The sequence below is a fragment of the Arvicola amphibius genome, chromosome 10 (assembly GCF_903992535.2).
Source record: "Arvicola amphibius chromosome 10, mArvAmp1.2, whole genome shotgun sequence".
Lineage (NCBI taxonomy): Eukaryota > Metazoa > Chordata > Mammalia > Rodentia > Cricetidae > Arvicola > Arvicola amphibius.
The window spans coordinates 94,257,402-94,395,808 of record NC_052056.1 but is presented as its reverse complement, the minus strand read 5'-3'; the positions used below and the strand labels follow the sequence as shown (position 1 = coordinate 94,395,808).

The following is a 138,407-nucleotide window of genomic DNA, read 5'->3' as shown; positions in this document are numbered from 1 at the left end:
CATGGGACCAAAGCCATGAATGGTGCCACCCCCGGCTCGGCCGCCGCCCCCGCCCCAGTCCCCGACTGGCGGCAGTTCTGCGAGCTACACGCACAAGTGGCTGCTGTGGACTTCGCTCACAAGTTCTGCCGCTTCCTTCGTGACAACCCGACCTACGACACGCCTGACGCAGGGGCCTCCTTCTCCCGCCACTTTGCAGCCAATTTCTTGGCAGTCTTCAGCGAGGAGGTGCGCCGTGTGCTGGGGACAGCAGCGGATACCATGGAGCCCGAGCCTGCCGTGACCTCCGTGACATCGGCACTGAAGGCTGCAGCCTATGGCCACTCCCGCAGCTCCGAGGACGTGTCTGCCCACGCTACCACCAAGGCTCGTGTCCGCAAAGGCTTCTCACTAAGAAATATGAGCCTGTGCGTGGTGGACGGAGTGCGCGACCTGTGGCACCGGCGAGCGTCCCCGGAGCCCGATGCTGGGGCCACCCCCAAGGCCGCCGAGCCTGCATCTGAGCCTCGCGACAAGTGGACACGACGCCTGAGGCTAGCACGGACCATGGCAGCCAAGGTGGAGTTAGTGGACATCCAGCGTGAGGGCGCACTGCGCTTCATGGTGGCAGATGATGCAGCCTCGGGCCCTGGAGGCACCGCACAATGGCAAAAGTGTCGCCTGCTTCTGAGAAGGGCTGTGGCTGGGGAGCGCTTCCGCCTGGAGTTCTTCGTGCCACCCAAGGTTCGTATCTTGGCGCATGTTGCCATCACTCTCCCCATCACTCACGGGGACCTGGTGGCCTGTATGTCCTAAGGGATCCTCAGGCCTGTGACAGGTGGGTGCCTGGAACTGGTTTGGGCATTTTTAGTGCAGGGGGAACCTCCCAGAGATGAGTTGTAGCATTCGAAGGCAGGGAGTAACAAGGTACAGTCAGACATGTCCCCCGAGCCCTGTGTCCTGCTCCATGGCAATCAGACATCTGCTGGCCCTGCCAGGCTCCAGCTGAGCCCGGCCCAGTGGCCCCTTTCTTCTCATCAGGAGGAAAAGAGTCTTTGCCTGCTGCTACCGTTTTGCATGTCCCTTTGAGCCCTCTGGCCCCTGGCCCCATCAGCCATCAAAGCCCTCCCGTGGTAGGGGGGGATGGGGATGCATGGGGTCTTCCTCAGGCTTCAGGGAGGCAAATGTAACTTGCCTGAAAATTAGAGGTGCTGGGGGTGCAGTTCAGTAGGTAGCCCAGAGTTCCAGCACCAGCCCCCATAATCCCTGAGTGGTGGTGCACTCAGGGAAACAGGAGGATCAGAAGTTCCAGGTTATCCTCAGCTACATAGGAAGTTGGAAGCTAGCCTGAGCTGCATGAGACTGTCTGGAAAAAAGAAAGCAGAGGAAATCCTTCAAGGAGGGGTCTGGCCTGCCTGCGGTCACACAGACAGAGGGTGCAGAAGAAATTATACATCACCACTCAGATGGTCACAAGAATCAAAGGAGGGGGGGTAGAGTCCCTTGAGTACTAGCAAGGCAGCTGGTAACACCCCAAGACCTGTTCACCGCAGGACTCAGTCTTCCCAGGACTCTGCTAGATAGCTTGACTCAGTGTCCTGGAAGTTTGTCCCCCAAGCCTCCCCTCAAGGTGCCAGGTGAGAGCTGCCCACAGTTAGATGCTCCGAGAACACACTGGTGAGGAGCTCTCACCCCAAGTCTCAGCACCCCCAGATTTCCCAAGGGGGTTTTACCCACCCCCTCAACCTTCAGCCCCTGAGAAAAATGCCACTAAACTCAAATCTACAGACCAAAGCCTGGTGAGGGGTGGCTTGCCCAGGGTCACCCAAAGGGCAGGGGCAGAGGCCCAATGTCTCACTGTCTCCAGCTTTGAGTGGCAGCCCCAGCTGCTGCTCTCTAAATAGCTGTGCCTGTTGTCCTGGGGGAGAGGACATGGCAGCTGTGGCCCTCCCCATCTTTCCAGTGATCCCAGCGGAGCCCTCCAGTTTTACTGCTGGCAGAAGGGAGGGTTCCCGAGGGATCACTGAGGCCTTCCTCCCGCAGTTCAATGAAGACAACAGGTTCCTTGCCCCTGATCTTGCTTCAGGCTCTCAGAATATCAGCGCATAGTAGAACACTTAGGAGTGGTTTGTGGAAGTGTGGATCATTCTAGAATGTACTGGTCTATCTTCTGTTTCTGTAACAAAATACCAGAGGCTATATAGTATATTTTAGAAAGAGAGAAAGAAAAAGAAAGAAAGGAAGGGAGAGAGGGAGGGAGGGAGGGAGGAAGGGAGGGAGGGAAGGAGGAAGGAAAGAAAGAAAGAAAGAAAGAAAGAAAGAAAGAAAGAAAGAAAGAAAGAAATTGGGCGTGGTGGCATGCCTATAATCCCAGCACTGGGGAATAAAGGCAGGAGGATCAGGAATTCAATGTCATCCTTGGCTACATAGCAAGTTCAAGTCTGAGCTCCATAATACCATATCTCAAAAATGGGGTGGGGGGAGAGCAGATCAGTTTAGCTGGGTTTTAGAAACTGCACATCCAAGGTCAGGAAGCCCGGTCCATTCTACCTCTGCAAAGGTCTTCTCAGCCCCTCCTGGCAGGACAAACAGAGGAGGAGGGAGTAGCCATGTGTAGAGAAGGTCAGGTATAGAGGAACCTCACCTTCTAACAACCCATTCTGGTCAGATAACTAACCAGGTTCCCTGAGAACTGCATTAATCTCCTCCCGGCATAGCAGCTCCAGTGACTAGGGCCTGCCTCTTAGAGGGTCGACCAACCTATAAACATTTTAAAACATTTATTTATTGAGCAGGGGGGATACACATGTGGAGGTCAGCGTGGAGGTCGGAAGACAACCTGTGGGAACCAATTCCTTCCTTCTAACCCCGTGGGTCTTGGGGTCAGCTCAGGAGGCAGAGGCAGGCGGAGCCCCGTGAGTTCAAGGCCAGCCTGGTCTACAGAGCGAGTTCTTGGACAGCCAGGGCTACACAAAGAAACCCTGACTTAGGAAACAAACAAACAAAAAAAAAAACAACGAACGCAGACTTGGTTGCGGACCCCTTTCCACATTGAGTCATCTCACCGCCCTTCAGTATTACCTGTGTTTTTGTTTTGAGAAGGTCTCAGGGAGATCAGGCTGCCCTTGATCTCGCACTTCTGGTTCTGCCTTTTGTTTCCCCTCTGCTGGGATTATAGCCATTTATCACCACGCCCAGGTTATGTGGGGCTGGGGATCGAACCCAGGACTTCCTGAATGCTGGGTGAGCACGCCACCAACTGAGCCACACCATGCTCATATGTTTTTCTCTCTCTCTCTCTTCCCACCCCATCTTGTATTACAACCATACTGGGAACCAAACCCCCAGTCCATGAGCCCTGGGGGAGCAAACCATGTCTAACCCATGTACCCAGGAGGGCTCAGAATAGGTTTTCCTGCTGTGTCTGGTCCTCAAAGTCTGCCCCAGGGTGAAGGAATGCCCAAAGCACTTGTCCTGACACCCTCACTGCCTGTCACCCACCTACCAACCCAGATCTCCCCGGTCTTTTGGCTTAGGGGTTAAGAGCACTGACTGTTCTTCCAGAAGATTCGGGTTCAATTGCCAGCTGCCACAGGGCAGCTCACGAGTGCCTATAACCCCAAGATCTGACACCCAATATAGACAGACATTCATGCAGGCAAAATACTAAAGCAAATAAAATTTTTTTTTTTTTCGAGACAGGATTTCTCTGCAGCTTTAGAGCCTGTCCTGGAGCTAGCTCTTGTAGACCAGGCTGGTCTCGAACTCACAGAGATCTGCCTGCCTCTGCCTCCCGAGTGCTGGGATTAAAGGCGTGCGCCACCACTGCCCGGCTAAAGCAAATAAAATTTAAGAATAAATTGATTTAAACACCAATAAACAGAAAAAATAGGGAGAAACAAATCAAGCCGGAGGCGTGGCTCAGTCACTAAGCACTTGCCTAGGGTCCCCCAGAGAAGGGCAGGGAAGGAACTCCTGTAGAGCCCTTGCCTAGTAAGCATGAGGCCCTGGGCTCTACCCCAGCACTGGGGGTGTGGGGCAACTACAACCACATCAGGACACATGGCCTCAGACATCGGGCTGAGGGGAGGGACCTCCAGCCAGTGGGAGCCCAACTGGAGACGCCATTATAAACCTCTCCATTCTCTCTGCCCCAGATGCCAACCCCAGCCACAGGCTGGTGTGATGATGTGATCAGCTAAGCCCATCAATCACTGCTGTAAGCCCAGCCCAGGGCCTGCTGGACAGTGTCCAGAGTGGCCAAGAGTTCAACTCTGATATGAGGCCCTTCCCTTTCCACCTCAGAAAGTCCCTGTCCCGGAGCCCAACCCTGCCGGGAATGTCAGCCTCCGGCCAGTCCAGGGAGATTCGGGGTGTAGCCAGGAGCTGCGAACCAGAGCATAAAAGGGCCTGCACAAAGCGACCCTCCTAAGGAGTCCTGCTAACTGCCCTGGTTTAACCCTGTGATGGCAGCATGGGGGTGCTGGCTCCCCTCTCCCACATGCCTGGAGACAGGACACACCCAGCTCCAGCTCCCCCCCCCCCCCGTTCTGAAGTGAGATCTGTGCTCCAGAGCATCTTGTCCAAAGCAGGAAGCTACCTTATTTTGGGAGCCATGCCTACCACACCCCCAGTTCCTCATTAGGGGTTCTAGGCAGGTGCTCTACCACGGAGCCACACCCCCAGCTCCTCACTTGGGGATCATTTGATTCAGTATCTCATATAGACCAAGCTGGCTTAGACTCACTGTGTAGGTTTCTGTGCTATGATCTACATAGTGAATTCCAGGCCAGTCAGAGCCATGTAGTGAGACTCTGTCTCAAAAAGAAAAATAAATAATTTTGAATGCCAAATACGGTGCTCCACTTGTACAACCCCAAAGCTCAGGAAACTCAGGAAGGATTGGCCAAGCTCAAACCAACCTGGGCTACATAGGGGGCTCTAGGTCAGTCTGTGCTGTGGATTGAGACCCTATTTCCAAAAACCAAGGGTGACAGGTGTGGCTCAGTGGTAGAGCCCCTGCCTAGAATCCCCCAGTGAGGGGCTTTGTGTGTCTCAGTGGTAGAGCACCTGCCTAGAATCCCCCAGTGAGGGGCTGGGGTGTGGCTCAGCGGTAGAGCCCCTGCCTAGAATCCCCCAGTGAGGGGCTGGGGTGTGGCTCAGTGGTAGAGCCCCTGCCTAGAATCCCCCAGTGAGGGGCTCAAGGGAATAAGGGAGGTGAGAAGAGGGGGGGATCATATGAAGTAGGTGTACTGGGTGCAGGGTGGGCCAGGGAGCACTCACAGCTCACAGGGGTTCAGGAGTTGGGGACTCAGCAGTACCAACCAGCCTCTAACTTGCTGTGACCATGGGAGGAGGGTTCCTACTGTCTCTCTCAATGTCCCCATCTCTAAAATGGGGTTGGTAACACACCCACACCAGCATGACCTTGGCAGTCTTGGGGGCCGAGACCCACGTATGCTGCTAAGTGGGCTGGGAAGTGCGGAGAGGGGCTCCTCCCACCGTTCTTCCTCTGGCCTCCCAGGCTTCCAGACCCAAGGTCAGCATCCCCCTGTCGGCCATCATTGAGGTCCGGACCACCATGCCCCTGGAAATGCCTGAGAAGGACAACACATTCGTGCTCAAGGTAAGAGCCCACTGCAGCCCCCAAGGTCTGTGGCTGCCTGGGACCACAGCCCTAGCGGGCTACACAGCATTAGCTCTCTACAGGGGTGCCAGTTAGACCATCAAAGGGGGCAACAATGAGGGGGTGCCCATGGACCCCACAACAGGTGTCCATCAGAGTCTGGGTGCTAGCGTCCATCCCAATATGGTTGGCCACCTAGATTTCCTCCCAGTTCTTATTTTCTAAATTACATTATTATTATTATTATTATTATTATTATTATTATTATTATTACTACTACTACCAGCTTTTTGAGACAGGATTTCCCTGACTGTCTTGACTAGCTCTGTAGACCAGACTGGCCTTGAACTCACAGAGATCTGCCTGCCTCTGCCTCCCAAGTGCTGGGATTAAAGGCGTGCGCCACCACCAGGCCACATCTATTTGCCTGCCTGTGTGCCAGCCTGTGAATGCCATAGGTGGTCATGAAGGTCAGAGGACAACTTTCAGGGGTCAAGTACGAGAACTGTCCCCTTCTGCCAGCGGGCTCCTCCCCTGGGAATCAAACCCAGCTTGTCAAGCCTGGCGACGGGCACCTTCACCCACCGAACCATCTCACCAGCCCAGCCCTGTTTGCCATTCCCTCCTGGGTCTGAGTAAAGGTCATTGAGTTCCCTTCCCCTCCCCCTCCTCTGGAGCCAGACACACCCACCTCACAGCTACCGGTGACCAGCTTGTTGAAGTTATGCAAATATCCACAGGCAGAGGGAAGTGGAGTGTGGGAACCAGCCCTCGTCCCTGCAGAAGGCACAAAGACGGGAGGGTGGGTGGGAGGCACCCCAGTGGGTCTGGGAGCCGCCTGTCCTTTCTCCTGGCCCACAGCACTGGGATGGCCTGCGGGAGCTGCTGAGGACATGGGTCCAGGCTGCTAGGGTTGTGGTCGGGGCTTCCTGGAAGGAGTTAGACTATTAAAAGGAGTCCCTCCAGGAGGCCGGTTCCTTCCCCTTGAAGCTGCGCAGAGCCCCCACCCTCTCTGGCAAGCTCCTATTGAGCTTGTGTTTATACCAGCCACGGATTCTTTTATTCATTGGGTAGATGTGTGCCAACTCGATGTCCTGAGTTGTCCCCTCAAGACTGGTATCTGGGGACACAGCCGCTGTCCATCTGGTACTCTCAGCTGCTGGGTGGTCCTGGGGCACCCCTGAGGCAGGAGGACTCCTCTGCCAGCCCCACTGTGGGCCATCTCCCCACTGAATGAGGAAGGCTGTCAGGATCCTCTTACCCAATACTACGTTACAACAGTGACAGGACAGGGGACCAAGAACAGGAAGACCTGGTGACTTCTGAGCAAGTTTCTCCCTCCCTGAACACAAGGCTTGTCTATAGAATAAGTGTTACACTTAGCCTCCATCCCAGGGCTGTCAGGAATTCAACGGACAAGGCACAAAGAGCACCGGCCGCCACAGCAATAGTGCCACAGTCGCTAGGCCTGGGAGCACCCCGACTCTGTGCCGAGGCAGCTGGTCTTCCCACACGACTTGAACCCTATCTCGGATACCAGGACATGGGTTGAGCATGCTGGGTCTCCTGTCCCACACTTGGGACCTCCAGAGCCTGGCATCTCCTCCCCTGTGTGGGCTTCAGGCTGCAGCCCTCACCCTGACTTGGGTGATTCCCCCCCACCCCATGCTGTCCTTTCTGTTCATACCCACGGGACCTAACATAGGGGTGAGTGAAGGCATAAGAACCCTTCTGCTCACTGGTCCTGGGGTGCTGAGTCGTCTCCCCTCCCCCCTCCCCACACTCCTCCCCACCCCCGACCCCCTCACAATGGAGGAAACTTTACCAGGGCTGCTCTCATCCAGGTGGAGAATGGAGCAGAGTACATTCTTGAGACCATAGACTCACTGCAGAAGCACTCATGGGTGGCGGACATCCAGGGCTGCGTGGATCCCGGGTGAGTATTCCAGCCCTGAGGATGGGGGGTGGACAGATGGGGGTGTGCCTCATCCCCTCCTTCCAAGTGACCCAGCTACTAGACAGGGCAAGTACTAACGTAGAGCCAGCATTAGCTATTCCCAAGATGGGAGGGAAGATCAGGAACCTAGGGTCATCTTCAGCTACATAGCTTGCTCAAGGCTAGCCTGGGCTACATGAATCCCTATCCCAAAAACAAAACAAAAAAAGCAAAACAACCCCCCCCCCCAAAAAAATAACAAGATGACTAGGCCAGAGCCAGACAGATGGAGGGTGTCAAGGCCTCCGTGGCATCTAACCCAGGGCCTTGTGCATGCTACATGTGTGTTCTAAGACACCTCTCATCACGAGTAGGACTTGGGGGCTGGACAGATGGCTCAGCAGTACTGCCCTTCCAGGCACGCACGTCAGGCAGTTCATAATTGCCTGTGACTCGAGTTCCAGGGGACCGGGTGCCTCGGCCTCTTCCAGTAGCTGCACCCACAGGCGCCTATGCACTCATGGGCACGCGCGCACGCACGCACACACATACATGCACACGCGCGCGCGTACACACACACACGCACACATGCACACACATACGCACGCACACACACATACACACACATGCACACGCACATTATTTTTATAGAAAACAGTTGGATTTCGATGAGGGAGCTGGTAGGCTGAGGGCACTATGGAGTGGTGGTTGGTGGCATGGTGGGCACTTCCGGTCAGTTATGTGCAGGAAGAGGATGACGCCACTATCCAGAAGAGATGCCCAGGGCGAGGATGCAGCACGGTGCCACCAGCTGAGCACTTGGCAGCCGTTTCTCTGGCTAATAGGATGGGGGGTGCTTTCTAATTAACAGATTCATTTAAATAAAGCTCAGTTAGAGTCCTAAGTGCCTCGCAGCCCTCAGCCCCAAAGTGCTTGCCAATCACCCCCCTATTACTCTGCCGGCCATCTGCTCCAGAGACTTCCCCATGGGGTCAGACCTTTATTAGAGCTGGGATGGCCTCAAAGGGGCTGCCCAGGCCCCACTGACCACACTGTCCCCCACTGGAAGGTATCCATGGGACCTCAGGAATGGGCCACAACCTCCAGGAACACTATGTTCCCGGTGACCTCAGCAGTGGGTCACGCACCCCGAGGGTGAGGGAGTGTGAGCAGTCCAGGGTCCCAGCCCAGGCCCTGTGACAGGATGTACCTTCTCAACTCCACAGGGATAGTGAGGAAGACACAGGGCTCTCCTGTGCTCGGGGAGGCTGTCTGGCCAGCCGGGTGACTTCCTGCAGCTGTGAGTTCCTGGCCGAAGGTAGGTGGGGCGGCTGGAGTCAGGGGGACAGTGCTGGAGGATGGAGGGCAGATAAGAGACATGCGTCTGCCCCTATTTCCCCTGCAGCGGACACGTCCCGGCCCCCAGAGACGACGACAGCGGTGGGTGCTGTGGTGACAGCTCCACACAGCAGAGCTCGTGATGCCGTGGGAGAGTCCCTGGCCCACGTCCCTCTGGAGACTTTCCTTCAAACCCTGGAGTCTTCGGGTGGTGCTGTCAGTGAGAGCAGCAACACAGGTACCACTGGGGTCCCCGCCCCTCAACAGCGACCCACGTGGATCCCCGGGAAGCAGTGACATTTTACCCAGCTATGTCTACAGTGGTTCTGGCTTTTGCAAGCCAGTATGGGCACCTGGCTTTTCCCTCAGCCGTGGGGCTGGTGGCACACACCTGTAATCCCAGCACTCAGGAGGTTGAAGCCTAGGCTACACAGTGAGACCTAGCAAAAAGAAGAAAGAGACAGACAGGAAAGGGAGGGGGCTAAGTTGTTCATATAGAGAGGCACAAAGTGCAGGTTTGGTGGCATAGCTTGTACCCAGCAGTTGGGCTATAGAGGCCAGAGCTAAATGTCTGGTTCGCTGATTCACTGGTTAATAGTGACTGCTGCTCTTTCAGAGAACCCGTGCTGTGGGATACTAATTTAGCTCTGCAAACGTGTGTTACATTTGTTCATGGTGCATTTGCTTCATCATGTAAGGTGTGCTGCTGTTTCACCTTGCCTGCCTAAGGCACCTGATTGGTCTAATAAAAAGCTGAACCGCCAATAGCTACACAGAGGAGGGATAGACAGGGCTGGTGGGCAGAGAGAATAAATAGGAGGAGGAATCCAGGCTCGAGAGAAAGGGAGAAGAGAATGAGGGAGAGAGACCTGGGGCAAGGCGGCCAGGCAGATATGGAGTTGGACATACAGAAGGAAAGGGAAAAGGCCCCAAGGCAAAACATAATTGAAGGAAAACAGGCTAATATAAGAACTGGCAACAAACGAGCGTAAGCTAAGGCTGAGCATTCATAACTAATAATAAGTCTCCGTGTAGTGATTTCGAAGCTAGTTGGTGGCCCAAGAGAAAGCTTGGTTCCCAGCACCATGTAGGGCAGCTCACAGCTGCCTGTGACCCAGCTCCAGGGGATGTGATGCCCTCTTCTGGCCTCTCCGGGCACCCACATGCACACACCGACACCTACTATACACAAACAGAAGGGCATAATGGAACCAGGGTGGAGAGAAGGCTTGGCTTCTTCTCAGGTTTGTTGCTTACTTGCGAGTGCTCCCTCCCTATTCCTCAGTTTACCTCAAGGCTAACTGGACGTAGTCAGCTCTTTGTGTAGGTCTGATATTCAAATGGCAGTTTACCCAACAAAAGAAGATATGGCTCCTCATCTCTCGTTGACTTATTTGTCTTCCTTCTGCCCCTCATGCTGTTATAACCAACCCAGGGGACGAAGGAGCTGAGCTGGACACTGACGCCGAGACCGAGCTGGAACTCTCCGACTACCCCTGGTTCCACGGAACACTGTCCCGAGTGAAGGCCGCTCAGCTGGTGCTGGCCGGTGGGCCCCGGAGCCACGGCCTCTTTGTGATCCGCCAAAGCGAGACTCGGCCTGGGGAGTGTGTGCTGACCTTCAACTTCCAGGGCAAGGCCAAGGCAAGTGTGTCCTGAATGGGGGTGATGGGGAGAGCAGCCTGTTCTGGGGAAGGTGGACTGAGGTGGCCCAGGTCCTAAGGCTCAAGGCTTGCTGGTGACCAACCCCACTCAAAAAGCGAGTCTCTATGAGAAGTTAGCTTTGCAGCCAGATGTGCATGCCTATCATCCCAGCACTTCAGAAGCTGAGGCAGGAGGATTTTCAGGAGTGAGAAACCAGCTTGGGCTACATAGCAAGTCTCTGTCTCGAAAATCTCCCATGGGCCACCTGTACCTACCCTTGGTATCTTACTTTGTTCTGAGGCATCATTTTCTCCCAATCCTGATGCTTCCAACCTAAAATTACATTACAGATGTAAGACATCTGTAATGTGGTCCATAACAGCAGCAAATCCCACATCTGGACCTGGTGGTGCACACCTGGAATCCCAGCACCAGGTGGTAGAGAAGGGATATCAGGAGTTTAAGGTCATCCTTGGCTACATATTGATTTCAAGGTCAGCCTGTGCTACGAGTTTCTGTCTCAATAAATAAATGAATATATAGAAAGATAGATAGATAGATATATAGAAAGATAGATAGATAGATGATAGATAGATAGGTAGATGATAGATAGATAGATAGATAGAGAGAGATGATAGATAGATGATAGATAGACAGATAGATGATAGATAGATAGATAGATAGATAGATGATAGATAGTAGATAGATAGATAGATAGATAGATAGATAGATAGATAGATAGATAGATGATAGATAGACAGATAGATCGATGCTATTTTTAAAACTAGTGCCGGGCGGTGGTGGCGCACGCCTTTAATCCCTGCACTCGGGAGGCAGAGGCAGGCAGATCTCTGAGTTCGAGGCCAGCCTGGTCTACAAGAGCTAGTTCCGGGAGAGGCTCCAAAGCCACAGAGAAACCCTGTCTCGAAAAAAAAAAAAAAAAAAAAAAAAACTAGTGAAAAAGAGAAAGAGGACAAAAGTCAAGCAGTTTGGGGCCTGACAATGTGTTGGGAGTGGGTAGGAGTCACTGTGCCCTCCCACACCAACCAGGAAATAGACCCAGCCTTAGATCTTCCCAGGGTACCACTTCCCAGCAGCCCCCATAGCATCTCAGGTTTCCTGCTCCTGACCTGCAGCTAAGGTCATGGCCACCCTCACATCTGATCCCAGCAGCCCTCAGGCCTACTCCCGGTAGTGCCGGCCAGCTGTGTATGTGTGGAGGAGGCAGAGTCTCCCTAGGGACACTACATTGTCAGTTCCTCTGACAACCAGGCACTTAATGTCACACCGGCGGCTGGTAATTAACATCTTGGCCGGCACTACTAAACCCTGATCTCATTCATGCATGCCCAGTGTTGGACAAGATGGTGCCCTGTCCACTGAGACCCATGGAGGGAGAAGCAGGGCAGGCATAAGATGACCTTTAACCTGGACTCTTCTAGCTGGGCTGCTATTGTCACAGATTGGGCAAAGAAGGGCTGACACCAGAGACCTGTGGCCCATACCAAACACTATGGGTCTGTGGCTCCTTACACTGAGCCGCCTGCCTCAGGGAAACTCAGGAGACCTTGAAGGAGCCATTCGTTGCTGAGAGGCACATGCTACCATCCACACCTCTGGGTCACCTGAGGTCCCCAAGACAAACAAATGTTCAAAAAGACGGATGTATTCCAGTGTGAGGGAAGACATCTGCAACCCCAGCCCCAGCCTAGTTCTGTTGTGCCATCTCCCATACCTACCACGAGAATGACCTGCCCCAAACAGGACTCAGTGTGAGCGCCCCCAGCATGGCACAGTACCATACGGTCCCAATGGGACCGACGCGTAGTCTTCCAACAACCCCCAATGTGCCAAACAGGTAGCTAGCCCAGGACCCCCGCACTGATGGTTCCCATCTGTACCCTCAGCATCTTCGTCTGTCTCTGAACGGTCACGGCCAGTGCCACGTCCAGCATCTGTGGTTCCAGTCTGTGTTTGATATGCTTCGACACTTCCACACCCACCCCATCCCCCTGGAGTCGGGGGGATCCGCAGATATCACCCTCAGAAGCTATGTGCGCGCCCAGGGCCCGCCTCCTGGTAAGATGCCACCACCCAGAGCCTGATAAATGGCCCGGTTGTTTGACAGACGGTTTGCCTAGTATGCTCGAGGCCTGGGTTTGATCCCCCAGCAACTCATAAACTGGGTATGGTCACTCCTGTAATCCCAGTCTCAGGGAGGCGAAGGTAGGAGGATCGGGAGTTCAAGGCCATCCTCTGCAACACAGTGACTTAAAGGCCATAGGATATCTTAGACCCAAACTTGAAACCTTTCACCTGGACACCCAAAGACAGCTGGGGTGGGTTCTGGAAGTCCTGCAAGGTTAGAGTTCAGCACCCATCTTTTGAAGGTTGCACTGGTGGGGTGCCCAGCCTACGCTGGAAATGCCTGTGTGCTTGCATACTGTCTACTGACTCCCGAATGGTCTGGACTACGTCATCCCTCCCTGGCTGGCTTTAGAGGATGAAGGTCAGGTGCCCAGGTCTGGATGCTGACTAACATGGCTTCTCATTGCAGATCCAGGACCAGCGCCTAGCGCTGCGGCCCCGGTACCTGCCTGCTGGGCCGAGCCAGCTAGCCAACACTACTTCTCTAGCCTGGCCTCGGCCGCCTGCCCTCCCACCTCACCTTCCAATGGCGCTGGAGCATCGTCGTCATCTGGCTCGTCATCCTCGGCCACATCTATGCCTCCGCGCCTGGCCGAGGGGCCACTCAGTGCACGCAGCCGCAGCAACAGCGCAGAACACCTGCTGGAGGCTGCGTCCGGAGCCACAGAAGAGCCCACGGAGGCCACACTGGGCCGTGCTCGCGCAGTGGAGAACCAATACTCCTTTTACTAGCTGCCACGCCCATTACCCACGGGTGCCACGCACATCACAGCCGGCTAAGAACACCTGGGATCTGTCCCGCCCACCAGCAGCCTGGTCAGCCCACGATGGTCAACAACACCTAACAATGGCTGGGGACGACTATCCATGGTCTATCAAGCCCAGGACAGCTGGCTGGCTAGCCACATCTAGCGTCTTCAGCCCCCAAGGGCCCACTAAGACCATCTACGGCAGGCCAAGGGCTAAGCATGGTCGAGCAAACCCATGACTTCAAGCCCCTCCCACTGGTGGTTGGCCATGCCCATCACAGCTATCTATGGCTATAAGGCGGATCAAATCCACGGCAGGCAACTCACTGACAACAAACCGCATTTGGTGACTTCAGGCCCCGCCCACTGATGGTCGGCCACTCCCACAGCGGCAGCCATTGACAGCCCGCCTTGCCCATGAAGGCTACCCACTGGTTCCTAACAGCCTCAGGCCCAGTCTACCTGTGTTGGGCCTCTTGCACCAACAGCCTGACTGGTCTGAGATGGTCAATCGTTCCCATGAAGCCAGGACTGCCAGTGGTCCGCCTGGACAGCCTGCCATGCCCACCAGCCCCAGCCCAGTGCTGGGGGGGAAAGTCAAACTCTTCAGTGAAGACGAGCGTTATTAAAGAGCCTGTTTTAGGGACTACACCCTGCTCTCCTGTTGTCTTTTTGCTGGGCTGTCTTCATGGGGATGGAAGTGGTCTCTGGAGGTCTGGAATTGCTAAAAAGCAGGGCGCAGGGAGTCAGCGGGGAGCAGGGCATGCACTCGGGAGGGGTCTTAAATGGAACTGGGAGAGAAAGAGATAAATTAAAGAATGAAACCAGAGCTGGAGATGCGGCTCAGAGGGTAGCACACTTGCCTAGCATGCGGGATTTCCAGGCTCCATCTGTGCATGCCTGGAACCCCAGCACTACCAAGGCAGAAATAGGAGGGATCAGAAGTTCAAGACCATCCTCAACCAAAGAGCAAGTCTGAGGCCAGCCAAAGTTACATGAGGCCCTGTCTCAAAAATGAAGGGCAGGGAGAGGAGAGGAGACACCCACAGTCGTGGTTATGGATGAGTTGAATGCCAAGGAATAGCAATTGAATAGCAATTCAGAGGCTAGAAGTCGGGTCCTGCTTAGGACAGTAAGGATGTCGCTGGACAGGTCAAGAAAGGCCTTCCAGGGTGGACTGGGTGCTGGGATAGGAATTTCCAAACCTAGCTTGTTGGGGAATTGAGCAATAGGAGACGCTGGGTGCCCCAGCTCTGGTGCAGATAATTGAGAAATAGCCAAGAGAGACCTACGAGGTCTCCTCACAGGCAGAGCCGCAGCTGACACCCCCAGCTGGCACACATAGCCACCTCAGAGAAAGACCCCTCCCCAGTCAGACCCACAGCCTTGCAGGGCCCGAAGCAGCCATGTCCATCACAGACCTCAAACGGCGAAAGACTCCAGAGTGGCAGCTGAAGCACCCACAGCTGCTTCCCCATAAGGGGTGCGTGAGTACCCTGGGGTGGCTCCAAGGGCTTTGCTGGTGCAGCTGCCAGGAAATGACAAAGCATACTGCTAAGCACAGGCAAGGAAGGCAACCACAATGCTGAATCAGCTTTCAGCACCACCATTTGGCTGTGGCTGGAGCCCCATGGTGCTAAGGCAACTGCAAGGCTCCATCTTGCCTAGAGAGAAGACAGGGTCTAGAGAAAATGTATGGAGAACTGTCAACTTTCCAGAATTGAGACCTAGAATATAAGAGTGAGAGAGGGTGCCCACCTTAAATAGAGCAGTAAAAGACTAGGGATATAGCTCAGTGGTAGAGCACCTGCCTAGAATCCACCAGTGAGGGGCTAGGGTGTGGCTCAGTGGTAGAGCACCTGCCTAGAATCCCCCAGTGAGGGGCTGGGCTGTGGCTCATGGTAGAGCCCCTGCCTAGAATCCCCCAGTGAGGGGCTGGGGTGTGGTTCAGTGGTAGAGCCCCTGCCTAGAATCCCCCAGTGAGGGGCTGGGGTGTGGCTCAGTGGTAGAGCCCCTGCCTAGAATCCCCCAGTGAGGGGCTGGGGTGTGGCTCAGTGAAGCACTATCTGTGCCCCAGCCCTGCAAAAAGACGAGGATGAGGAGGGCACAAGTTGGGCCCTTTTTCTTGTGACCATTTTTTCCAAGATTTATTTTTATTTAAGTGTATGTGAAGGGGGGCATGTTCATATACCCAGGACCAGAAGATGGCATCAAATCCCCTGTGCTGGAAACTGAACTCAGATCCTCTTCAAGAACTGGAAGGTCTCTGCATCTCCGCAGCCCCCTGTGGTATCCTCTGCTCTCCCCAAGGTCACAGCAGGAATAGGACAAGCAATAAAGGGCTGTAATGTAGCGCGTCACCAAGGCAAGACAGACCCTCATGCCTATCACTCACAGTGCTGCTTTCAGAGAAAACAGTGGTGGCACAGCTGGCAGTAGCATCTCAAAGGTGTCTTTGCTTGTCCCTCAATGAACATTTCAGATCTTTGGCTGTGTGCCAGGAAAGGCTCATGGGACAGCCGGGCAGACAGCCAGACCGAGCCATTGCAGCTTGGTGGTCAACCACAGAGGGCTGAGCTGAGCCCTGGGACCACATGTGCTCTGCCTAATGGTACTGGGGCTGGGGGGTAGGGGCTGCGGGTTCAAGAGGCAGCAGGTGGAGAGGGCTCTGAATGCCGGGCCAGATGGTTTGGAAGAGAAGGCAATCAGAAGAAGGTCTGTGCCAATTAGAAACCGGAGCTGATGTCTGGGGATGCAGCTCAGTTGGTAGAGGGCTTTGCCTATCACAAACTAAGCCTTAGCACCGTGTACACTGGATGTGGTGGCAAATGCCTGTAATCTCAATGCTCACTCAGAACTGAAGTCAATCTCAGTACTCGGAACTGGAGGGAGGAAGATCAGAAGTTCAGGGTTAACCTCAGCTACATAGTGAGTTTGAGGCCAGGCTGGAGCTACCTTAGGTATATCGCAGAAAGGAGAGCGTGAATGAGCGAGAGCAAGAGTGAGAGGGAAGAAGAAAGAGAGAGAGAGACAGAGACAGAGACAGAGACAGAGACAGAGAGAATGATAAAGGCATGCTTGTAATTGGAACACTCAGGAGCCAAAAAGATCAAGGCCAGCCTAGGCTACTTATCTAGATGATGTCTTAAAAAGAGGGAGGTTGCTGGAGAGATGCCAAGTGCTCAAGAGCACCAGTTGTTTTCCCAGACAACCCAAGTTTGATTCCCAGCGCCCCCTCCCCACAACGTTGGCTCACAACCATGTGTAATTCCCATCCTGGAGGATCTGATGCCCTCTTCTGGCCTCCTCAGGCACTGCATGCACATAGTACACAGACATATACCAGGCAAAATACACATAAAATGAATGAATATTTTTTAAGAAAGGGGTGCTCTGTCAGGGTGACACAGGCCTGAGATTCCAGCACTTGGTTGGGAAATGGAAACTAAAGAACCAGAGGTTCAAAGTCATCCTTGGGCACACAGCAACTGGAGACCACGGGATACAGGAGACCCTAAGTTAAACAATCAAACAAAAAGAACTGTCTCCTGCAAAAAAAGAAAACACACATGACCAATAACTTTTTTCTTCGATTTTTGAGACAGGGTTTTTCTGTGTGTAGCCCTGGCTGTCCTGGAACTGACTCTGTAGATCAAACTGGCCTCAAACTCACAGAAATCCACCTGCCTCTGCCTCCTGAGTGCTGGAATTAAAAGCATGCTCCAACACCACCTAACCCAATAACTATTTTTAAATGCAAATTCACACTAGATACTACCTCACTCCAGTCAGAATGGCTACCATCAAAACTCTGTCAGCAAATGTTAGAAAGAATGTGGAGAGAGAGGAGCCCTTACTCACCGCTGACGAGGGTGCGAATTCATCAGCCATTGTGGAAATCAGTTTGGAGATGCCTCAGGAGATTAAAAATGGAACTATCATATGACCCAGCTATTTCGCTCTTGGGCATGTCCCCAGAGAACCCCAGAGCTGTCCACAGAGACGCCTGCAACCCCATGCTCACTATCACTCTGTAGCAAAGAACGGGACCCAGCCAGCTGTCCATCAACTGGAGACTTGCTATGACCATGGAATGTGGGAATACGACTCATCTCTAAAAAAAAAAAAAAAAAAAAAAAAAAAAAAAAAAAAAAAAAAAAGGATGGATTTAGAATGTATGATATGAGGACATCCAATCCAAGACCAGAAAAAAAAGACATGCATGTCGTCCCCCATCTATGGGTCCTAGCCTGTCATGGGTCCACATGAACAAGCACATGTGTGAGTAGAGACTAGCACACAGTGAGGAGGACAAGAGAATGGAATCAGTTAGTAAAGAGGTGGGTCACCGAGGGAGGACTCCTGAGTCATGAAAGAGGGCAGAAAGCTAATCGCTCTTCTGGTTTTACTTCGGTCACAGAGTTTCTCGGGTTTTTGTGTGTGCTGGATAAAGGAATTAAGGGTGGTTATCGGTGAAAGTGTCCAGTGCGCAGCTCCACGGCTTCGGAACGGCTCTTTTGATTTGAGACAGAGTCAGTCTCACTGTGTAGCTCTGACTGGCCTGGAGCTCGAAGAGATCTGCCTGCATCTGCCTCCGTAATCTGGTGGAAGGTGTGAGCCACTACGCCCAGCTGCAGAATGGCTGTTCTAACTGCACAGAAGTTCAATGAGACGTGTAGACTTTGGGTCCCGGCCGGAGTCTGTTAGGGCAGCTATGCTAATCAGGCTGCGTGATATATTTTATTTTCAAGTTCTTTACAATAAAGTGACTTTTATACATAAGAAAACAAACAAATGAAAGAAAAAGAAAATCGGTGAGAGGTTATGAGGCTCTGGGGGAAGTAGTTATTGCTTAATGGTTCCTGCACTCCTGCCTGGAGAGATGGAAAGGTTTTGGAATGGCCAGTGGGGACTGTTACACAACATCGTGAATGTCATTAATGTCACTGGCTGTACTGTCCTCCTCTGTCTCTGGGGACATGTGCCAAGACCCCTGGCCAATGCCTGACAGCCTCCTGAACCTCGATATAGCGTACATTTCCTCTTCATACATATGATAAAGTTTAACTTACAAATCATGGATAATGAGGGCTGACAAGATGGCTCAGTGGGTAAAGGTGCTTGCTGCCAAACCCAGCGAACTGAGTTCTATTCCTGGGACCCACAGGGTGAAGGGGAGAACTTACTCCTTTTATCCTTCGTCTTCTACAGATTTCCTGCGGCAAAAGGGCATCCTTCACTCACACATAGATGCACACAAACTAAATAAATTACATATAATAAAAATTTAATTAGGCATAATGAAAGATAAGCAGTAATTAATAATAAAATAGAAAAATAGCATAATGCCATAACAAAAGTTACTCTCTCTCTCCATCTCTCTCTGTGTGTCTGTCTCTGTCTGTCTGTCTCTCTATTCCCAAGACCAGGCTGGCCTTGAACTCACAGAGTTCTGCCTGACACTGCCTTTCAAATGCTGGGCCTGGCTCGTCTCTTCTTATGATTTCATTTTATTTATGTGTGTGCGTACACGTGGGTGCTTGTGTCTGTCTCTAAGTGTCTTCGGATGACGGCGAGGCCAGAGGAGACTAACATGACAGACCGCTTGGTGCTAGGGTTGTAAGAATTTGTGAGTCATGAGGTGCGCATGGCAGGATCTGAACTCAGGTCCTCGTGACTGAGCAGCAAGAGCTCTTAGCCCTGAGTCATCCTTACTGCACCCTTTTCCATGACTAATGTGGGAAGTAGGAACTGCTGTGGAAAGTGAGGCAGGAAATCTCAGCGTCAGGGGTGTGGAAGGAGTTAAGGTCATCCTCAGCCGCGTAGTGAGTTTGAGGCCAGCCTGGACTCCCTGAGAATGGCGGTCAAATAAGCAAACGACAGAGGGCTAGTTGGGAGCAAAGGTGAGGGAGACAAGGGATTTTTTCAACGTTAATGATGCAGTCAAGAAGACAGTTTAAAATGCACACATTGGGCCAATCAGTACTCATGAGGAGGCTAGACTAAAGGATCTCATGTTCCAGGCTAGCCTGAGCTATGTATCAAGATCTTGTCTCAAAGAGGGTAGGGACGGAAATGGAGAGAAAAATACTTTACCGTGGCAAGTTACAGAGCCAGTCAACAAGTGTAGGACTTGTCAGGAAAGATCTAGGATGATCTGGCATCCTCAGCAACCACCCCGCTTGCTTTAGTACATAAGAGAGTGAAAGAAGGCGAAGGCTGGGCATGTATCTCAGTGGGAGAGCCCCTGCCTAGAATCCCCCAGTGAGGGTCTGGGGTGTGGCTCGGTGGTAGAGCCCCTGCCTAGAATCCCCCAGTGAGGGGCTGGGGTGTGGCTCAGTGGTAGAGCCCCTGCCTAGAATCCCCCAGTGAGGGGCTGGGTGTGGCTCAGTGGTAGAGCCCCTGCCTAGAATCCCCCAGTGAGGGGCTGGGGAGTGTCTCAGTAGTAGAGCTACTGCCTAGAATCCCCCGGGGAGTGGCTGTGGTTGTGGCTCTGAGTAAGAGCCCTGCCTACCGTGTATAAGCCTCTGGGCTCCATATCCAACGCCATACAACAGACAGATGAGCACTCGCAGAAGAGGAAGAAAGACTGTGGTCAGGCTGAACCACTTCAGTATGGCAGGCAGAACTCCTGTGCTATGTTGGAAAGCAAGATGCACTCCTGTAGCCAAGGAGGAGGACTGCTCTCTGTCGCGTGTCTGAAAAAGCCAAGGTTACCCGCGAACTCGGCATAGGAAGAGCTGCATTAGAAGAGGCTATCTTGAGGATTCTCTGTGGGTCTCATCACCAGAAGTTTCTCAGAAAGACCTAGCATGGCGTCCCTAAAAGATAGATGAAGTTAGGAAGGGAGTCAGCTCTACCATTTAGCGGGACCAAGGGAGCAATGGAGGTACCATCTCACACCTCCTCCCGCATCCTCCCTTCTGCCCCTACTGCAGCCAGGAAGGAAGAGAAGAAAAGTCTTAGTCCTTGTAAAGAAAGTGGTTCCCCGGACACGCCCTGGCCACCGTGCTGGTCTCTACAATATCCTTTGCAGATGGAGTTTAAACGTGTCAGGCCTGAGGCTAGGCCGAGAGCCCTGACTTTTCCAGAAGGCAGAAAACCTCCCAGGGTTTTCCTTTCTTCCAGGAAGGCTAAGGCAACTCCCATGCTAATCCTCCTCCTTAGCGTTCTCTCCCTTCCTCCTTTCTCCCTCACTTCCCCCTCCCCCTCCCTCCCTCTCTCCCCCTCCCTCTCTTCCTCCCTTCCTCTTTGTCTCTCTGTCTCTCTGTCTCTCTCTGTCTCTCTCTCTGTCTCTCTCTCTGTCTGTCTCTGTCTCTGTCTCTCTGTCTGTCTGTCTGTCTCTCATATCCACCCATGCATGCATGCACGCACCCAAGCACACACCTCATCTCATTTTGACACGATGCTTAGACTGACCTTGACCTCACTACGTCTCTGGGGATGACCTTGAACTTCTGAGCTTCCGTCCTACCTCCCCAGTGCCAGCCTTACAGGCCTGGCCCTTGTGCAGGTTCTTCCTGTTCACCCTTCTGTTGCATGTCTTAATTCTGCCCTTATGTAAATAACAAATAGCCCGAATCTAAAAGAAGCTGTTTATCTCCCCAGCAGGCAAATCTGTGGGGCCTGTGGACACTCTCAGAATGAGTCTGAACCGCAAGCGAATCTCAGGGCTGGGTCTGGTGGCACACCCACGTAACCCCAGCACTTAGGGGGCTGAGACAATAGCATCAGGAGTTCCAGGCCAGCCTGAGCTACATTTGAAAAACAATGACAGAAGACACAAATTCCCCACGTCTTGTGACATTGTGTCCACCTTGGGGTACCGTCAACATGAAAGCCATCATCAGTTGGGGCTTCACGACCTCCCAACCCCTCAACTATGAAGTCAAATGAACGTTCTTTCTCCTCCTATCCTCTCTCTCTTTAATATAGAGTGTCATATAGATCGGCCTTCAATGCAGCAGCACAATGATCTTAAACTACCTATCCTCCTGCCTATACATCCCAAGTGCTTGGATTATAGCTGCATACACATGTCTGGAAAATCGAAACCAGGATCCTTCGCATACTAGACCAGTACATCACCAGCTGAGCTACGTCTCCAGCCTTTTATTTATTTGGCTGGGTGTTTGTTTGGGTTTTTTGGTTTTGTTTTGTTTTTGCTTTTTAAAGACAAGGTCTCATGATGTGCCCTTAGCTGTCCTGGAACTCACTATGGAGACCAAGCTGGCCTCAAACTCACAGAGCTATGCCTACCTCTGCCTCTTCCGTGATGGAATTAAAGGCTTCTGCCATGTCACCACATCCAGCTTGCTTGCCAGAAGAGGGCACCAGATCTCATTAGAGATGGCTGTGAGCCACGTGGTTGCTGGGAATTGAACTCAGGATCTCTGGAGGAGCAGTCAGTGCTCTTAATCTCTGAGCCATCTCTCCGGCCCCTGAGGCTGGTTTTGAACTGCTGATCTTCCTGCTTTGGTCTTTCCAGGGCTGGGATTATAATAATGTGCCATTCCTGACACTGTTCTTCATTTCTTTTCTTCTTCTTTTCTTTTTTTGAGACAGTGTTTCTTAGTAGCTACGAAAATAGTCCTGGAACTCATTCTGTAGACCAGGCTGGCCTTGAACTCACAGAGATCTATCTGCCTCTGCCTCCTGAGTGCTGGGATTAAAGGCGTGTGCCACCACCACCTGGTTCTTTTTTTTAATTTTTAAAATTTCATTTAATGTGCATGCATGTGTGCATGCGTGTGTGCATGCGTGTGGGGGGTGGTGTCACTGCACTAGGAGACAACTTTTCGAAGTCTGGTCACTCCTCCCACAGTGTAAAGCCTGGGATCAAACTTAGTTTAACAGTCTTGGCACCATTAAGCTATCTTGCTGGCTCCTCCTTTTTTGAAGCTGTTTTTTGTTGTTGGTTTAGTTTGGTTTGGTATTTTGTTTTGTGAGACAGGGTCTCTCCATATAGCCTTGGCTCTCCCGGAATTCTCTCTGTAGACCAGGGTGGCTTTGAACTTAACAGAGGTCTGCTTGCCTCTGCCTCCCAAGTGTTGTGATTAAAGGTGTGCGCCACCACCGCCAAGCTTCTTTGCATGTTTGTTTTTTAAGGGTACTGTTTGAAAAGCTCCTACCAGCCAAAACTGCAACAATCTGGACTCTGATGGAATAATGACAGCCGTAGATGAAAACGTCAAATGTACTCGAGTCTAATGAAAAGAAAACATTCAGACAGACCCCCTAGGGATGCATTGCAAGCCTCTGGCCAGCATTGCTCAATGCTGTCCAAGACATCACGATCAGAGAGAGGCTGAGAAACCATCGCAGCTAAGAAGACTAAAGGCTACGGCAATGAAGTGTCAGGCGGTATCCTGATGTCAGGTCAGGTCAGAATATGTCTGCCAGAGAGCACTAGAAGAGAGAGCACACGAGGTGGTTCGTCCACGTGGTTCACGTATAAACTCTATGATTTGAATCTTTATCGTGCACTAGGGTCTGTCTTGCCCATTCTCCTCCTGTTTTCTTTGCAGTGCTGGGAATGGAACCCAGGGCCTTGCATGTGGTATACAAGTGCTCTACCTCTGAGCCACACCCTCTGCCTCTACCGAAACCCATCCCCCAGTGAGGGGCTGGGGTGTGGCTCAGTGGTAGAGCCCCTGCATAGAATCCCCCAGTGAGGGGCTGGGGTGTGGCTCAGTGGTAGAGCTCTTGAATAACAAGTGTTAGGTTCTGGATTCAACCCCTGGTACTAACAAAAACAAAAAAGAAATACACATATAGAAACACACGCACGCACGCACGCGCGCGCGCACACACACACACACACACACAGGCTCTCACAGCTCCAACAATAGAGCAGAGAAGATGCCCCACCCTGGCCCCATCTCACAGTGCTCTAACTGCACATAAACTGCTTTCCGCGGTTTGCCCTATCCCGGGGAGAGACCTGCAAGAAGCTGAATGTCAAGAGGGCGATGGAAGAGACACGAGTGGTTTGTGTTTGCCCTGGGACACTGAGAAAGGGGAGATGAAGGCAACTAACCTGTAGGAAGTAGAACCCGGGGCATAAGGTTCCAGCAAGGCATGGAATTACCCTGTGCTAATAGAATACAGTGACTAAGAACAGAGCCAGGTGATGGAGAGATGACTTAGCAGGGAAGCTCATGGACTGCTCTTAGGGAGGACCCGAGTCAGGAGGCGCACAGCTGCCGGCAACTCCAGCTGCAGGGGATCTGACACCTGCAACCTCCCTTGGAATCTGCACTAATGTGTATACGCACCCACACACGAACACACAGAGAGGCACATAATGAGAACAATAAATGTCTATTTTAAAGTTTTATGTGTATGGATGTTTTGCCTGCATATATGTTTATGGGTCAGAAAAGGGTCAGATACCCTGGAACTAGGTTGTGAGTTGACATATAGATGTAGATTCATGGAAACATGTGTGTGTGTGTGTGTGTGTGTGTGTGTGTGTGTGTATTGCTTGGGATCAAAGTTAGAACTTAGCACATGCTAAGTGACCTATAACTGAATGACATTCCCACCACATGCCTCAAGCTCATGATTCTCCTGCCTGGGCCTCCACAGCAGCAGAGATTAAAGCTCTGAACCACCAAGTCCTACTCTATGTTCCTTGTTAATTTTTTTATGTTTGGTATTAGACTTATTTTTACTACTCTCAGAGATGTCTGGCCATTTGGAAAGGGCTGATGAGAAGGTTGGACAAGGGAACTGGGGCTATAGCACAGATGACAGAGTGCTTGCCAGGCATGCACAGAGCCCTGTGCAGTCACAGGTAAACACAGACCAGGCTAGTAGCTCATGATAGAGTGCTTGCCGGGCATGCACAGAGCCCTGTGCAGTCACAGGTAGGCAGGGACCAGGTTGGTAGCTCATGCTTGTTGTCCCAGCACTTTGGCGGTAGAAGGCAAGAGGACTGGGAGTTCAAGGTCATCCTTGGCTACACAGGGTGTTCCAGAACAGCTTGAGCTACTATGTGAAACCTTGGATCTAAAAATAAAAAAGCCCCCCTTCGGGGGTGGGGCTGGGAGTGGGGCTAAGAAAGAAGCCACACGTGGCGGTCAGAGGCCAGGTTATTGCACTTGTGCCCTCAGGCTTGGTGGCATGCACCTTTACCCTCTGTGCTTCTTGCTGGCCCAGAAAGCATTTCTTTTTTTTTTTTTAAGATTTATTTATTTATTATGTATACAACATTCCTTCCATGTATGCTTGTATGCCAGAAGAGGGCACCAGATCCCATTACAGATGGTTGTGAGCCACCATGTGGTTGCTGGGAATTGAACTCAGGACCTCTGGAAGAGCAGTCAGTGCTCTTAACCTCTGAGCCATCTCTCCAGTCCCAGAAAGCATTTCTTAAGTGTCTACAGATGTTTTTGTCAGCATACATGTCCATCTGCATACCATGTGCATGCCCTGTACCTTCCGAGGCCAGAAGGGGGAGTCAGGGGGCTGGAAAGATGGCTCAGCAGTTTAAAGCATTGTTGCACAGGACCTGGGTTCAATTTCCAGCACCCACATGATGGCTCACAAGCATCTGTAACTCCAATTCCAAGGCTTCTAACACCCTCTTCAGACCTCTTTTCAAACCATTATGCACACACATACATGTAGGAACAACATATTGTGTTCACACATACATGTAGGAACAACAAATTATGCACATGTATACATGTAGGAACAACACTCACACACACATTTTTTTAAATAATCTTTTTTTTTAAGGAACCAGATCCCCTGGAGCTGGAGTTAAAGTTGTGAGCTATCATGTGGTGCTGGAAACCAAGCTCTTTAACCACAATGAATCTCTACAGCCCGGTATCTGGTCAGCTTTAAATACTTTTTCCTGCCAGGCAGTGGTGGCACACACCTTTAGTCCCAGCACTCAGGAGGCAGGGGCAGGCAGATCTCTGTGAGTTTGAGGCCAGCCTGCTCTGCAGAGCAAGTTCCAGGACAGCCAGAACTATTATATAAAGAAACCTTGTCTCAGAAAACCAAAAAGAAAAAAAAAACTTTTCCTTACTGGGTGGTGGTGTTGCATGCCCTTAATCCCAGCAAAGAAAGACGCAGAAGTTGGATCTCTGAGTCTGAGGCCAGTCTGGTCTACAGAGTAACTTCTAGGACAGCCAGGACTACACAGAGAAACTCTGTTTCAAAAATACAAGAACATAGCCCGGCGGTGGTGGCTCGCGCCTTTAATCCCAGCACTCGGGAGGCTGAGGCAGGCGGATCTGTGAGTTCGAGACCAGCCTGGTCTACAAGAGCTAGCTCCAGGACAGGCTCTAAAGCTGCAGAGAAACCCTGTCTCGAAAAACCAAAAAAAAAAAAAAAAAAAAAAAACAAGAACAGAAACAAAACAAAAAGAATAAAACAAACAAACCACAACTCTTTCCATTGGTTGTCCCAAAGCTACCTCTTCCGGTTTGGTATCCAGCACAGATCTCCTGTCTCTCTAGATGGCATGACATAGTCCTACTCGGCAATGGGCACCACTGATGCTTCTTGATGGCACCCTTCATAGCTGGGCAGGCCCCAGAGTAGAAAGCCCTGGAAGGGAGGGAGTGCCTGGAGACAATAGGAACCTTGCAGTCAACACATGCAAACTGTTCATCGCCAGGCACCTCCACCATGAGCCTCCCTTCCAGGCCTGAACACGACTCCCTCCACTCCACTGCCTTTTAGTTTTGAGACAGGGTCTCTGTAGTCCATTGTGGTCTGAAGCTCACTTTGTAGCTGAGGTTGGCCTTCAATTCCTAATCCCTCTGCCTCGACTTCCCAAGTGCTGGGATTACAAATGTGCACCAACAGGCCTTGGTCTCCTGGGGTGTAGACCCTGCTCCCTGAGATCCAGGTCTCTGTTTCCTGCCACGAAGACAAAGCAGCATTGGGGTTGGATGTCCAGGGCCAGTGGGGTCTGGTGGCACTTTGTCTCCCTCTGGTGGCAGTATGTGGTCTGGGTTCAAATCCTGTGAGGAGAATCAGAGGTGAAAAAAGGTGGGCTCACACCAAGGACCAGAATCTCAAATCTGGCTTTAGCCTTGAGGAGACACTCTGTAAGCAGACTGTACCGCCCGCCTGTACTACGCGACAGCACGGTACTACTGTATTGCAGCGCCTGCATTACAGGACCATTTGCGAGCCTTGGGCAAGGGCCTGGAGATTTAAACACACAAAGATACACAGAGACACAAGTCATCCTTGAATTCCCCAAGAATGCCCTCTTTATTGTGTTTATATAGGGATGCTTAACTGATAGACACGACCCGGCCAAACCCACCAGAAACCACTCCCCTGCTATCAGGAACTCCTGAGGGTCTCCTGCTCAGAGCAGCTGCAAGCATTACAAGTTGTTTACAAGAAATTCAGGATCTGGGGGGTTCACAGCTCCCAACAACAGACCATCCAGGATCTTATCCCATCCGCCACGACACCTGTCATGACTCAGGCCCTCAAAGATCAAGGGGCAGACAACTGGATTTGAGTCTGTGTTACCCTGACCCAAGCAGCTTTCCCATGGACATTGGACATTAGTCTTTGCTCTGTCTGATCAGCATTAAAGAAGAAGAAGAGGAGGAGCTGGGTGATGGCGCACGTGTTTAACTACAGCACTCGGGAGGCAGAAGCAGGCAGATCTTTGTGAGTTCGAGGCCAGCCTGGTCTACAAATTAAGTTCCAGGACAGCCAGGACTGTTACACAGAGAAACCCTGTCTCGTAAACCAAAACCAAAACAAAACAAAAAAAGAGACCTAACAGTTGTGAAAACCACCAAGTGCACACCCCACACCCCTGGTTGAGCATTGGGATTACGGCTGTTTTCAGGAAGAGAGTTCAAGAAGGATTGTTAAGGGGTTTGGGCTTCTGGATGGTGATTTGGGGAGAATTTAGGTAAGGTACTTTTCTTAGAACTCGATATTATTAGGGAGTGGGGTCAATTCACCGATTACATTTTTCTTTCTTTCTTTCTTTTCTTCCCCTCCCCCCCAAGATAGGGTTTCTCTGTGTAGCCTTGGCTGTCCTGGAACTCACTCTGTAGACATTGAATTCATAGAGATCCACCTGCCTCTGCCTCACAAGCTCTGGGATTAAAAAGGATTAAAGGATTAAAGTCACCACCTGGCTGCTGATTACATTTTTTTTTTAAAAGAATCAAAACATTTATTGGAGAAGAATTCAAGTATTCTTGTACACACCATGAATGCAAGCATACACATGTACAAATGGGGTTCCTCTCAAAGTGACCGGCAGAGTTGACGGGACTTGAGTGGTGCTCATAAACCCCAAACCTTTACATCTATTACTTTGTAATTCAATTCTTACTAAAACTCCAAGACACATATATGAAGCTGTATTAGAAAAATGCCAAACTAATCCCATAGCTTGTAGGTACAGAAATTGAACCAAGTCTTTGCCTATGTGGAGACTGAGTTAAGATATAATTTCACAGAACTAGAGTGAGTCGTTTTAACTTTTTTATTTTTATTTATTAAATCGTTCTCATTTTAATTGTTTGGATGGGATGCGCTATACATTTTTCTCCATTCCCCTTTCGCCCTCCTCCCTACCCTCTCAGCCTCCCCCTTGCCCTCCATGGTCCCAATTTACTCGGGAATTCTTGTCTTTTTTCCCCCTTCCCAGGCAAATCCACATCTGTCTGTCTTGGGGTCCCCTTTGTTACCTAGATTCTCTGGGGTTGTGGCCTATAGGCTGGTTGTCCTTTGCTTTATGTCTATTAATTACTTAAGAGTGAGTACATATTATTTTTGTCTTTCTGGGTCTGGGTTCCCTCACTCAGGATGGCTTTTTCTAGTACTGTCCATTTGCCTGCAAATTTCAAGATGTCATTGGTTTTTACCACTGAGCATCCATTCTTCCATTGAGGGGCAGCTAGGTTGTTTCTAGGCTCTGGCTACTATGAATAATGCTACTCCGAACATAGCTGAGCAAATGTCCTTGTGATGTGAGTGTGCATTCTTTGGTATATACCAACAAGACAAACCGGCAGCCTTCAGAATGGGAAAAGATCAGAGCCTGTTAGAGATTGGGAAGGAGCCAAGAAAGGTTTGTTCTATCTGCTTGGGAAGATGTGTTTTGCTAGAGGGAGCCTAGAAGCCTGAGCCATTTCAGGGGTCCCCATCCTTCCATCAGGAATGGAAGCTCCAGAGGCACCCGCAGTTCCCTTTCCTCTGCGTCCCCTCCCCCAGGGCAGAGTGCCTCCCAGAACCTGATTACATCTTTAAATTATATTATTATTTATAGTACAGGGATTGGGATTGGACACTGGGACTTGTACATGCTAAACAAGCATGTTCACTATAAGTGATGCCCCTGGCCCCCCACACTGGTGGATTCTAGCCAAGTGCTCTACCACTGAGCTTGATATATAGAGATTGTTGGCCTTGAACTCCTAGACATCTGCTTGCCTCTGTCACCTGAGTGCTGGGATTAAAGTGTCTGCCATCATGACCATTCTCCTTACTTTTTTGAGACAGAGCCTTGCTATGTAGCCCTGGCTGGTCTTGAATTGTCTATCCTCCTACCTCTGCCTCCTAATATAAGATTACAGGTGTGTGCTACTGTCCTCCGCTGGATATTTTGATTTGGGGTTATTTATTTATTTATTGGTTTTTCGAGACAGGGTTTCTCTGCAGCTTTAGAGCCTGTCCTGGAGCTAGCTCTTTTTTTTTTTTTTTTTTTTTTTTTTTTTTTTTTTTTTTTTTTATTACATATACAGCGTTCTGCTTACATGTATACTTGCAGGCCAGAAGAGGGCACCAGATCTCATTGCAGATGGTTGTGAGCCACCATGTGGTTGCTGGGAATTGAACTCAGGACCTTTGGAAGAGCAGGCAATGCTCTTAACCACTGAGCCATCTCTCCAGCCCCTGGAGCTAGCTCTTATAGACCAGGCTGGTCTCGAACTCACAGAGATCCACCTGCTTCTGCCTCCTGAGTGCTGGGATTAAAGGCGTGCGCCACCACCTCCCGGCTCTGATTTGGGGTTTTATTTTATTTTATTTTATTTTATTGTGGCACTGAGGAGTGTTAGAAAATAGGCCTGCACCTTTAGGCCTTAACCCATAGCCTGAGTCAGGCAGGCCTCCAGCAGCTCGCTCTGGGGTAGAGTTCAGGATCAGTCGGGGCCGTGACTTCGCAGCTCCTAATTTATGGTACCTTGCTCCTCTGTGACTTTTGTCACGTTCACTGTCCTGAGCTAAATCACATGCTGCTAAGCATTCTGCTGTCCCTGAAAGGTTATGGAGAAGATTCTTCCTTTGTTCTGGGAATTTGGTCACTCCTCAGGGGGACTTCCTGGGAAAGACGACTCTGAGCATCCATGGAAAATAAAATCCATGTTATTTTCTAAAGAGATTCCTCTGCAGTCCTACACACACACACACATACACACATGTTTCTCTTACTCCCAGTTTTAGTGACGCTCTTCTCGAGACTCCAAAGGGAATCTTCTCATTCCCTCTAAGGCTCCATCATGTTCAGAGCTGCATACATTGTATCAATTCTGTCTCATACTCTCGAGGCCCTTTCATTATAATAAGCCTCTCGAAAGGACTTGTTTCAGTTTCCTTTAAAAGCCAACTGTTGCTGTTATTGTCTCAGCTTTTATTATCTGGGGCTAATACAGTGCCTCACGTATGGCCCGCAAAACACTGCCCCTGGACAGCCCCAGCCCGGTCATTTTCCATTACCGTAGACGCTATGTAAAATTAGGTATGGTCACCTTCCCGTGAAAACTTTGAAGTGAAATGCTGGCCAGCTTCTAGACTGGAGTGGCAGCTTCTTTATTCTAAGAAAAACTCACAGACTCAGCCTCGCCTGGTAGTGCTGTGCTTTCAGAATGGCCAAGGCAATCAGATCTGTCTCCGGAGTTATGTTTTTGTGCTGTGTTATGAAAGATTATAAGAAATGGGGGTGTGAGGCTAGACACAGAGGCTAATACTTCTAACCCCAGAATTCTGGAGGCAAACATAGCAAACATGGTTCTGGCAGGCCTTGCCCTTTGCCCCCATTCCCTCTGCCACGCTAAAACTCACTAGATTACATTTCTAAAGCTGCCCACCAAGGTCTAGTCCCTTATTTGGCCTCTTCTTTCTTCTGACTATCGAAGTATTACAGTCCAGCAACCAGAAGTCCCTTTTGGCTCACCTACTTAACACGCCCAGTTAAAATTAAAACACCCCATCCTAACACGAGTTTCCCTTTTTCCTTTATAAACCACCATTTGCCTATGGGCCACATCAGTCTCCTCTCTATCCAGAAACAGTCTTTTGTGGTTGCGGTGGACCCCAAATACCCCTCTCCCTTTCCTTTATTCCTTTCCCCCTTCTTCCTCTCTGCCTCCTGTCTTTGTTTCTTATTCCCTGCCCTCTGTCCCTCTGGGGCAAATATTATCTTCTTTGTGCTGAGAACTTGGTCTTGGGGTGTCCTGTACGGGTCTCTACAAAGGCAAGAGGATTTTCAGGAGTTCGAGGCCAACGTGAGCTACCTATAAACACTATCTCATAAGAAGGGGAAAAGAAAAAAAAAAAGATGCGAGGAGCAAAATCAAATAGCTCTCCAAGACAAAGCCCAGGGACAAGCAAAACCGGGAGGGAAGTGCTGAGAGCCACATGAAGACAGCGCGAAGCCTTAGGGGACCTGAGAGGTCGCCTGGGGCCGGGCCACTCATCACGAAAGGCCGCCTCTTCCCCTAGGGACGTGAGAGTCACGCAGCCTTGATTTGTTTTGAAACAGGAAATGAAATTACGATGCTATGGTCAAAATTAAGCCACACTGGCCTCGCACTCATGAATATTCAGCAAGCCGGCGAGGCTCGAGACACAGCTCCCTACCCCCCTGTAGAGAGAGTGCGCACGCGCCGCCGGAGAGCGTCCCGGGTCTGGGAGTGCGCAGGCGCAGCTGGCGCGCCCTTTTGTCGTCAGCAAGACGAGCGGGTGCCGGCGGCGCTTGCGAGTAAGTAGAAAGTTGCTATGGCGAGTCCTACAGCCACCGCTGTGAGACCGCCCAGGCCCAAGAAAGAGCCGCAGACGCTCGTCATCCCCAGGAATGCGGCGGAGGAGCAGAAGCTCAAGCTGGAGCGGCTCATGAAGAACCCGGTGAGTCGGAGTGGGCTCTGCGGCCCGGCCGAGGCCCAGCCCCCTCGCCCCTCCAGGCTCGGGAACGGTACCCTCTCCGTACCCCTGGAGAAGGCCTGGCAGGGGGAAGGCTGCCCCGTCGAGAGTGAGCTTCGTGGCTGTCCTTGTCCCACAGAGCAGCTGCATGAAGGGCGAGCTTAGATTTTCTTTTTGAGGTACTGTGGAATTGCGTTTATTCACGCTCCAACTGAATCGGCTCTGTAGCATAGGCAGTCCTCAAGTTTGGGGCCCCCCTGCCTTGAGGCCCCAGCTACTCCTGCACCGCTAGTCCAGGTTGCTTCACAGCCCTGTTTTAACTTCACTAAGAACAAAAGCGGCAGAAGCTGGGCATGATTGGGCGCACCTGTGCAATCCCAGCACTCTGGTGGCTGACACAGAAGATTGCTGCAAATTCTAGGCTAGCCTGGTCTACATAGTGAGTTTCAGGCTAGCTATATACTGAGATATATCTCAAAAAACAATTAAAAACCAAGAATCTATGACTTAGGAAAAGTGTCCAACCCCTCTAAATAGCACCCGTTATTGAAGAGGCATTGGCTAACAAATTTGGAACACGCCACTCTTTACCTTCCAACCCAACTTCAGAAAAACAGCTAACTGAGAAGGTCTCATATCTTCGCCAAGAAGAGGTTGGCTTTCCTCTCAGTGACTTAGATTCTCGACGTCTGTAGTGTGGGAGAGTTTTTGCCCATGTTAGACTCCATGGTTTACAGAATGAAGTAAGCTCAGGGCAGAAAATGAGCAGTCAACTCCAGGTTTGAGAAACATGCTCATCTGTGTTAGGTCCCAAGAGAGGTAACTTCCTCCGCAAGTGTATGCTTGCAAATGCGTTTCTGTTTAACTGTTGCAGGACAAAGCGGTTCCAATTCCAGAGAAGATGAACGAGTGGGCTCCTCGGCCTCCTCCAGAGTTTGTCCGCGATGTCATGGGTACTGTCTTTTGTCTGTGTGTGGGGGTGAGGGAGTAATTTTTAAGGAGAATATGGAACACTTTCGTTACTTGTCAGCTAGATCTTTGGTAGGAAATTGCTTTTGTCTTTACAGTGAAGGAGTGCTGTGTTTTATGGTTTGGCACTAGATAATGGTTGCCCAGTTATTCTTTGGTGTTTTTGTTTCTTGCGGTTAAACCATTTTATTCAAAGTTCTTAAAAAGTTGGTAAAGGCTGAAGGGGTCCACAAGATCAGACAAACTAGTCAAGGAAGATCTTCTAGGCTTCCTTTGTGCTAAAGGTGCTTGTTTATTTTTTGAGATAGAGTCTCACTGTGTAGCCCTGGCTGTGTTTGAACTCAGAAGCCTCATGCCTCCACCTCCTAAGGACTGGTAGGCATTACAGGCTTTCGTCAGTGTCCTAGAGTTTCTGTTGCTGTGATGAAATACCATGACCATAAGCAAGTTGGGGAGAAAAGGGTTTGTTTGGCCTACACTTCCACGTCGCTGTCCATCACTCAAGGAAGTCAGCACAGGGACTCAGGTAGGGTTGGAACCTGGAAGCATGTTGAAGGAACAACGGGGCTGCGTCCCGCTACCCGGCTAGCTTTACCCAAAATAATTACACGGAAACTGTATTCTTTTAAAACACTGCCTGGCCCATAGTTTCAGCCTCGTATTGGCTAATTCTCACATCTTCCTTTAACCCATATTTAGTAATCTGTGTAGCACCACGAGGTGTGGCTTACCAGGAGAGATCTTAACCTGCGTCCATCTCGGAGAGGAGAAGCATGGAGACTCCCTGTGGCGACTGCCTGAAGCATCTCCCCACTGCCTGCTACCCAGCATTCTGTTCTGTCTACTCCACCTACCTAATTTTCTGTTCTTTTAAAGGGCCAAGGCAGTTTTTTATTAATAAAAGTAACACATAGACACTCCTCCATCAGAAGCAGGAGCTGATGCAGAGGCCATGGAGGGGTGCTGCTTACTGGGTTCATCTACCAGTATGATTGCCCAGCTTGCTTTCTTAGAGAACCAAAGACCACCAGCCCAGAGATCACACTACCCACAACCAGATTTTATGGAGGCATTTTCTCAAGGTCCCCTCCTTTCAGATGGCTAGCTTGTGTCAAGTTGGCATAAAACTAGGCAGCACAATGATCAGCCCTCTTCTGGCCTCTCCGGGCACCCACATGCACACACAGGCACCTACTATACACAAACAGAAGGGCATAATGGAACCAGGGTGGAGAGAAGGCTTGGCTTCTTCTCAGGTTTGTTGCTGACTTGCAAGCGCTCCCTCCCTATTCCTTGGTTTACCTCAAGGCTCTTTGCGTAGGTCTGATAAATAAACAAGATGTGACTCCCCATCTCTCATTGACCTATTTGTCTTTCTTCTGTCCCTCATGCCATCATGCTTAAACCATAAGTCTATGATAAACTATTTCTGTATAGTTATTCATATGTTTTGTATCTCACTTCTTATCGGAAGCATTTTTCCGGCTGTTAGGGATCTGGCTGTCACTTGTGAAATCATGGAGGGACGCTGTCAGTCTTTCTGGATGGCCAGCTGTTGAGCCACAGTCTGCTTCTCCTCTTACTGTCATATAGAAGTTTTCTTTTGAACCGAGGGTTTGATGTGGAGCTTAAGTTGACCCTGAACTCTGGGTCCTCCTGCCTCCGGCTCTGAGTACTAGATTACAGACGTGTGCCACCACTGCTGTTTTAGAGTGGGACTTCCAGTGACCTCATACAAGTCGTTAATAATACCTACGATGTGCCACACCCTATCCTTGTTGGAATACAAGTAGAAAGTCCCAATACATATAGTACTTTCAGTTTGAGTTCTTGTCCTTAGGCTCAGGTTAAGTGCAGCTTATGTTGGTGAGTGGATTCTTCCTCTCCTCTTCTCCCTTCTTCCCCTTTTATGGTCCTGGAAATTAAACTCAGGACCTGTGCCTGCCAGGCAAATGCTCTGCTATGGTATTCTGTCCCTAGGCCTGGTTAACTGATTTTATCTACAACTCTGGACTGTTCTGGCTCTAGGTTCCAGTGCCGGGGCTGGCAGTGGAGAGTTCCACGTTTATAGGCACCTACGGCGGAGAGAGTACCAGCGGCAGGACTATATGGATGCCATGGCCGAGAAGGTCAGTGAGCTAAGGAATCCAGTGACTCTGGATCAGACTCGACAAGCTGTTCACACTAGGGGAGGGATGCGTAGGAGTCTTCCCTGTATATGAAAGGGCTCCAGAGTCCCCTTCCCGCCCACCACAGGACATTTGTTACCTAATGGAACAGCGGGTCAGGGCTCCCACACCCTTGTCCTCCTTCCTCTCTTTCCTCTCTGCTGGGCTGAGTGTCTCATATAGTTCATTGTGGTTTGTGTTCAATGTCGGGTTCTCAGAGGATTTTAGTTTTCTTGGTTCTTACATTTCCTCATGGTAGGTAATAAAGCCTGTGCAGCCCAGGGTAGGTCTGAGTGATGACATGTTTTGTTTTGTTTTGTTTTGTTTTTCAGCAAAAACTGGATGCAGAGTTTCAGAAGAGACTAGAAAAGAATAAGATTGCCGCAGAGGAGCAGACTGCAAAGCGCCGGAAAAAGCGGTGAGAGCTTTCTGATCATTGTGGTCTGCAGACAGGGGGCAGGAAAGTGGGTGCTGGCTAGGGAGCCAGGGCCTTGGAGGCCAAAGTTCACTAGCAGCTGGGGTCAGGGTGAGAGCATGTGAGGGTGTGTGATCCCAGCTGCTACTCAGGCCAGGGCAGGAGTTCAAGACCAGCCCGAGCCAAACACAGTCACGAAACAAAATCAAAAGGGTTGGTGATATGGTTCAGCAGGTACAGATGCTTGCTGCCAAGCCTAAAGATTAGGCCCTAGAACCTACATGATGGGTTTTTTGGTTTTTTTTTTTTTTTTTTTTTTTGAGACAGGGTTCTCTGCAGCTTTAGAGCCTATCCTGGAGCTAGCTCTTGTAGACCAGGCTGGTCTCGAACTCACAGAGATCCGCCTGCCTCTGCCTCCCGAGTGCTGGGATTAAAGGCGTGCACCACCACTGCCTGGCTTTACATGATGGTTCTTAAAAGTTATCCTCAAGCTGGGCATAGTGACTCACACCTTTAACCCCTGCACCCCAGTGGCGAGTCCGGTGGGTCTCTGAGTTTGAGAACAGACTGGTCCTCAGAGTAAGTGCCAGGACAGCCAGGGCTACACAGAGAGACCCTGTCTGAGGATGGGGGCCCGAAAAATATAAAGTTGTCTTCTGACTCCACGCATGTGCCAGTCACACACATCATTCACAACACCCCATGCAGATGTGTGACTAGACGGCGCCGTAAACTTACAGCTCCTGCTGCTCTTCCACAGGTCCGGAGTTCAGCTCCCACACCTGTGATGTTGGGTAGCTCACAACCACCTATGACTCTAACCCTACAGGATCTGATGCCCTCTTCTGGCCTCCAAAGACACTGCACTTAAGTGCATATACCCACACTCAGATACACATGATAAATGAATTATTATTGTTGTTGGCTTTTTTCAAGGCAGGGTTTCTCTGTGTAGCTCTGGCTGTCCTGGAACTCATTCTGTAGACCACATTGGCCTCGAACTTACAGAGATCCCCTGCCTCTGCCTCTCAAGTGCTGAGATTAAAGGTGTGCACCACCACCACCCAGTTGATAAAATGAATCTGTAAAAAAATAAACCCTCTCTCAGTGGTGGTAGTGCACACCTTTATTCCCAGTACTCAAGAGACAGAAACAGACAGATCTCTGAATTCAAGGGTAGCCTGGTCTACAGAATGAGCTCCAGGGACAGCCAGCAATACACAGAGAAATCTTTCGTCTCTAAAAACAAAAACAAAAGTAAGAAATAAAGATACAAAGAAAGAAAGAAACCCTCAAAACAGATAACAGAGAGTTGACTTGTGTAACCTCCAGGGGTTCTGGGCAGGCCAGCCCTGAGATAGCGGCGCTAAGAGGAACCACACATCCTTCATGGTCCTTCAGCCTGTTACAGATCTCCCAAAGATACTGTCAGAACTTTGGTGACTGGGTGGGTTTCCATGTCTCCCAACATTTCTGCATTTTGGTTTTGTTTGCCTTTTGAGATAGTCTTACTGTGTAGCTTAGGCTGACTTCAACACTGGTCCCCTGCCTCAGATTCCTTTCTACATTTGAACATTTTATTTTTGAGACTCTTTTAACCAAACTTCCCATGTGACTTTGGGGGAGTCTGCCAGGTTTTTTGTTTGTTTGTTTGTTTGTTTGTTTTTGAGACACTTTTACTATGTACCCCAGGCCAGCCTTGAACTCTTGGTTTTTCTGCTTGGCCCCACCAAAATTCTGGGACTACTGCTATAAGCCACCACACTCAGCCTACTCCTCAAGAGTTCGATCTCTACTTACTTCAGTGAGAACAGCTGACAGCGACAGGCTAGCAGAATCACGTTGTTTTAAAGGGCACGTGTGTCTGTGGGTTTGTGCATGTAAACATGAGTGCTCATGGGGCCGGAAGAGAAGCTGGAGTTGCGGGCAGTTGTGAGTTGCCTGACACGGATGCTGGAAGCTGAGCTCCGGTCCTAGCTGCCACGCGTCTCCATCTGTGACTGGGACATTTGCACTGCTATAGAGATAGCTTCAGCACAGGCTTTCCCAAACACCCACAAGGTAACCATGTGTGTCTTCCATGTGTAGCCAGAAGTTAAAAGAGAAGAAGTTAATGGCAAAGAAGATGAAGCGTGAGCAAAAGAACCAGAAGGAAGGTGAGCTGTGTCCACATTTCTCTCGGTGCCGGTCACCATCGCTGATGGCAGTGGCCGCTAAACTGAAAACTCGTGGTTAGCTGTGTGCATCATGTCAGAAAGCCACATGACTAAGCCAGGCATAGTGGTGCACGCCTTTAATCCCAGCACTCAGGAGCCAGAGGCAGGTGGATCTTTGTGAGTTCGAGGCCATCTTAGTGAATTCCAGGACAGCCAGGGCTCTGTAGAAAGACCCTGTCTTAAAAACCTAAAAGAAAGAAAGCCAGACTGACTTAAGCAAAAAGGAAAGCTCACAGTAGGATATTGGGGCAACTTACTGGATTCCTGGTTACCAGGGTCACCCCTCTGTCCCTGTCCTCACACTGCCTTGCTCCTCAGGTACCTCCAGCTGTCCACCAACTGTCTTCCAGTGGTTCCCCATCTTGCCTCATTATTTTTCCCCCCAGGAGGAAGGATTGAAGGGCTGTCTCAGCATTTGGAAGCCTTTGTTTTGTAGTTATGTGTACATACATATATACACACATCTGTGTTTGTACATGTGTGCACATGGAAGCCAGAGACCAATGTCAGGTTCCTCTTCAGTTGCTCTTCACCTGAATTGTTGTGACACAGTCTCACTAAAGCTGGAGTTCACTGATTTCGCTGGGCTGGCTGCCTGACAAGTCCCAAGGATCGTCCTTTCTCTGTCTCCCTAGAGCTGGGATTCCAACCACACACTGCCATGCCTACCCTTTCCATTGGTGCTGGGTCCAGACTTGGGTCCTCATGCTAGCAAGGCAGGCACCTGTACTGACTGACCCTTCGCCTAGTCTCCCATGTAGCCAAGGCTGATTCTGAACTGGGACTCCTGGTTCCCACCCTTCTACCATGTGAGTCCAGGGATCAAACTGAGGTCGTCCAACTTGACAGCAAGAACCTTCCCCACGGAGCCTTCTTACCAGCTCTCGCGCTTGCTCGCTCGCTCTCTCTCTCTCTCTCTCTCTCTCTCTCTCTCTCTCTCTCTCTCTCTCTCTCTCTCTCGGTTTGGGTTTATTATTCGTTATTTTGTTTTGCTTGAGGCAGCGTCTCATGTAGCCCAGGCTGGCCTTGCACTCTGACCCTCCTTACGTTTTGCCTCCCAAGTTCTGTGATTACACCTGTCCTGTTCTGTGCAGCTTGTGTTTTTAATTCCCTGCATTTCAAAGACTTTCAGCTGCTGTTCTAGGGATTCCTGTGCGGCTGCTTTCACGGTCTGCTTAGTATCTTAAACAAGACGTGGGAATGCCCCGCCGTAGGTGTTCCTTCACGCTTGCATGTTTTTTGTCAAACTGGGTAGGGAAAAAAACTCAACTTAACTTCTTCTGTTCATTTGGATAGTTCCTAATCGTCCACCCAGGTTGTCTTCCCCCGTGATGTCTCCATTTTGTGGTTGATCCTGTCTTGTGAATTTTGTCTCAGTGACGTGGTAATAGGGAAGCTGTAAAAGCTTTCATTAAATTCTGATTCATGTATTCCATTTCTTTGATGCAGTTTTACCATCCCATTCATTTTTAAAAATTTTTGTTTCGTTATTTTTTAGGCAGGGTCTCTCTGTAGCCCTGACTTTCCTGGAACTCATTATATAGACCAGGCTGGCTTTCAGCTCAGAGATCCAGCTGTGTGTTAGGATTAGAGAGTGTGCCAGTGCCACCATGCCTGACTGCCTTCCCGTTCATTTCAGGACTTGGCCACTCTTACATTCTGGAAAAAGTTTAAACCAGATGCTGTCTTGGTTTGCTTTCTACAGTTGTATAAACACCGTGAACAGTGGCAGCTCGGGTTTACTCCAGCGGGAGGAAGTCAGAGCTGATGCAGGGGTTGTGGAGGAGCCTTTCTTCCTGGCTTGCTCTTCGTGGTTGCTCAGCCTGCTTTCTTACAGAACCCAGGATTGCCTGCCCAGGGGTGACACTGCCCACAGTGGGGTCCACCCTTCCATATCAGTCGTTAATCAAGAAAATACCCCCCCCCAGACTTGACTATGGGCCAATTTAATTAAGGCATTTTCTCATTTGAAGTTCCCTCTTCCCAGATGACTCTGACTTGTGTAGATGACAAGAACACTGGTTTGCATGGCTGCTCACTCCAGTGCCTGGGCAGTCTGGGCCTTGGTCCCAGGTCTGCGTGGGTCTTTGTCTCTGGTCTGTCTGGGCCTTGTCTTTTGTTGATTTTCTTGTACCAGTTGAGCTTCCTGCCTCTTGAGAAGCCAAGTCATCTTCTCATGTATCCTGAGCTTTTCCAGTGACATCTCTGTAAACAGAAGTTTCTGTCCTGCCTGGTTCCGCAGCCGTTCAGCCCCAAATCATATTTCTCAAAGCTATGGTCTTGTTTATATCTCTAGTAGGTCAGTAACCTGGCTGTGTTCAGCAAACAGGTTCTGGCCCTCCGTTGCGTTGTGGTTCTTAGAGTCTTCGCTGTGTTCTCCAGGTATGGCCCAAGAGTGCCATCCAGTGGCCAATCTTGGTTAGTTTTTTTGAGTTCAGTGGCTAAGATAAAGGACCTTACTGTTAAAACTGCGCAGTCATGGTAAAGCATGCATACTGAGGTCTGTCCTTTTGGTAAAACTGTGCAGTGCCTGGGAGATACAAGTCTGACTGTTGTAGTTGTTGTGGTGGTGTGTTGTTGTTACTGCTGTTGCTGTATGTGCTAGTCAGGGTCTTACTTTGAACCTAGTGGGCCTGGACTGTATAGCACATGGCTACTTTGTTTTTATTTATTCTGGGGTGGGGGTGTGTGTGTGTGTGTGTGTGTGTGTGTGTGTGGTGTGTGTACTCAAAGGCTCCTCATGGTGGTCAGAAGGAGCTGGTTCTTGACTGTCAATCTTTCCCCGTACAGCATCAAGGCCAGTATGGACTACAGTGAGACCCTGATATACACAGACAGAAGGAGGGAAGCTCCACTGTGTGAGGTTCTCAGAGTACGCGTGTAGAGCTCAGCGATGGCTGCACGGGTTGGGAAGTTGTTAATGGGTTCTTTGTAGTGTGGACATGGTGTGGTGACGGCAGGACAGTAAAGAGAGCACTTAGGTAAGGCTTGGTGGCATACACCAGTAACCTGAGCACTCAGGAGACAGAGGTAAGGACAGCCTGGGCTACATAGTAAATTTTGGTCCAGCCAGAGGTAGTGAGACCTTGCCTCAGAAAAATAAGTAAATTAAAAGTAAAGCTCGGACTGGCTGTAATATCACATGTCTTTATTCCTAGCACTTGAGGGGCGGGATGGGATGGGGGGTGATGGGGGCATGGGGGGTGGTGAGCCAGCATGTCTCTGGCCAGCTAGAGCTACATAGGAAGACCTTGTCTGTAAAAAAAAGCCATGCTTGGACTCGGGTGCACCGAGGTGGTTAGTGTTTACCTGGCTTCCATCCCAGCACTGCACAAAAACTCTGCTTGGTTTTGGACATCTCTGACCCCACTAGATCTCTACCCCTCAGGAGGTAGAAGCAGGAGGCTCAGAAGTTCTAGGGCTTCCTCAGCTGGATTGAACAGGTGTTACCATTGGTATGGTGTGTGGCCCGCCCGTCAATATCAGGAGCATATCTGCTTGTGTGCACTTTGTGTTGAACAGCATAGAAGTGGTCTGGGGACGTCAGCAGTGGCCTCCCTGCCTTTCTCCTCACTTTGTCCGACTATTTCCTCACTTCTCATTTTGTGAAAGAGTGAGATTTTCTAGTTGCCTGTTTGAAATGAATAGAATTTGATGTAGTGTGCCAGCTGTGCCACAAGGTGGCCCCAGCACACCACGAGGCTCCTGTGGGTTGGCAGCAGGAAGGGCAGCTGCCTAAGGTTGCGGTCTGTGCTGTGCTCAGTCATCGCCCTGCGGTGTGGGGCTTGTGTCTGAGTGAGAGCAGCTGGTTGGCCGTGAGCCAGGTTGGATCCTTCTGAGACCCTGAGCTCTGCAGTGATGTGTCCTAACCAGGGTTTCCCTTCCCTCCCACACTGCCCTTGAAGAGAATCTGAAGTGACCTTAAGGCCCCTGTTACTGGACACAACTAGAGCTCTTTCCCAGCCTCGGTGCTGGCTACAGCTGGGTGGTGGGGGCAGGGGGAGTTTCTCTTTGTCTGGAGGGCTCATCCACTGCCCAGTACATCAGAAGCAGCTGCTTCCTCCTGATCATTGCATTAAAAGTATCTCCTGGCACTGCCCTAATCAGCAGGGCACAGCATTCCCTTTGAGTTAGAGATACTCACTAGAGGCACTGCCTCCAGATGGCACCTGGTGTGTGCGTTGGAGCAGCCTACAGAGCCGCAGACTCGGGTGTGGTGGACTGGGAAGCTGCCTGGTTCTCTGTGCCCTTTGATCATGAAGCATTGTATTTCCTGCTTGGGAACTGAGGGTGCATTGAAAAGGACAAAGTGGAAAATGACAGTGACTGTGACCCCTACTAAAAACAATAGCGTACGTTAGTGGTTTTTCATACTTGTGCCCTGTTCATGTTAACGCCAGGCTGTTCTAATGTTACCACAGGACTTTGTGTCATAGGCAGCTTCCCTTGGCCTTGCAGTTCCATAGTCCTAGGGTTGGGGGTGGAGGTTTTTGTTTTTGTTTTTCCCTCTCCTTATCCTGTCTAATCCATCTGGGGGAAAGAAACCCAAACCCTGTCATCTTCAGTTTCACCCAGTGGTATGTCTATAAGCGGAATAAAATCTCCGAATAGAGCTGGACTGTGTTGATGCACACCTTTAATCCCAGCACTCAGGGGCAGAGGTAGGTAGATCTTGAGTTTGAGGCCAGCCGGGTCTACAGAGTGAGTTCCAGGACAGCCAGAACTTTGTTTTGTAGAACTACCAGCTCCCCAGTATATGCAGAGACTTAATAGTAACTATGAAAGCTTGACCTTAGCTTGGGCTTTTTTCCCATCTAGCTCTTATAACTTAAATTAAGCTGTCTCTGTTAATCTACATTCTGCCACGTGGCTTAATTATCTCTGCTCTGTACTGTATATGTGTCCAACTTCTTCAGTCTCCTGGCATCCCCACCTCTCTTCTTCCCAGGCCCCCCCCACCCCCAACACCAGAAATCCAGCTTAACTCTCCTGCCTAGCTATTGGCCATTCAGCTCTTTATTACACCAATCACAGTGACAGCTTCACACAGTGTAAACAAATATTCCGCATCAGGTGCTGGGCACTGACAGACCATTTGGAAGAGTAGTAAATGCTCTTTGCTGCTGAATCATCTCTCTGGTCCCTCCAGCCTTCTTTCTTTTCTGTTTTGTTTTTTGAAACAGGGATTGTCTTTGTAGACCTGGCTGTCCTGAAACTCACTCGATAGACCTCTGCCTCCCGAGTGCTGGGATTAAAGGCATGCACCACCACCACCACCACCCAGCTTTTCAGCTTTCTCTAAATATTCTTTGTTTTATGTGTTGCTAGGCTTGAACCCAGGGACTTGTGCATACCAATCAAGTACTCTACTCTGAGCTGCCCCTACAGCCCCTGGAATGGTTTTAGATTCACTGAAAGTTATAGAATCCTCGTGTACCCAGTCTCCCCATTTAACACCCTGGTCTACCTACTGTCGGTCGCTAGCTTTCCTCCTTTCTCAGGGTCCTCGCCTTTTATTCCCTCCCGTCTTCCCGTTGAGAATTCAGCACAGAGCCCCACAGCGTGTTGGGCTCCATTGACTGAGAGTTTCTCAGACTTTACTTGGCTTGGCATCTGTATGACACCTCTCCCACTGGGATTTGACTGGTGTTCTTTATGTGATTGGACCGGAGCTGCTAGACGGTGTCCAGGCTGGACGGTATCCACTGCCATCCTGCTCCTGCGCGTCCAGGCTGGACGGTGTGGACGACTGACATGGCTCACTGCTGCTTTTCAGTGTGTGGCCGTGGTTGTTGGGGTTTTGTTTGTTTTTGTGGTGCTGGGGATGGGAGTCATGGCCTCTTATGCTAGGCAAGCCCTGCACTGAAGCCACATCCTAGCTTACAGCTGTTAATGTTGCTGTTGGCCACACCACAGAGGTAGTGTTTATCAGATTTTCCCACTATAAATTTGCTGCTCTTCCCCTGAATAATTTACTTTTTGGAAGGAAATTGCCACGTGCAGCCCATATCTAAGGCCTGAGGTCCAGTCAGCCCCTCCAGTCTGGAGGCAGAGATCTGCAGACATCACTTAGGAGACGGGCTCTGTTCACAGAGGTGTGTGTCTGTGGGGACACACCTGTGTGTGGTCCAGTCTTTCTGTAACTTGTTGCTGGGACCGTCTGTTGTCCTGGTGATGAGGTCCCATCATCACGGGCCTCCCTATCACATGTTTTCAGCACTTCCCTGCTTTCTGGTACTGTAAAAGTACTCCAGGCTCATCTGGAGGATTTCCTGCTCTCAACCCTCGGGCGTTGCTCCAAGACATCTGCTTTCTTTTGTTGGCTTAGTGTTAGAAAGCAAGATCATGGGGGTGGGTGGAAGGAGTCATTCATCTTTGCCTGGCAGACAAAGCAGTGGAGGGCAGTTCTCTGCAAGTGTCCTAGACTGTGCCCATCAGTGCCTGTGACGCTGCTAAGTGATGCTGTCTGGTGGGCCCTCTGTCACACCATATAGTCCGTCAGTTGATAGAGATCGCTGTGCAGCATGGGGGGTGGGGGGTCCTGAGCAATGCCCGAACACAACCATATGTCCACCGTAAGTTAATCATGCGCTCCGGCATGCCCAGCTTTTCTCCATCATCAGCGGTCACTCCAGCTTTGTCCACCTTACTGTGTCTGTCATCACCCTTGTTCACTTCCGCACATGTGGAGAGTTACTGCTTCCCTGTGGGTTGCAGCTACTTACGCCAGAGCACAGGGGCCCTGTGCCTGTAGCTGTAGACTCCACTTGTTTCCAGCGGTGCTGCTCAGCACCACCCCACCCTTCACAGAGATGCATTTGTAAGTCAGTTGGACTCTGCATTCCATCCTAACCCCTGACCTGAGTGACTTTAAGGATGTATTTTTTTAATTTACATATATCTGCAGTTATGTATATGCAAGTATGTATAGCTCCCATAAAGGCCAGGGGAAACCATCAGATATACTGATTTGGAGTTAATTTTTTTTCTTAGAGTTTTCAATTTTATGTGTGTTTTGCCTGTGTTTATATATGTGTATCACATGTGTGCCTGGTGCTTGCAGAGGTCTAAAGAGTGTGTCAGGTCCCCTGGAACTAGAGTCACTGGTGATTCTGAGCCACCATGTGAGTGCTGGAAACCCAACCTCCGTTCTCTGCCACAGCATCCAGTGCTTTAAACACTACCCTCTCTCCAGCCCCAGTGCATGTATTTTGTCCAGTGCGTAGTATTGTGCGTCTGCCAGAAAATATACAAAGTAGTTTCGCTGCCTGAAAAGTCCCTGGTGAGTCAGCTGGGGCCTCTGTGCTGAGGACCTCCCCCGCCTCTTTGCAGCCAGCTCCCGTCCACTTCCCTGCTCTTGGGACAGGAGGGGAGTTGGGGACAAGATGTCTCTGTGCTTAGCTGTGCCACAGTGCTAAAGCAGTATTAGAATATGCCATAGGGCAACAGGAGAGGGGTCCCTGGGCAGTGTTTGAGGAGAGCCAGGAGGCTGGCGTGGCTGTTGTGGGCACAGCCCCTTGTTTCAGTGGGCTTTTGTTTGTATTGGTTTTGAGGATCCTCTTGCTATCTTCATTGAGAACCGAGGCTCAGGCAGGGGAGTTTGGTAGCCCAGTGGGAGATGTGAAACACCTGGGTATCTTTCAGGGTACCCTATTTTGGTGGTGATGTAGACAGTGGGGGCCATATACTCAGCAGGCCTGACTTGGGGGTGTCAGGTTCTACTGTGTACAGCCAGATCTTTTTGGTGAGGCTGAGGTTCTGCTCTCAGAGCAATGCCGATTGCTTCTGTGGTAGACCTTCCAAACAGTGGCCACCTCTGACTCCTGGCTGTTTCTGCCTGGGAACAAGTATTCCCTCAGCTGCTCTCCTCCTCTTTTTGAGACAGGGTTTGCTACCCAGGCTAACCTCAGACTCACTTTGTAGCTGAGGATGTCCTTGAACTTTTTCTCATCTGCCTCCGTGTTTGAAGTGCTGGATTAGAAGTGCAGCTTCTGTGCCGAGACGTTCCCTTATTAACCCCGCATCCATCAGATCTGTCTGCTTATGGTTTCAATGTTGTGTTGGTACAGAACCCAATCAGTGCCAAGAACAGCGTGCCAGCAGCTCTGAGGAGGCATCTGGGACAGAGGAGGAGGAAGAAGAGCCCAGCGTCATCATGGGGCGATGAGGATGTGAGCCCAGCTCATTCTCTGACCGGCCTCAGAAAAGAAAGAGGTTGTGGCCCATCTGCCAGACTGGCTGTGTTGGGAGAAGGCAGGAGCCTCCTGCACCGCTGCTTGCCTGGGGAGCAGAGGGACCATCCCCTAGACGTTGAAGATTGCCTGCTGCGTCCCGCCCTGCTCTTGCTGAAGGGGAGTGCCTCACCTTCCCCCTGGTGCCTGTTTCTTTCTGCTTGAACAGTGATGAACTCTGGGATGGTTTCTGTGAAGGGAATATTTATTTAGTAAAGAGCAGAAAACCTATAGGTTTTGTCCACGTGTTCGAGATATTAATTACCAGCCTCAGAAACTGAAGTGACACAGAGACTGGACCTTGGGATTTGGCGGGTCCTCTTTTGCAGGTTCCCTTCCATACCCACCCTTTGGGTGCCCAGCCCTGTCCCTAATGGAACAGCAGACTTCAGCACTGAAGAACTGTGTCCGCCCAGCAGCTTCCAGAACGAGTATGAGCTGACCAGGGCCCTCAGTAGGAGGCTGGGCAGGAGGAGAGAGGCTCCAGGAAGACGACAGGTGATGAAGGAAAGCAGGGGTGATCAGAGACATGGAGACGGGACAGGTACTGGCCAAAGCCTTCCTCCCACCCTTAAATCAGGAGATCTAAACCCAGAGGGACTGGAGGGGGAGCTCTTCGAGATGGAAAACCCTCCTGTCAGTCCTCTCACTGTGTCCTTGAGTGGCTGTGGTCCAGACCTGCTGTGTGACCAACACCGTGCCAGGGAGGAGGGAGGTGACCCAGGACCGCCTTGGTCCTCAGCCATTATCAGGCCAGTGGGGTGACGGGCAGTTTCTAGGAGAGCGGGGCTCTGTCTGGAGTGCCTCCAGTTCCCCAGTGTGCCACGTGCTTTCTGTGGATGTTAGCATGTTGAGTGAAAGGGAAACTAAGAATGTCTTCTACTTTGGATTTTTGTTGCTGTTCTTTGATAGCTCATACATGTTTGTGATGTACTTTGATCATGTTTACTCCATTCTCTTAGCCTACCCCCACAGGGTCCTTTTCCCCAGCAGACGCGACTCCCCTCCTGCTTTCGTGTCTTGTTTTTGGCATGGCATGCTTTAGGTCGCCTGAATGAGCGAATGAGCTTGGGTGGTCAGTTATTTACCAAAACATGGGAACCTTCCCAGTGGCTGTGCCACTGAAGGAAATGGCTCCCTTTTCCCTTCTTTTACTGCGGTGGCACAGATTCCCTGTGCCCTCTCTGGCCATGTGACGGCTAGCCCGTCCCTCCAGCACGTTGAGTCATGGGCGATCTTCAGGTGTGTCAGGACCAGCCTTGTGGGTTTGTGATTTGCTGTTAATTCTCCCTTTGCCCATCTGTGTCAGGCTCTTGCTTTGAATCTGCAGCCTAGACCACATGGGCTTTTGCTGCTGAGGAGTAGGGCTGGGCCTAAAAGTCTTCCCATCTGCTGCCTCAGAGCCGGGGACAAGTCCCTTCCTGCCTCTGCCGTTTTACCTGGCCTCGAGCTACACTCAGCACCTGTGTCCGGCAGCTTGGGATGACTAAACAAAAGAACTCCAGGCTGTCTGCCGATGGGAGGAGGAAGCGTCTGCGGAGACCTTTCTGGCTTATCTTAACTGGGTTATCAGTTCTCTAGGTTAGCTGACTCTCTGTCTATCTTCAGACTGTTATTTGTTTGGGGAAATGGCATCACTGAGGCGGGTGGCGTCACTGAGGCGGGTGGCTGATACTGTCAGCTGCCCCCAAAGCCACAGAGAGGAGGATTGTGCCGTCATGTGCTTGTTGAGGGCTCACGGATAGAGAGAAGCCTGGCAGCGAACTCCAGGCTGTATATAACATAGCTGTCTCAGAAAGCCTGGTGAGTGTGGCCATCTCACCCCAAACACACCTATCCCTTCTGCTCTGGGAAGCTAAGCCCTCTTGTCCTGGTCTCCTCTGGAGGAGCAAACCTTGTCTCTGAAGATCCTGATTTACCTATACTCTGGTGACAGGTGTGCTGAGCACTCTGTGACAGCCTAGTCATTTAAAATAGAATGTTCTTTACCCTCCTTCCATTAGATTTCTCATGGAACTTCCCAAATACGGTTTCTCTTGTTGCAGATGGTGGAGCTGGGGTTGAGCCAGCCGGTATGACTGGGACCGTTGTTGATGTGCAGCCCTGGGGAGAGTTGTCTGGTAGTGCCACTTTAGAAGGGGAGGGTGCCTGGTACTGCCGGGGCTGAGGATGTACAGCCCTCCTTTGCATGAGTGACGGCGTGTGGTTCATGACCCTGTGCACACTCCAGAGACCAGAGAGCAGCACTGTCACATTACCCTGTTCCCTGAGGCAGGGTCTCTAAGCCTGGAATGAGGCTGGTAGCTGACAGGCCCCAGCAATCCTCTTCTCTGACCTCCACAGCGCTAGGGTTACAGCTTTTTAGTGGGTGTGGGAATTTGAACTCAGGTCCTCAGGCTTGCACTCTTACTCATTGAGCCATCTCCTCAGCCCTCATAAAACAGAATTGAGTAGGGCTGAAGAGAGGGCTCAGCACTTAATGTTAACAGCACTCACTGCTCTTGCAGAGGACCTGCCTTTGGTTCCCTGCACCCAGACAGTAGCTCACACAGTTCCTGAGGATCTGGCAGCGTCTTCTGACATGCATGTGATACACATACATACATACATAAAACAGATTTGAGTGGAGCCGACGCTCATTATTCATGAATCCCTTTTGTGAATTGCCTGTTCATTAAAATCTGTAACACACAAATCCATTCTTTTTTTAAAAATATTTATTTATTTATTATGTATACAATATTCTGTCTGTGTGTATGCCTGCAGGCCAGAAGAGGGCACTAGATCCCCATTACAGAAGGTTGTGAGCCACCATGTGGTTGCTGGGAATCGAACTCAGGACCTTTGGAAGAGCAGGCAATGCTCTTAACCTCTGAGCCATCTCTCCAGCCCCACATATCCATTCTTGCAGTGCTTTTACATTCATTTGCAAACCAGTGTCAAAAAGTCCTAGTGGCCTGTCAATGTGTTCCCAGATGAGGCTGAAGGACTCAGCCCCATTCCTTCTTTCAGCTCGTGTAGTCGGTCTGTCTAGTGGCCAGTGTTCTGTGCCTTTTGGTTCTCTTGGTGAGACTGCAGTTTAAAAGATCTCCCCAGGTGTTGTATTAGGGTGCTGTGTAGTGTTCTAAGAGCCAGTGTCCTGGATTTCATCTGGAATAGTATGTGTCAACTTGAAGATTGAAGGAGGAGCTGAATTGGGGAATTGCCTCCATCAGATTGGGGCATTTTCTTGACTGAGGATTGACGTGGAAGGGCCTAGTCCACTGTGGGCAACTCTGGGCGATGCCATCCCTGGGCAAGTGGGGCTGTATAAGAAGAGACGCTGAATGAGCAGTAAGCAGTATCCCTCCTTGGTCTCTGTTTCACTTCCTGCCTCAGTTTCCCTTGATGGACTGTGTGTGAGCTGTGAGCCAAATAAACCGATTCTTCCCCAGGTTGCTTTTGGTCAGGGCTTTAGCACAGCAGCAGAGAAGCAAACAAGGACACGCCTTCCCCTCGCCCATGTCTGTGTCCTCTGGCATCTTTTTTGCCAGGTTGCCCTCAGCGACCTTGTCCACAGTCCTGTACACTCAGCATTCCTGACAATGCCTGCTTGCTTCCTGTATTGTCTTCCTTGCTCAAGCCCCAGAGAGTTGGGTGACCCTACTGTCCTCTGTCCACACCAAGCCCCAAGAGAGCCTGCCTTGCCTTGAGTGTCAAGTAAACTGGTACATTCTGAGTCTGGGGTCTCATCCCCACTAAGAGCCCCACACACGTGTGTTCGGTGATCACTTAATGGTGTCCCAGGAGTGTGTGACATATGTAAATCCTAGTGTAAAAGAAAAGGAATCTCGGCTTCGGCATGTTCTCCTCTTCTTCCCATGGAGGGAAGCTGCACCACCATGCACATACTAGCTTGGGGAGCAGGGTCACCTGGTCCCTAACCTATGCCTCATGTCCCCACCCACACCTCTAGCATCTCCAGCCTGATAGGGCTGACATGGCCTCTGACCACCTGCCAGTCCTCCCATCAGAAAGAGCGGTGTCACATACTCAGTCCCCAGTGGCTTCCCTCCAGTCTAAACCCTTAGCTTTTCAGGAACCAGGACTGTGATCCCTACTGCTAGCAGGAAGGTCGGCGTGTGATGGTAACTGGGAAACAAGGAAATCACGGTGACTGAAAGCCAGAGGGGATTTCTTCACGAATGTGTCGGGATGCCTGTCTGTCTGCAGGAAGCTGCCCGACAGTTGAAACGCGCGTGCAGCGAAGATGGAACTTGAGGATCCGTTGAGATGACTCAGTGGGAAAAGGTGCCTGCTGCCAGACCCCTGGATGCACACAGAGGAAGGTGACAACTAGCCTCTGCAAGCTTGGAGTCCCAGCTCTTGAGAGGTGGAGGCAGGGAAATCAGGAGTTCCAAGTTAGGGCCAGCATGGGCTACACGAGACCTTGTCTTAGAAAAAAGCTAATAAATATATAGGCTCCCCAGTGATAGCCTCAAATTTTTGATTCATTACCGTTCTAATCATAAGGGCAGGGGAAATGAAGGAGGGTCCAGTAATCAGGAGAATTGGGCTGGCCAGAGAGGGCATTTGAGCAGGAGTCTTGGGTGATTTCTTCCCACCTTGAGAAACGCTGAATTTTAACAAGTATCTTTTTTTCTTTCTTTATAAGAGTTGCAGTGAAGAGATACCATGGCCACAGCAACTCTTATAAAGAAAACATTTCATGGGGACTGGCTTAGAGTTCAGAGGTTTAGCCCAGTATTGTCATGGCAGGAAGCATGGTGGTGTGCAGACAGACATGGTGTTGAAGAGGTAGCTTTGAGTTCTGTATCTGCATCAGCAAGAAGAGACAGTGAGCCTGACTAGGCCTGACTTGAGTTTCTGAAACCTCAAAGCCCAACCCCTAGTGACACACTTCCTCCAGCAAGGCCACACCTCACCTAATAGTGCCAATCCCTGTGAGCCTGTGGAGGCCATTTCCATTCAGACCACCAGACTGGCCTAGAACTCACTATGTAGACCAGGTTAGCCTCAAACTCAGAAATCCACTGCCTCTGCCTCCCAAATGCTGGGATTAAAGACATGTTCCACCTACCCTGCAAAAAGCCATGAGTATTTTGAATTTTCCTGTTTACAGCCTTAATCTTTTAGAGATATTGTCAAATTGATTTAAAGGAGTATTTTAATTTTATTTCTGATACTATGATTTTTTTAAAAGCCCAATTAAAAAATCAACTTAGGCATGGAAGTGTTTATTTCGCTTACAATTCCATGTTACAGTCCACCATTGTGGGGAAGTCAAGGCAGGAACTGCAGAGAGCTATCCCTTCACATGTGCAGTCAAGAGTGAGAGAAATGAATGCCTGCCTCTCACTTATGCTGAACTCAGTTTCTCCACTCTTAACAGTTCGGTAGCCCCTTGCCTAGGGAATGACCCGCTCATAGTGGCCTGGGGCTTCCCACGTCAGTTAACTTAAGAGTTGGGCTAGAGAGATGGCTCAGCAGCTAAGAGCAGTGGCTTCTCTTTCCGAGGACCTGAGTTCTGTTTTCCAGCACCTACATGTTGGCTCACAGCTGTCTGTGACTGTAGTTGCAGGGAATCCTATGCCGCCTTCTGGTGTCTGAAGTATGGCATGCACATGGCACACAGACATGCATACATTCAGGCAAGCATAACACATGGTTTGAGTAAGAATGGCCCCCCATAGGCTCATATATTCAAATATTCGGTTCCTAGCTAATGGGCTGTTCAGGAAGGATTAAGAGGTGTGGCCTTGTTGGAGTTGTGTCCCTGGGGTGGGCTCTGAGGTTTCAAAGCCCTCACTATTCCCAGGGTCTGCTCTCTGCTTCCATCTTGTGGGTAAGACGTAGCTCTCGGCTACTGCTCCAGCACCATGCCTGCCTGTCTGCCACCATGTTTCTTGCCATGATGGCCTTGTACTAACCCTCTGAAACTAAGAAAACCCCCAATTAATTGCATTTTTATAAGTTGTCTTGGATGCCTTTAACCCTAGCACTTTGGAGGCAGAGGGAGGCAGATCTCTGAGTTAGAGGCCAGCCTGGTCTACAGAGTGAGCTCCAGGACAGCCAGAGCTATACAGAGAAACCCTGTCTCAAAACCAAATAAATTGCCTTGGCCTGGGCAGTAGTAGTGCACGCCTTTAATCCCAACACTCGGGAGACAGTGGCAGGCGGATCTCTGTGAGTTTGAGGCCAGCCTGGTCTACAGAAGGAGTTCCAGGATAGCCAGGGCTAAAGAAAAAAAATGTTTCTCAAATATATGCCCACAAGCCAACCCAAAGTAGATAGTCCCTCATTGAGACTTCCCTGGTGATTCTAATTTTTTAAGTGCTTTTTTTTTTTTTTTAAATGTATGTGTATCTTTCACCTACATGTATGTACATGCACATCCTCCGGTACCCGTGGAGCCAGAAGAGGGCATTGGGTCCCCTGGATCTGTGAGCCACCATGTGGGTGTTGGGAACAGAGTTCACATCCTCTGGAAGAACAGCAAATGGTCTTAGTCGCTGAGCCATCTCTCCAGCCCTAACAGGAAGAATGACACTTCTGGGACTTGGAGATCCAAGCCTGGCTGTGCAGGACCAGGGCCTTGGCTGCTTCCCAAGGCAGCACAGAAGGAGGTTATGTAGAAACTGCTTTCCCTCCTGGCCCAAGAACCAAGCAGACTCTTTCTTTTTCCCCTTTGGAACTTAATTTCTGTTTATACTCTGGCGTCCTCCACTAAAGTGAGCTGTAATTACCATATATTAGCATGTATTTCCATAAAGAGAGCACTCTTAGAAACCAACCTGGAGGGAGTCCAGAGAGGCCCTTTTCAGCTTCCTCGTTCCATAGAATATAGTAAATGTTTACTGAAAGCCAAGCAAGTGTTCAACCCGGAATTCCAGAGCCAGTGAGAGGCTGGTATGGTGGAGACCAGATGCTGGGGGCTTTGAGGGCCTCTCAAGGGGGTCTCTCACCATGGAGTGTGGACTGGAAGGAGGTTAGGAGAAGGCCCTGGCAGTGATGCCCCCAGAGGGGTCAGCATCCTGACTTAGGGGCAGGAGAATTGGGGGAGTCCAGGGACAGAGGCACACTGAGGTGGCTGGGGAGGACAAGACTCCAGAATGATATAAAGTGGGTCCCACAGGGACTGGAGAGATGGCTCAGTGGCTATGAGCAATTGCTGCCCTTGTAGAGGATGGAGTTTCAGTCCTAGCACCACATCAGGCAGCTCACAACCAGCCACCCTAACTCCGGCTCCAGGGATCCAACTTCCTCTTCAGGCACCCTCACACATGCACATGAGAGAGGGAGAGAGCGCACACAAAATTAAAAATAAATCCAAGGCTGGAGAGATGGCTCAGTGGTTAAGAGCACTGACTGTTCTTCCAGAAGTCCTGAGTTCAATTCCCAGCAACCACCCAGTGACTCACAGCCATCTATAATGGGATTTGATGCCCTCTTCTGACATACAGGTTTACATGCAGATAGAGCACCATATACATAAAATTTTTAAAAATTTAAAGCTGGACGGTGGTGGCACACGCCTTTAATCCCAGCACTTGGGAGGCAGAGGCAGGCGGATCTCTGTGACAGAGTGAGTTCAGTACAGCCAGGACTGTTACACAAAGAAACCTTGTCTTTAAAAAAAAATAGGTGAGAACAATAACGGATCTTATGGGTGATTTATTTGGTAGAATGCTTGCCTACTTGAAGCCCCGGGGTTCCACCAGTGGTGGCAGGGCACACCTATGCGCCTGACCCTTGAGAAGTAGAAGGGCAGAAGGTAAGGCATTCAAAATCAAATACTTTAACTACATAGCAAGTTTGAGGCTAGCCTGGGCTACATGAGAGAACCTGTCTAAAAAAACAAAAGCTCCAAGTGATACCACTGAGATACTTTCTCATTCTGAACGGCCTGCCCGGGGAGAAAGCTGGACCGTCTCCAGCCAGGAGGGAAGGCGGAAGGGTGGGTCTCAGGAAGACCCAGGAAGGGGACTGGTGGGACTGTAAAGTAAGTAAGAAAGGTCAGATTAGGTAGTATGATTTGCTAACCCCCCCCATCTAAGCAGTCTAACCCCCCCAAATCCTAATAGCATTATGAGGGCGGGAACTTAACTACCCGTGTTCAGGGGTGGGGCCTTTGGAAAGTGATTAGGTCATTAGTGTGGGGCCACTGCAGTTGAACCCTGGTGGCTTTGAAGAGAAGAGAGACCACCGTATGGTGCCACATGAAGCAGTCCAGGGGGCTCCCCAAGTGTAAACCAGAATAAACAGCTTGTCTTTATAATGTAGCCCCGGGCATTTTCCTAAAGTGCAGACGTCTGACTGCTATATTAGGATGTTTGATCATCACAGTAGACTGGGATGGTGGAACACATCAGGTAGGCCGTGAGTGCCGGGGACAGAGAGAGGAGCCAGTGCTGGTCACACAAACGCTGAGACCACGCTGTGTGACAAGATCCAGGATTCATTGATTGGGAGAGAAGATGCTGTATACCTTCCTTGTATGTGCCCAAGAATCGGTGTTCAAAGACCGGCCGGCTAAGGCTTTAGAAAAAGTGTAGGGGCCAGCAAGATGGCTCATGGATAAACAGCACTGGCTGGCAAGCCTGGCCCCGGAGTTCAATCCAAATGTAAAAGGAGAGAACTGACTCCCACAAGCTGTCCTCTGACCTCCACGTGTGCCTTGTGGCACACACCACCACCCCTAAGTAAATAAAATGTAATTAATTTTTTTAAGTAAAGGAAGTAACTTGCCAAGACAAACCGACAGTAGGCAGACAGCCCAGATAGCAATGCAGTGCCCTGAGAAGAGCCCCTGCATCCGGACCTGAACCCCCTTCCTTCTGTGTAAACTCCATTAGCTCCCCGGGACCCTGAAATGGGGAACCCTTCAACTGCCAGGGCTCTCCTTTCATAATGACACCGCGGCTTCCTTCATTCTAGGGACAAAGTAAACCAAACAACTTTAAGGGCTGTTGCCTATGTTTGGTTAGCAAAATAGCTCCTAGGAGGACTGGTAATTACAGTGATTACATTTCATTTTTGCCCAGGCATGCCAGATAATTGTGCTGGCGGTGGAGGAGCCCTGCTGCCTGGCACTGAAAAGCCCTACTCCAAAGCCAGGGTTCCTAATAACCGCAATGAGCAAAAACCCCTTGTCAAAAGAATGTCATCCATGATGCAATGGCTGGAGCTTACCAAATGTCTCCTTCCTGTTTTCCTTTGCTCAAACTTCAGGTCTGCAAGTCGCCTGGCAGTTGCCTTGAGAAAACAAGCGGAGCTGGGGCAGTAGCAGAGGGCATGAGGTGGCGTGCCACCAGGTGGGACGGCACCAGGAGGGAGGCATCGGTTTTCCCGTCTTAAGTGATTGGGCTCTGGGACTCAAGTTGAAACCGATGTCAACAATATCTCAACTCTCCCAGTAGTCAGGAAACTTGGACACGAGTGGAATTTTCTTTCCTTTGGGTAAATGTGTCACAGTCCAATGCTATTGCGACAGATGGAAAAATCCTATGTAGAGCGCGCGGCAGCAGCCTACTAGGCAAATAGGAAGCACTCTGAGGGGCCACGAGGCACCCACTGGGGCGCTGATGCCACCTCTTCTTGTTTCTCAGTTGCCTACTGTGCACTTCCTGCTGAGACCGTTTCTGTTTGAGTTTCTCGGTTGTAAAACCCCAGACTTCACCAGCAAAGGGTGGGGGTGGGGTGGGGGGTGGCTGCAGCAGGGAGTGGAAGGGCGTGCCCTACCGCAGCGTCCAAACGACCCTTCTCTGCCATCCGCACAGTGCCAGAGCTTAGCAATAGTGCATGTGCCTTACAGGGACACTAAGTGGTTCTCACGGTCTTGCTGGAACCCAGAGCCACATGGGTGACCACAGTAGCTCTCTGTGCATGTTGTCACTGCACAACCTAGATAAACCAGGATGTCGCCAAGCTGAGCCTTCGTTGCACCCCTCTTCCCACTCTGCAGTGCTCTCGCCCTGTCCCCACCTCTCCACGCTGCCAACGACAGATGCTGGGCATCCCGTAGTGATACTCTGCTAGGAGCGGCGCTCTCCCACGCTCAGATCCGCCCACCTGGGTCCCACGGGGATGATTGCACTTTGCTGGGGAGAGGACCCCATAGATCTTGGACGAGAGGTAGGTCCCCACCCAGCTCTTCAGGTCACATGGTCCGCGGCGGGACCCACGGGTGGGTCACATGACGGCGGCGGCGCAACGTTGCCTAGGCAGCGGCTGCGGGCGGAAAGAGGGAGGGGGCCAATCCTCCGCCCTGGCCTGGCCACGGGGCCAGCCGGCCGGCCGCGACACAGACGCCAGCCACAAGCGGGAGCTGGGAGCTGGAGCCAAGTACTGAGGGCTGGGGAGCCAGGGTGAGTGCTTGGGGTAACGGTGGGAACGTTCATCCTTCTTTTGTCTCGGAAGGGTCTGAAGAGGACAGGAGTAGGTCCCCTCCCAGCTAGGGGGCGCGGAGAGGAATTGGATTAGGGACACTGAACAGGGGTGGAGACGGAGCTTCTTCGTGGGCAGGCATGGGATGGAGAGAAAGGGACAGAATGACCGAAGGGCAGAGTGGTGGCCCCGTGACGCCAATCCCTTGATACCCTTCATAGGGTGCCATGTCAAAGAACTCAGAGCTTGGGGCTGCCAGCTGATTCCCAGGTCCTGCAGTTGCAGGGACTTCCCTGAAGTAAGGGACAGGAGTGCAGGTGGCTGATTCTGGCTGGCCGCTGCACCTCTCCTGTGCGTGGGTGACAAGAGACATTTCCCGTGCCCCAGATATTTAGAGGAAGTTAAAACAAGCAGACTCCATAACCTGCTGCCTGGACTGCTTAAAACAAACCTGACAAGAGAACGGCTTGTCTAGCAGTCTCGCCGGTTTATGGGGTTTTTTTTCCCCTACAAGACCTCATCTTCTGCTCTCTACTAAAAAAAAAGGTTCAGTTTGCCTAGCAATTCTTAGAGCTGATGCTGTCTGACAGACATGGGCTCCATCTTGTCTCAGCGCTCCCCCTCCAGCCTGAGCTTGCAGTGTGTAGTGGGCCAGACTCTGCTCCTCCCCCTGGGGCAGGGGTTGAACCAAGATAGGCCCTAGGAGTATAAGGAATGGGCTTGAGGCGGGGCTGATGGCGCATACCTATAAACCCAGTACTCAGGAGATGAAGCAGGACAGTCCCAAGTTCCAAGTCAGCCTGGGCTACACAGCAAGACCCTGCCTCAGAACAAAACCAACAGTAGAAAGGGGGTGGGGGTGTGTGTGCTGCAGATGTGGTTCAATTAGCAGAATATTTGGCTAGCGTGCAGGAAGCCCTGGTTTCAGTCCCCAGCACCATGTAAGCCAGGTATGTAATTGCAGCACTTGGAGCTGGGAGCATCCAGAGTTCAAGGCTATCCTTGGTTATGTTTTGGGTTGGTGGCCAACCTGGGCTACATAAGACCCTATCTCAGAAAGAAAAAAAAAGGAAAGGAAAGGGAAAAGAAAGTAAAATGGATTTGAACCTCTGGGCTAATCACAGTGGAGGGTGGCTCGTCATTGGACCTGCAGGCCTGTCTCAAGATGCAGAGGCACGCAGCTCTTCATGCCCACCCCAACCACTCTAGGACTCTCTGCATAGCCCAGCTCAGCCACGCTCTCAGACTGCAGCCCGGGGCCTTCCTCATTTGTGGTCCCTTGGGTAGCCATCTTCTTTACCTCATGAATCCTTTTGGTCCTTTGATCCCCTGGCACTGGAGTCACAGATGGTGCTAGGACTGGAACCTGGGTCCTCGGGAAGAGCAGCCAGTGCTCTTGATGGCTGAGCCAGCTCTCCAGCCCCTCCGAAAGCCATCTCCCAGCACACCTCCAGACCCTAGCATTGCTGGAGAAAGTCCACAGTAGCCCTACTCTGTGTCTGCACCTAGCCCCAGGATGCAGCCCTAGGCCCCAAGAGTCTACTGTCTCCTTGTCTGTCAGCCAGTCTTCCTGCCCACCTTCTGGAGGAGGGTAGCCTTCCTAAACTTGGCTTCATTTTCTTGCCTCTCAGAACCCTCCATGTGAGCAACATCTTGTCTTGGATTGAGGGCCAGCTTTTGTTTTTTGTTTGCTTGAGATTTTATTTTTGCTTATATATGTGTGTCTGGGGGGGGTATGTACACATGAGTGCAGGTGCCTGTGGAGGCCCCTAGAGGGCATCAGACCTCCTGGAGCTAGACTTACAGGGCAGTTGTAAACTGTCTGACTTGAGTCCTGGGAAGCTCTGTCTGGTCTTCTGCAAGAGTGGTATATGCTTTTACCTCCAGTGTCCAAAGGGTCTGTCTGTGCCACATTGCCTCTCTACCCATGTTTCTATGCCCTAATGTGGTATGCATGTGACAGCCAGCCAGCCCTTCAGTCCCCCATACCCCCAACCGCTGAAGCAGGTAGCTAACTGGATTAAGAGTGTTTCCCACTTGTCTGGCTCCCCTTTGGGGCATGAGTTCTTCGAAGACAGAGATTCATTCTCTTGTGGGGTTCATTCTCTTGTATGCATGGGTTGGTCCTGGAAACCTGACTGGAGCAACAAGGGAATGACGAGGGGACACACAGATCCAGGTACAGAAAAGCTGGGATCAGGCGGGCTGTGCTCATTCTGATATACAACAGCCTGGTCCTCAGTGAGTTTATTATGTATAGCACGAGGAGAGGATGTCTCAGAAGGAGTGCAGCCACGTGTATCTCTGTCCCCTACCTCAACCTCCGAATCTTCTGACACTGCACCCTACCAAAGGTTTCAAAGGATTGGGGTCACAGCCCCTCCCAGGCTGCAGCCCTCATGGAGGAGGAAGCTGCAGTTGCCGGGCTTTGCACACTGGTCAATCATTTATAAACATCTGCTTGGCCATGCCTTTGAACTCACCTGGAGGAAGGCTCTGCCGGTTCCCACGGGTCTGAGGCCTTGGCCCTTGTCAATACAATGTGTTCGCTCAGGACTTCATCAGCTCCTTACATTTCCACTCAAGGCTTCCTTGGTTCCCCATAATTTTTGTTTAAGTTTTGTTTTGCTTTGGTTTTTATTTTGAGAAAGGGCCTCCTACAGCCCAGACTGGGCTTGAATTTATAGCAGAAGATGGCCTTGAACTCCTAATTTCCCTGCCTTGTCTTCCCAGAGCTGGGATTTCAAGTGTGCACCATTCCACCCAGTTTTCTACCATGCTGGAGATTCAGCCTAAAGCTAGGTAATCCTTTTACCACTGCGCCACACCCCAGCCCCTCACTGGGGGATTCTAGGCAGGGGCTCTACCACTGAGCCACACCCCAGCCCCTCACTGGGGGATTCTAGGCAGGGGCTCTACCCCTGAGCCACACCCCAGCCCCTCACTGGGGGATTCTAGGCAGGGGCTCTACCACTGAGCCACACCCCAGCCCCTCACTGGGGGATTCTAGGCAGGTGCTCTACCTCTGAGCCACACCCCAGCCCCTCACTGGGGGATTCTAGGCAGGGTCTCTACCACTGAACCACACCTCAGTCCCTCACTGGGGGATGCCAGCAGGTGCTTCACCACTAAGCTACGCCCTCAGGCCCTCCAGCCCTCCTTCGTCTTTGATGTGTTAGAACGGTTGTGTGAGCACCCATGGGGTACTGGGGAGTGAGGATTGCTTTTCACAACCCTCTACTATTTTCTCCAGACTTAAGGCTTCATTTTGTGTTATGTGTGTGTGGGGGGGGGAGTCCATGCTCATTTCCAAACTGTGACATGTTCAGTCATTGGAGCTAACCCATGGAATGATGAGAAATATTTGTCTGAATCTCCTCCCAGGGAGGAACATCCTTGAGGAGGTAATTATCCACAGTGCTGCTCCTGCAGGTGTGGTGACATGTGACCATAGTCCTCAATTTGTCATTCCTATAAACAGGCCCGGAGGCCAGGTGTGGTGGCACTCAGGGACAGAGATGGCAGACCTTTGTGGTCTACATAGCAAGGTCTAGGCTAGGCTAGCCAGAGAGAGTCTCTTAACACACATGCACAAAAACAAGAAGTAAAGATATTGCTGCCACTGGCTGTTCCCTAGAGGGACCACAGATCCCTGGAGACCCTTTGGTTGGCCAATAATAGCTGAGGATCTTCAGCTTGCTTTAGAACAAGGAAGAAGGCAAGACAAAGGACCCCTCCCAACTCCTGTCGTCCCTTTTGGTCCTCTTAGGGAGTAACATGGAGAGGTCCTTCCTTCGCTGCTAATCCTCACAAACACCCCAGCATCTCATGGGACCATGGACTCGTGCCCTGATGTTTTGTTTTCTTTCTTTTAAATTGCATTTTACTTATTTTGGTGTGTGCCACAGTGCCCCTGTCAGGATCAGAAGACAATGGCAGTAGTCAGCTCTCTCCTCCCACTGTGAGGGCCCCAGGATCGAACTCTGGTCCTGGGCTTGGTGACAAGCACCTTTCCCCACTGAGCCATCTCACTGGTGTGTGTTCTTTCTCTTCCTGCCCCCCTTTCCTTCCCTCCCTCCCTCACATCCATGCATGCACACACACACGCGCACACACGCACAGCCTCACTCTGCACGCAGCCCACACTGGCCTGAAGTTCTCACTCTTCCTGACTCAGCCTCCACAGTGGCGGGGATGAGTGGCCTGTATCACAGCCCACCTGCCTGTGCTCTAAGCCTTAAGTAGGCTTTTCCTGGGGGCCTGGGAGCTCTGAACACAGGAGTTATTGTCTGATGCCAAGCCAGCTGCAAGGTGCCTTTGCCCTCAGGCTTGTCCTGAAGAGATTACACAGCCGGATCCCACCTGGGGTGTGCTGCCACAGGCTACCCTGAGTGAAAGGGGCCCGATGCCAACACTCAGTTAAATAGTGGGGACATCTTTTTTGAAGACTGATTTTTATTATTTCAATTGTGTATGTGGGGGGTGTACACATGAACACAAGTGCCCACAGAGATCAGATTCCCCTGGAATTACAGGCAGTTGTAAGCCGCCTGTAGTGGGTGCTGGGGGACTCAGGTCTTCAGGAAGAGCAGTTCTGTGCTCTTAACCACTACGCCCTCTCTCTGGCCCGAGTCATACATCTTAACACATCACCCCTGAGCTTCATTCCCACGCCATCACCAGACCCAAAGTCTACTAGGAGGGAGCCCAGAGATCTTTGATCTGTGTGTCTCTTTGAAGCGTGCGGTGTGGGGGTGCACACCCTTGATCTCAGCACCTGGGAGACAGAGGCAGGCGGATCTCTGTGAGTTTGGAGCTAGCCTGGTCTACGTCGTGAGTTTCAGGACAGCTGGGAACATAGAGAGACCCTGCCTCAAAATAAAGCATGCTGGTGTCAGTTGATGGATCCTCTCCCCCACTCCCTTTTCTTCCACCCCTCCTTCCCTTTGTACAGTGAGACAGGGCCTCACTGTGTAGCCCTTGCCGGGCTCCTCGTAAAACACAGCTCTTTCACACGTCTCTGCTTTGAGTGCGTGTAAAAATGCACATTCCGTAGTACGTGTGTGGAGGTCAGAGGACAACTTGTGAGAATCTGTTCTCTCCTCCCACAGCACAGATTCCAGCGATCAAACTCAGGACATCAGGGTTGGTGGCAAGGCTGCAGAGCTGTTTCTCTGGCCCTCACGCTGTCACTTTGATACAGGGTCTCCCATGCAGTCCAGTGCAGAAGCTAAAGAGATGGTTCAGTTAATAAGAGCACTTGCTATGAAAGCAAGAGGACCTGAGTTCAGATACCCAGGGCCTGGATACCTGGGTAAAAGCTGGACATGCGCATCCGCCTGTGATCCCAGACTGCAGGGCAGCGGCAGGGGTGTCTGGGAACATGAGAGCCTGTCTCAAAAATTAAAGTAGAAAACAGTAAAGGACAACACCTGATGTCCTCCTGTAGCCACACACATACACATGCATACACAAATGCATGCACACACACACAAAATCATAGTTCATAGCATAGCATGGCCATCAACTTTATATCTTCCTGCTTCAACCCACTCTCATTTTTCCTTTTGATAAAGACTTCTATTTGCAGCCTGGGTTTGGCTCAATTTAGAAAGTCGCTATAGGTTTTGGAGGTGACTTATCATGTTTAAGATTAGATTTGAGAAGCTAGTAACTAGCGAGAAATACCCCACCCTCACATTGCAAACAGCTCTGGGTCTTCAGGGACATTGTGTTCAAGCATCCAGCAAGTAGCTGGGTCTGGTGGACAGGCCTGCAATTCATGTGTCACAGAAGTTGAGGCAGAAGGATCAACCTGAGTAACTTATCAAAACTGTCTCAAAATAAAAGGTTTAAAACCAAAAGTGAAAAAGAGCAGAAGGGGCTGGAGAGATGGTGCAGTAAAGAGCACTGGCTGCTCTTCCAGAGGACCTGGGTTGACTCTCAGCACCCACATGGCAGCTCCTGGCCATCTGGCCTTTTCTGGCCTCCGTGGGCACCATGTATGCACACGATACACAGATAGATGCACGTGCTAGCAAACGAGGGAAGTAGGGGGGAGAGTTTGAGCAGAAACTTTAACTCATGCTGCCTAGAATCCCCCAGTGAGGGGCTGGGGTGTGGCAGTTGTAGAACAGGTACCTAGAGTGCCCCAGTGAGGACAGAGGCATAGCTTAGGGGTAGAGTATTTGTGTAGAATCTACCAGTAAACGATGCGGACTCAGGCAGCAGCACTCTACCACAGAGCCCCTTCCCCACTGCCGACCCCTAGCTCTTTCTAAATGTAACAGTTCCCCGTTCCTTGAAGACAGCAGCAGTCAGGGGAGTCAGTGGGTACTTTCTGCCAAACTTTAAATTCTAGTCACACAAGTAGACTGTGTCCTGAGTTTCAGGAGTGAGGTGGATCCAACTTCACAGAGCAGCACCATGGCCATGGAGCTGCCTGGCATTGCATGCTGACCCCTTCTCTGCAGGGGGCCCTGTGTTCTATCTTGAAGACTCCCTTAGAGTCCAGGGCCCCAAACCCAAGCTACCTTTAGACCCCATGCCTCTACCTTGGACTTGGAAGCCAAGCTAAGTGATGTAGGCCTAGAATTCCAACAGTCAAGATACTGAGACAGGGTCATGAGTCTGAGGCCAGCTTAGCCTACATAACGAGTCATTATCTCAGAACAACACAGGGCTGGGGACACGGCTCAGTCATAAAGTGTTTGCCATGTTCATCAAGCATGAAGGCCTGAGTCTAGTCCACCCATGTAAGCTGTGCAGGCAGATGCACCTGTACACCCTGTGCTGGGGAGACAGAGGCAGGAGGATCCCTGTGGCTGGGCAGTCAGCCACTTTAGCTGCCTTGGTGAACTCTAGATACAATGAATGACCCTTTCTCAAAAAAAAAAAAGTGCCAAAGAGTAGACTCCAGTGTAAACTCTGGCTTTTGTATACATGTTACCATACTCATTCGCTTGTACACATGCTAACAAATACACAAACACACATATGCACACATTGTAGGTTTGAGGTTTTTTTGTTTTGTTTTGTTTTTTGAGACAGTTTTTTTTTCCTGTGGTCCTGGCTGTCGTGGAACTCACTCTGTAGACCAGGTTGTCCTTGAACTCAGAGATCCTCCTGCCTCTGCCTCCTAAGTGCTGGGACTAAAGGTGTGCACCCCCACACCTGGCTAGGGTTTGGTATTTGTTTAATAAACAAAAATACAGGTGCAGCTCGGTTGGTAGGTGTCCACCTGACATACCAGAGGCCCTGGGTTTCCTGCTTGATGCTGCCTAACAGAGTGATGGCATGCGGGCCTTTGGTTGGTTGGTGGTGGAAGTGGAGGATCATGTCATTCTTGCCTCAGCACTGTCTCAAAAGTACAGCAGGAGAATTGTAGGAGGCCGCTTGTTTGTTCCTGCAGCTCTGCCCCCAAATAACCACACAGAAACTGTATTAATTAAATTACTGCTTGGCCCATTAGCTCTAGCTTCTTATTAGCTAACTCTTACATATTAATTTAACCCATCTCCATTAATCTGTGCACCACCACAAGGTCATGGCCTACCAGCAAAGTTTCAGCATGTCTGTCTCTGGCAGTGGCTCCCTGGCTTCTTCTAAACTCCACCTTCTTCCTCCCAGTATTCAGTTTAGTTTTTCCCCTGCTTAGCTAGGTTCTGCCTTGCTATAGGTTCAAAGCAATTTCTTTATTAATCAAAGGTATTCACAGCATACAAAGGGGAATCTCACATCACCTCCCCCAGAAGTTTAAATAAAAAGGAAGGTTTTAACTTTAACAGTAAGATTACATACAACAAAACAGTTACCAAGCAAGAATTAGTTACAATATTATATCTATTTTATCTTTTATCATAACTAAGTAAAACTATAATTATAACTATAAATTCTTCAGCTCCATCAAAGACTCCAGAAGGATATAATATTACCTAAGTAAACAGGAAGTGCATTGTAAATAACTTCCAAAACTCTAGAATTGACAGAGACATCTCACTGCCTGGATAGTCACCCAAGGTTCTTCTGTACCTTTAGGGATCCATCTTTAGCCTACAGGCCCATAGTATCCGTGGACTTTTCCATGAAGCAGGAAATATCAAAGACAGTTCTAGTTCTGCCTATATTGACAGTTTGTCAGTCCTTTCTTCTATGTCCTGTAGAATGTCTAGCAGACTCTTTTATGAAGCAGGGACTCCAGTGGACCATTTCGCCTTTAGGCCAGTTCAGCAGTCCTCTCTCTGTGTGTCCTGCATGTCCAGTTCATCAGACAGTCCAGGCAAGAGCAGTTTGTTGCCCAAATGGCAAACAAACTCCATGAAGAGCCTCTTCGATGCCCATTTTCCTCTTGAAGTAGTTGGTGCTCCCAGGAGCAGATGTGTCTCACTGTCACGAAAAGTTCTAAATTCTTAAAACATTTTAAATGCCATATTCTGTAGTCTTTGAAAGATTTGAAGAATCCTTATCCATCTGAAATACATCTCTGTACATCTAGAAAATCTAACTAACATGACTACAAGCTTGACTATTATAGATTACTCTCTATTAACCTATATTTCTTAATTATACATTATATTTTTAAATGAGCTACACAAACACAATTTATTAATCAAGATCAGCAATACATATACACAGTATAACAGAATTGACCATAAATTTGTATCAATAAACCAAGATCTATACCAATGCAAATTATTCATATCTATATCATATCCCCCTTTAAATGTAAAAAATAATTATAAACAATCATTTAGGGAATTTGGGCATAGTTCTCTCTAAACTACTTCCTACCATTTATTGGGTGTAGTATTTTTGGGGGTGTTCACAGTGATCTTCCGGGAGGCTCTTGGTCCATCAAACCACACTAGCCTGGAAGGATTCCACAGGTTCTCATCTTCTGTGGAAACAAAAGCAGAACCTCTTTTCTAAAGCAACAAATCTTTAGACCCAAATTTGGATGTCATGATACCTTTAGAACATATATGCTGGTTTAGCTTAGCAGTCATACAGTGAAATGTCTCTCTGTACTTAGCTCCTTCACAGAAAAAAAAAGAAAATACAATAGTGTACATAATCCAGACTCTCTGTGTGAATTTACCATCTTTACATGGCTTGTTTTTACTTTTTAATATTTATTTTATTATCTTTATTCTTTTATGTCTGTCTGTACTCTGTCTCTTTAAAGACTTTACTTTTTTTAAAACCATTTACTCCTTTTTATAACTGTCTATACTCTTTTTCTTCTCTCTCCCAAGCCTATGTACATTTATCCAACACTGTGACCCATTTAGAGGTCTTTGTCTTTATTTGTCTTTCTTGTGTATTTGTCTTTATTTTCTTTATTGTGTATTTGTAATTATTTTCTGACCAGAAATGCTTCTTAAAATGCTAAGTCCTGGGGCTGGAGAGATGGCTCAGAGGTCAACAGCATTGCCTGCTCTTCCAAAGGTCCTGAGTTCAAATCCCAGCAACCACATGGTGGCTCACAACCATCTATAATGGGGTCTGGTGCCCTCTTCTGGCCTGCAGGCATACATGAAGACAAAATATTGTATACATAATAAATAAATATTTTTAAAAAGTGCTAAGCCCTTCTTATTAACTTAAATGGCGCCATTGCTAGGGGAAATATAGCACTGTCTGCTTGCCCCACCCAGTCCAGCATGGCGGAGCTGTTTGCTCCCTCAGAGCCATGCTCACAGCCCCGTTTTTAGGCACACAGCCAGTCTATGTTGCCATTAAGCAAGTTATAGCACTCTCTTCACAAACCCCATTTAGATGCTCCATATCCAGGCCTCCAGAAAGAGTCAGAGTTTGTGCTGGCAGCACAGCCCAGAAAGCCAGCATTTCAAAACTGTGTCTTTTTCTGCTACCACTGAATCAGGGAAACCTCTCTTAAAGGAGCTGCAGCATGCCGCCGCCACCTAGCAAAGCCCATTCGGGAAAATAAATTCGGCTAAACTTTGTTTTTTAGTGTCTAGAATTCCTTTCCAAGCCCTCTCAGGTTTTTTTTTTTTTTTTTTTTTTTTTTTTGGTTTTTCGAGACAGAGTTTCTCTGTGGCTTTGGAGCCTGTCCTGGAGCTAGCTCTTGTAGACCAGGCTGGTCTCGAACTCACAGAGATCCGTCTGCCTCTGCCTCCCGAGTGCTGGGATTAAAGGCGTGCGCCACCACCGCCCGGCCCCTCTCAGGTTTTATGTGGATTTAGATAGCACACGTTGGAGCACCAGTTTGTTGTTGAAAGGCCGCTTGTTTGTTTTCTGGCTGCTCAGCCCCGAAATTATCACAGAGAAACTACATTATTTAAAACACTTCTTGGCCCATTATCTCTAGCTTCTTATTGGCTAACACATCTTAATTTAACCCATCTCCGTTAATTTGTGTATCGCCACATGGCTGTGGCTTACCAGAAAAAGTTCCGGTATCTATCTCCAGTAGGGCTTCATAGCTTCTCTCTGACTCCGCCCTTTCTCCCAGCATTCAGTTTAGTTTTCCCCACCTAGCTAAGTTCTGCGCTGCTATAGGTCCAAAGCAGTTTCTTTATTCACCAATGGTATTCACATCATACAGAGGGGAATCCACATCAGAGAATTGAGATTTTGGCTCTTTGCAGGGCTAGCAAGATGGCTTAGCAAGCAAAGGGGTTGCTGGCAACTGTGACGACTGAGGTTTGGCCCCGGAGAGCCATGTGGTGGAAGGAGAGAACCAACCCCTACATGTTGTCCTCTGACCTCCAGATGCACGCTGTGTCAGGTGAATGTTTGTGTTCGTGACACAATCACAAATTAAAATATAGCAAAAGCATTTAGATCATGGTCTGGAGAGTGGGCTCAAGGATTCAGAGCTTTTCCTGCTTGTCCTGAGGACCGTTCAGTGCCAGTGCCACACCTGTCTCACCGTCATTTGTTTCTCCAGGTCTGTGGCTCCAGTGTCCTCTGCTGGCACCAGGCAAGTGTGTGTACACACACATACCACACACATAAAATAAAGATCTCCAGGTCCGTGGCTCCAGTGTCCTCTGCTGGCACCAGGCACATGTGTGTACACACACATACCACACACATAAAATAAAGAAAATGGGTTTTTGTTTGTTTGTTTGTTGATTGGTTGGTTTTGGCTTTTCAAGGCAGAGGTCTCTGTGTAGCCCAGGCTGGCCTCACACTCTGCCATCCGCCTGGCTGTGCCTCCCCAGTGCTGGGATTAAAGGTATGTGACACCACAGCCAAGCTAACAAATAAATCTAAAACAAAGCCTGGGGCTGGTGAGAGGTCCCAGCCATTAAGAATGCTTGCTGCTCAACCGTGAGGAATGGAGGCCATTTCCCAGCATCAGCCTAACAAGCTGGGCATCCTGTGTATGTCTGTAACCGCAGCTTTGAAGAGGGCAGAACCAGAAGGAACACTGGCGCTTGCTGAATTCCAACTTTGTGGAGAGATGGTGACCCCTAAATTTAAAAAGAGACCCCCAAAGAATAGGCAGAGTGATAGAGAAGGACATCCGCTGCCGTCTTCTGGCTCCACACATGTACAGGCACATGTACCCCCACACACGTGCACATACACTCACAAAGGCACACACACATAGATAGGAAATAGTACCACATGGCAACTCACAACTGTCTGTAACTCCAGTTCCAGGGTACCCGACACCCTCATGCAGGCAAAATACCTTAAAAATACATGTAAAAGGGCTGGAGAGATGGCTCAGAGGTTAAGAGCACTGGCTGCTCTTCCAGAGGTCCTGAGTTCAATTCCCAGCAACCACATGGTGGCTCACAACCATCTGTAATGAGATCTGGTGCCCAATTCTGGCCTGCAGGGATACATGCAGACAGAACACTGCATACATAATAAATAAATATTTTAAAAATACATTTAAAAGGGCTGGAGAGATGGCTCAGAGGTTAAGAACATTGCCTGCTCTTCCAAAGGTCCTGAGTTCAAATCCTGGCAACCACATGGTGGCTCACAACCATCTGTAATGGGGTCTGGTGCCCTCTTCTGGCCTGCAGACATACACACAGACAGAATATTGAATACAGAATAAATAAATATTTAAAAAAAATACATTTAAAAAAAGTGGGTCCTTCCCACTTGGAATAAGAAATAGTAATATATATTTAAAAAACAAAAACCACAAAAGGCTTCAGACTCTGGGTTTTGTACAAGAACCACCTGAGATGCTCTAACGTGTCCTGTCTTCCCTCCTCCAGCCTGGTTCCCACCATGAGTGCAGAGCTGAATGTGCCCATGGATCCCTCCACCCCTGCCTGCCCTGAGCCCGGCCACAAGGGCATGGATTACCGCGACTGGGTCCGGCGCAGCTATCTGGAACTGGTCACCTCCAACCACCATTCGGTGCAGGCGCTGTCCTGGAGGAAGCTGTACCTGAGCAGGGCCAAGCTGAAAGCCTCCAGCAGGACCTCCGCCCTCCTCTCTGGCTTCGCCATGGTGAGTGGAAGGGTGGGGGCTGGGCGAGCATTAGTCCCAGCAAATGAGTTTCCTGAGGTCTTACAGTGCTCCAGGGAGCACTCCTAACTATGGCAGAAGCCCAGCTCTGCGAGGAAAGTGGAGGAAAACATGAGGACCCGAGTTCACTCCCTGGAACCCACAGTGGAAGGAGAGATCCAAGTAGAGAACACAGCATGTGTGCGTGCTCTCTCTCTCTCTCTCTCTCTCTCTCTCTCTCTCTCTCTCTCCCTCCTCCCTCCTCTCTCTCTCTCTCCTCTCTCTCTCTCTCCTCTCTCTCTCTCTTCTCTCTCTCCTCTCTCTTTCCTCTCTCTCTCTCTCATCTCTTTTTCCTCTCTCTTTCTCTCCTCTCTCTCATCTCTCTTTCTCCTCTCTCTCCTCTCTCTCTCTCATCTCTCTCTTTCTCCTCTCCTCTCTCTCTCCTCTCTCTCTCCTTTCTCCCCTCTCTCCTCTCTCCTTTCTCTCCTCTCTTCTCCTCGGTCTCTCTCCTCTCCCCTCTCTCTCCTCTCTCTCCTCTCTCTCTCCTCTCTCTCCTCTCTCTCCTCTCTCTCTCTCCTCTCTTTCTCCTCTCTCTTTCTCTCCTCTCTCTCATCTCTTTCTCCTCTCTTTCTCCTCTCTCTCTCCTCTCCTCTCTCTCATCTCTCTCCTCTCTCTCTCTCTCTCTCTCTCTCTCTCTCTCACACACACACACACACACACACACAAGCACACACAGAGAGAGACTAAATACATTGATAAGCAAAGAGCCTGGGAGATGGCTCAGCAGTTGACAGCATTTGTAATACAAACTTGGGGATCAGGGTTCAGATCCCAGCAGCCCATGTAAATGTGGGTGAGCATGGTGACTTTCAGTAATTCCAGTTTCAGGAGGCAGAGACAGAGGAGATCCTCAGAGCAAACTGACTAGCAGGATTAGCCATGCTGCAGAGCTCTGGGTTGACCCTGCCTCAAAGAATAATTTGGAAGGGTGATTGAGAATGATTCCTGACACCAACCTCATGCCTCCCCATGCATGAGCACCCACACACATGTGCACATACACACACCAAGAGGGGTGGGAAGCACCTGAGAAATAAATCCTGAAGTTTGTCTGTGACCTTCACATAAACATGCATATGAGCACACTTGTGCACACTCACACATGAACACACACACACACAAAGCAAATAAAATGACTAATACTATAGAGGTAGACACAGAGTCGAGCAGTGGTGGCACACACCTTTAATCCCAGCACTCAGGAGGCAGGAGCAGGCGGATCTCTGTGAGTTCAAGGCTAGCCTGGGTTACAGAGTGAGTGCCAGGACAGCCAGGGCTGTTACACCCTGTCTCGGAAAACAAAAACAAACAAACAAAATAGCTTTGGTGAGTAAGGGTTACTGGGAAATTTTATGTTTTGTTGGCCCTATCTCAGGCCTCACCCATGAGTTTGGGAATCCGAGGAGCTTGAGCAGAGACTCGGGGACTATGGCAGGTGGCCAGCCCCCCTGGTGACAATGCAGCAATGCTTCTAGCCTGGCTTCTGGCTGCCGCCATCTCTCTAGAGTCACCCCAGGACAAGATCAGTTAAATCTGCCCCGCACCCCCAGGGAATTACCCCTGCTCTGTGCTGGGGTTCACTGCATAGGCAGTGACGTATTGCTTTAAGTCAAATAATAGCTTGTCTCCAGAGACCAAGATAAAGTAAACATCCTACATGGAAAGCCACTGCGGGGAAAGAGCATGCTTGGCTGTGAGTGGGCCACAGTGGGCGTGGACCAGACCACACAGGGTGGGGCAGAGGCCAACCTCCTCTGAGCAGTAACCTCTAGCAGTACTCGGGGCTTTTTTTTCTGCTTTTCTCTTTGTCCTTTTCTGTGATGTTTGTTTGTTACTGGAGGCCAAATGTAGACCTTTTTATTTTCTATTTCCTTCCTTTTGTCGTTCTCTAGGGCACTATTCAGATTTTCCCTTTTTGTGTCTAGTTTTAACATGGGTGTTGGGATCCAAGCAGAAGTCCTCAGGATTGCAGGGCAGACACCGTTTAACCACTGTGCCACGTCTCAGCCCCTAGGACTGCGGCCTTGAGCCTGCAGACCTCGGGGCTCTGGCACTGGCTACTTCCCCAGGGCCTTTGTCACCCCCCCCACACACACATCATTGTGCTGGTGAGCTCAGCGAGTGCAGTGCTTGCCTGGCTTGCACAGAGCCGCAGTCCCGCCCTCAGGAGGTGGAGGCAGGGGCAGCAGAAGTTCCAAGCTACCCTCAGCTACCTGGTGAATTCCGTGCTAGTCTGACCATCAGGGAGGAAAAGTCAGCAATTGTTGGGTGTGGTGTCAGTGCATAGCCTCAAATCCATGATTCTGCCTCAGCTTCCTGATTGCTGCAGCTTAAAGGTCTACATTACTGTGCTGGCTTCAAAGCTCATTTAATCTTCCCCAGGGCCTGCTGGTTACAGTTCATGTAGAGACACGGGGCCCAAACGAGGCTGTGGTCTCGGACAGAACATAGGACCCTCTGCAAAAGATGAGGGTCAGCATGCAATACCAGGCACCACCACGGCCACGCTGCAAACTGGATCCACCCCTCTCCTGATACTCAGGATGAATCAGCTTGTGTGACTAGAATTTAAAATTTGGCCAGTTTAAAACTGGCTCCCCCCCGACTGTCACTGTCTTCAAGGAACAGGGAACTGTCACGGTCAGAAAGAGCTAGGGCTAGGCGGCTGGAGGGGGGGGGGGGGGCGGCGGCTGCAGTCGAGCACTGCCCAGAGTGCACAAGGTAATGGTGTCCCACACCGTCATCCCAGCACTGGCCAGGCAGGAGCAGAAGGGGCGAGAGCTCAAGGCCCTGACCATCTTGGAGCTCTGTGTAGACTGGACTGACCCTGAGCTCACAGGGATCCGCCTGCCTCTGACTCCTGAGCGCTGGGATTAAAGGCGTGCGCCACCACATCAGATGCTGCCCTTAAAGCTGGGACTCATTCTCTCTCCCGCCGCCGCTGTGCAGAACTGCAGTTTCTTACCTGCTTCTCGTTTGTTTCAGTTTTGGACAGTTGAGACATTTTACAGGACCTTAATATTTAATGTGCCTATTTCCTTTTTTTTTTTTTTTATTATTTTCAAACAGGGCCTCGTGTAGTCAGGCCATCCTCCAGCTCAGATCCCCGCCTCTGCCTCCCTAGTGTTTGGACTAAAGGGACACACCTCTCAGCTCCTTTTCTCCCCCATCCACCCCCATGCTCCCCACCATGTGTGGTGCTGAGGATGGAGCCCAGGGCTGTGGATGGCTTCCAGGCAAATGCTGTACCGCTGAGCCACGCCCCCAGACAGATGGCCCCCTTCTCTGTGTGGCACAGGCTTGGAACTCATTCCCGTCAGCAGCTGTCATTTTTGGACCCAGGCCTTGAGACCATTTGGCTTCCCAAACTTTGGAAGAATTTATAGCACCTCACCCAACGAAACGCTCACCCAAACGAAAGCTGAAGCCAGTCGTGAGATTTCCAGACAGGTTCTGTGAAGCATCAGGCAGGGAGTCTGCCTTCTGGAGACAGGAGGGCCGTCTAGACCTCACGGCACTCACGGTCTTGAGTGCACCGGCAGGCCCAGACACCGTGTGACCTCAGTGGTCATGGCTGCCATGTCCTATTGTAACACTTCATTTCTACTGCGTTTGTGCAGTTCCCCCAGTACTGGTAGATGCTCCCAGAAGCAATTTGTAGATACCTTGAAGAACTTTCGTAGTACCCTTTGCGTCTCTTCTGGGAGTTTCCTCTAGTGGGCTGTTATAGCCCACCACAAAATGCCCCAGGGGAGGTAGAAAACAACCCTGGCCAGGTGGTAGTGGCAGTGCACGCCTTTAATCTCAGCACTGGGGAGAGGGAGACAGGCAGATCTCTGTGAGTTCAAGGTCAGCCAGAGGGAGTTCCAGGACAGCAGGACAGGCTCCCAAACCTACAGAGAAATGCTGTCTCAAAAAAAAAAAAAAACACAACCAGAATATTCAGTCTCTGCAAAAGCAGAGTCCCAGGCAGCAGGCAAAGACACTTGCTGCCAAGTCTGATGGCCTGAGTTCAGTCCTTGGAACCCACATTGTAGAAGGAAGAGAAACTACTTGCCGGGCGGTGGTGGCGCACGCCTTTAATCCCAGCACTCGGGAGGCAGAGGCAGGCGGATCTCTGTGAGTTCGAGACCAGCCTGGTCTACAAGAGCTAGTTCCAGGACAGGCTCCAAAGCCACAGAGAAACCCTGTCTCGAAAAACCAAAAAAAAAAAAAAAAGAGAAACTACTTGTGCACATTTTCCTTTCCTCTCCACATGCATGCTGTGGCACACACGTGTATGCACACATGCACACACATAAACACGGGCATACGTGCACACACATGTATACACACATGCACACACACCACATAATTAAATAAAAACTTTTTAAAAGAAGAAAAAAGCCCACAGAGATGGGCTGTGAGCCTAGGGGTTTTTCTTAGTCTGCCGCCATCAAAGCAAACTGTCACTCAGACTTCAGGGCAGCTGGGAGAAGCTGATGACTAAGGCTAAGGCCGAATTGGGTCCTGTTTATTTGTTTGTTTGATTTGAGACAGGGTCTCGTCATGCAGCCTTGGCTGCCCTGGAATCACTGTGTAGACCAGGCTGGCCTTGAACTCATAGAGATCCAAGCACTAACACTTGTTTTTTACAAGATGGATGTGGTGGCATTTGACTATAACCCAGCAGCCTTCTATAACCTTAGAGGGCTGAGGCAGGAGGATTGCAGAAAGTTTGAAGACAGCTGCACAAGGCTGGTCACCTGAGATCCATCCCATGTAAAAAAGCCAGGTGCCCTGGTGTGTGTCTGTAATCCTAGCTCCACTATGGCAAGATGGAGGGAGAGAGAGGTGAATTGACTAGATGCTCCCAGGCTGTGCTGGGGCATGCATGGCAGAAATATGACAGAGCTTGCCTCTAAACTAGGTGGAAAGAGAGAACCAACCCCTGAAGTTGTCCCCTGACCTCCAGGGGGTGTAGACATGCACGCGCGCACACACACACACACACACACACACATACACACACACACACACACTTACCACCATCATCATCAAGAAGGATAGCTTAGACCTAGGAGGTCCAGGTGGTAGCATGAAGGCCTCCCTTGAGCTTCTGCCTCCCAGGCTCCTTCTTTGACTTGTTTGCTTTCAATCCTTTGCTACCTGGGACAGGTTCCTCTTCGTCCTGGACTTCTCGCCAGCCTGAATTCCAACTACACCCTCCCTGGAGCAGTCCACAGCAGTGGTGCCCGGGGATGGTGCTACGGGCTGTGGGGGAAGTGTGAGCGGGAGGGACACGGAGGGTGTGCAGGAATGACTGCAGACACCGGCCACCAGAAAAAGCCGGGGCTTCTGGTCCCCATGTGTTTGTGTCTTTCACTTAGAAGTCACTTAGAAAACATGAGTTTGAGGCCAGCCTGGTCTACAGAGTGAGTTCCAGGATAGGGGGCAGGGGGATAGTGGCACATGCTTTTAGTCCCAGCACTTGGGAGGCAGAGGCAGGCAGATCTCTGAGTTTGAGGCCAGCCTGGTCTACTGAACTAGTTCCAGGGTAGCGAGGGCTGCACAGAGAAACCCTGTGTAGAAAAACAATAAAACAGACAGACTCCCCCATCTAGGGCTGAAGGCGTGCCTCAGCAGCACAGCCCTTGCCTAGCAGGCCCAGCGCACCCTCTATCCCCCATTGACGGCCACAGTGGGGAACACCCCTGCCCACCTGACACAACCCCCACTGTGCCCACAGGTGGCCATGGTGGAGGTGCAACTGGAGACACAGTACCAGTACCCGCAGCCCCTGCTCATCGCCTTCAGCGCCTGCACCACAGTGCTGGTGGCCGTGCACCTGTTCGCCCTGCTCATCAGCACGTGCATCCTGCCCAACGTGGAAGCCGTGAGCAACATCCACAACCTCAACTCCATCAGCGAGTCACCGCACGAGCGCATGCACCCCTACATCGAGCTTGCCTGGGGCTTCTCCACCGTCCTGGGCATCCTGCTCTTCCTGGCTGAGGTGGTTCTGCTCTGCTGGATCAAGTTCCTCCCCGTGGACGCCAGGGGCCAGCCGGGCTCCCACAGCCACACAGGCTGGCAGGCCGCGCTGGTATCCACCATCATCATGGTACCTGTGGGTCTCATCTTCGTGGTTTTCACCATCCACTTCTACCGCTCGCTGGTGCGGCACAAGACCGAGCGCCACAACCGCGAGATCGAGGAGCTGCATAAGCTCAAGGTGCAGCTGGACGGGCATGAGAGGAGCCTGCAGGTGGTGTGAGGACGGCGCAGCTCGCGGGAGAGTAACCCTCAGGCGGTGTTAGCCACCACGCCGCCGGCAGGAGTAGCCGAGGGGCTGCCAGACAAATCCTGGCTTCATGGGAACCACAAGCGCCACAGTGCGGGTTGCTGAGCAGACTGCACAGATGCTGCCCCGATTCTTTCACACTCCTCAGACGCATGAGGGTCTAAAGGGGTGAGGATACAACCATCTTATCACACAGACCAGGGGAGGAACAGGATCACGTGGCCCTGGGGACTTACTCCCTGGATCAGGGACAAGCTGAAAACCCTTGTCCTGGGAAAGGGGTCCCAGCACACCAGAGGTCACAGTAAATCTCAGACACCTGGGCCTTGTGATTGGCAGGCCAGCTAGAGGACTGGGGTTCAGTCAGTAGCTTGCCTAGTGTGCAGGAAGCTCTGGGTTTGCACCCCAGCACTACATAGCCAGGTGTGGTCATCCCAGCTTTAGGGAAGTGGAGGAAGGAGGATCAGGAGTTCGAAGTAGTCCTCTACTACATGGTGAGTTTGAGGCTACACGAGACGCTGTCAAAGACATGCACATGCATACATGTGAGCACACATACATACACACACACGTAAAGAACAGGCTGCTGGAGAGGGCAGAGATGAGCCCAAGGCTGGCACAAGAGTAACAGGGCTTGCAATGACACACAGGGAAACGGTGACTGATCTACGTACGGTTCAGCTTGGTGCTTTCCTCCAGCTCTGGAGACTATCACAGGGTGTCCAGGATCCTGGGGCACGCACAGCTCAACAAGGGTAACACATATCGTTGTTGGAATCAGGGTTGCCTGGTCATAGAGAGATGACCTGTGTGGGAGGTGTGGCAGGGCTGAGGAGAAATGTCCTAGAGTCCCCGGCCAGCGGCTCGCTGAGGTCAGATGGTGACACACATGACACACACCCCACACAGCAGGCTCCCACCCCCGAGTCACAGAACAGCCTGGACCGGCCAGCTCTGTGGACTCCATCAACACAGTGAGCAGTGTCTCAGACCGGCCAGCTCAGCTCCCTTGCTGCCTGTGGTCCCTAGACACTGAGAGGATAAACTGAAGGGGTTTCCTGTTTTAGCACAGCAGTTAGCCTGGTCTGGCCTGTGGGTGGGGCAGGGGCCTGCTCCAGCCTAACATAAGCAGATATTCCTTATGATAGCCCTGTTAACTGCAGAGAGGAGCAGAACTCAGCACTGCTGTGGGCCTGCCAGGACTCTGAGTGCAGGCCCAGCCCCCATGTTTGCACAGCTGTGCATGAATTTGGCATTGTCGCTGCAGCATCTGGCTACCCAGCTGGTGTTGTCCACGTCCTGCGGCACAGCACCAGCTTGCGTGGGAACTGCTGGGACACCCTGCTTATCCACGTCTGCAGCATTGCCTGGACTGGACTCCTGCAAGGAGTCTGTACTTGGTGCTGTGGGAGCCTGGAGACCCGCCTGGGGTTTCTGGAAATGGGTCACAGTGTTGAGCATAGGCTTCCGCACACAGAGGGCCCGGGGGAGCCTCTCGGAGAATCTTCCTTGTAAACTGTGACACCCTTTGGGGAACTAGGACATGGTGCCCTGTCTTTCAAAGCCGTGTCCTTCAACACCCTCCACCTCTGCAGACATGTCTTGAGACCCTTGAGGTCTTAGACCTCTGCTTTCCTGGGGTCTTTGGGAAGGGCAGCTTAGTTTGATTTGTTTTGCTGAAGAATGCTAATCATAGGCAGGCACGATGGCTCAGTGAGTAAATGCACTTGCCGCCAAGACTGGAGACCTGAGTTCAGTCCCCATCCTCGGAACTACACACAAATAAGTATAATAAGAAAAATAATTTACTATTAGAATCACTGTAAGACGGCACATGTGTCCAGATGGAATGAGCAGCTCCCACTGCTGGGCACCTCTTGGACAGCCATGTTGAAGGCTGAGGATGTCACTCAGTGGGTGGTCTGTTTGCCTGGCATAACAAAACCCTGGGTCCGATAACTAGCGCCACATAAACCAAACATGGCGGGACACATCTGCAATTCCTGCATTCAGGAGGTGCAGGCTGGAGGATCGATGGGGAGTTCAAGGTCATAATGAGGTCAAGGTCAGCCTGGGCTGGTCAGAGTTTGTATGGGGGGGGGGGGCGGCTGAGCAGACCAGAGTTCAATTCCCAGCATCCACATAGGGCAGCTCACAACTGCCTGTAACTCTGGCCTCTGCAGGCACCCACATGTGTACATACATACACATACAAAATAAAAAGGGGGTTCCTGTGGACGTTGGACCCGTCCTTCCCACCTACTTTCTAAGAGCATCCAGTGCTCATGGCAGTGTAGATCTCCTGTGGTCCCTCCTGCTGTCCCTTCCTGTCTTCTCAGTCTTCCAGTGCCAGGGCAGGGGACAGCCGTCTGTGTGTGAACAGTGGCAGAAGCCAGCAGCGCAGGCTGAAGGCGAGACGTTCACTTTCTGGAGGCATAACCTGATTTCAGACGTTGCTCTAACCACAGTGGGCCCCCTGGGGCCTGCACAGGCTGGCCCTAATTTCATCTGTCCAAGATGCAGCCCTTCCTGGTGCTCAAGGGACCGGTGTCCTCAGACACATCAAGGTCCTTCCCAACATGCCATACGGTCTCCCAGTACCCTTGACCACAAAGTCTCCAAAACCCAAGCATTTCCAATTAAGAAACTTCAAAGGCAGACTGTGATTAGCGTCTTCCGGGAAGGTCTACTGAGAACTAGCTACAGGAGCCCAGAGGGCCCAAGACTTCCTCTGTGCCACTATTTCTGCAGGACACTGTAGGTAAAGCCTGCCCTGAATTGAACTGAATAAATTGGTACCGCTTTTGAGAAATGTGTGCCGTGGTTCAGGGGCTCCAGCCCAGGGCCCGCTGCACTGCTGCCCCTCAGTCCTGGCATGAGAGCGCCTTACCTGGAGTCTATGCATCGCCTTTCATTGCTGCATTGACCTCGGGGCAGAGTGAGCATGGGACCTCCAAGGATGGGCAGGCAGGCTGCTGGGACCCAGACATACACCGAGTGAGGTCCCTGTCAGCTGCTCCCCTAGGGCACCTCACACGTGGCAGCGGTGCCTCCTCCTAGCTCCCTTTCTGAAAGCGGGGAGGGAAAAGACAGGCCCGATGTGGGTGGCTGAGCTCACCAGACTCATCTGGACAAGATCGTCTAAGTTTTACAGGCTTCTAGAAGGGGAGCCCCTGAGGTGTTGGCCCCTCGGGTCTCTATGGCCCTGGAGCCATTACCCAGGTCACCTACTGGGGCCACCAACAAACAAGACACTGGAAAGTTGCCCAGACATAGCGGCCCCTCCTAGGAAAGATGTTTTCTTCTTGGGGTATGCGTGTGTGCGTGTGCATGCGTGTGTGTGTGCGCGTGTGTGCATGTGTACGTGTGTGCATGTGTACGTGTGTATGCGTGTGTACGCATGTGTGCATGTGTACGTGTGTATGCATGTGTACATGTGCACACACGTGTGTTGTGTACGCATGCACATATACTTGTGGAAGCCAGAGGTCAACTCCAGGTGCCATTCTTCAGTCATCATCTTTGGTCGGGACAGCGGCTCACTTGACTGGAAACCTGCCATTTGGCTAGCTTGGGTGGCCAGGCAAGCCCAGGGCTCTTCCTCTCCCTGCCTCCCCAGTGCAAGGACAAGCACGTGCCACCAACTAGGTGCTTTAATGTGGGGATGTAGTTCATGTCCCCAGAAGCTCCTAGGAACAGTCTCTGTGCTTCAGTGTTCCTAATAACTTCGGCCCTCAGCCCGTGCAAAGCACTGGCATACAGGGAGTAGCTCCCCAGGCCAAAGGGTCCCCAAATTGTTAGGAATTTTTCCTAATGCAAGCTCTCTGCCGATGCAAATTCCTAATCAAGCCTAATCAAAACAAGCCAAATTAAGAAGTATCCAGCTTTAATGGGATTCTTGCGCTCTCGGGTGGGTGGCCCCAAGGGGGAACTGAGAGGCTGCAAAAGCCACCACCTGGAGGAAGAAAAAGAGACCACATGTTCCTCTTTTGGGAGTTCATTTAAATAACCTGTGGGAGTGGTCCTGAACACCCCCCCCCCGGGAGGAGTCAGGACATGGCCTGCTGGGATTTGGAGTCCAGATCAATATAACTCTCAGGCCTTGGGGGCTGGGATAGATACGGAGGGGCTGGGGCCTACGCTCCCAACTTAACATTCCAGACTCTTTGGATATAGGGATGATAGAAAATTGAAGTGTTAATTATGACAAACATTTAGGGTCTTTTTGGAAAAAAGGGCATAGACTCAAACCTGACTACTTCCTGCGGGCACGGGGCCATGTGGGGAAGGGGAGAACTAGATCTTGTTGGGTCCATGCTCAGCAAGGTGTGGCTGGAAAGGCATCCCGTGTACTGTCATCCCGGAGAAGGCATCTGTTCCTTGGGGGAGGTGAGAAGGCAGGTGTCAAGTGTCTTGAGCAGGCGCCTGCTTGAGCCTGGAGAGATGGCACCAGCATGGGTGTCCCAAGAGCTTGGCAGCTGAGGGGGTGGTGAGGATTACCGTGTGAGGTCCTGAGAGACCTAGGAGTTAACTGTTTGAGGAGTACTCTGTCCTCTGGGGAGTGCGGGGTAGGTTTAGGGGCATTAGGGTCCACTGGTGTCAGCGTGTGAACGGAGAAGGGACCTTAAAAGGGAGGGATAGGGTAGGTACCCTGCCAGTGGAGGAGTTTGGGCTGGGAGGTGATGGTTAAGGAGAAATGGCCTGCCGTAAAGCAGCTCAAAAGGGCTCAGGCCCGTCGGGGAACGTGGGGTGGCCCCGAGGTGAGGAAGGGCAATGGGGAGAAGGGAGGGCCAAGATAACCTGAGTTCAATGGAGAGCTTGGTTAGTTGTTTGATGAGTCCATTGGCCCTCTCAACCTTTCCCGAGGATTGTGGATGGTAGGGGGTGTGGAATTTCCAGGAGATGTTGAGAGCTTCTGACAAGAGCTCCATGACCCTGAGCCACCACATCTGCTGTTTCTCTGGAGACCGGAAATGCTTCTATCCACCCTGTAAAAGTGTCCACAAGAGTTAAGAGATAATGGAGTTTTTATGAGTAGGCATATGCGTGAAATGAACCTGCCAATCTTCTTCAGGTTAGTGTCCGCGAAGCTGGTTTAGAGACTGATGTATGTGGAGAGCCCCTTGTGGGTTGGCTTGGGCACACGTCTGGCAGGAGGAGTGAACCTGTAAAATACGATCTCGGAGATGGATGGGGTTAAAGAGGGGCTTCAAGAAGCAGAACAAAGCTTTGGGGAAGCGGCTAAGGATTATCCCTACCCAGTAAAGGTGCTGGGCAAGCAGGTATCACTAAGAAAGAATGAGAAAAAATTGTCCTGCAAGAATGCAGGGCAGTGGCAAAGTTTTACGTGGGGAGGAACGGGTCCCGTCTACCCCCATAACTGAAATTGGTGAGGGGAACTTAAGGCCCGAGTGAGAATAAAAGTAATGGACTTACCTGCTACTTGCAGCTTTACCCTCGGCTTGGATAGGGTTACGGGATAAACCAAGTCTGGACAGCGTCAATCCTCTGCAGGGCTGAGAAGTTCGAAGGCTAGCAGTTTCACTTACCGATGGTGATGCTGGACTTCACGGTGTGGCACAGAGGACAAGCCCGCACAGGAGCATTGTGATTTCCAGTGTCCAGGTGGCAGATAGGGCATAACCTCGGAGGCGTAGTGCAATATCGTGCCACGTGACCATTTAGGCCACACTTGAAACAGCTTGCCTGTGAGGTTGACTTAGGCTGGGCTCTAGCAGGGTAGAACCTGGAAGTGAAGGCTGGCCAGCCAGCAAAGGCACGGTTTGCCAGCCCTGAGCAGGTCAGCACTGAAAAGAAAAGCTGGTGTTTGTTTGAGACAGGGTCTCACTGTGTCACTCAGGCTGGCCTTGAATTCACCGCATAACCCAGGCTGGCTTGGAAGTCCTTCTTCCTGCTTCTGCCTCCCAAGTGCTGGGATCATTGCGTGTGTCCTTGTCCCTGGTAGCCAGTCCTTCTTACTCTGCCTGCAGAGCAGACGCTTCCAAGTTAGTACAACGTGCACACATGGGCTCTCCTTGTTCAAGGTTCAGAGTACGAGAACAGGTGACCCAGGCCACCCAACCTGGACCAGAAAGCTTGAGAAATCTTGAAGGGACATGACACGCGGATGATGGCTTAAGGTACTCTAGGAAGCACAAACCACTCTGTGGTGGCTGATAGAGACCTGCCTTCCTGTAGCACATAGGACACTAGTGCCTCAGAGCCATCTGTGATCTAGCACACAGCCTGTTGCCTGCTGTGACAGCCATGCTGGAGGGGTGAAGCGCAAGTTGGCAATGCTTAGGCCCAGATTAGCCTGCGATCCTCCTTCCTCCAGGTCTCTATGTCACAGCCTCTAGTCTATCTGCAGCAGGTGTTTCCTAAGGTAAGTTGTGTCATTGCCAGAAGAGAACCTTCCCAGTGCTGAAAAGCACCAGGCAGGGCTGGGAGAACCGTTCGATTACATATGCAGCAAGGGGCCACACATGCCATGACTCACTTAAGCCTCTATCCTCAGGGCCACCACATACAAGACAAGGAGTCTTTTATGGCTCAGCTACCCTCCCAGCCCCTCACTGGGGATTCTAGGCAGGGGCTCTACCACTGAGCCACACCCCAGCCCCTCACTGGGGGATTCTAGGCAGGGTCTCTACCACTGAGCCACACCCCAGCCCCTCACTGGGGGTTCCAGGCAGGGGCTCTACCACTGAGCCACACCCCAGCCCCTCACTGGGGGATTCTAGGCAGGGGCTCTCCCACTGGGCTTCACTCCCAACTCCCTCATCTTACTCTACATAAGAGAATACAGGACAGCAGTCATGGAAACCTGTTTACTGTTGAGCCCTAGGCTCACTGAATCAGAAGGGAACCATGCTGCCTGCCACAGGGCCTTTTTAGGGCTTTCTTCAGTCCTGGTACAGACTTCCTAGGTAGTCCCTGGCTCTCAGCTAGTTCTGAGAGGTATCAGAAAGAACAGACCTGTTGGGACTGGAGGGATGGTTCTGTGGTTAAGCACACTGGCTGCCCTTCCAGAGGAGACAGGGTTTGATTCCCAGCACCCACAAGGAAGCTCACAAATGTCTCTAACTCCAGGTCCACGGAATCCAATGCCCTCTTCTGGACTCTGTGGGTACCGCACACATATGGTGTACAGACAATATATGCATGCAAAACACACACATAAAATAGGCTAATTTCCCAAATAAAAATAAGAAATTAAAACAGAGGCTGGGAAGTTGAGCTCAGTCAGTGAATAACTTGGCCTGCAACCACGAAGACATGATTTCAATCCCCAGAGCCCACAGAGCTGGATATGGGGCAGGTGTAATTCCAGAGCTAGCGACAAGGAGAAAGGCAGGTTTTTGTGCCCAGTGCCAGCCAGCTCAGCCTACCTGGAGAGTTCCAGGCAAATGAGAGACCCTGTTTTACAAACAAAATGCATGGCACCTGAACAACAGTAGCTGGGCTACTGGCATGGCTCAGATGGTCAAGGTCTTTACTGCCAAGGTTAATGTCAAGCCCCAGAACCAACACAAGGAAAGGAGAAAACTGATTCCCTTAAATAGTTCTCTGATCTTATGCATCCCACATACACCAAGATAAATAAATTTGAACATAGCTGGGCAGTAGTGGCCACACACCTCTAATCCCAGCATGCGGGAAGCAGAGGCAGATGGATCTCTGAGAGTTCAAGGCCAGCCTGGTTTACAGAGTGAATTTCAGGACAGCCAGGGCTATACAGAGAAACAACAACAATAATAAACACAGTTGTTGACCTCTAGCCCCCAGATACATGCACAAAGCAAATGCATGTGTACCCATATACACGTGGCAGCCTGCATACCCAGAAACACACACATCATCCCCAAAATTTATATCATAAAAGAAATCAACCTAGGGCTGACCGTGCCCCTTTTCTGGGGGTGCAGGACAGTGTGTTCTGTCCTCAGAGCCTCAGGACAGCCAAACACGCCCAACACCAGCCCTGGCCTGCTCTCTGCCTTCTGTCCTCCACATGTACTATGGCTGAGCAGAGTGTGCCCTGCTCAGCAATTTTTCTTTCTTTCTTTCCTTTCTGTTTGTGAGACAGGGTTTCTCTCTATAGCTCTGGCTGTCCTGGAACTCACTCCGTAGACCAGGCTGGCCTAGCACTCTGAGTTCCAACTGCCTCTGCCTCCTGAGTGCTGGGATTGAAGTGGTGCACCACCATCACCCAATGTGCCCTACTCCTATAAATAAACTAAATAAACAAACAAACAAACAAATAAAAAAATAAATGTAATTTAAAAAAAATAAGTTTGATCCCTGGGTCAATGTTTGAGTGCTTGAGGCCAGCCTGGGCTACAAATGGAGAACTTATCTAAGAAAGGAAAAAGGTTGGGCATGGTGGAATGGTATTTATCTTTAATCCCAGCACTCACTCAGAGGCAGAGGCAGAAAAATTTCTGTGAGTTCATGGCCTTCTGGTCTACAAAGTTTCAAGCCAGCCAAGGCTCCACACCCCCACCCCAGTCTTAAAACAAAAACAAAGTAACTGCGATTCCTTCACACAGAGATGGGAAAAGAGGAAACCATTTCACAGGGCAACAGGGTTTTCTGTTTTCTCTTTTATTATAAAGTTTGTCAGAGGGGCAATGAGTGTGTGGAGGCCAGAGGAAGACTTCAGGAGTTGGCTCACTCCCCCAACCATGTGGATTCCAGAGACTGGACTCAGGCAGTCAGGCTTGGTGGCGCACCTTTACCCGCGGAGCAGAGCCATCTTGCTTCTCCCAGATACTAAGGTTTTAAAAGACCGAATCCCTCCAAACTATGACAAATTAAATAACCCAAAGAGCGGCCAAGATCCAGGCCCATCAGAACCAGCTCCAGGCGAGGTATGTGATGCTCATGACATCTGGGGTCACCGGCTACATAGTGACTCCAGGCCTGCCTGGTCCACATGACACCTTGTCTCAAAACACCCAACAGCCGGGCGGTGGTGGCACACGCCTTTAATCCCAGCACTCGGGAGGCAGAGGCAGGCGGATCTCTGTGAGTTCGAGGCCAGCCTGGTCTACAAGAGCTAGTTCCAGGACAGGCTCCAAAAAAGCTGCAGAGAAACCCTGTCTCGAAAAACCAAAAAAAAAAAAAAAAAAAAAAAAAAAAAAAAAAAAACCCAACAGGGTAGGGGTATAGCTTTGTTGGCAGAGCGCTTGCTTGGCAAGCAGGAAGCCCTGGGTTCTATCTCAGTACCTAAAAAAAAAAAACAAAAAACAGCGTGGGGGTGCACACTGGCAATCCCAGCACCCAGGAGGTAGAGGATCAGAAATTCAAAGTCATCCTTGGCTATAAAGGGAGTTCGAGGCCAGAGACCAAACAACCATGATGAAGCCAGGCCTGACAGTTGCACAGCAGCAATCCAGGCATGTGGGAAGTGGTAGCAGAAGGATCAAGAACTCAAGGTCTTCCTTGGCTACAGAATCCATTTGAAGGCAGCCTAGGCTAACATAAGACCTTGTCTCAAAAAAAAAAAAAAAAAAAAAAAAAACAAAACAAAACAATGACTCTAATGAGCTGTGGAGAGACCTCAGTGTTCGCTCCCTTAATGGTTATGCTGGAGCTGTGTTTCCAGCCAGGCTGGTGTCAGCTCTTGTGCCCATGTTTCCCCAGGGATGTGCTCACACGGGCCTTCCTTGGAAGGAAAGTGCAGCCTGCAGCAGCTCCCGCCCCAGTTCTTGCTGTTTCCCCCCAGGCAGGAACTCGCTGGCCAGCTCTCTGAAGGTGGCGCAGACACGGCGAGCCTTGATGTCTCTGCGGTGGATGGCATGTGCCCACTGGTGCCGTGCAGCCCCTGTGAGCACCAGCAGAGAGCGGCAGGGCACAGAGATAGCTACCTCCACCTCCTGGCAGGGGACAGACCTGCTAGGGGCCACGATGCTGCCCTCAGGAGCATCAGGTCCGATGGAGGGGGCCGAGCAGAGCAGCAGGCTGCCAGGGGCTTCACGGGACATGGACACCACAGTGGCTGACAGGAGGTTGAGGCTCACCAGCCGCTCGCCCCACAGCCAGGCGTCATCCAGGTGGGGGTCAATGGCCGAGCCCCGCTCTGGGCTGTAGTCCAGATTACACTGTTCCACGGGCTGGAAGTCCTCCAGTCCCTGGTAGAGGCCCATCCTCTGGACCACCTTCCGGCTGAAGCTGGGGAGACCCTGGAAGCCAGCCATCTTCAGCTTCTGCTTCCGAAAATTGACCTTTGGGCCGTAGTCCTGGAGTAGAGACAGAAAGGAACAGAGGAGGGGCTCATCTTAGGAAATGCCAACCACAAGCTGGGCGTGGCTGGTGCATGCATGCAATTTGCTTTACCGGATAAAACTGTGTTCTGCGGCCCGGCTCCATGCCAGTGAGCCGAGTACCTCAGAAGCTCAGGCAGGAGGAATGCCTGGAGTTCAAGGCCAGCTGGGCCATAGCAGCATGAGACCCTGTCTTGAAGGAGAAGCAATGCCAGTGCCTACCACCGGTACAGTGTGCATTTGTGGAGCGCAGGCAGGAGGACCAGAAGCTCACCCACATGGCAAGTGGTTCTACGAGACCGTGTGGCGGGGGCTTCACGGAGGGGGAAGGGACAGGTACAACACAAGGTGGGGGTGGATAAGAGAACAAGGTCCCCATGGAAGCTGCACAGCTCGTCCTGAGGGTCGGGGGCAGAATGGGTGGCTGGGGCGGTCCCAGCTCAGGGAGAAACCTGAAGGGAACTCTAACTGGCTGATGTCTCCAGAGCTCTAACCAAACACTCCGATGCCAGGAACAAAGGGTGAAGGGCACCTTTGAAACAGCTGCGAGAGCTAATGAGGAAGGGGAGAAACAGAAGGAGGGGTGCCACTGTCCCTAGTCCCTAGGGCCTATCAGGAGTCCACACACAGAATGAGTGCGGGGATACGGGACAGGATGGGATGGCTCCAGGAGCCACGCAGGACCGTAATTACCATCATCGCTCCCAACCAATGAGACAGCAGCATAGGCCCTGCTTGATGAGGAAGCCCAAGCCCCCTGTGACTGGCCACCTACTCCTTACAGAAGATCCCTAGGGTGTGGCTACAGGAGATAGCCAGGGGCCCCAGCAAAGGGACTGCCCCTCGGTCCAGCTAGGGCCACCATACCTGTTTCCTCCGCCCAGACTGAGAGAGCTTCCAGGGGTCACTGTCCATCAGCCGCACCATCTCAGCCTCTTCCTCTGGGGTCACAAAGTCCTCGATCAGCATCACACCCGGGAACGGGAAGGCCCAACCTTCAAAATCAGAGTCCTGGGGCCCCACGGCCCAGCCTGTGTCCAGGCAGTAAAGGAAATGGTGTCTTTTCTGTAAACAACAGAGATAGGAGGGAGTGATGCTGGCTCAGCCGGCCGAGTGCTGACCTTGCAAGCACCAGGACCTGAGTTCGGTCCCCCAAAACCAACAATCCCAGAGCAGGGGAGGCAGAGATGAAAGATCAAGCCGGCCTGGCCTACTTGGAAGTTCTACGCCACCGAGAGACCCTGTCTCAAAAAACAAGTTGGTGTCTGAGGCTGTTCTTGCCTCCATGTGTACACATGAATCTGTACACACACACACACACACACACACACACACACCAAACAGAAGCACCCCAGAACTCCCCCCAAAGACCCATAATACCCACATGTGCCTTAGGTCCCCAGGATCTTCTGGCCTCTGGGGTTCCAATGCTCTTCTTGGGACTGAGGCCATTTGGAGAGGTGTCTGGAGTCCCCGGGACGACACAGACAGACGGCAGCCCCAGGCCCGCAGCCCTCTGGAGCAGTAGGAATTCTCATTCCTGAATTAATGGGATGTGGGCACTCTTCCTCTGGCATTGTGGATACCACCTGCCCTCAGGGTCAAGAGGACAAAAGGACACAGGCTGTATCGGGAGTCTGAGAAGTAGGCCAACCCTGAGGCTGTGGTCTTGGTGGCCAGGGGCTGGGCAATGCTTGTTGGAAGCCATAGATTCTCACCTTCCTCAGCCTAGCTCCTGCCTCCTCTGAGAGGAGTAGTAGCTGAAACTCGTTCAAAAAAACGTCAGCTTAGGGACCGGAGGGATGGGTTAGTGGTTAAGAGCACTGGATGCTCTTCCAGAGAACTGGGGTTCAATTCCCAGCACTCACATGGCAGCTCACGACTGTCTGTAACTCCAGTTCCAGGGAACCCAAACTCTCACAGACGCGCATGCTGGCAAAATGCCAGTGCTTATAAAATAAAATTAAATAAATTATTCTTGTTTGTTTGTTTTTGAGACAGGGTTTCTCTGTGTGGCTTTGGAGCCTGTCCTGAAACTAGCTCTTGTAGACCAGGCTGACCTCGAACTCACAGAGATCCTCCTGCCTCTGCCTCCCAAGTGCTGGGATTAAAGGTGTGCGCCGCCACCACCCAGCAAATAAATTATTCTTAAAAAGAAGGGGTAGGGGCTGGAGAGATGGCTCAGAGATTAAGAGCATTGCCTGCTCTTCCAAAGGTCCTGAGTTCAATTCTCAGCAACAACATTGTGGCTCACAACCATCTGTAATGGGGTCTGGTGCCCTCTTCTGGCCTGCAGGCATACACACAGACAGAATATTGTATACATAATAAATAAATATTAAAAAAAGAGGGGGTAGCTGAGACCAGAGGCTGTAGCTCAGTTGGAAGAGTGCCTGCCTAGCATGCACAAAGCCCTGGGCTCCATCCCCAGCACTGCACAATACATTTGACATTCTCATGTACAGAGGCAGGGCGATCAGGACCTCATGACCATCTTTCAGTATATAGTAAACGTGGGCTCCATGAGACGCAGACCCAGGGCCTTGTAGGACATACATATTCAGTGTCTTAACCATCCCCCTGTCCAGTTCCGGAGCAAGCACGTGGGCACTGGTATAGAACTGCCCATCCCCCCTGTCCAGTTCATGGAGCAAGCACGTGGGCACTGGTATAGAACCCCATGATCATCCACTTCTAGAACTCTTGGTTTTTTGTTTTTTTTGTTTTTTTCGTTTTTCGAGACAGGGTTTCCCTGTAGTTTCTAGAGCCTGTCCTGGAACTAGCTCTTGTATACCAGGCTGGCCTCAAACTCAGAGATCCGCCTGCCTCTGCCTCCCGAGTGTTGGGATTAAAGGCATGCGCCACCACCGCCTGGCTTTAGAACTCTCATTTTTTTGCAAAACTGAAACCAGATACCCATTAAACACTAATTCTCCATTCTCTTCTCCACCAGAACCTGACATCCACCATTCTACTTTCTGTGTTTATGATTCTAAGCACTTTAAATACTTCATATAAGAGAGACTGCACACACAATATTTCTCCTGCTGTGATGGCTCTGTGTGTGTGTGTGTGTGTGTGTGTGTGTCTGTAGACAGAACTCAGGGCCTAGCACGTTAGGCAAGCACGCTACCACTGAGTTACATCCCAAGCCCTCACTAGGGCATTCTTTAAGTTCTTTTTTTTTTTTCAAATTATGTTTTTATGTGTGCATTTGTGTGTGGCAATGTACATGTGAATGCAGGTGCCCTTAGAGGTCAGAAGAGGGAGCCAGATCCCTTTGGACTTAGAGTTATGAAGTCAGTAGTGAGCCACTTGATCTGGGTGCTAGGAACCATATGTAGGTCCTCTGCAAGAGCAGTATGTGTTTTTAACTGCTGAGCTATCTCACCTGCCCCCTCGCTGGGGGATCTAGGCAGGTGCTCTACCACTAAGCCACACCCCAGCCCCTCACTGGGAGATTCTAGGCAGGGGCTCTACTGAGCCACACCCAGCCCCTCACTGGGGGATTCTAGGCAGGTGCTCTACCACTGACCACACCCCAGCCCCTCACTGGGGGATTCTAGGCAGGGGCTCTACCACTGAGCCACACCCCAGCCCCTCACTGGGGGATTCTAGGCAGGAGCTCCCCCACTGAGCCACACCCCAGCCAGTAATTAGCTTCTTTCATTTGGCATCACATCCACACATAACTATGTCGGAACTGTCTTCCTTTCCAAAGTTATATAACAACCTACTGTGTAGACATCACAGATTTTTTAAAATAATTCATCAGTTTATTGTGTCTGTCTTTCCTTTGTTCTTTTGAGACAGTTTTATGTACCTTAGTCTGGTTTTAAACTTGCTATGTAGCTGCAGCTGTTTTTACTCCCAATCTTCCTGCTTTCAGCTGCCCGGTCAGAACTCAGAAGATCCCAGGCCAGCACAACCACTACCCACTCTCCAAGTCACCAGGTATTGAACACTTGGGTAGCGGCCACCCTTGGTTGCTGTGAATGCTGCTAGGAGCCAGATATGGTGACACATGCCTATAATCTTGGCATTTGGAGGGGACCCTGGGCCTCTAACCAAAGAAACAAAAACAGAAAACTTTCGTTTGCATATAAATCCAGGAACATGCTGGATCATGTGATCAGACTACTTGTGAGGCATTCCACGCCGGTTTTTTCACAACACGTTGGACATTTTAGCACCAAGAGAGCCACTCCCCACTGGCTTTCCAGTTTCCTCACCCAAAGATCCTTCGAAAGCTTGACTTTTTAAAGGAGCGTTCTTTTAAACCCCTTCAGAATTTCCCCACCCCAGGCATGAAGTCCAAGTTTGTTGCCACTCCCCACTTAAAAGTCACAGAGGTGAGGTGTCACCGCCGCTTTCCCACTTCCAAGAACCCTCCTCAAACTGCTGCTTGGCCGAGGTTGGCTACAAACTTCTGGGTCTCCTACCACCGCTTTTCAAACGCAGGAATCTCGGCGCGCAGCAGCGCTCCCCGCTCATTCATTCATTTTCAGATGAAGGCACTTAGGGAGCGCCCACCTTTTGATTGTTGTGAATAACAAAGCTATGAGCGCTCCCAGCGACTCCCCTACCGCGAGGCTTTGATCCCCGCCCGTTTCACAGGCAAGCTTGGGTCTCAGTTTCTCATTAAGAGGGAAACTCTTTTCTGGGTTTGACTCTTTTCCCAGTCCGTACCTGAGGGGATATCTGCCAGGGCGGGGGCCCGTGGCGCTGTCTCTCGCAAATAAGACAGGTCCGGATGCCCTTGCAGCCGCAAGCCTGCAATTGAGTCGCTTCAACAGCCGCAGCCGCGGCCGTCGTAGCCGCCATAGCGCCTTCCAAGTAACCAGAGCGCAGGTGCGAGGCGCAGGGGCCGCTGGGAGTTGTAGTCCTCGCACGCGGAGGCAGGAGGCAGGGAGCGCAGCAGGCAGGCGTTCTGCTTCCTTCCGGTCGCCACGGACTTTTAAGGGGTTGCTGCGCGCCATCTCCTGGGCTCCGTGGCTGCGTGCGTTAGTTACCGGCCTTAGTGGAGGCGCGGGTTCGGTTGAGCGCTCGGATATCTATGGCTACCCTCACGCAGCGACTGCTCTTTCAACGCGGGCGACCCAAAACCAACAGTCTGGGGAAGATCCGGAGTCTGGAGTAAGAGCTATAACGGTGTTGAAGCGGATCGGGGCGAGGGGTCCTGCGGAATTCTTTCCCCCCCACGGGTCGCCTGATGGGCGGGGTGCAAGGCTCAGATCCCTCCCCGTCCCTGCCTGTTCAGGTTATTCTGTTAGTGGGGTTTTAGGTCCTCGTCAAGCCTGTGTCTCGCGCCCAACAGTGATGCGGGCGCGATTGGTAACCTCAGCCCAGGGTCAGGTGGACCTGCAGCGAGCTCACTTAGCCCTGCGGAGGGTGGAAAGACAGCACTCACTGGGATATTGAGGAAGTGAGTACCACAGAAGGAGCATGCAGGAACGAAAAAAGCATTCAAGGGGGAACTTGGAGGCCTTAGGTTCTAAAGTCGTTACGAGATCTAGCACTCCCGGCTTCCCCCCTCCCCTCCCCACGCGCAAGACGAACGTCCTGCGTTTGAAGTTAACCTGGGCTACAGCTTGAGACCCTGTCTCAAAAAGAAAACTGTTTTTTTCTTTTATCTTTTTTGTTTTTCGAGGCAGGGTCTTTCTGTGTAACAGTCCTGGTTGTCCTGAAACTCTCTTTGTGGACCAGGCTGGCCTCGAACTCACAACCATCTGCCTGCCTCCCAAGTGCTGGAGGGAAGTCTGGCCAGAAAAATGGCCCCTCGAGTAAAGATGCCTTTCATCAAGCCTGAGGTCAATCCCTAAACCTGACCTCCTTATCCACGCCTTGGACTGCGTCCATTCATACACACACACACACACACACACACACACACACACACACACCACGCACATGCACACTATAATAAATAAAAATGTAATCTGAAAAGTGGGGGAGATGGGGGCTGGAGAGATGGCCCAGCAGTTTAAGAGAACTGGCCGCTCTTCCGGAGGTCTCGGGTTCAATTCCCAGCACCCACATGGCAGCTCACAATTGTCTATAACTCCAGGTCCAGGGGATCCGACATCCTCACACAGAATATATACAGGCAAAACACAAATATGCGTTAAATAAATCTTTTTTAAGGACTGGGGGAGCTGCAGTTGCAGCTCTGTTGGTAGAGCGCTTGTCGGACTAAAAGAAAGCTGGAATCTCCATAGGCTTCCCTTCCCACCTGAACTGCTCCAGGTGGGATAAAGGCAGGAGAGTACGTTCAAGGCTTCCCTGGACTACACAGTGAGTTGTGGATTGGATCTCTTTGAGTTTTGAGGCCAGCCTAATATATGTAGTGAATTCCAGGCTAGTCAAGTCTAAGAAAAAATTAAGCCCAGGCTTATTCTTAGCCATAAGAGATTGCTTGGTGCGAATCCCTTTAGGGCAAATGAGGGTAATTGGTGAAAGGGTCTGCCCAGCCTCCTGAGCTTTTCTTCCTCTCTGACCCCCCTCCCCCAGTCTCTCGGGACTGAAGCTGCAGTCAGAGCACTTGGACCCCAGTCTGCTGGGGCGTCTGAAGCAGTTGAAGGAACTTGACCTCTCTGACAACCTGCTGGAGACACTGCCTGCCAACCTGGGCCTGTCTCAACTGCGCATCCTTCGCTGCGCCAACAACCAGCTGGGGGATGTGACTGCCTTGAGCCAGTTTCCGAACCTCGAGGAACTCAGCCTGGAAGGCAACCCCTTCCTGACGGTGAGCTAAGGACCGGGACTCTGGGGCAGACTCGGGAGAGACAGGCTGGCTTCAAATTGTCTGTGTTGCCAAAGATGGCCTTGAGCTTCTGATCCTCCTGCCTCTGAGCTCCATGCGCCACCAGGCCTGGTTTATGCAGTACTAGGGATCAATTTCAGGACTTTGAGCACGCTACCACAGCAGTCCCTCAACTGGGCTGGGTACCCACCCTGCTTGGGGTTTTGTTGTTTTGCTAGTTTGAGACCAAGTTTTGCTTTATAACCCAGGCCAGCTTCCACTTCACTATGTATCCCAGACCGGCATCCAACCTTGGAGCATCCCTAGTACATAGTCTCCCTGAATACTGGGATTATAGGCCCGCACCGCTACTCCTGCCTTTCAACTATTCCTCCACCCTTAGGTCAATGACAATCTGAAGGTCTCCTTTCTCCTGCCCAAGCTGCGGAAGGTCAATGGCAAGGACGCGGCCTCCACCTGCTCACAGGTGGAGAACCTCGATCGGGAGCTGACCAACAGGGTAAGGGTGATGGGAAGCTGATGGAGATGGGTCCTTGGCCACGTCAGCAGGATATTGAGGGGAGACAGAAGTGGATTTTTGGAGGGTGTGTAACAGAGATCTTAACCCTGACAGCCGCAAGTCTGGTGTGTTGAGTGGTTCTGTTGCTTCTCGCGTTTGGAGGCCCTGTCTCCGAGGCGTACAGCCAGGAGGCCAGAACTCTGTGGTCAGCTGGTTTTTTTGAGACAGGGTCTTACTATATAGTCCAGATGGCCTAGGACTCTTCCACCCCAGCCTCCCAAGTGTTGGAATTGCCATTCTGCAATGGTTTCAACTCATGTGACTTAGGTATTGCTAGTAGAGAATAAGAGGCTATGCTTGCAGAAGTTTCCAGAAACTGGTATGATCGACACACCTTGTGCCCAGAAAGAGATAGGGTGGCGGTGCTGTGTGTGGCCAGGAGACCCAGGCTGGACTGGCCCTGGATCGGGTCCCTCTTCTGCCAGGTCATAGCTCACTGGGAGAAGTTCATGGCCTCTGCGAGCCCTGAAGAGGAAGCTGCTGACAAACTCCAGGCCGACTTCGTGAGGTCTGCAGTCAGGGATGTGCACTATGGCCCCGAGTCTCTCAGCGAGTTCACACAATGGCGGGTGTGTCACTGGGGGACACTGTGCTGGGGGTCCCTGACTCTGATGGATTGGGGGACAGTGGGGGAATGGGATGGCTCAGGGAATGGGACCAGATGACTGAGGAGAGGCTAGGGGCACCAGAGACTGTGCTCAGCCTGCTGAAGACCTGACCCCCACCCAGGTGCAGATGATCGCTGAGAAACTGCTGACCTCAGGTGGGGCCCGGGCCCGGGTACAGGAAGCCGACATACCAAAGGAGCCTCCACAGGCTGCAGCTGCCTCCAAGCTCAGGGTGAGTGTGTTTCCACACGGCTGTGAGGGCCACTGGGCCGTCCTGAGCTGGGTCTGCATGAGCTCAGGTGATGCCCGAGTGTGGTGGCTAGCCCTTGCTGCAGCTTGCGGGAAGGAAAGGTTCGTTTTGGCTCATTGTTTCAGTACATAGCTGCTTGGCTCCAGAGCTCACAGAGTAAGAATGTGTGTGAACCTCGGCAGCCAGTGTCCCTGTGTTCCCTCAAAGGGACGCCTCTCAGTGCTAAGTCCTTTCCCCTACTGTCCTGAGTGGGGCTGCAGGAGAACATTTTTAAGTGTCCAGCCCTAAACACAGGGCAAGCTCCCCTATGACAGTGGCTTGGTTCTTGCCGCTTCATTCTTTTTTTAATTTATTATGTATACAATATTCTGTCTGTGTGTATGCCTGCAGGCCAGAAGAGGGCACCAGACCCCATTACAGATGATTGTGAGCCACCATGTGGTTGCTGGGAATTGAACTCAGGACCTTTGGAAGAGCAGGCAATGCTCTTAACCTCTGAGCCATCTCTACAGCCCCGCCACTTCATTCTTTTGAGAGGATGTAGTTGAGCCTGTAGCCAAGGGAGGAAACCCCCTGGGGCATGGATACAATTTCCCCCACCTTCCACAGGCCAGAACGGTGGTCTCAAAACGGCCAGATAAAGTCCCGCTTGACCTCCCTTCCACCAAGCGAGTGTGTTTATCCTCACCAGCCCAGATGGAGGGTACACCTGCGGAGTCTGATGGAAGCCAGGTAAGCTCTCGGCAGAGGGAGGGTGCCAGAGGGAGCAGGGCAAGTGGCAACTGTAACCGCGTGTACCCCCACAGGCTGCCCTACGCCTGGAACCCCTGCACTTCCTGCAGTGCCATAGCAAAAACAACAGCCCAAAGGATCTGGAGACTCAGCTGTGGGCCTGTGCCTTTGAGCCTGCCCGGGAAGAGGGTGCGTGCTGGGGCTGATGGGCTGTGGGAAGCTTGGGCCACACTTAATGCTCAGTGGGAATCAGATTTAAAGATACCTGGGAAATTCAGTGAGATTGGCTTTAGGGTAGAAAGAAGGGGCTGGGAGTGGGTGGTTGGCATAAGCCTTTAATCCCAGCAGCCTGGAGGCAGAGGCAGGAGGATCTCTTTGAGTTCGAGGCCAGCCTGGTCTACAGAGTGAGTTCCAGGACAGCCAGAGCTACACACAGAGAAACCCTGTTGCAAAATAAGAAAAAGGCAGGTCTGGAGAGACACTAACTGGCTGAGAGTGCTTGCTGCTCTTGTAGAGGACTGAAGTTTGGTTCCTAGCACCCACCATGGGCGGCTCACAACTGCCAGTAACGCCAGCTCCAGGGAGTTTGATGCCCTCTTCTGGCCTCTGTGGGCACCTGCACTCATGTGCACATACCCCCACATGACACAGGTACATAACCACTGTTTGGGGTTTTTTTTTTTTTTAAGGTAAAAAGGCCATGGATGTAGTATAGTGGTAGAGCACTTACCTATCATGTGTGAGGTCCTAGGTTCTATCCCTTGTGCCTCTAACAATAATAATAATAATAATAATAATAATAATAATAATAATAATAATAATAATAATAATAATGAAATTGTCATGGAGGCCAGGAAAAGTGACTCTAGGGAAGAACTTTACAGAAAAGATGTTTATGTGGCTGATACGTAAAACAGGACACTCGGGGGCCACGTCCCAGACTGTGGCCACATGTGGCGGAGAAGCTGTTTGTGTGATAGACTGCCAGACAGGCATCGTACTCCATAAATACAAGGTGCCGGGCGAGGTGAGTGCCGGGGCCCTTCTCTCAAAGACTGCTGGGTCCTGGGACAGAAGCCTTCACTCTGTTCCTCGTGACTATTTTGGTGGGAATGGAACCCAGGGTCTTGGGCCCACTGTGAGTGCTGTGCCTCTGAGCCCTTCCCCCAGCTCCTTGGCCGCCCACAGCCCTCTGGGAGCTTTTCTCTGTTGTTGAGACTGCCCCAGGTGAGCCCTCCAAGCAAGTTGCCCCTCATTCCCTGCTCACCGCCATTTTTCCTCCTACCCTTGTCAGGAGTTCTTCTCAGTGGCCTGGACAGCCCTGACGGTGGTCACACAGGCAGGCCACAAGAAGCGCTGGAACATGCTGGCTGCTGCAGGCCTGCGAGGCATGGTCCGGCTGCTCCACGTGCGTGCAGGCTTTTGCTGCAGTGTTATCCGGGCCCATAAGAAGGCCATTGCCACCCTCTGCTTCAGCCCCACCCACGAGAGCCACCTCTTCAGTAAGACCCTTAACCCTGAGCTTCCTTAGCATCGTAGACTTTCTGCCCTGGTGCCCTGTGTCTCTTTCTGGGGGTGACGGGGTTCACAGGATACTGGGCACAGATGGCTTTGGTCAGATGTGAGTTAGCTTCTTGGCCAACCGGGATCTCTATTCTAGCACGCTGTGTGGCCTTGAAGTTTCCTAGCAACCTAGGCTCCTGTTTCTCTGCCTGGGACCAGGGGAGATAACCCTGCCCCTGGGGTTGGTGAGCCCGCGAAGTTGCTGTGCACACTGGGTTCAGGCAGGACTGTGGGGTCGTGGCTCCTGAGTTCTCGTCCTAGCCACAGTCTGCTTGCTCTTCCTGCCTATGATTAGTTGATTGAGGGACCCAGCCCACAGAGTCAACCTGCAAGAGGGGCGGGAACTTCTCGGGGCTACCTTTTTCCTCCATCCCTCCTCAGCTGCCTCTTACGACAAACGGATCATCCTCTGGGACATTGGGGTGCCTGACCACGAATATAAGTTCCAGGCTAGGTGAGGCTGCAGACGGGGCTGGAGAGGGGTGGGCTGCCGTGGGTGACGGCCCACAGCTCATGGTTTTCCATACCCGCATTGGCAGCCAGCTCCTCGTGCTCAGCTGTAGCTCTACCCCCTTGCGCCTCTGCCCTGTCGCCTCCTGCCCAGATGACTTGCTGCTGGCTGGCTGTGAGGGAGGTTGCTGCTGCTGGGATGTTCGGCTCGATCAGCCCCAGAAGCAGAGGTGAGGACGTTGGGGATGTCTGGAAAGCTTGGCCCCAAAGCTGGGTGTTGTGGGTTCACAGGGACCCTGGGCACATCACAGTGCTGCTTGGGCTGCCTTGGAAGCTCTGTTGAGGGGCTGTTCTCTTAATTACCACATCACAGACAACTGCCTGAGCCCCGGTCCTGTCACTCAGCAGTGTGACCCTCTAGCATGGTGTCCCTATCTGTGAGGAAGAGGCAGTGAGGTATAGCCCAGGGATCATGGAGGTAGAGATAGGATATACGCAGGGAAGCAGCTCTGATAATGCTTTGTGGCTATCTGCCCATGTGGAAAGACCCGAGACCACTCAGCATAGGGTTCCTGTCCTAGGGGGACGTGATGGCAAATATGAGGGCTGGGGCTGGAGCTCGGTCAGTAGAGCGCTGAGGTGCACGGAGCACCCAGCGCCACATAAACCAGGTGTGCTGGCCCGCACCTATCTCAGCTAATGAGAGGGTCAGAACATCAGAAGTTCAAGGTCGTCCTCAGCTCTGTGAGTGTTGGAGGCTAGTCTGGGCTGCTGGAGCTCTTGTGTGGAAAACAAGGCCCTAGGAATAACTCCAAAGGGGCGCGTCCTGAGGGTGCAGCCTAGTGACTGATTGACAGAACTGCTCTGCAGAGAGCCTGGAGCTGCCAGAGGACAGCCGTGTGCGGCACCAGGAGTGGGGAAAGCTCACGGACCACCTTGGCTTGGCAGATGGAAATGTCGCGGAGTGAGGCTCCCAGGCCGTGGGCACTGAGTGTTGTGGGCTGTGGTATCAGCAGAAGTTGGTTTGTTCTGTCTGCCACAGAAGCCCATGAGTAGAGATGGGGTTTGAATATTAACACTGTCCTCTATCCAGAGAGGCAGCAGCAATCTGGGAGGCCTCGGGGGAGTCTACCTCCTGCCTCCCCTCACCTGAGCAATCTCTAGTTAGTATATTACCCATCTTTACGTGGTTCCAGGGATCCCAACTCATCACGAGGTTTGTGTGGTGTTGTCAACCCAAGCCATTTTGGCCTTGTGTTTTTTTTTTTTTTTTTTTTTGTGACAGGTCTCTGTGTAGCCCTGGCAGTCCTAGAACTTGCTCTGTAGACCAGGCTGCTGACCTCAGACTCAAGAGATCTGCCTGCCTCTGCCTCCGAGTGCTGGGATTAAGGGTGTGCGCCATTCAGTGCAGCAACATTAGGAAAAGGAAAGAGACCGAGGGACACTGCCTGTTCCCGGGTCCATCTTCATTAGCATTCCTTCTCTGAGACCAGAGTCAAACAGCAGCGTGAGGTGCGAGTTCCTTCCCGTAAATGTCTATTACACTTACTGACTTACTTGTGTAGCGGGGTGCACTTGCCGCAGTATGCACGTGGAGTGCAGAGAACACGGAGGAGTTGGTGCTTTCCTTCCACCGTGTGGTTCCCAGGAACTGAATGCTGATTGTTGGGCCTGGCGGCAAGCCCCGCTCCCTGAGCTCTTAAGAGCACTTGCCTGTGCTTTGTGAGTGGCAGTCTCAGCATAAGGAACAGCCCCATAAGGAAAGGATTTCGGGGTGCTGACAGGACTCACTGCTCTCAGGGGGGCAGCAGAAGCGTGCAGATGTGGCATCCCGCTGCTCGGTGGACATAGGTTCCCCTGTTCATCTGTCATACTTGGGAGTTACCTTGGCTACATCCGCCGTTCCAGATTCTGTCCTCCCCCATGCCTTCTGGTCTCACACTCCACTCTGTCCTGGGATGTCCTAGCCGGAGTGTGCCCTCTGGACAGGTGCCAGAAGGCCTATGTCTTCTCAGATGGGACCACACCCAGCTTTTTTGAGACAAGGTCTCAATATGTAGTTCCTGGATGGCCCGGAACTCACTATACAGATCAGATTTTGGTTTTTGCCATTGAGTGTGTATGTTGGCGTGTGTGGAGGTTAGAGGACTTTCTGGAGTTGGGTTTTCTTCCACCTTGACCTGGGTTCTGGAGGTCAAATTCAGGGCACCAAGCTTGCATAACAATCTACTTCCTGAGCCAGTGAGCCCCTGCCTCTCCGGAGCTGCTCTGTCCTTAGTTGGGGTGGGAGGAGAGACACTGAAAGCATCTGGCCTGCAGTCTTGGAAGACCAGCCCCTGTGAGCTGTGCTCCAACCCCTGTGTCTACTCACACCCCCAGTGGGTGGCTCCCCTTCAGGACAAAGCTAAAGTAAAGGTCTCTGGGCCAAGGACCAGGCAGCCCCTTGGGTGAGCACATGGCTGTGCATGGGTAAGGCTGATGTCTTCTGCAGGGTATGTGAAGTGGAATTCATCTTCTCTGAGGACTCTGAGGGACAGAGAGTGGACGGGCTGGCTTTTGTGAACGAAGATGTTGTGGGTGAGTGAGCCCAGCTGAGACAGCTTGGGCTGGGACTTCACTCTCGGGGTGCTGAGGCACCCGTTGGAGAGCAGGGCGGTTGTGGCGACAGCCGGCCTGGGCTCACATCTCCTCTTCCTGCAGCCTCCAAAGGGAGCGGACAGGGCACCATCTACCTGTGGAGCTGGGGCCAGACATGGGCAGGCCGGGGCAGCCAGTCTGTGTTGCCTGTGGTCATCCTGGCCCGGCTGCAGTGGTCATCCACCAATTTGGCTTACTTCTCACTCAGCACCTGTCCTGGTGAGCCTGCCTACCCCATTGGTGGGCATCCCCTCTTCCCATCCCAACCCGGCCCCATCTTAGGCCCCCACTTGTCCTGGCAGACAAAAACCTCGTGCTGTGTGGGGATGAGGAAGGCAGTGTGTGGATCTATAATGTTGAACACCTGCTAAAGCAGCGGCCTCCACTGGCAACAGCCCTGCAGGCCCCAACCCAGGTACTGGTGGGTACCCTGCACTCTCTTCCTGATACCCTTGGGCTGCTGTTCGGTAGGCAGGAGCCTAGTGCCTTCTTTTTTCCCCTCAGATCCTGAAGTGGCCTCAGCCAATGGCACTGGGCCAACCAGTGAGCAAGACCATGGTAAACACAGTAGTGGCCAATGCGGCCGTTACCTACCTCACTGCTCTGACGGACTCCAACATCGTGTCCATCTGGAGGAGTCGCTAGCTTGCCCAGAGCAGTGGACCAGGGACACGGCTTATTAGCTTGGGGATAGTGGTAGAGGAATTTGTACCAATGAGTATTTTTATTAAATTCTCTATTGTGGACTAGAGGCCGGTGGAAGCTGAGTGGAAACAGGCCTCTCTGGGGCTCTTACCTGGATTAACTCAGGCTTGCCCAGCAGCTGAGGCTGCAGAGATCCAAAGCCTGCTTCGTCATTCGCCTCCCCAGCAGCCCCAAGTTCTGCCTCAGCCTGTGGTTAGGGTCTCTGTGTGACAGATAGGTCACCTGCCACCATCAAGTTAAGTCTGAGCACACGCTGCAGTCCTCTGTGGCCCGCTATATACTTTATTAGGAAAGTCACAGTCTATGTACAGAACAGGAGTGTCCAGCTACGGAGAGCCGAGTGCCTGTCGTCATCACGGAGTACTGAGAAGGCCCTGAGGGTGTAGGCACCAGCCTTACAGTCAGTAGGCAATGCTCCTTTTAGCCGCTACTCAATTCCTTCTTGCTTGTCCTTGATGGCCACCTGAAGAGAGAGGACAAAGGCAGTGACTGCACTGGAGTGACCCCAGTGTCCCCTGCTTGTGTGGCTAGGGACCTGTACTCCAGAGAATACGTGGGGCAGACCAGTCACCAAAGGCTCCGGGTGTCTCAGCAGGTTCTTCTACCTACCCTGCTCTGAGCCACCCGCCTGCTGAGGGCTGGGGATGGAGCCAAGTGGGATATGCCCAGCCGGGTGAAAACCTCAAAGGGTGTGGCTTACACTGAGGGCCCCTGATAACTGCCTCCTACCCTGTGGTGAACAGTCCAAAGGCTTTATGACCTAGAGAAGCCAGTGGCAAAGGGGGAGATTTTTGATGATGGGGCTGGTACTCCAGGCCCCAGCCCCTCACTGGAAGGTTCTGGTGGGAGGGTTGCAGGACGTGCAGGACACAGCACGGCTCCTCACCCGGAATCGCTCCTCCAGAAGGGAGAGCTCGCTGATGAGGTCTGTGATGGCGTTGGTGAAGGCCTCCTGGGGACTGTAGTCTGGGGTGGTCTGCACACGAATGATGATCTTGTGCTCCAAGGGGTGAGGGACTTTGTAGCCGGCAAACAGCACCTGTGGGTCCTTCAGCAGCTGTCTGAGAAACAGAGACTGTGAGGGAGGAGGTCGACCCTGGCAGGCTTTCTAACCAGAGTAGCTCCCTGCCCCCAAGTGTAAATGAGGAGAATGGTGGTGTGGTGTAGGCCCGTCAGCCCAGCTGTTCAAGGCCACCTTAGCCAACTTAGATTATCTTAAAAAAATACAGAGGGCTGGGGATGTAGCTCAGTGGTAGAGTACTGGCCTAACATACACATGGCTCGAGGTTCCTGCCCAGCACTAGGGGAGGGGAAGTCAAGTTAAAGGGGCTTAAGGCCATATGGAAACCATGTTATCTATGAGACCAAGGGCCTTGGCTGGGAGCCAGTTGTGATGGCATCTAAAAGAAGCTGAGAACCTAGACAGTGGCTGTGGACCGCACCGAGGCCAAGGTTGAAGCGACCAGAATACAAGGCCCCATTCCTAGGTACAGCAAGCAGGTGGGAAGAGAGGGCCAGGATCTGACGATCCCCAGGCAGCGTCCATGTACATGGCCCTTTCCCACAAAGCTGAGGGAATGAAGAACCTAAGGGCACGGGCCGGGCTCTAACTGGCCCCTGCTATACATCTGACAAGTTGTAGAACGGGGCTGGAGCAATGGCTGCTCTTCCAGGGAACCTTGGTTCTCGCAACTAAGAGTCCCGGGGGATCCGACACTTATGGCATGCAAGGGCACCATATGCTACACAGACCTATGTGCAGAAAGCACACCCTTGAAGAGTTATAGGTGGAGCTGGAGAAGCAGTACAGTGGTGGAGCACTCACTGCTCTTGTAGAAAATCTGGGTTTGGTTCCCAGGACCTCTGTCAAGTGGCTCACAACTGCCTGTAACTGCAGCTCCAGGGATCCAACAACCTCTCGCACCACACTCAATATATACATTTTTTTTGTTTTTTTGAGACAGGGTTTCTCTGGTTGTCCTGGAACTCTGTAGACCACGCTGGCCTTGAACTCAGAGATACCCACCTGCCTTTGCCTCCTGAGTGCTGGGATTAAAGGCATGTGCACATAGGTTTATTCTTTAAGCTGCAGGTTGGGCTGGAGAAGTGGTTTAGCAATTAAGAGGTTCCCAGCACCCATGTGGCAGCTAACAACCACCTGTATCCCTGTTCCAGGGGCTCTAGGGCCTTCTGACCTTCACGGGTAATAGGCATACACATGTGGTAGAACATTCCTAAGTTTTTATATTTTTTTTGTTTTTAACTTAAAGAATGTCTCTATACACTGCCCTTGGAGAGGATGCAAGGCAGTTCCCAGCACCTATGAGGTGGGAGCCATCTGTGGCTCCAGCTCCAAAGAACTCAGTGCATCTGACCTAAAACAGTGCTGATACTGGCACTCACACTCAGGGACAAAACCACAAGTTTTTACAAAGTTGAAGGATAAAGAAAAGGAGCTGCAGGCTTCAGCAAACCATCAAATGCATGAGGTGCCCCTACTGGCTTTTTGTTTTTTGTTTTGAGATGGGGTCTCTATGTAGACCTGTCCTGGTGCTCACTATGTAGACCAGGCTGACCCTAAACTAAAGAGCTCTGTCCCCCAAGTGTGGCAATTATAGGTGTGTGCCACAATACCATCACCTGTTGACCTCTTAATGCCCATTAAAATGAAAACTGGCTTTGCTGGAGTCCCCTGAACTTGATCTTAGCCAGAAGACTAAGAAGCAATTGCTGAGGGTTCCTGCAAAGTTTTAAATTACATAAATAAGCCTACAGGAAGCTCAGGGCCCCCACAATGGGAAGGTATAGCAGGGCTATACCTAATGGGATCATCCTCCATTATGTAGTTAGTCAGCCTACACTACACAAGACCCACGTGAGCAGACCTCAGTGCCAGGTTGGAAGAAAGGATCTGACCTGATGTATCAGTGAGCTGAGGAGAGATGGGAAGGCACTGTTACAGGACGCATGCTCAGCTTAGAGTCCTGTGATACCCAAACCCCAGGGCCTCTGGCCTGGGACTTACGATTTGATGATGTTCCCCAGAGTGTGGTCTTCTTTGTTGATGGTGAACAAGCAAGCATTGGGCACCTTAGTGTCCTTGTTAATGGTGATTCTAGAAAGAGACAGGCAAAAGCTGAGCGAGATTGCTTTCCTGAGCCCACATCCAGCCAGCCCTTGAGATGCTGGCACTGATCCTCCAATCAGCATCCCCTGGGGGGTCAGAATGCCCTTTGTGGTCAAACATCCTTGAGACTGCAGTTGGGCTGTTCCCACTACCCCAGAAACCAATGCACACAGCTCTCCCACAAGTGCATTAGTTGTCTTAAACTAGCTCTTGACTAAATTCTTTCCTAGAAGACAGAAAACAGCTGGGTGCCGGCGGCCACACCTTTAATCCCAGCACTCGGGGAGCAGAGGCAGGCGGAGCTCTAGTTCCCAGCCAGCCTGGCCTACAGAGCAAATCCCAGGACAGTCAGGGCTACACACAAAAGCCCTGCCTCAAAAAAAACAAAACAAAACAAAACAAAAAACAGGAGACCCCTAGCCTCCAACCCCCCCTAACAATTCAGGGTGGACCCAAGGCCATCATTCTGCAAGCCCTGCTATCCCCAGCAGTACTAGGAATTGAACCTAGGGCTTCAAGCAGGCTAAGCAAACCCTCTACCACTGAACTATGGGGTCCAGCCCTTGGAAGCCCTTCACTCTGCTCACCCCTAAAGGACCCTCTGAGAGCTCTGGCATGGCTCAGTGGTTGACAATTTACCTCAAATGTGTGAGGTTCTGGGTTTCATACCTACCACTCCACATTCAAACAAGCTAGGCCTCCTGATAGTTCAGACCAGTAATCCTAGCAACTGAGGCAGGAAGGCAGAGAAAAACCTCAACCATCCTTGCCTTCCTCTTTGCCCCTGGATACACCATGCTAGCTGACACTCCTGTCTCACGTCCCATGTCCTGGAGGAGCACTGCAAGTAGATAGCACAAGTGTGACACGGGTTCTGGGGACCCACACTTGAGTGTTCAGTAAATGCTTTGGGTTTTACCCAATGAACCATCTCCTCATCAAAAACATTTAAAGTGGGGGGGGGCATGGAGCTGGAGTGAGCCAAACATAGTAGCACACACCTTTAATCCCAGCACTAGAGGCAGAGGCAGGAGGATCTTTGTAACTTTGAAGCCAGCCTGGACTACAGTGCAAGTTCCAGGACAGCCAGGGCAACATAAAGAAACCCTGTTTTGGGCTGGAGAGATGGCTCAGAGGTTAAGAGCACTGACTGCTCTTCCAGAGGTCCTGAGTTCAATTCCCAGCAACCACATGGTGGCTCACAACCATCCGTAATGAGATCTGGCGCCCTCTTCTGGCATGCAAGCATACATGGAAGGAATGTTGTATACATAATAAATAAATTAAAAAAAAAAACATTTAAAAAAAAAAAAGAAACCCTGTTTTGGAAAACCAAAAGAAAACAACAACAACAAAAAAAGCTGAACTGTAGCTTAGTGATAAAGCAGTAACCCAGCAGGGGCCAGACCCTGGGTTCTATCTCCAGCATGACAAAGGAACCCTCTACAGGCCCCTTATCTATACACCAGGGACCCTCATCCACATGGGATTGCTTCTTCCCCCACCCCCCAGAACAGGGTTTCTCAATGTAGTCCTGGCTGTTCTGGAACTAGCTTTTTAGACCAGGCTGTGCCTTGAGCTCACAGAGATCCGCCTGCCTCTGCCTCCAAAGTGCTGGGATTAACAGCGTGTGTCACCACCGCCTGACAAAGCATTGCTTCTTTTTTTTCTAAAGCATAATATCTCAAACAATACAGAAATATGTATTTCCTTTGTCCGCGCCTGTGTGAGATGAATGGACAACCTGCAAATTGTCCTTTCCTTCTGCCGCACTGTCCTGGGCATCGAACTCCAGTCATTAGGCTTGACTGCGGGTGCCTGAGCCGTTTTGCCAGCTGTACATATGGACATCCTAGACCTGACGCTCTTTTCTGGCAAGCTGTCTAGCACACCAAGGGTCATTCATAGCATCCTTTGCCTCTGCCCACCGGATACCAATAGCAGCTGCCTGGGGACAACCAGAAGTGTTTCCAGACATGACCAAATGCTCTTGCTGATGGGGCACCAACAGGACCCTCAGCTGAGAACATGCCCTCAAGGGAGGCTGAATTAGCTAGCAAAGTCAAACACAAAACCCTGCACAGAGGTCTCTTAGAAGTGTGAGGTCAGTCACCGGTCTGCACTGTACAGACAAACCCGGAGAATTTCCTTCAACTGCATTATTGGCTGACTGACTGACACAGGGATGAAATGAGCCCTGTGTGTGCCGGGCAAGCAATCTACCGCCATACATTTATTTTTGAGATAGGGACTCACTTGGGCCCAAGAAGACTTCCAAGGAGAGTACCCAGGGCTGGAGAGATGGCTCAGAGGTTAAAAGCACTGACTGCTCTTCCAGAGGACCCAGGTTCTATTCCCAGCAACCACATGGCAACTTAAAACTGTAACTCCAGTTCCAGGGACCTGACACCCTCACAAAGACATACATGCAGGCAAAACACCAATGCACATAAAATATAAATAAATGGACATAAAATTAAAAAGGGGGGCACTCAGGAAAGAAAGGTTTTTAGCAACCTTTTGAGACAGAACTTTTGAGTCATCAAAAGGTTGTTTCTGGTTACCATTAAGACAATTACATGCAACTGGGCATGATAGCATCCGGGAGGCAGAGGCAGGTCAGCCTGGTCGACAAAGCAAGTTACACACACAAAAAAACTCTATCTCGAAAAACCAAAAACAAGTCGGGAGGTGGTGAAGCACGCATTTAATCCCAGCACTCAGGAAGCAGAGGCAGGCGGGTCTCTGTGAGTTCAAGGCCAGCCAAGTTTACAGAGAGGGTTACACAGAGAAACCCCCGTCATGGGGATATATATATATATTAAAAATCACCAGTCCTGCTTCATTAAACCGTCGAGTCCTAACATTCTTTCAGCGGGGAAACCACGAATCCCTGAAAATCTAGGGGAAATCCTCAGGCTGCTAAGTGAGAAGGCAGCTGTGACTCCGTCCCTTCGTTGCTATCATGATCCTCCTGCCTCAGTCGCCTAGTGCTGGAATCACAGGCGTTCGCCACCAGCGGGTTGTGAGCTCTAAAGCCATCACTGTAGCATGGATGATGGTGTTGTAGACTAGTGAAGAGAATGCCCAGAGGGAAAGGGCTTGGTTCGAATACAGTCACAGCCACTTCCTAGGTGTCTGGAGCAAGGGACTCAGTGTCCCCGAGCCTCAGTTTTCCCACTGCAAAACGGATGCACTCGGCGAGGCTTCGCACAGCCGCCTACTTCGGCGGACGCGCCCGGGGCAGAATGCGCAAAGCACAGCCCACCTCGCTTCCCCCGGGCAGGAGCAGTGCGGCGCTCCGCCGGGGCTGACGGCCAACTTACTTCTTTTCGCCCTCGAAGAGCAAGAACGACTCGAAGGCCGGAGGAGCGTTCATCCTAGCGACGCGCGCTGTCTCCGAAACTCCAACCAGCAGCCGCCGTCACCACACCGAGCCCCCGAAGCGCGACCACTTCCGGGTCACGCGGCCGCAGCCAATCAGAGTGAGCACCTGGCTCCGCGCCCCCTGGTGGACCGGATGACCTTCCGCAGGCGCACGCCGGCAGGGCCGAGGGAGACCGCGAGCTGTGCGCACGCGCCAGTCTAGTCCGGTCCGTCGCTTTCACCCGGCCGCTTTTGGGTGGCTGTGCCTGCGCGGGGAAGGCTGAGCCACCTGCAACTGGCTCACTGGTGCGCCTTGAGGTGGCGTCCGAGCTGTGTGTGTAAAGTCGCCTGTGGACCCCCGGCTGGGTCGACACCAGCATCCTTGTGATGTTTGCTGGATGAGGTCCAGGGGAGCAGGAAGAAAATGTGTAAAGATGGGGAAGAGCTTGGGGTGCGGGCACACAGATAACTAAAAACATAATGAAAGCCTGGTCCCTTTCCATTTTTTCAGCGGTCTCAGTAGCAGTTAGTGTTTTCTATTTTTAAAAATTCCTATTTGGCTGTCTGTGTGGCACGTGTCTGTAGGCACCTTTGGAGATCAGAAGAGGGTTGGGTCCTTTGGCGCTGGAGTTACAGATGGGTGTGAACCACCCTACGTGGCTGCTGGGAACTCTAGTCCCCTGAAGAGTCATGTCTCCAGCCTCCACGATGGTTCTTGTCAGCCGGATGAAATTTAAGATCATTGTGGAAACAGACCTCTAGGTGGGGCCAGCAAGACAGCCCACTGGGTGAAGGTAGTGTCACCAAGCCTGACTACCTGGTTTCAATCCCCAAGACCCATGTGGTGGAAGGAGAGAAGCAACTCCTCTGACCTCCCTGTGTGCAGCATCTGCACATCGGTGCACACACAATGTAAAATTAAAAACAAAACTTTTGGGTCTGTCTGTGAGAGTCTAGACAGGTTTAAATGAGGAAGAAAGACGGACCATTAATGTGCGTGATGCCATGCTAGAGGCTAAGGTCTCAGACTCATGAAAAGAAGAAAGTAAATCATCTTGTTCTGCTTCCTGGCTGCAGGGCAATGGGATCAGCTGCCTGGCACTCCTGTGGCTATGACATCCCCACCATGATGAGCTGTGCCCTTCCTTAAGATGCTTCTGTCAGGTTTGTAGACAGCAACAAAAACAGTAACTATTACCGGCTCAGTCTCCCAGGCTTTGAAATCGCAGGCGGGAGCCACCCTATCCGTTGGTATTGTGAGCACTGAGACACCACTGTGTGGCATGGATGATGGCAGGGCCACAGGAAACAAGACAATGTCAGGTGCCAGAGGGCTTGGGAGCCCCTCACACTGTGTCACGGTCCCCCTGCCTGTGCACATGGGCATGCTATTCCTGGAGTGTCTACCTAAGAGCCAGTGACAGCTAGCCCAGCCCATCCACCTTGAAGGCGGAAGGCACAGATATTGCAGGCATCTTGCTCAGCTTTCGTCCCTTCAAATTTAGAAGAAGATGAGGAGGAAGAGCAGAAGTCATCCAAGGTTCTCCAGTCACAGCCCAAAGCGTGTAGTCACCTTCATTTCTAGGAACAGCGGACCCCTGAAGACAGACCACCCCATGAGGAGGAGTCTCAGGGAAGGAGCTTGACTCTTCAAGCAATAAAGATTTCTTCAGGCCGCCCTGAAAACCAGAGCTGAGACGACGAGAAACCAAGCCACGCCCTGACCAGTACCACTTAGTTATTGTTTGTATTGCTGAACTGTTTACGACCCTAGAGATGGAACCCAGGGTCTTGTGTGCATAGGGCAGGTGTCCTACCACTGAACCACACTGCCAGCCTGAGTGTGATTTTTGAGCATAGCCCTTGCGTTCAGGCATGGTGGCTTAGGCCTGTGAAGCCATCACTGTCGGGATGGAGGCACCGGGATCAGGAGTTCAAGATCCTCCTCAGCTGGACAGTTGTTTGAAGCCAGCCTGAATAGATAAGATACTGTCTCAGAGCTAACAGGGCCAGAACTGTGGGTCCATTGGGAGGGAGCTTGCTGAGCACATCGAGCCCTAGGTTTTGTGGGAGCCCACAAGTGACTCGGTTTCCATCTGGAGTCCATTCTGACTTAAAAGTCATTTGAGTTCGAGTCTGTCTGCTCTGCCTGCTCTCTCCTTGAGAGCTGTGAGAAAGTCCTGCTTAAGCCCATGGGAAAGAACACATCGTCTACTAAGACACAGGCTGCGGAGGGAGGTAGTTAACTGTACTGCTCCTTGCTCTGCCCTCTGCTCTTCATCTGTAGAAAAGCAGGTTCTGAAATAAACTCTGGACTGTTTAGTATTGGCCAACAGACCTCCCGGATCTATCCTGTGTCTCTGTCTCGGTTTCTTTCATCTGCCATTTCCTCAGTCCTCGCACCCACTCCAGGCACCTAGTTTGATCATCGGCAGGCTCTGGCAAGGTTTAATGCCCAGCTCTGCATAAACCCCATGGCTCACAATCCCTAACCCCAGCACTTGGAGGTGGAGGCAGGAAGATCAGGAGTTCAAGGTCATCCTTGGCGCTATATAATGAGTTTGAGTCTATCCTGGTCATGTGGCAAACCCTGTCTTAACTCTTCCAGAAGAAAATATGAGTAATATACCACTTGAATTGAGAGCTGAATGCCCCCTACTCTTCCCTCTGTGGCAGGAGCAGAACTGAAGCCAGGGCGCTGTTGTGGAGAGGCTTCTTCATTAAGGGACATCGAGTGGGAAGATGTTGGCTGAGTCTGTCTAGACCAGTGGTCCTCAACCACCTTCCTGATGCTGCAACCCTTAGCCCAGTTCCTCATGCTGTGGTGACCCCCAATCATAAAAGTATTTTCATTGCTATCTCATAATGGCAATTTTGCTACTGTTATAAGTCATAATGTAAATATGTGGTATTTCTGATGGTCTTAGGCACCTTCTGTGAAAGGGTCATTCAATCCCTAAAGGGTTGCGACCCACAGGTTGAGAACTGCTGGTCTAGATGGCTACCTTCTGGGCTTCTCTCTCTTCAAAGGCACGAAGGCCCTGCCCACCCTGCCACCGAGAGCTCCAGCCACAAACACACAACATGTGGCCTGGGTATCACGAGGAGAGGAGGTGACAGCGCCACCCACTCACATCCTAGTGACCCCATTCCTAACCCCATCATCACAGCCCCACACCCCTCTCTCCAACCTGAGCAGAGGCACTGGCAATTTGGCTCTGGTATCCCATCAAAGATGGAAGGGGACATTGTAGCCCAGCTCTGCCATGTCGTCTGTAAGGATGCCCCGAGCAGAGGGGCTTTGTGTGGTGACTGCTTCCAGCTGGAAAGAACCATCAGCCAGGCGGTGGTGGCACAAGCCTATAATCCCGGCACTCGGGAGGCAGAGGCAGGCAGATCTCTGTGAGTTCGAGGCCAGCCTGGTTTACAGAGTGAGTTCCAGGACAGGCTCCAAGCTTACAGAATGGAGGGGTGTGGAGAGCAGTATTGGGACAGCTGTTGAGAGTTTAAACAGGCATAGCCCTAGGTAATATGGAACAAGAAAACGAGGGCAGGAACTGCAGAGAGGCCATGCTGTTGACTCAATCCTGGTCAGACCCCCAGGCCCATCAAGGGTCCCCTGGAGTCACTTTCTCGGAGCCTCAGCAGTCACAGCAGGTTTATTAATGACAGTAGAGCACCGTGACACCCGACCTAGAGGGTCACACGGGCAACAGTGATGTGGTGGCTGGGAGTGAAGCAGGGCAAGGTGGACAACCTGGTCTCCTGGGTGCAGAATCCGGGCCGCAGGGACTACAGGAGCAGTCGGGTCTCCCAAAGACGCAGGTGCCACCGCTCTCCCCCACAGACATGGAGAAGACCATGTTGGGTTACGGTCTCCCCAGAAGAGATAGCTGTGACAAGGATCCTGAGCATGTTGGGGTTCTCCAAACGCCTGCCAGGCTTGGCATACACCTCACGTCTGTAGCTCTAGAAGGTGATGGGGCTCTCTGGGTGGTGCGCCAGCCAGGCTGGAGCTGTGGGCTTCCCGGAGGTCTTGCAGCACACAAAGCAACTGGGCCAGCGGGTCCTTGGGAGCTAGGTGGAGAAGCATCATGGGGAGGGCAGGTATGGCTTCAAAGGTCTTCCAGCCCATACCCATGTGCCCCTGGAGGCAGCTGAAGCCTCCAAACCTGAGTCCCAGGTGGGAGGGACCTACCTCCACCATGGTCTGTGGGTGAGCTTGTTCCTGTTTCCCCACTCAGTAGCCGCTGCTTCTCCCTGCAGAGGAAGGCAGAGTGAGGGTCAGCAGCCACACCTACCTTGAGGGAAGGCTCCCTGCATGTGGGCTCCCTGACCTGCAGATGGCGCTCAGGGGACGGGCAGATGCTTTCAGTCCACAGGGAATAAACAGGGGTCTGGCTTCCACTTTCCCCTTCCGGTCACCTCCCTCTGCAGCCCACCGTTCAAATACCTAGAGGCCACTTTCAAAACTGTTCTCACCTGTCCTTGAAATTCCATCCTTCTGCCTCAGCCTCCCTAGTGCTAGGGGTACAGGTGTGAGAACCATGCCCGGCCACAAGGCCAATGGGAAACCAAGCCAAACTCTGTCCCTCTGGTTTTGCAGGGCCTATGGGAAATCAGCCAATTGGACCCCGAAGTTCCAACCTGCCAGCAGGTTATGGGAGGAATTCAGGGGTAGGACCGCAAAGACAGAACCCAGTCTTATCTGAGCTAGACACTCATTCTTCTGCTGTTTCTTTATTGTGTTGTCTTTGTTTTGGGGGGATTTTGCTTATTTTTGATACAGGGTCTCACGATATAGACCATGCTTGAACGCTCTCTACCTTTCAAGTGCTAGGATTAAAGGCAGGTTCCACCACACTTAGGTGTTTTGGTTTCTGGGACGGGGTCCTATGAGCCCAGGCAGGTCTTAAACTCACTATATCACAGAGGAAAACCTTGCACCTCTCGTCATCTTGCTTCCACACCGGAAGGCTGGGATTATAGGCACGAATGACACTGTGTCCAGCTCAGGGATTTTTGTTTATTTGTTTAAATATTTATTTATTATGTATATAGTGTTCTGTCTATATGTATGCCTGCTGGTCAGGAGAGGGCGCCAAATCTCATTACAGATGGTTGTGAGCCACCATGTGGTTGCTGGGAACTGAGCTCAGGACCTTTGGAGGAGCAAGCAGTGCTCTTAACCTCTGAGCCATCTCTCCAGCCTGTTTTTGTTTATTTGTTTGTCTTGATTGTTTTTGTTTTTGTTTCTGAGACAGAATTTCTCTGTATAGCCCTAGCTGTCCTGGAACTGGCTCTGTAGACCAGGCTAGCCTAAACTCAAAGATCCACCTGTCTCTGACTCGCACCATTATGCCCAGCTTTTTCTTTAATCTCAAAAAAATATTATTTTATGAAGGTATTTGTATGCATGTGCATGTCTGTGCACCATATGCATACAAGGTACCCACAGAGGCCAGAAGAGGGTATCATATCCTTCTGGAACTAGAGTCATAGATGGTTGTGAGCTATCAGGTCAATGTTCTTACTACTGAGTCCCCTCCTGCCCAGGTTTTTGAAGGAAGGACAAAATCCCAGGAGATCGCTGCATGCCAAGAAGGACCCTTACTCCCCTGTCTGGAATCTAGAACACTGTGCACAGACAAGCAGCCCCTATTGTGTAGCCTAGGAGAAGGCTCTAGGGAGCTGAGACGGCCTTAGAGCATCCTCCAGCCTGCCCCGCCCAGTGGTTCAAAGCTGATGGGGCCCAGACTTGCTGTTTCTCAAAGTCATTTTAGAAAGCATCCTGGAGCCTGGCAGTGGTGGCATATGCCCAGAAGCAGGCAGATCTCTCAGCTTGAAGCCAGCCTGGTATGGTCTACAGAGATAGTTCCAGGACAGCCAGGACTACACAGAGAAACCTTGTCTTGAAAAACAAAACAAAACAAAACAAAACAGCATCCTGCTGTTTTCTAGGGTTCATAGTCAAATCTAAAAACCTTAACTGGCAAGCTAGCCCAGGAACTCATAGATTAGCTGAAGGCAAAGCCAGTGTTCTGATGCCACCTCTAGAAGGCTGGGCAGATGGGGTCAAATTAGCACAGAAAGCAGTTGTGGCCATGACCTCTAGCACCCTAATAGGAGATGACCTCGTCGTGCAGAAAGGCAGTTGGGGGGGGGGTGTTTGGCCTCATCAAGAGAGGTGATGCAGGGCCAGCAAGATGGCTCAGCAAGTAAAGGAGCCTACTGCACAAACCCAAGGACACAAGTTCAATCCCCGAGACCCACATGGAAGTGGAAGGAGAGAACTAACTCCACAAGGCTGTCCCAACTCCATAGGAACGATGTAGAATGATGGAGAAGCACACGTCCCACGCATCCATTACGTACACACGAAACAATAGCATAAAGAGATGAGCACGCTGGGTGTGGTCATGCACCGTCACTTCAGCTACTTGAGAGACTGAGACAGGAGGATCACAAGTTCAAATCAATCCTGGGATATACTTCAAGACCCCGAGGACCAGGGAGATAGCTCTGTGGGCAAATGCTTATGTTGTAAGCATGAGAACCCGAGCTTGATCCACGTGAAAGAGCCAGGCATGGTAGTATATGCTTATAATCCCAGAACCGGGGAGGCGAAGCTAGGTGGGAATTCTGGCTAGCCAATCTTGCCTAAGCAGTGAGATCAAGACTAATCACAGGTCTGTCAAAAAAAAAAAATACAAACACAGCAGGAAGCTGGAGAGATGTCTCAGTGGTTAAAAGCATGTACTTCTCGCTGGACGATGGTGGCGCACATCTTTAATCCCAGCACTCGGGAGGCAGAGGCAAGCGGCTCTCTGTGAGTTTGAGGCCAGCCTAGTCTACAGGGTGTGTTCCAGGACAGGCTCCAAAGCTACAGAGAAACCCTGTCTTGAAAAACAAAACAAAACAAATGAGAGGAAGGAAGGAAGGAAGGAAGGAAGGAAGGAAGGAAGGAAGGAAGGAAGGAAGGAAAAGCATGTACTTCTCTTACAGAGGACCTGAGTTATATTTCCAGCACCCATAGCAGGTGGCTCACAAACACCTAAGACTGCACCTCTAGGGGATCTGGTGCCCTCTTCTGGCCTCTATAGGCACCTACACTCGTGTGGCACACAGAGACATACACAGATAAAAATAAAAAGAAATATTGTTTTGTTTGTTTGAGACAAGGTCTCACTGTGCAGACTTGGCTGGCCTAGAATTTGCTATGTAGACCAGGTTGGCCTCCAACTGACTGAAATCCTCCTGCCTCTGCCTCCCAAGTGCTGGGATTAAAGACATGCACACCATACTTGGATAAAAGTAAATCTTTAAAAAAGTTAGAATTAAAAAAAAAGGAACAACATAATAAAGTGGGCAGCACTTGAGGAGTGACGCGCAAGGTTGTCATTTGGCCTCTACACACACATGTAGACACCCACCATGCAGAAAAACGAACGCGGAATCAAAGGCAAACAAAGAAAAACAGAAACAAAAGACGGGGCAGCCATTACTCAGCCACCCTCAGGTCCAGTTCAGGCTGCAGCCCTCCAGCTGACACATTCCCTGACCGTGCAGCTGCCCCTCCATGAGCCTCCTCACCGAAGTGCGGCCTCCACGCCTAGCAGGTGCTTATAGACGAGCTGAGCCTCAAGGTCATGGTCCAGGGGGTCATTCCATTCCTGCAGGGTCACTCGGGAGTGGGTCCTGTCACAGCCCTGGTCTGGAGGTGGAGGCAGAGACAGGGAAGAGTTACAACGGAAACACCACGTCCACCTTCCCGGTAGTACAGAAAGGGGAAACCGAGGCTGGGAGTGACGGAAGGGTTGATGAAGGGGCCCCAGGGATGGTACGGTGGCCCTGGCTCTGTCTGTTACTATCCACACTTGGCTCCAGCTGCTGGATCACACAGTTTATACTACAGACTGTGAGTGTCCTGTGGCAGTCAGATCAGGGGAGCTGGTAGCTTTCTGGAAGGTTTGTCTGGAGGTTGCCCTGAACTACAGGATCATGGTTGGGTGGGCCCGAGCTTCTTGTATCGGAATGGACTGGTCCTGTTACTCACCAGCTCTGCCACGTTTGTCCACTCTCCTGCCCACTGTAAGCCTCAGTTGTGGACTGTGGACATGCCTTAGCAATAGAGCTGTTGCCTAGAACCCCTGAGTGAGTGGCTGGGGAGCGGCTATGTGGTGGCAGAGTTGGTTATCTAACCTGTCTGTGGGCCTGAGTTCCACATGTAGCAACACACACACACACACACACACACCACACACACACACACACACAAAGTCTCAGGCTCTTCCCAGTAAAATGAAATCTCCGGTTGTGTCCTGGGCCACAGTGAGGCCCACATCTGCTTTAATGAGGGAACTTCTCTGAGGACCACAAGGAGCCATCAATCCAAAGCCAGGGCAGAGAGGGTGCAGTCAGTGCATTGGGGTAGAGGGCTTTTCCTATGCCAGGCTCTGGGAGCTGAGGCTCAGAGGGCAGAGGGTTCAAGTCTTCAACTCTGTGAGTGGGGAAAGTCTTGAAATTTCCAGAATTGATGGACACTGTGTCACATGACTGTAATGCCAGAACTCAAGAGGGCTGGAGAGATAACGGCTCTGCAGTTAAGAGCACCAGCTACTGTTTCAGAGAATCAGGGTTTGATCCCCCAAAACTCACATGGCAGCTCACGGCCACCTATAACTCCAGTTCTAGGGGACCCAACAAACTCTTCTGACCTCTAAAGGCACCTCCTCACACACACACGTGACACACAGATGCATATGTATATACATAAATAAAACAAATATTTATTAAAAATAAACATAAATCTCGGGGGCTGAGAGATGGCTTAGAGGTTAAGAACACTGACTGTTCTTCCAGAGGTCCTGAGTTCAATTCCCAGCAACCACATGGTGGCTCACAACCATCTGTAATGAGATCTGGTGCCCTCTTCTGGCCTGCAGGGATACATGCAGGCAGATGTTGTATAAATAATTAATAAATAAATCTTTAAAAAAGTAAAAATAAACATAAATCTGTAAAAAGAGAGAGCTACGAGTGAGTTTTCAGGCTTTGTCAGAATATCCAGAACCACTCACACGTACAGAGCACACCCTTTGCACACCCTGTGCACACCCTTTGCCAGACCACCCAGCCACACAGCTCTTTCTGTGCCCAGAGCACCTGCAGGGCTGGCTTTCCTTGGGCAGCTTTGCCGTAGGTAAGCATATGGCTTCCCAGCCAGGCTGTCCCAGTGTGTCTCAAGAAGCCTTCTCGCAACCTATGACCTGCTTGGGACAGACGTGGAGGGTCCCAGCACGCCCACCTGTCCTGTCCTTCTGGTGACAGCAGCTCCACTTGTCCCCGCGGAAGACGCCAGGGTGGTACGATCCCAGGAGTCCCGTGTTGTTGGTGCTCATCTTACGCAGTGCGGACAGCCACTGGTTCAGCTCATTCACACACTGTGGGGACAGCGTCTCAATGGTCAACCTTCTTCCTCCCCGAGGCAGACGCCCTTCCCTGAGCCACCTCCCCAGCCCTCTCAGGCACTCTACTTGACACATATCAAACTAGAGCAACCTGGGAAGAGGGAAGTCAAAAGAGGAGCTGCCGCCATCAGATTAACCTGCGGAAGCCTGTGGGGCCTGTGGGCAGCACCAACGGTGTGCAGCTGGTCCTAGGGTGTATAAGAAAGCAGGCTGAGCAAGCCATGAGAAGCAAGCCAGGAAGCTGCATGCTCCATGAGTTCAGTTCCTGCCTCCAGGCTCCTGTCTGGGGATCCTGCCTGGCTTTCCCTGATGATGGACTATAACCTGGAAGCCAAATAAACCCGCTCCTCCCCAAGTTGCTTTTGGTCACAGCCTTCATCACAGCAACAGAAACCTAATTAAGACACCAACCTTCAGCCCCTCAATAGAGGATACTAGGAAGACGCTCTACTATTGAGCCACACCCCAGCCCCTCACTAGGGGATTCTAGGCAGGGGCTCTACCACTGAGCCATACCTCACTGGCTCACTGGGGGATTCTAGGAAGGTGCTTTACTATTGAGCCATACCTCAGCCCCTCACTGGGGGATTCTAGGAAGGCGCTCTACTATTCTAGGCAGGGGCTCTATTGCTTAAATCATGCTATTCCCCCTCCAGAATATCACTTGACATTTTTAATATTTACTCTTGGTAACTAAGGCATTGAGTCCCAGGCTTGCCTGACCTACAGTGAGTGTTAAAAAAAAATCCAGAACAGAAAAGGAAAAGGCAAGCAAGCTTTGAGTCACAGGAACCTGGCTATCCATCTAGCCATACACACACCTACATATGGAGGCCCATAGCAAGCATGGACCACCCATCTGGGCATGAGAACCCAGAACGCTAGACACACACAGCCTGAAGTACCTAATGTGGCCGAGAGGGGGCGAGGGGGACTCCTGAAGCCCCTCCCCACAGTGCCCTCCACAGGTCATACCTTGCACTGCAGGTAGACAGTCTGGGCCCGGCCAACATCGTCTGCATAGATGACCTGCATGACGTGGGAGCTGCCAAAGCTCTTTTCCTCCACCTTCTCCGCGGCACGGATGCTGGCGAGCTTGATGAAGGCACTTTTCTGGGGCAGCCAGAAAAAGGAGGCTGAGGGGGCCGGGCAAAGCAGGGCTGTTCTACTTTCTTCTCTGGCCTCCACATCCCCTTCAGCAGGAGGAATTAGGGCTTACGGTGAGGTTTCTGAACAACTAATGGCTTCCATTCCCAGGGGCCTGCTCTGGGAAGGGATCTCAGCTACAATCAAGCACGGGTTTGATTGTGACCAAACCCCAAGACCCAGCAAATGATACCCGGGAATGGGAGGGGCGCTAAGCATAGGCTTATATACAGACACCCCTTCTCTGAGTGACAAAGGCCCAGGTATTGAGGCTAAACCTGCTTTTTTTTTTTTTTGCGTCATGAAGGTCTGCGTGCGGAGTATGTGGTGAGCTAAAATACCATACCCGTAAACACTCTGTCCACTAGGCTAGAGTCCTATTTGCTGTTTTGTTTTGAGACAGGGTCTCATGTAGCCCAGACTAGCTTTGAACTCTCTATGCAGTTGAGGCTGATCTTGAACTCCTGATCCCCCTGCTTCCACCTCCCAGTTATTGGAATTATAAGCATCACCATCCTAGACAGCTTCCCTTCTGGCTCACCTTGGAGCTGGATGTCTTGGCGAAGCTGAGGGCTTCAGTGGTGAGCGAGAAGTACAGTTTCTTGAACGAGGAGGACGCAAGAGGGCCTTTGCCCTTGGTCCTGTGGATGAACAGCGGTCCCTCCTTCACAGGTGGTGCCTGAGAGTTTAGCGCCCGCTGCAGGTCCAGCTCTGGAAAGCAGGCAAGAAAATGATGGAGGGAAGGAGGAACGAAGGAGGGAGGAAACGGATTGGGGAGCTTAGGCGAGGAGCTAAGAACGACTAGAGTTGAGTCAAGCTGGGGGCGGAGCAAAGGCAAATCGAACGGTGTGATTAGCGGTGGGCGGGGCCGTGAGTAAAAAGGGCCAGGGATGATGGTCAGTCCAGGAAGTGTTGGCGTATGGTGGACAAGGCATTGGGTTCTTTTATACCCAGCACCACATAAAACCGGGTTTGGTGGCACATGCCTGTAATCGCAGCCCTTTGGAGGCAGAGGCAAGAGGATCATAAGGTTTAAGGTTATTCTTGGCAGTGGGTTTGCGGCCAGCCTTAGGTTACACGGGACCTGTTCTAAAACAAACTAACAGAAGTTGGAGCGGACAAAGAGAACTGGCTTTGTTTCGGTGGGCAGGGCGGTAGGCGGGGTCAAGAAGCCGACTTGCAGGAATGCCTTGGGCGCAGCACTGGGGGGAAGTCCTTGCCTTCCTTCTCTTCTATGTCCACGAGCCTGGTGATGAAGTCTTTCAGCTGCGCCACACCCTGGCGCACCGTGGGCTGTAGTGGTTCCATCCACGCCTCCTTGGCCCTGGAGACTGGTGTGTCCAGATTGCCTACATTCTGCACTACCTAGGGGTGACAGCAAGAATGACAAAGCTTTGGGGGAGACAAGAGTTCTTCCATGGCTACCTACCTCAGCCTAGCAACAGAGACGGAGGCCGAGGAGGCAGGAGCCTGACCGTGGTCCTAGGTGGGACCCGGGGATGCATGGATCACGGCAGTTTGAAACTTTGGACACCTGGTTACTTGGAACCAAGCTTTCTGCTTTCGTCTGCAAGTCTGCCTAATCTTATCATGGTGGGCATGTGTGAGGTCCGCTGATGACTGTGGGAGTTGGTTCTCCCCTTCCACCATGCGGGCTCCAAGGATGGACCTCGGGGCATCAGGCTTGGCAGCAAACATTCTACCTACTGAGCCGCCGTCTTGCTGGCCCAGCAAGTTTCATTCTAACATCAGACTGCAGAATACATGCAGGCCTGAGGATAAAATTTGCGTTCGAAGATCCCAGTTTACTCTGCGGGCTCTGGGATTGGTCTCCTTATGTATGGATGGGGCTCTAAGAGGTGGTCACGGGAATGCTTTGTAAGCTGTGAAGTGCAATGCCATGGAGTACCAGTGGCCTGGCTGCAAGGCCTTCCTAGTGCCAATTGGTACAACGCTGCGGAGCAGGCCAGGCTCCCTTTGCAACCTAACTGGCCTTCCCACCCCCAGTCTGCAAATCCACACCTTGGCCAGCAGGAGTAGCGTGCGGCTGGTCCGAGCATCTGCATGCCGCTCTCGCAGATGGAAGAGCTTGGGCGACATGATTGCAGGAGAGAAGAAGCGCAGGCACAGGAAGCTAGTGACAGCGATGAATGGTACATTCTGGAAGGGTGCAAAGAGCAGAGACTGGTCTAGAAGCTGGTCTGTCTTCCAGGGCCTACAGCCCGCAGGATTCCCTTTCCTCTTTCTGCCTTCGACTCTGCCGACAGGGGTCCCACCTGGTGCTGGGCGCTAGGGAAGCGCTCCCGCACGCGCCGGAACAATTGCCGGAAAGTGGCGCGGACCACAGCTGGGCATGCGCGAACCGAGCGGCATAGTGCGCTCAGCAGCGCCACCAGGTGGGTACGCAGCGTCTGTGCGCTCTGCTCCAACACCTCGGCTTCCGTCTGTGGGCGGTGCAGCCCGGAGCACCTGTACCGGCAGGAATTAACCAACAGAGGGTGAGAATGTGGTGGCAGGGGCTCCCCTTGGACATCGGACATAGAAAGAAAGGACAAGTGAACCCAGGCAGAAGGAACCATTAAACACTTGGATACGGGGCCTGATTCCGGACAGTTAGGCACCCAGCGATCACCCCGGCCTCACCCTACATCCTTAACTTCCACTTTGCTGGGGTCCAGCTCCACATATTTCTTCTCCTCGAACACTCTGTCAATAATGGGGCCCAGGATGCCATGCAGATAGCGCATTCCTGCCACCTGGGGGCCACCAGAAACCACACTAGTTAACCATCCCGTGTACCATCTGACTGGAGTATTGACTCAGCTTTGGGCCAGATGCACAATTAGAGAGACTCAGCGTACTTCACTGAATGTGTCTATATGCATGCATGCATATATCTATGAATAAATGCATGTATAAATGAATTAATAAATGGATGATGGAAATGTTGGCCTTCAAGGGCCGTAGACAGATAGAACTACCTTCTGCGGATCTGAGGGTCTTTATTCTCTAAGATGACCATGCAACCTCACCTTCAGAAAACACTCCATGGATTTCGAGGCCAGAGAATTGCTCCGGAAGAGGGTGTTGGCCTCACCTGAAAGCACAAATTATAGTGGGCAGAGAGCAGGGACAAGGCCATGGAGGCCGGAGGACAAAGGGATGGAGTCTTTAAGTGGCCCCTCAGTAAATGCTCTTCTCAACATTTCCCACCTGCCCCACCAGAATTATTTGTTCTTTATTAGGGAGAGGGTGACCCTGCTTCCATATTAGAGGGGCCTATCAGTGTGCTAAAGAGGGCTTTCTCCACCCTGCCTGGGGCAACTCCGCCCAGGCCTCACTGGTTCGGCCCAGCTCCAGCTGAAAGAGCAGGTCCAGAAAGTCCTTGGCCAGTCCCTGCCCCAGGAAGAGCTTGAGCAGGGTGGTGGCCACTTCCTGGCGACACTCGGCACTTGTGGTCTCCTCGAGGACGGGAATCAGCTGCCCTGGGCCCTGCAGAAAGCAGCAGAAACGTGGGGCTCCAACCCACCAAGGAACATGACCCTCCCCAGGGTTAAGACCTCAGAGCATCATGGGGAGGATGTTGGGGACAGGGCCGGGGTCTCTGGACATTGGTGAGTGCATTCACAGCCACAGGAGTTAACCTGTTGCTTTGCCGAATGGGTTCAGGACAGGCGAACTGCTCAACTAAGCATGGAAGCTGCCAGTTTCCTTCAGGGCCTCCTCACCTGGGTGCCCAGCTTCACCTCCTGGCACAGAAGCTGCACGAGAGGCTGGTAGCAGGTGGATGGCAACACTGTCTCATCCCGCAGCCGCACCTCCAACTGTAAGGATCCCAGGGTGCCCCTGGAACGGGCAGTCTGTGATCTCTCCACCAGGGACCTAGTTTCCCTGGGCCACACCCACTCAAAGGCTCAGGCTCTGTTCCTTTGAGATTAGCCACGCATTCCCTTTGTTTACGTCCATCAGCTGCTTTGCAAGTCCCTCCCCCAAGCTGTGCCTTTCTGTGTCCCTGTCTGGAAGACCCTTCTTGGCCAATTACCCAAAGAGCTTCCACCCATCTTCAAAGCCTAGTTCTTTTTTTTTTTAGATTTATTTATTTATTTATTGTGTATACAACATTCTGCCCCCATGTATGCCCACACACCAGAAGAGGGCATCAGATCTCATTACTGATAGTGGTGAGCCACCATGCAGTTGCTGGGAATTGAACTCATGACCTCTGGAAGAGCAGCCAGTGCTCTTAACCACTGAGCCCTCTCTCCAGCCCCAAAGCCTAGTTCTTTCACGCCTCCTGACTCCAGTGGACCACAGGAGTCCACCTGAGTATACCAAGGTTTCATATTCCAAATCTATCAACTCCTGAACACCACCATGTCACCTGTACGCTTTACCCAGGAAGCAAGTGGTAAACCTACCAGAGAAATTCCGACTCACACGAGTTAGGCAGCACACCATAGTAAATCTTAACCACCAAGATTCCATGACTCTTCTGGAGAGGGCACCGACTAAGGCTGTCAATGTTCCTTATGGCTCCCACTACCCTCCCCACACGGCACACTGAGGCAGCCACATTGCCCAGCACACACTCCATGAGCTGAAGCCATCAAGGTTGTCCTAGACTGCTTCTAGGCAAATGCCTTGGGCTGGACACACCCCTGGGCATCTGCCCATGCCCTGAGATGGGTACAGATGAGGGATATGGGATCTCCTTCAGGGAACCAAAGCTGAGTCAGTCGAGAAGTGTAATGGGGACAGAAACAAGCCAAAGACTTTTCTAGACGGGGCCACCAGACTGAGTAGAATAAAAACACAAGACAGGGCTGGAGAGATAGCTCAGAGGTTAAGAGCCCTGACTGTTCTTCCAGAAGTCCTGAGTTCAATTTCCAGCAACCACAAGGTGGCTCACAACCATCTGTAATGAGATCTGGTGCCCTCTTCCAGCCTGCAGACAGAACACTGAATACATAATCAATCAATCAATCAATCAATCTAAAAAAAAAACCCACAAGACACTAATCTAAATTAGTGAAGGTTTAGTATCAGTATGGCTTGAATAATGCCCGATCTTCTTTCTTGAGACAAAGTCACACCTTGTAGATTCAGGCTAGCCTGGAACTCTAGATCCTCCTGCCTCAGTTTCCCAAGAGCTTTGATTACAGATGTGAACCACTGCACCTGGTTTGCATTCTTTTTTCTTTTCCTCCTTCCTTCCTTCCTTCCTTCCTTCCTTCCTTCCTTCCTTGCATTTTGTTTGTTTATTTTGTTTTGTTTTAGTATTTTTTTCGAGACAGGGATTCTCTGTGTAACATCTCTGACTATCCTGGAACTCACTCTATAGACCAGGCTGGCCTCGAACTCACAGAGATCCGCCTGCCTCTGCCTCCCGAGTGCTGGGATTAAACGCGTGTGTCACCACACCTGACAGTGGCTTGCATTCTCACATTAAAACTGGGGTTACACGGGTGTGTCATTCTGCTTCACTCCAGGTGTCATCTGTGCACACTTGCACATGCCACTGTGCGTGTGTGAGGTCAGAGGATCGCTTGAGAGAGTCGGGGTTGCCGGCTGCTGAACCATCTTGACAGCACAAGGTGCTCTGGCATTTATTTAATTTTTATCTTTCCGGTACTAGAAACTAGACTTATGGTGAGTGCCTACAGGGCAGGCACTCTACAACGGGTATATCCCCAACTCTACCTGGCTTTTCATACGGCCACTCTATTTCTGGAGATTCTTGGGGAATGAGGGTTTGGAGTCATGGCTCTGAGACACCCTCTCTAGGGACCAGAGAGCTGCAAGAAAGCCCTTTAAAGGAAGGAGTCTGAGGACTTATTCTAGAAAGTGCCAGGACTCACAAAACAGGAGATCCATGCATAAATTTTAGCTCAGAAGACAAAGGCATGTAAAAACAGCGGGAAGGTCCCACCAGTAAGAGAGAGGGGCTGGCGCAGCAGGCAAAGGCTGAAGGACACGTGACCTCTGTACTCTTGGCCTCGACCAATCAACCACCTGCAGCACACACCCCAAGGCCCAGAGTGGCACTTACTCGCCTGGTCGGCTTTTGGACTGGTCAGGTTGCAGCCGGAACCAGCCCTCTTCCTGCCGGGCTGAACACAGTCTCTGGACATTGACAACCACCTGGGAAAAGGGTAGATCAGGGCTGGGACACTTAGATCACCTCCTAGCTAAGTGCTGATCTTTTATCTTTTCTTTTTCTGAAGCTGGAGATAGAACCCAGGGCCTCACAGATGTTAGGCAGGGGCTCTCCCACTGAGCCACGCCATCAGCTAACAATAACTGTGGTGATGACTATTCTTGGTTGTCAACTTGACTACATCTGGAATTAACAAAGACCCCCAAAGTAGAGGGTATATCTGTGAGGGATTTTTGCTTCAGTTGAAGTCGGAAGATCTACTGTTATTTATTTATTTATTTATTTATTTATTTGGTTTTTTTCGAGACAGGGTTTCTCTGTGGCTTTGGAGCCTGTCCTGGAACTAGCTCTTGTAGATCAGGCTGGTCTCGAACTCACAGAGATCTGCCTGCCTCTGCCTCCCGAGTGCTGGGATTAAAGGCGTGCGCCACCACCGCCCGGCTTCTACTGTTATTTTTCAAGACAGGGTTTCTCTGTATGGCTCTGGCTGTCCTAGAACTCACTCTATCGACCAGTCTGGCCTTGAACTCAGAGATCTGCCTGCCTTTGCCTCCCGAGTGCTGGAATTGCAGATATGGGCCACCAAGCCTGGCTTATTATTTCATTTTCTGAGTTAACAACCCACTATGTAGCCCAGGGTGGCTTCAAATTTGCAACAATCCTCCTGCCTCAGAATCCCAAGTGCCGGGAGTGCTGCTATGCCTGGATTACTTTCTGTTTTGAGACAGGGTCTGGCTGAGTTGCCCAGGCTGGCTTTGAATTCACTCTGTAGCCCAGGTGGGCCTTGAAATGAAGATTTTGTCTCAGCCCCCTAAAATATCTGGGATGGCAGGCTTGCACTACTGGGGGCCTGGCTTCCGGTATTGTTCTCCTAGCATGGAGGGGCACCTTGAAAGGGTCCCACAATACCAGAGCTGCCAGCCGGGGGAATCCCAAGTTTATTACCCGAGAAAGCAGGTGGCATGGCCTGAAGGGACACCAGATGCTGCAGGTGGGGGGGTGTGACCTGGGCAGGTGGGGGCGGGGCTGGTGCTTACTTTGCCTAGAAAGTCATTCCGGCTGACAAGGTCCCAGTCCCAGGCCTCCACAGACAGTGGGTCTGCGGCTCCCTCCTCCAGCTCAAATTCAAATGTCTCGTTCCAGCGTGGGTAGCAGGATTTCTTCACCACCTGCTCCGAAAGGAATAGTATAGTGGCTCAGTTCGCACGGCTATCCAGGGCCAGAGCAGGGTAGCACTACCCAACACAGCTCCCCTGGCTCTGTACCTTTAGTGCTTCCAGACCCAACCGGGAGTGGTGGAGAAAGCCCGTCCCTCAGCTACTTAGGAGGCAAGAAGACTGAAAGGTCAAGGCCAGCCTGGGCTACAAAGGGAGTTCAAGGCCAGCCTGAGCAACTCAGTGAGACTCTTACTTTAAAAATAAAAATGAATGCCTTAAACTTATGAGTAAGGAAAACAGCAACTCTAGGCCTCACTGCTAATGTGAGACAAGCTGAGAAACAGTAAAGTCTGCCGCTAAGGCAGCCCACCTACAAATCAATAAATATAAGAAAAAGGGCTGAGGGCGTGGCTCAGTGGTAGAGCCCCTGCCTAGAATCCCCCAGTGAGAGACTGGGGCGTGGCTCAGTGGTAGAGCCCCTGCCTAGAATCCCCCAGTGAGGGGCTGGGGTGTGGCTCAGTGGCAGAGCACCTGCCTAGAATCCCCCAGTGAGGGGCTGGGGTGTGGTTCAGTGGCAGAGCACCTGCCTAGAATCCCCCAGTGAGAGACTGGGGTGTGGCTCAGTGGCAAAGCCCTTGCTTAGCTTGTGAGTCTTGCATTCAATCCCCTATACTGAAGAACTACTTCATAAGAAGTATCACACACTCCACCAAGGGGGAAACTGAGGTTCAGCGTGTACATGGGACTTGTCTAAGGCCACACAATAAAGCAGACTGTACGGAAAGCCCAGCTCTGGACAGGCTCCCCCGGGCTGCCACCTTCATGATGATGTTCACAGAGCTAAGAAAATCTAGATTGGGAAACTGTTCCAGAGTTTCCATGTCCCCCACTCCACCCCAGTCAGTCCCCCAGCTTCCTCACCGAGGTCTCCTGGGTCCGGCCATTGTAATGCACTCGGACGAAAGGGTCAGATGCGCCATTCCTGTCTTTCGGGGCTAGATCCCTGGGGGTGAGATGGGACGGGGATTACTGCTCCTGAGGTTTGTGTCCAGGTGAACACAGCAGACTTGGCTCATCCAGGGCTGCATGCTGGCTGGCTGACTGGATGGCAGCTCGCCCCTCCCCCACCATGGTCACTCACTGCCCCCTTTGCCCTCCTGACTGAACAACTGCAGAGATGCCACCGTGCCTGACCCTGGTCAGCAGAAGAGGGGGCAAGAACACCTGGGAACTGTCAGACATAACGCTTCTGTCTCAGCACGCAGGAAGCTGAGGCAGAGGGTCTTGAGCTTGAGGCTAGACTCACTGTCAGTCTGAGATACACAGGAAGACACTCTCTCAAAAAGTGTGTATGGTGTGTGTGTGGGGGGGCATAGTGTCCTCCCTACCAGTCTCTAAGAGGAGGCTATTGTGGCTGCAGTTCCTGGAGCAGAGGACAGAGAGGTGACTCATGGAGGCAGGAACACATGTTTCTGTGTTAACCACCTTTTGGGGGGGTTCTTTTTGAGACAAGGTTTCTCTGCATAGCCCTGGCTGTCCTTGATCTAGCTCTGTAGACCAGGCTGGCCTCGAACTCACCGAGATCCGTCTGCCTCTGCCTCCCAGGTGTTGGGATTAAAGGCGTGCGCCACCACCGCCCAGCATGTGTTACCCATCTTGACGAGTAGAGGTGGATGCTTAAGTGATGGTCCCAAGGTCCTGAGGTTGGATGCTCTATGCAACCACGTGCACACGTTTGGAACACATTACCCTCGGCAGCTTGGTGCCACAAGGGCTGAGGATGGAGGCAGGTGGAGCAGAGCCAGGATGGAATGGATTGGAGAGAGAAGAACATGGACCCATTCCTCATGGCTCTAGCCTCAGGGCAGAAAATAAGGCTGGGGACAGCCACCAGATATCCAAAGTGTCAACAGTGTCAACCATGAAATGCACGTCCCTCCAGGTACCAAGGAGACCATTTCCTTCCAGATGGGCTAACAGCCTCAGGGTAAGGGGCATATTTAGGTTTCTGTTTGTTTTGTTTTGTTTTTGTGGAACTGACTGGCTAGAGGCTGCTCACTGGTCCCAGGGGTAGACTGGAGGGGCTGTGCTATCCACCCACACACCTGGACATGCCATTCCCCTTTGCTTCCATAAGAGAACACACACACACACACACACACACACACACACACACACACGGAGAGGGGGAGGGGGTAGAACTGGACAGGGAGGAGCCAGAAGGGAAGGCGCCTCTCCTGGAGTGTCTGTGAGTCACAGCCAGGCCCAGACAGGAGTGGGGACAGAGGTTAAAAATACCCCAGGGCTGGGGGTTAGACCTGTCACAGGTGACTCAGGCCCACAGAGCCATTCACGCCATTGTCCCTCCCCCACACCCTGTCTGGCCATACCAACGATTTTTCCCTTCCCCCCACGTGAGAGACCATAAACACACACACACACACACACACACACACACACACACATGTGAACACACACACATAGGGTAAGTATATAATGGCGCTGGATAAGGAAGCCCAGACCTAGCACTGGGACTCTGGTGTCTGAGCACACAAGGGGCCACACTACCCCTGCTTCCCTATTGGACAAGCAGGCCATCTCTCCCCAAGAGCAGGTTTCTATGGGAGCAGGAAGAAGAGGAGGAGGCTGGACTTCTACAATGACATCCCCATATCCCCTCCCTCAGTCGGTCTCACCTGGCCTCAAGCACTGAGCAGCGCAACCGGCTGGCATGGGTTCCCGGCACCACCTCCAGGCGCAGGTGGATCTCGCCCTGTACCTCCTCATTCCGGTCTACCTCCATCAGGTGGGTCCAGCCACTAAATCCTGCGGGGCTTCATGTCAGCCAAGGATGGGGCCCACCCCCCACTCCCTTCAGCCCACCTGCTCCCCATGGCTCCTCTATTACCCCTTGAAGTCCTCTAGCTATTCCCAGTGACAGATGGGGAAACTGAGGCCCAGGCGCCGAGCAGGAGTTGGAAGTGCAGAGATATTTAGTTGCATGTATTGTGTGGGGCTGTGCTTTCCTGAGCATGCAGGGGCCGGAGCTGGATGTTGGGTATCTCCCGCTATCTTATATTTTGAGACCGAGTCAACCTGAAGCCTACCCATTTCAGCTAGGCTGGCTGGCCAGTGAACTCCAGGGTCCACCTATCTTTCCCTGACAACGCTGAAGTTACAGGCACAAACAGCCATGCCTAGTTTTTCCTCGAGTCCTAGGACCGCAAGAGCTCTCCGTCACGAAGTCAACTCTTCATTACCCGCTCTTTTGTTATAAAGTCAGAGGTCCGGGTTCTAGGCCTTCATTATTGTTCTGTGCTTTGATTGCATGCGCCTGACCCTGACTGGTTGTGGAACTACCGACTCTATCCTCAGCTTTCCCTTAAAACACGAGAACAATGGCTCCCTCCTGGCTATTGGAGTGATGATCCACAGGCCAGATGTGGGAGCTAAGGGAGCCACAAGTAAGGAAATGCACCAGGAACACCTGGTCAGCTGGGGCTGCAGCAGGAGAGGCCACCAGCCTGGCTGGGCCAGGAGGCTCTGTGAGTCAGCAGAGCCTGCCACCCCCTCATCCCCACCCCCAGCCTCACAGACAGGAACAGGTGCATGCCCTGGGAGCCGTGAGACAGTCAGAGGCTTGGTTGGCAGAGCCCAAAGGACCCAAGAGCTCTTGGGCTCAACCACCTGAAAAGCCCAGAGAGGTCAAGACCTGTCTGAGGTTACACAGTGAGACCTGGGCAGGGCGGAGACCTCAAAAAACAGCGTGTATTCTGGAAGTAATCCAAGTGGCCCTGAATCTGGACCGGCATCAGGCCAGTCCCCTTGGGTCTGGGACTCAGGTAGGGGGAAGATGGAAGAGAGGAGCTACATTGAGTGGTGGGAGTCAGGTACTAAATAGACCACTGGGGAGATGGGACATCTTACCCTTTGGGTGAGAGGCTAGCATATCCCTCGTGAGGCAGACCTTCCCAATAACATCGTCCCGGCTAGGGGTAGAAAGAGAGAGTCAGAGCTGAACTATGGAACGAATTTCCCTGGAGCCCAGCAAACTCAGCCCTCCAAGCCCAGCCCCCACCCTCCAGGAAGGCATCAACTGCAAGACAGCATAACAGGGCAGATCGCAGGACACTTGTGCAGCCTGTGGACACTCTCATGGTACATGATATTTCTGCATGTGAGATCTAAAACACACCAAACTCATGCCCCCCCCGGGTACCCACTTCATAGCTCACGTCACGATGCGCACGCACACATCTGTGCAGCTAGTCCATACACAAGCTCAGCCCCACCTCCTCCAAGGCCCTCTGGACACCCCCTCCAGTGGAGCACAAAAGAGGACGCAAAGAGGCCAGCAGTCAGCAATGGTCACATCCTGGTCCAGCTGCAGAGCAGGACAAACTTACCTGAGAGCATCCTCATCCATGACATAGAAGGCCACTGCGTGGAACGTGGGAGGCAAATGAACTTGATACTCCTCACCCCAGAAGGGGCACAGGGTCTTCCACACAGTGGCTGTCCTACAGGAGAACACCCTTCAACATCTGACCATGCCACCCCTACCTTCTCTGCATCTGGTACCCGGCAATCACATTGGCTGAGCACATGTTTCCTTCCCATCTCTCAGTCTTTGCTGTTGGCTTCCTGTCCACCCTGGATAGGGGATGAGCTATTACTGTAATTTGGGGACACAGATCTCACAGTTGACAGTAGCCAGTCTCGAGAGCAGCCCCCCCACCCCGCCGGGACCATAACAGAGCTGTCAATCAACTCATGGGATTCAACGGGACACATGGTTTCATGGAGCTGAAGTCACCAGAGGACCAGATGGAAGCTCAGGGGGCTGTCCCACTCCAACTACTTCTCAGGTAGGCCATGAGGACACCGTACTGTCTACTTCTCTGTGTGGGGCAATCAGAACCACCATAGCCCGCTCTCCCTGTGTGCTGCCCATGGTTTAAAGAAGGCCTGAATTTAGGCTTAGCTTGCAATTGGTACAAGGTGTCAGCAATGGCTGCACTGGTTCAGGTGTGCACGGCAACCCAGTAGCTCTGGTCATGAACTTTAGAGGATGGGGTCCGAGTGGGGGATGGGCTAGAACAGCAAACACCAGTCCATGAAGTTGGAGTTGGCAAGACAGTGCATCCGGTAAAAGAGCTTGCTGCCCAGCCTGAGAGCCTGGGACCCACATGGTGGAAAGAGAGAAAAGAATCCTGCAAATTGCTCTCTGACCTCTGCCTACAAGCTGGGGCGCACTTTCCCGCATCCCTAAATAAATAAATTATAAATAAATGAATGGCAGTACATTTTGAAAACACAAGTCAGGGGCTGGAGAGATGGCTCAGAGGTTAAGAGCATTGCCTGCTCTTCCAAAGGTCCTGAGTTCAGTTCCCAGCAACCACATGGTGGCTCACAACCATCTGTAATGGGGTCTGGTTCCCTCTTCTGGCCTGCAGGCATACACGCAGAAAGAATATTGTATACATAATAAATAAATAAATATTTAAAAAAACACACACACACAAGTCAGGGAGCTGGTGGAAAGGGCACATCAAGAGGAAGCAGCCCTTCTGGGCTGAAGAATGGATTTATTGGTAATGAACAGATTTACCGAGAATCTCTCAGAGGAAGAGCAGCACCAAGACAAAGCACAACAGAGTTCTGGGGTAAGCCAGACCTGACTTCTGGCCTGGGTTTGTCAGTTCCTTCAGTGTGAGGCCCTGGGCAAGTTACCTGGTCTGACCTTTACTTTCTCCACCTGCCCATTGTAATGAATCCCAAGGGCTGATAAAGGGTTAGCAGGGAGACTGGTGGAGACAGTGTTCTGACTGCTCATCACTGTGTCTCTCTGGTGGTAAAGATGGAACCAGGCAAGTGACAATTGCTTGCCCGCAGGGCAGGAGATAAGGATAGCTTTGGAGTTACAGGTCGGTCTTTCTCAGCTTGGAGCAGAGACAGTACTGGAGTCCCAGAGAGCTGAGGGACTCCCAGCCTTCATCCACATCCTCCAGGAGGAGCAGGTGGACTGGATGAGGGTCAGTCAGCCCTGGGTTCAGGAAGGGAGCAGCAGTACCTGATGATGGGTTCATTGTCCACCTTCACGATGCAGTAGGGGTCGCTGCTGCCCGTGCTGCAAGACAGAAGGGCAAGGGACGGGGTGAGACCCCAGGCTGGGTGAGGCCCGAGAGGAGGGTAGGGGGACTAAGGAGGGAACCTTGCCTGGGGGCGGGGCTAGGGACACTGACGGGGTGGGGCCTAGTGTGGACAATTTGCTGGAGGCGGGACTTAGGAGCGGGGTTGAAACAAGTTCTAGAGGAGCCCGACGGGGGCGAAAAGGTAAGGTGCTGGGGACGGAGCACAGGGATGGACCCTTGCTGGAGGGCTTGGGGGAACGGCTGTCGAGAGGTCTGGAGGAGAGGCCGAGGGGGACAAGCCTGATGAATGAGGAACTACTACGGAGGTGGGGCTGTGGGCGGGGATTTTGCGAAAATCCAGGACCTGGACGGGGCTTGTGGGGGAAGTAAGCATAGGCGCTGGGGAAACCCTCTAAGCGGGCGCCAAGGAGGGAAGCTTTCCGCGGGTGGGGCTGGTGGGAGGCCTGCTGGGGCGGGACTTTTAGCAAACTTTCCAGGGGCGGGGCTTAGGCAGCTTTAGCTCTGGAAGTTTCGGGGAAGGGGGAAGGGAAGGGGAAGAAGAAAGGGCTTCTCCGAGGCAGTGCCTTCCATCTGCCTGAGAAGGCATCCCGAGAAGACAGTGGAGACTTAGGCATCGTCTCCAGGGTGCAGCCCAAAGGCTTTCAGAACACGAGCCCCTGAAGGAGGATGAAGAGGGACCTTCACTGTGGGCTTCCGAGTCCACGACGTGCGGGGGCGGGGGCGCGCCACTCACTGCTCCTTCCCCACCCCTCGGCTTGATGCCAAAACAGTCTTAGCAACAAAGGCCAGGCATCTCCCAGCACCTCTAGCCTCCACACCAAAGGCTGTCCCTGTATGTTTCCCTTTGAGCTGTCCCTGCTGCAGGCGACAGTCTCCTCCTGTAAAAACCCTCTCTTGCCTCGGAGACAGAGTAGGGGGCCCTCTGGGATCCTGCATGCTACAGCTCCCGCTAACCTTCGATTTTCCGCACCTCAGGCCAGGCAGGAGTGCATCTACCCAGTAGTACCTGCCTCCCTTCAGGGCTAGGAGCTAGTGTGGGTGAGGATCTTCTTTTGTTGCTCATCACAGGGCTTGACCCAAGACAGGGGCCAAGTGTTTGCTGAGTGAATGAATGAATGAATGAATGATCCCGAGAAAGGAGGGCTGAAAAAGGCAAGTCCAGGATTTTCCATATATTTATACTGTGGAGCTCATGAGGTTATGAGGGTAGCAGGCAAACAGACAGTGCCTGTTTGTCCTTCATAAAAAGGAAGTGGATTTATGTGATAAAAGCTAGGGGAATCCTATTTTCTACTTCCCAATTCTTTATTTTATTTTACTTATTTATTTTTAGACACTGGGGATGGACTCAGCCCCCCCCCTGAATGTTAGGCAAGAGTCCTAAGGCTGAGCCACATTTTCTCGACAGTCATTGTAAGAGTCTAACCAAGTACTCTCGCTGCTTAGCCACGCCCTCAGCCCCTCATTGGGGGATTCTAAACCAACCTTCTCTCTCTAAACTACATTCCCAGTCCCTAGGTCCCAACTGTCTACAGGGGCCCTTGAGGCAGGGAGTGCCACTGAGGCCCAAAGCCTCCCCCCCCCCCAAAAAAAAACCCAAAACAAAACAGGAAACATCTGCCCAGCCTGTTTGGTTTCTGGAAAGCGGGAAGTGTAACATCAGCTCACGGGGTAGCTTCCCCGGAGTCTCTGAGACAGCAAGGCTAGTGTGTACAAGGTCATAGATGTCGTAGAACTTAAGTGGTGGTCTCTGTGGTGACCACTCAAGTCCTCTCTCCTCCAGTGAGTCCGCCCTCCAGCATCCTAATTTGCATCGCACCAGCTCAAAGCTGTGAGATTCCAGGTCTCGCTAGGTGGTGGCGCACGCCTCTAATCCCAACAGAGGCAGGCAGATCTCTCTGAGTTTGAGAGTACCCTGGTCTACAAAGTGAGTTCGAGGACAGACAAGGCTACACAGAGAAACCCTGTCTCAAAAAAAATAAAAAATAAAAAATAAAATTCCAGGCCTCAAACAATCGGGCCCTAAGTGCACTCCAGGAAAAGAGAGAGCCTCAATGATCAGTGTCCAGAGAAGGTGATAAAGACCTCTTTAGGCCGTGTATTCTATCTAAAAAGATTTTCTTTTTAGCTTTTCAAGATGGGGTTTCTCTGTGTAACAGCCCTAGCTATCTTGGAACTAGCTCTTGTAGACCAGGCTGGCCTCGACCTCACAGAGATCCGCCTGCCTCTGCCTCCCAAGTGCTGGGATTAAAGGCATGAGCCACCACCGCCCGGCTAAAAAGATTTTTTTAAAGTTGTGTGTGTGCGCACACACACGTGTCTGTGTTTGGGCACGTGCACATGTGAGTACAAGTGCCAACGGAATTCAGAAGAGGATGCTGGGTCCCTGGAGCTGGAGTTACACACCCCACAAAGGTGCGGGGTACTGAACGTGGGTCCTCTGCAAAAGCAGTAAGCATTCTAACCCAAGGAGCCGTTTGGAGCCTCTGGGCTGTGTCTTTCTGCTTTCTTTTTTGAGACTTCTTCTTACTCTGTAACTCAGCCTAATCTCAGGCTTTTGGTCCTCCTGCCTCAGCCTCCGGAGCACTTGGGTAACAGTCATGTGCCACAGGACCCAGCTTCTTTCTGGGCTGTGACCCACCAGAGGGTCCCTCCCCTCTGCCCTGCTAGCGCTTCCTAGCCCATGGGTTCCTTGGGGTGAGACCCTTCCTTAGTTTGTGCTGCAGACCCAGTGCGTGCGGCCTTGCAGAATGGATGAGTGAGTCCCGGAATGAATGTCAGCGTTTATAGGCGGGACCAATGGTAGGCAAAAGCGCGGAGGCAGGAGCATGACCAGGTGGGAGAATGCACCAAAGGGGTGGGAGGAGGCAGTGTCAGGAGCAGACATATATCCACGGTAAAGAGTGGGGGCCAATAGCAGTCACTGGAGAGCTCCTGGCACCTGTGCCCTAACAATGCTTCCCACCCTAGTGGGCCTGTGGAAGTGGGCTCTGTCTTCTTCCACCATTCCTTCCTCAAGCCAGTGGCCACTGGCCCAGTCTGGCGACTTGTGGGCCTCTATATTTAGGGCCTTGGCAGTTTCTAGACTTGGAAGAGGAAGGAGAGGGCAAACCCCGAAATAGCCGTAGGCTTGTCCCCAGGGCCACCGGGTGTAGGAGCCTGTGGGGCACAGCTTTTTGCCCAGCCTACCCAGGTAACCAGGATGGAAGGTAGTAGGGAGAGGATGGAGAGGCAGAATCAGAAAGTCTCACAATGGCAGCTGAAGAAGAAGAAATATAAAGGATTGGCAGGTGTGGTGGTGATACACTCATATAATGTCATACCCTGGGAGGCAGAGGCAGGACGGTGAGCTTGAGACAGTCGGAGACACAGGGTGAGGAATATATCCTTATGGTACAGGAGCTCAGAGACGAGTCACAGCCTCTGCCCTCACACTTGTCAGGGACTGGCAACCTCTGGAGGCTTCTACTCAGTGACCAGATTGTCTAAGAGCCACAACGGGACCCAAGAACCCTTCCCAAAGGCTCTAGGGAAAGCCTGGAGAAAGTTTGAGAAAGGCATTGTAGGATGAATAGGAGTTTTTTTTGGGGGGGGGGGGGAGTTTCTAAAACGGAATGTCAGAGGGTCTCTAATATTTAAAAGCAGAACTGATCAAGAGAAAGGCCCAAATGTGGGGGCTGGCATTTATGAGCTGGCTCAAGAGGCAGTTTTCAGGTCAGGGCTGTGCACGCATCCAGCCACCAGGTGCAAGCAGAGGAACGGCTATGGGGGGGGGGGGGGTGTCAGGAGAAGCGGGCTGGGAAGCAAGGCTTGGAAAGAGATTCCAGACTTAAGACTCCCAGGACTGGGTGGCCCCTCTCCTGGGGGTGGAGACCTCGTTCCAGAGTCCCAGAGCGGTGGGGCCCAGGTAGGCACAGCCCAAGAGCTTCTGGAGTCAGGCAGCAGAGCAAGCAGCTGGCAGAGACGAGAAGGGGAGGAGGTGACAGACGGAAGGGGCTGCTCCTCCCAGCCACCACCAGCCAGAGGAAGCCAAGATGACCTGGTTTACTAGTGCTCAAGGAAGGGAGGGGGTCAGGGAGTGGGAGGGGGACTGGGAGGGCCTGGGGAGTTGTGGGGGATGGAACCCTTCGTCGAAGCTCATCCAGCCTCCACCCTAGAGACCTAATTCCCACTGGCGCCCCTCCTCTCTCCACGCACAGAAACCCACCTTGAGAAGGCCCACCCTCCTCCCTCCTCATTGCCATGGCAACTGCTGAGCTGGACTCTTCAGGCCCAGGGGGCCTTGAACTGGAACTGCTCCTGGCGCTGAGAGTGCCGGGAGGGGAGGGCCCGCCCGCCCGAGAGAGATGCCCTCCCGCCTCCGCTGCTTCTGGCTTCTCCGTTCTCTGCAGCCAGGAACCCACTGGGGACCCGGAGCGGACTTTGAACCCTAGGTCTCTGCCCCACCTCTTTCTTTAGTTTTACGTTTTCCACTTCTCGCCAATGCTAATAGAAAAAGAAACCGAGGCTTTGAAAAAAAAAAAAAAAAAAAGGAACATTCTAAAGCTGCACATAAAAAAGCCATGAAGCACATTCGAAGAGTCCCGCGGTTGATCTCGGAACCTACTGGAAACAGTGTGATAAAGGGGTGCCTGAAAGCTCCCCAAATCTGGCCAAGAATCGATTAGGAGAAGCTTTATTAAATATAGCAATGCAGGTTAGGAGCCCTAGATTCAAGATTTTGTTTTGACACCTTCAGCTAGCATTTCGTGTCTGTGGGCCTCGCTTTTCTATTCTGTAAAATGGACCGAAGAGAAATGCCTTGCAGGGAGCGATTAAAGAGAGGGCTCTCGCAAAGTCCGGGGACACTAAATCCTCCTTCTTTGCATCACTCCTGGCCCCCTGGCTGACTCCCCACTTTTCACCTGCCCAAATGAACACCAAGAAAGTCTGGCGGACAACTCGGGGTTATTATGGGCTCTGGAAGTACCGGGAAAGAACCCCGATTGTTAAGGTGCATTCCGCTCCTTCCAGCCACACCCTGGACAGTTCTCACTGCGAGGCCACCCCAGCGCCAGCCTCAGTCCATTAAAATTCCCGCCCCTTTGAACCCCGATTTACTGCCTCTCCCAGATCGAGAAACTCCCTCCCCTACCTCCTGCCTTCCAGCTATTGCCTCCCCCTCCCTCCCAGTCAAGGTACCCACAGTTAATCTCACTGTCCCCATTTTCCTAGTCAGTCCCCCTTCGTGGCTGCACACGCCACACCCTCTCCGCTGCTCTCTTTGTGGGGAGGCCCTAAGGACCCCCGTAAAGGTCAAGTGTATAAAGGGGGATTCCAGCAAAGTTGGGGTAGCCACCCCTATCCGCTACTCACATGTCCTTGGCAGGCAGATTTTTCCCTTCTACGATTCGGATAAACAACGAGCTGCGCCTGGCCATCGCGGGTCGGCGACGTGGAGGCCTGGCGGGGAGGGATCCGGACGCCTGGGTCCCCTCCCGGGGGCAGCGCGAGTGGCGCGGCTGGCAGGCTGGTACCAGGACCGGGAGGGAAGCCCTGGGGCGGAGGAATCGCCTCCACTCCATTCACCCCTCCCCGTCCCTCGTGCGAGGGCGGGAAGATACTGCATGGAAGGACCAATCAGAAGGCTGTCTGCACACAATGGGCGTGGCCTCTGTGGCCCGCGTCCCTCGTTGGTCGCCTGGAGCGAGGAGGGGCGGGGTCTGAGAGGAGCGCCTCCTCCACCGCCTGAATCTCCGACGGGGCGCGATCCCCGAGCGAGGGCTAAAGCTAGCGGAGAGACCTGAGCCTGTGTTCTGGAATAATGCTATTTGTGGGAACGTGCCAAAGGGAGGCAGGCGTATGCCCACCAGATCGGGATCGCCCTGGCCACCCGAGTCTGCGCGGGATGCACAGTGCAGTTACAAATCCATGAATGAATGCGCGCTGGGAGGAACTTAGTTGGCAAGGCAGAGTTTTTAACAGGCCAGGAAAAATGTGGCGAAGACCGGGGCAGCCGAGAAGTTTGGGGACATCAAGTCTGGAAAATAGGTTGTTCTGGGGGGACGTTTTTGTGTTGTGCTTTCGTGTGTGTGCAGGTATGCAGGTGCACATACATGTGTGCGTGTAGAGGCCAGAGGTCAATTTCCGAGATCATTCCTCAAGATGCGTCCACCGTTAAAATAATTTGTTTTACATTGGTTGATTAATTGTGGGGTTGTGACCCCAAGTGGAGATCAGAGGACAACCCACAGGAATCTGCTCTACCCTTCCAACTTACAGGTTTCAGAGATCAAACTCGGGTCGTTAGGTTTGGCGCAGAAACCTTTATCCACTGAGCCATCTCCCCTGCCCCACTGTCTCTCACTGATTTGAAACTTACACAGTAGTTTAGACTGGCTGGCTTTTGAGATTCAAGGAGCCACCTGTATGGATACAAGATACAGAGGTGATGCCATTAGTTCTCGGAACTGAACTTACGTTATGTTCTTTCTTCTCTCTCTCTCTCTCTCTCTCTCTCTCTCTCTCTCTCTCTCTCTCTCTCTCTCTCTCTCATTTATTTATTTATTTGGCTTTTTCACAACAGGATTTTTTTTTTTTTTGTGTAACAGTCCTGGAACCGCTTGGCAGACCAGGTTGGCCTCGAACTCACTGAGATTCACCTCTGCTTACCAAGTGCTGGAATTAAAGGTGTGCAACACCACCACCTGACTGAATTTAAGATTCTTTTGCTTCCAAAGCAATTTAGCAATTGAACCATCCATCTCCCTAGCCCAAGACCCAGAACTCTGGGTATTCCAGAGTTCTGTATTCCAACCCTCCGCCCCACCCATACTGGTGACTGAACCTAGGTTCTTGAATTTACTAGGCAAGAACTCTGCTACTGAACCAGCGAACTCAGGCGTTCACACAGGCTGCCCCAGGCAGGGGCACAGGCAGGGGGCACTCTTGGTCTCCCGGGGTACCAGGTGACTGCGGGTGTTTTCAGCGACCATGGTCCTTCACCCACACACAGAGCCACCTTCCTAGAATGGTCCACTTATGTAATTCCTTCCCTTGTCCAATAGCCAGAGTTCTGGGTCTGTAAGATCCGTCTCCTCCTCCACCTCAAGCAACAGCCCTCCAAGTCTAACTGCAGGCTTGAGTCGCAGCCCCCACTCTGCCGCTTCCTAGCTATCCCATCCCTTGCAAAGAGCTGGGAAGAAGATCATGGTAAGGGGCATGAAGCAAGATTCTCATTCCTGCAATATTCTAGTTTTCTTTTCCTTTTTTTTGGGGGGGTGGGTCTCTGTAGCTTTGGAGCCTGTCCTGAAACTCGCTCTGTAGGCCAGGCTGGCCTTGAACTCACAGAGATCCACCTGCCTCTGCCTCCCAAGTGCTGGGATTAAAGGAGTGCACCACCACCACCCAGCTAGTTTTCTTTTTAAATTTAAATTAAATATTTATCATTTGCGTGTGTGCACACATGTATGCGTGACTTTTCTCCTTCCATCGTGGGTTCCAGGGGTGAAGCCCAGATGACCAGGCGTGAGTGACAAGCTGGTTCACTTGTTCATCCATCTTGCTGGCTCTAATGCCCTAGTTTTTAAAACTGTTCATGCTCACCTTTTTTTTCCCCCACATATTACTTATTTGTGTGGGGTGCCTTTGTGTCACGGCGTGGGCATGGACATCAGAGGACCACTCTCAGGGATCCATTGCTCCTTCCCCTGGGTTCTGGGGACTAAACTCTGTAATGAGGCACTGAAGCAGGATGAGCCATGATGAGCTGCTACTTCACAGCCCCACCCACCCCCCTTTTTGAAAATTGCTCTGCAAAATTGGAGCATGGTCTCAGATGTCTGTAATCCCAGCCTTTGGTGCATGTTCAAGAGTTCGGAATCATTCTTGGCTACACAGTAAGTCCAGGGCCAGCCAGAGCCTGCACCAGGCCCTGTTTCAATTTTTTCAATAGTAAAGGAAGAAAGAAAATAAAGAGAGGAAGGGAGAAAGGAGGAAGAGAGGCGAAAGGAGGGAAAGATTTCGTTATGAGATCCTCCCTTACGCTTCCACTCCAGATCAGCCCACTGCCCTCTGCTCTCTTCACTTCTGCTCTCCACAGATGTCCACCCTTCTACTCACACATCTGACAGGCTTTAAAAAAGATCTAGACTCAGCATATGAAATAAAACATACAATATTTGCCTTTCTGAGTCTGAGGGCTTTTCTTAGCACAATGATCGTCAGTTCGATCCATTTTTATACAAGTGACATAATTTTGTTCTTTCTTACAGATGAATAGATTCTATTGGGGATACAGACATATTTGTGTGTGACACATGGGTGCAGTACTCCTGGAGGCCAGAAGAGGGCACCAGATCCCTCTGGAACTGAAGCCTTCTGTTGTAGGTGCTTGGAATCAAACTCAGGTCCGCTGTAAAAGCAGCAGACACTCCTCATCTCTGAGCCCCACCTCTCCTCTCTCCCTCTCTCCCTCCCTCCCTCCCTCTCCCTCTCTCCCTCTCTCCATCCCTCCCTCTCCCTCTCTCCCTCTCTCCATCCCTCCCTCTCCCTCTCCCTCTCCTCTTCTCCCTCTC

The 138,407-nt window shown here is 51.5% G+C and overlaps 7 protein-coding genes across 12 annotated transcripts; 4 read left to right on the top strand and 3 right to left on the bottom strand.

Annotated features, from left to right (window-relative positions):
- The first annotated feature begins 15 nt into the window (after positions 1 to 15).
- On the top strand, positions 16 to 13,936 carry Sh2b2 (SH2B adaptor protein 2). The gene is made up of 8 exons (XM_038346159.2): positions 16 to 723; positions 5,504 to 5,605; positions 7,450 to 7,541; positions 8,768 to 8,859; positions 8,947 to 9,117; positions 10,315 to 10,523; positions 12,431 to 12,602; positions 13,081 to 13,936. Exons 1-8 carry the CDS (start codon positions 16 to 18, stop codon positions 13,401 to 13,403), a joined length of 1,869 nt encoding a protein of 622 aa, XP_038202087.1. The 3' UTR covers positions 13,404 to 13,936.
- A 17,432-nt stretch (positions 13,937 to 31,368) lies between these two features.
- Positions 31,369 to 45,797, top strand: Prkrip1 (PRKR interacting protein 1). Its single transcript, XM_038345565.1, has 6 exons — positions 31,369 to 31,552; positions 32,442 to 32,520; positions 34,565 to 34,665; positions 35,037 to 35,122; positions 37,208 to 37,275; positions 45,405 to 45,797. Exons 1-6 carry the CDS (start codon positions 31,427 to 31,429, stop codon positions 45,500 to 45,502), a joined length of 558 nt encoding a protein of 185 aa, XP_038201493.1. The 5' UTR covers positions 31,369 to 31,426; the 3' UTR covers positions 45,503 to 45,797.
- Positions 45,798 to 55,315: 9,518 nt separating this feature from the next.
- Orai2 (ORAI calcium release-activated calcium modulator 2) lies at positions 55,316 to 77,487 on the top strand. Of its 3 annotated transcripts, XM_038345710.1 has the most exons (4): positions 55,316 to 55,700; positions 66,563 to 66,702; positions 68,162 to 68,399; positions 74,185 to 77,487. In XM_038345710.1, exons 3-4 carry the CDS (start codon positions 68,175 to 68,177, stop codon positions 74,710 to 74,712), a joined length of 753 nt encoding a protein of 250 aa, XP_038201638.1. In that variant the 5' UTR covers positions 55,316 to 55,700; positions 66,563 to 66,702; positions 68,162 to 68,174; the 3' UTR covers positions 74,713 to 77,487. The 3 variants fall into 3 exon arrangements, with proteins under 3 accessions (XP_038201638.1, XP_038201639.1, XP_038201640.1); XM_038345711.1 differs by lacking the exon at positions 66,563 to 66,702; XM_038345712.1 differs by lacking the exons at positions 55,316 to 55,700; positions 66,563 to 66,702 and adding an exon at positions 55,858 to 55,933.
- Positions 77,488 to 84,243: 6,756 nt separating this feature from the next.
- On the bottom strand, positions 84,244 to 89,842 carry Alkbh4 (alkB homolog 4, lysine demethylase). 3 transcript variants are annotated; one of them, XM_038345670.1, is made up of 4 exons: positions 89,697 to 89,823; positions 86,392 to 86,596; positions 85,875 to 86,072; positions 84,244 to 84,983 (listed from the first exon to the last, which is right to left on the bottom strand). In XM_038345670.1, the coding sequence occupies exons 3-4, from the start codon at positions 85,974 to 85,976 to the stop codon at positions 84,396 to 84,398; spliced, it is 690 nt and encodes a 229-aa protein (XP_038201598.1). In that variant the 5' UTR covers positions 85,977 to 86,072; positions 86,392 to 86,596; positions 89,697 to 89,823; the 3' UTR covers positions 84,244 to 84,395. The 3 variants fall into 3 exon arrangements, with proteins under 3 accessions (XP_038201598.1, XP_038201597.1, XP_038201599.1); XM_038345669.1 differs by lacking the exon at positions 86,392 to 86,596 and having other exon boundaries at positions 89,697 to 89,842; XM_038345671.1 differs by lacking the exon at positions 86,392 to 86,596 and having other exon boundaries at positions 85,875 to 86,038; positions 89,697 to 89,828.
- Positions 89,843 to 89,927: 85 nt separating this feature from the next.
- Lrwd1 (leucine rich repeats and WD repeat domain containing 1) lies at positions 89,928 to 99,320 on the top strand. The gene is made up of 15 exons (XM_038346549.1): positions 89,928 to 90,143; positions 91,518 to 91,752; positions 92,153 to 92,269; positions 92,755 to 92,898; positions 93,059 to 93,169; positions 93,797 to 93,919; positions 93,994 to 94,108; positions 94,837 to 94,946; positions 95,214 to 95,421; positions 95,864 to 95,936; positions 96,022 to 96,162; positions 98,424 to 98,509; positions 98,633 to 98,788; positions 98,872 to 98,984; positions 99,074 to 99,320. The coding sequence occupies exons 1-15, from the start codon at positions 90,064 to 90,066 to the stop codon at positions 99,212 to 99,214; spliced, it is 1,953 nt and encodes a 650-aa protein (XP_038202477.1). The 5' UTR covers positions 89,928 to 90,063; the 3' UTR covers positions 99,215 to 99,320.
- Positions 99,321 to 99,533: 213 nt separating this feature from the next.
- Polr2j (RNA polymerase II subunit J) lies at positions 99,534 to 105,863 on the bottom strand. Its single transcript, XM_038346550.1, has 4 exons — positions 105,728 to 105,863; positions 102,300 to 102,389; positions 100,161 to 100,335; positions 99,534 to 99,737 (listed from the first exon to the last, which is right to left on the bottom strand). Exons 1-4 carry the CDS (start codon positions 105,778 to 105,780, stop codon positions 99,702 to 99,704), a joined length of 354 nt encoding a protein of 117 aa, XP_038202478.1. The 5' UTR covers positions 105,781 to 105,863; the 3' UTR covers positions 99,534 to 99,701.
- Positions 105,864 to 109,411: 3,548 nt separating this feature from the next.
- Rasa4b (RAS p21 protein activator 4B) lies at positions 109,412 to 135,370 on the bottom strand. Of its 2 annotated transcripts, XM_038345292.1 has the most exons (21): positions 135,208 to 135,370; positions 129,771 to 129,827; positions 128,104 to 128,217; positions 127,625 to 127,686; positions 126,394 to 126,523; positions 124,619 to 124,700; positions 123,578 to 123,709; positions 122,433 to 122,524; positions 120,112 to 120,229; positions 119,725 to 119,875; positions 119,416 to 119,480; positions 119,027 to 119,139; positions 118,660 to 118,852; positions 118,406 to 118,543; positions 117,604 to 117,748; positions 116,925 to 117,094; positions 116,213 to 116,350; positions 115,075 to 115,210; positions 113,361 to 113,481; positions 109,966 to 110,027; positions 109,412 to 109,844 (listed from the first exon to the last, which is right to left on the bottom strand). In XM_038345292.1, the coding sequence occupies exons 1-21, from the start codon at positions 135,270 to 135,272 to the stop codon at positions 109,723 to 109,725; spliced, it is 2,406 nt and encodes an 801-aa protein (XP_038201220.1). In that variant the 5' UTR covers positions 135,273 to 135,370; the 3' UTR covers positions 109,412 to 109,722. The 2 variants fall into 2 exon arrangements, with proteins under 2 accessions (XP_038201220.1, XP_038201221.1); XM_038345293.1 differs by lacking the exons at positions 109,412 to 109,844; positions 109,966 to 110,027; positions 113,361 to 113,481 and having other exon boundaries at positions 115,077 to 115,210; positions 116,213 to 116,430.
- Positions 135,371 to 138,407: the final 3,037 nt, after the last annotated feature.

Coding starts and splice junctions, on each gene's coding strand:
- Sh2b2 (XM_038346159.2), top strand. CDS start 16: ATGAATGGTGCCACCCCCGGCTCGGCCGCCGCCCCCGCCCCAGTCCCC. Junction 8,860..8,946: donor CTGTGAGTTCCTGGCCGAAG/GTAGGTGGGGCG, acceptor TTTCCCCTGCAG/CGGACACGTCCCGGCCCCCA. Junction 10,524..12,430: donor ACTTCCAGGGCAAGGCCAAG/GCAAGTGTGTCC, acceptor CTGTACCCTCAG/CATCTTCGTCTGTCTCTGAA.
- Prkrip1 (XM_038345565.1), top strand. CDS start 31,427: ATGGCGAGTCCTACAGCCACCGCTGTGAGACCGCCCAGGCCCAAGAAA. Junction 34,666..35,036: donor TGGATGCCATGGCCGAGAAG/GTCAGTGAGCTA, acceptor TTTGTTTTTCAG/CAAAAACTGGATGCAGAGTT. Junction 35,123..37,207: donor GCAAAGCGCCGGAAAAAGCG/GTGAGAGCTTTC, acceptor TTCCATGTGTAG/CCAGAAGTTAAAAGAGAAGA.
- Orai2 (XM_038345711.1), top strand. CDS start 68,175: ATGAGTGCAGAGCTGAATGTGCCCATGGATCCCTCCACCCCTGCCTGC. Junction 68,400..74,184: donor TCCTCTCTGGCTTCGCCATG/GTGAGTGGAAGG, acceptor CTGTGCCCACAG/GTGGCCATGGTGGAGGTGCA.
- Alkbh4 (XM_038345669.1), bottom strand. CDS start 89,831: ATGGCGGCTACGACGGCCGCGGCTGCGGCTGTTGAAGCGACTCAATTG. Junction 86,073..89,696: donor CCTGGCAGATATCCCCTCAG/GTACGGACTGGG, acceptor TGTTGTTTACAG/AAAAGACACCATTTCCTTTA. Junction 84,984..85,874: donor AGTCTGGGCGGAGGAAACAG/GTATGGTGGCCC, acceptor TCTCTACTCCAG/GACTACGGCCCAAAGGTCAA.
- Lrwd1 (XM_038346549.1), top strand. CDS start 90,064: ATGGCTACCCTCACGCAGCGACTGCTCTTTCAACGCGGGCGACCCAAA. Junction 91,753..92,152: donor AAGGCAACCCCTTCCTGACG/GTGAGCTAAGGA, acceptor CTCCACCCTTAG/GTCAATGACAATCTGAAGGT. Junction 95,422..95,863: donor CCACGAGAGCCACCTCTTCA/GTAAGACCCTTA, acceptor ATCCCTCCTCAG/CTGCCTCTTACGACAAACGG.
- Polr2j (XM_038346550.1), bottom strand. CDS start 105,780: ATGAACGCTCCTCCGGCCTTCGAGTCGTTCTTGCTCTTCGAGGGCGAA. Junction 102,390..105,727: donor CTCTTCGAGGGCGAAAAGAA/GTAAGTTGGCCG, acceptor GTCTCTTTCTAG/AATCACCATTAACAAGGACA. Junction 99,738..100,160: donor TTCTGGAGGAGCGATTCCGG/GTGAGGAGCCGT, acceptor CTCTCTCTTCAG/GTGGCCATCAAGGACAAGCA.
- Rasa4b (XM_038345292.1), bottom strand. CDS start 135,272: ATGGCCAGGCGCAGCTCGTTGTTTATCCGAATCGTAGAAGGGAAAAAT. Junction 120,230..122,432: donor TCCAAAAGCCGACCAGGCGA/GTAAGTGCCACT, acceptor TGCCCGTTCCAG/GGGCACCCTGGGATCCTTAC. Junction 119,876..120,111: donor AGGTGAAGCTGGGCACCCAG/GTGAGGAGGCCC, acceptor TGCTTTCTGCAG/GGCCCAGGGCAGCTGATTCC.